The sequence below is a fragment of the Notothenia rossii genome (genome assembly GCF_949606895.1).
Source record: "Notothenia rossii genome assembly, chromosome: 10".
Lineage (NCBI taxonomy): Eukaryota > Metazoa > Chordata > Actinopteri > Perciformes > Nototheniidae > Notothenia > Notothenia rossii.
Window position 1 is genome coordinate 50,624,622 of NC_136908.1, and position 144,179 is coordinate 50,768,800.

General features: G+C 40.0%; 6 protein-coding genes across 19 annotated transcripts in view; 2 read left to right on the forward strand and 4 right to left on the reverse strand.

Annotated features, from left to right (window-relative positions):
* The window catches only part of ppfia2 (PTPRF interacting protein alpha 2), a 172,587-nt gene extending 155,903 nt beyond the window's left edge, over positions 1 to 16,684 (forward strand). For 5 of the 11 annotated variants that reach the window (XM_079653373.1, XM_079653370.1, XM_079653375.1 and 2 more), the window contains 11 exons: positions 319 to 519; positions 5,213 to 5,275; positions 6,397 to 6,429; positions 6,544 to 6,719; positions 7,074 to 7,171; positions 7,411 to 7,586; positions 8,416 to 8,484; positions 11,043 to 11,199; positions 11,357 to 11,413; positions 13,223 to 13,313; positions 15,459 to 16,684. In XM_079653373.1, the coding sequence (XP_079509499.1) occupies positions 319 to 519; positions 5,213 to 5,275; positions 6,397 to 6,429; positions 6,544 to 6,719; positions 7,074 to 7,171; positions 7,411 to 7,586; positions 8,416 to 8,484; positions 11,043 to 11,199; positions 11,357 to 11,413; positions 13,223 to 13,281 (1,089 nt within the window). In that variant the 3' untranslated portion in view covers positions 13,282 to 13,313; positions 15,459 to 16,684. Of the gene's footprint in view, positions 1 to 318; positions 520 to 5,114; positions 5,276 to 6,396; positions 6,430 to 6,543; positions 6,720 to 7,073; positions 7,172 to 7,410; positions 7,587 to 8,415; positions 8,485 to 11,042; positions 11,200 to 11,356; positions 11,414 to 13,222; positions 13,314 to 15,458 lie in introns of those variants that run through there. The other 6 variants (XM_079653377.1, XM_079653372.1, XM_079653374.1 and 3 more) reach the window with 5 other exon arrangements.
* acss3 (acyl-CoA synthetase short chain family member 3) lies at positions 16,677 to 54,447 on the reverse strand. Of its 2 annotated transcripts, XM_079653381.1 has the most exons (16): positions 53,952 to 54,447; positions 47,541 to 47,685; positions 46,417 to 46,605; positions 45,437 to 45,571; positions 43,674 to 43,814; positions 43,006 to 43,086; positions 42,594 to 42,689; positions 40,483 to 40,634; positions 34,817 to 34,920; positions 20,414 to 20,509; positions 20,120 to 20,183; positions 18,838 to 18,919; positions 17,894 to 18,016; positions 17,710 to 17,809; positions 17,344 to 17,519; positions 16,677 to 16,919 (listed from the first exon to the last, which is right to left on the reverse strand). In XM_079653381.1, the coding sequence occupies exons 1-16, from the start codon at positions 54,284 to 54,286 to the stop codon at positions 16,836 to 16,838; spliced, it is 2,103 nt and encodes a 700-aa protein (XP_079509507.1). In that variant the 5' UTR covers positions 54,287 to 54,447; the 3' UTR covers positions 16,677 to 16,835. The 2 variants fall into 2 exon arrangements, with proteins under 2 accessions (XP_079509507.1, XP_079509508.1); XM_079653382.1 differs by lacking the exons at positions 47,541 to 47,685; positions 53,952 to 54,447 and adding an exon at positions 46,251 to 46,315 and having other exon boundaries at positions 46,417 to 46,459.
* A 5,236-nt stretch (positions 54,448 to 59,683) lies between these two features.
* On the forward strand, positions 59,684 to 100,958 carry lin7a (lin-7 homolog A (C. elegans)). Of its 3 annotated transcripts, none has more exons than XM_079653982.1 (6): positions 59,684 to 59,793; positions 73,041 to 73,159; positions 81,050 to 81,121; positions 86,073 to 86,282; positions 86,906 to 87,115; positions 100,243 to 100,958. In XM_079653982.1, the coding sequence occupies exons 1-5, from the start codon at positions 59,757 to 59,759 to the stop codon at positions 87,113 to 87,115; spliced, it is 648 nt and encodes a 215-aa protein (XP_079510108.1). In that variant the 5' UTR covers positions 59,684 to 59,756; the 3' UTR covers positions 100,243 to 100,958. The 3 variants fall into 3 exon arrangements, with proteins under 3 accessions (XP_079510108.1, XP_079510107.1, XP_079510106.1); XM_079653981.1 differs by lacking the exon at positions 100,243 to 100,958 and adding an exon at positions 89,761 to 91,710; XM_079653980.1 differs by lacking the exon at positions 100,243 to 100,958 and adding an exon at positions 89,761 to 91,710 and having other exon boundaries at positions 86,906 to 87,111.
* Positions 96,232 to 120,840, reverse strand: myf5 (myogenic factor 5). The gene is made up of 4 exons (XM_079653978.1): positions 120,667 to 120,840; positions 98,377 to 98,828; positions 97,363 to 97,435; positions 96,232 to 96,905 (listed from the first exon to the last, which is right to left on the reverse strand). The coding sequence occupies exons 1-4, from the start codon at positions 120,677 to 120,679 to the stop codon at positions 96,586 to 96,588; spliced, it is 858 nt and encodes a 285-aa protein (XP_079510104.1). The 5' UTR covers positions 120,680 to 120,840; the 3' UTR covers positions 96,232 to 96,585.
* Positions 101,742 to 104,929, reverse strand: myf6 (myogenic factor 6). Its single transcript, XM_079653979.1, has 3 exons — positions 104,289 to 104,929; positions 103,649 to 103,742; positions 101,742 to 103,569 (listed from the first exon to the last, which is right to left on the reverse strand). The coding sequence occupies exons 1-3, from the start codon at positions 104,802 to 104,804 to the stop codon at positions 103,460 to 103,462; spliced, it is 720 nt and encodes a 239-aa protein (XP_079510105.1). The 5' UTR covers positions 104,805 to 104,929; the 3' UTR covers positions 101,742 to 103,459.
* Positions 120,841 to 132,442: 11,602 nt separating the features above from the next.
* On the reverse strand, positions 132,443 to 134,900 carry rps16 (ribosomal protein S16). Its single transcript, XM_079655248.1, has 6 exons — positions 134,794 to 134,900; positions 134,655 to 134,706; positions 133,993 to 134,094; positions 133,470 to 133,566; positions 133,306 to 133,353; positions 132,443 to 132,627 (listed from the first exon to the last, which is right to left on the reverse strand). The coding sequence occupies exons 2-6, from the start codon at positions 134,700 to 134,702 to the stop codon at positions 132,482 to 132,484; spliced, it is 441 nt and encodes a 146-aa protein (XP_079511374.1). The 5' UTR covers positions 134,703 to 134,706; positions 134,794 to 134,900; the 3' UTR covers positions 132,443 to 132,481.
* Positions 134,901 to 144,179: the final 9,279 nt, after the last annotated feature.

The following is a 144,179-nucleotide window of genomic DNA, read 5'->3' on the forward strand; positions in this document are numbered from 1 at the left end:
TACTACTGATGTGCAATGCCTTGTTTTGTTGTTTTTTATGCTGCTGCAACGCAAACATTTCCCAAATGGGGATCGAATACCTCTTATCTTATCTTAATGATACATAACATATTCTTAGCACTATGGAAAATCCTGCAAACTGCATGTTGACTATGAGGAACTATATTTGCTACATTGATTCATATGTTGGTGAATTCAAATCTAATAGTTCCAGGGCACAGTAAATATAGGAGGAATATTTATCATGTTGAAGATATTTAAGATGGATAAACTCAATGCGTCAAACTCATCCTCCATCTCCTCTCTCTCGGAGTAAAGCTGTGGTTGGGGATGCCGGCCTGGTACGTGGCGGCGTGTCGAGCCAACGTGAAGAGCGGAGCCATCATGTCGGCGCTGTCTGACACGGAGATCCAGAGGGAGATCGGGATCAGTAACCCGCTGCACCGCCTCAAGCTGCGCCTGGCCATCCAGGAGATGGTCTCGCTCACCAGCCCCTCGGCCCCGCCCACCTCCAGAACCGTGAGTTGGACAGAAAACATGGAGACATCGAAGCAGACTGGAATATTAGTTGTACAATAATTTGTTGTAGACGGAGCTGATCAGGAGGAGGATGTCATCTCATAATGTTGCGAAAGACTGGAAAACAGGGGCAGACAAACTGCAGTGAAGTTCACATCCAAGACACTTCAGAATTTACATTCAAATAATTATAGAAAATATTAAAAGCACTTCAATCCAATCAAGTGAAATGTGTCGTACTTATCCAGTGTAAAAGTTACATTATGCATTGGTTTGACGTGACAGAGAAGCTGTTGAAAGAAAACAAGATCCTTTGGCAGAATTTTCTTTAAAATATCAATTTAAAATAGAATGGAACTCAAATCAAATGTATATAGTTTTGTCCTACTTTTCCATGAAATAATACTGCATTCATTCCGCGTCACATGATGTGAAACATTTTGAAAAAAGGCAAGACTTTTCTATAAAACCGCAGAATTTTCTTTTAAAATATTTGTGTATAAAATAGATGTAGCATTAAATAACAATAACATAGATGTGTACCCTACTAAAACGATACAATGGTGCATTGATTTGAGTCCTGAGTTCACAATACATGCAAGCTTTTGAAATAAATGAGCCGTTTTAATAATAAAACTGCTGACCCTTTCACAGAAAAATTCATGTAAAAAAAGAAGGTGGACTAAATCCAATAAGAGGTGTGTAGTAATATAATGCTATATTGATTTAGAGTCACTGGGTCATATGACATTGTGTAAAACCAAACTATTTTTTTTGAATATATTCTAAGTGGTTATTAATGTCTAAATTAGTGATCTTTAGAGGTGCTGGTCAGTAGATATTGTAACATTCGGACAGAGCCAGATAAGCTGTTTCCAGCCTTAATGCTAAGCTAAGCTAACGGGCTTCTCGGTCCAGCTTCATATTGAACAGAACCATCAATTTTTCAGCGAATAATCACATTTAGCCTTGTTTAAAAATGAATGACATCATCTCTGCCTCCAGATCAGCTCTGACAAATGTTGTATGACTAATAGTCCTTTCTGCTAACATGCATAATGCCTCCACACATGAGTGACATGTGCGTTGGCGCGCGACAAATGATTAGCAAACAGAGCCGTTGTCATTACACCCGGTGCATTTTAAATTATATAGTCTTTGTGAAAAACAAATGAATATTACAGTGGGAGTCAGCGACGGCCCTGTTTGTGTAACAGTGTGCTGTGATTTAACTCCAATATTTCTACACCACAGTCGCTTCCATAGCTCCCTGTTGTCATGGTAATTGCATGCGGTCTCTAAGGAAGATGCTGCTCCTTATGATAGTGACTGTTTACACTGCAGAGCAAGGACTAATGCACTCTCTACTGAGGGTACTCACACCATGCATAAGGACATGACAGGTTGTGCACCGCTGTATAAACCCAGCTGAGAGTACTCATTAAAGTTTGTGTGTTTAGTCTCTACACAACACTCTATGCATTGCATGCTGTAACTTATGAGCTCCTGCACTCTTTGTCTTCTCCTGTTGGGAAATAATACAAGCTAAACTCTTTTGTACTCCCCCCTCTTCCTCGCCCATACCACTTAGCTCCACTTCCACACCTCATGAAACCTTCATTACGGAGCATGCAACACCACGCGTCCAATCACAAACTACTGTAACCGTCCTGTTAAACCCCCAACACTCTAAAGAGGGGGTTAATTGACCCTGTAAATATGCTGTGACGTGTATGCCCAGCAGGAAGTTGATGGAGGGGAAATAATTGGTCATTTTACTTATGCTATTACAACTAGATCCCCCTCGAACATGCAAAGGATGAGTGCCTGAATGTGACTGCACAGAATAAAGGGTTGGTTCACACAAATCACAAAAAAACATAATCTCAGATTCTTTTAGTGTTTCGTATAGGCATCCATGCTGATTTTTTGTTATCTTCCTCCAATTCAATAAAATAGGAGCCACTGTCAACTGTTTTCTAATGAAGAAATAGTCCCCAATTAAACTACTAACTGCATGTTATGTAAAACATGTTCTAACATAAGTCCCAGTTAGATTGCTTTAGTAATTAGCGAAAGAATATCAGGAAATAAGGGGAACATAATTGATTTATAAATGTGTATTTAAGACATTGTAAGCTTTAATGACAAAAATAAATATACATGTTTTGGGGCATTTACTGGCCCACATCTCTTTTTTTCAATCCAAAATTAATAAATGTTGTGAAGCAAACTGGCGAAACATGTTTGTCTCTACCCTATGATGTGTTCCTGTTAAGCCCCATAACCCCCGCCGGCGGGGGCTACGGGGCTTAACAGGCTTTTTTCACGAAACTGTGTCTCAAGGCTTCTTAAAATTTAATAAACTATGCATGTGTCCTTCTCACTTAAAGAGCAACTTGCAGGTTAGACACCCCAGTGAATAAATGTGTAGGAAAATTATGTATGCACTAGATTTAAAAAAAATATATACATAAATATACACTACGTGACATCTGGCGTCGTTTTTGTAAGACATTTTTACTTCTTCTTCTACTTGTGACGTCACATGGGGGGAGAGCGGCCGGTCTAACGTATTAATAAACATGGTACACAATGCTAGTTTTGACACAGAAGAGGTTGAAAATGTATATTCGTATGCATATGACAGACCACAAACTTATAATTATGAGCCTGCTAGGCAGCCAAGAGACCAGGAGCAGCCAAGGATTAGAAGAAATAACGGCCATCGGAGAGAAATGGAGCTTTGGTGTGTGTAGAACCAGTGGAGAACAGGGCAGCTGTCTTGGTGAGTGACCGGCGTTTGCTGCAGTTAATGTTAGCTAACGTCACATCACAACATTGTGAAGTTAGCTATCATATATCAGGCTATAACTAAAGTAGCATTGATAATATAGTAACGTTACACACAGGACTGTTGATACTGATCCATAACAGAAACTAATGCGCAAGTATCAGCCGTATCTTGCGTCATCTAATGCAACTCCACACCACGTCTAACGGCGCTGTTTACCGGAGGGGAGAGAGAGAGGAGCGAAGGGGGGGAGAGAGAGGAACAAATGGGGGAGAGAGAGAGAGCAGCGAAGGGGGGGAGAGAGATGTAATACGGTTTCCTGATAATCGTTTTGTTTGATAGGCTTCAGCTGTGGAGAGTATGTGCTGCAGGGAGGTGGATGCACCTCACACAACGCACCCAGGAACGAAAGCTAGCTCCGGTCCTTTTCCTGTTAGGGAAACTGTGGACTCGATGTCCTGACAGAGCTCACCATGATTACAAATGGTGAAATGCAATGTAAAATTACCGAAAGAATACCAGCTCACTAAATCACAACCGCTCAAACCAACTACAAACTACTACCGCGGATTGGGCAGAGAAGGAGTCCGAGAAAGTTGCTCCCCCTCGTGACGTAATATGACGTGTTTGACGTATGACGTTTAAAAAAAGCTAGATATGCTCACCTTTTGCTGTTATTCTGTTCAAAAGTTGTGTACAATGGCATTAAAACGCGGCTGAAGGTTAATCCATAGGTTAATCCAATGTTTCTGTGTCACCTTGAAAAAATTATTGATAATCCATCTTTCCATTTTAATGTCAAAAACAAAAAAAGTTTTCATATTAGCTGCTAATGAGAGCTTCCAGAGTGTATGACAGCTTCCTGTTTTGGGTATTATGGCTACGCATCACTCTCAATCCTTATTTGGTAACGTGTGTGTGTATGTGATTCTATTGGCTCTACGGTTAAAAAGAGATGTCAATCATCAAAATCAACCAAGGGGGGCCAGAGTTAGGTAAAATCCACCCAAATGACCCCAGAAGTGGGTTTTCTTTTGCTAAATCTCTCTAAAAAAGTCAATTGTCACTTGTTTTGCATCAATCTTGATACAGGGTACTTATTATATGTTATAATTTGGATTCCTAAAGCTTTTAGTCTGCTATCCCATTCAAGGGTGGTTTTCACTATAAGTAATGTTTTTTTTTTTTTGGACGGACCAATAAACTTACTTACACATTTTACTTTAAAATAAAAAAAATCTATAGTGATTCTGACTCATCTACATCCAACTCACAGGTTTATCATTGCTTTTAGAGAAAAGATTATTAATTTACCCCTTTTAGAAGTGATGATATAGTAATTTGTTCTGGGAATGTCATTTTCGAGCCTGAGACCTGAAAAACAGGCTCAGGGCTTAACATGTTAATTTATGGGGTGATACCTAGATGTACAGTAGCCAACTGTTTTTTAATTTATGTGACTTCTTGAGCACTTTTGTTTTCAATTCATTCTCTAACCCTAAATTAAAACTTGGGATAAGTGTATTTTCTGTAATTCGAGTGAACCAACCCTTTATTAGAATACAACTTGAGAGGGATGGGTATAATAGGGTTTATATGTGTGTGTTGGTGTGAATTGTGCTAATTTGCGTGGTCTTCCTTGTTGTGCATGGCCCCCGTCTGTTATCTGTGAATGTACTGTTTGCTGTTAACCAGGACGTGCTGTGCTGTGTTGTATTCTTGTCCTCTTCATTTGCCCTTTGACCCCTGGCGGGTTTGGGGCCAGTTCATGATCTGATCTGATAACACGGTTGGCTTACAGTGGTGCTGCTCTTCTTCTTTAACACTGCTTGCCCCCCCTGCCGGACCTCTGCTACCCCCCCTGCTGCTGCTCTGTCTCTCGGGCCCCGCCCCCTGCAGGCCTCAGGCAATGTGTGGGTCACCCATGAGGAGATGGAGACCATGGCCGCCCCTTCCAAAACGGTCAGTCTGCTTTGTGTCCTTCACTGCCACCCTTACTTTCTCTGTTAGTCTGGATTGTTTTCTGAGGGATTCACCTGGGTGCTAACTAACGGAGAAGGCATGTGTCATTTAACCCCTTTCCCAGTCTGTTAACCTCTTACCAACACTCATTTAAACTGGATTTATAAAAAGGAGCCTGTCAATGATTTACAAAGTACTTCATTGTGTGTTCCTTTTGTTGTTGATGATGGCTCAGTGAAGGTGTGAGCCAATGTGCTGGAGTCTGACTCAGTTCATCTCCATTAAAAAAGGAAATGAATCATCACTCAGCTTATTGCGTTTAGCTTCTACATGTCTGCACATCAGGGAGGTAAAATGTTCCATTTGTATCCAAGAAAAATAATGCATAAATAAATAAAAACTAGACGCAGTTGAATTTCTACATTATTGTCTGACTGATTTAAGCTGTGTTGAGTATTTGTGGCCATGTGGTAGATGTGTCATTATGTGTTATAAAATAAGGCTAATTCATTTTGATCAGTAATACTGAATGGTGTCAATTTCACAAGACTCGACAAATGGAAATGTGTCTTAATACTATATTATACTGCTTTATACATCACAACTGATGTGCTTTTACTTCCTTATCGCTTCAGGACCTAAAAGTTAGTCTTAAAAAAATTTTAGGGAGAGAATTTTGAAACATTTGTAACCTACTGTATTTCCAAACTTAAATAAAACTGTCACCATGCTACATCTGAGGGTAGAAAAAGTCCCCCTGGAGACCAATTCCAATGCCATCTAGATGTTTGGTTGCTCAGCAGTGACTCCCACAATCCTGTTATCATGTCTTGAAAGCACCTCGCTGTTAGTCAAGGTTTGTGAAAAAGTAGCAGAGGTGTGTAAGAAGAAACTTTGATCTTTAATCTGAGTTGCTCTTATATGTAGAAGCAACAACCACACTGAACTTTGGAGTCACAAAAACAAATCTAGATATAAATCGTGTATGTGTCCCATATTTCTGTTTATTTATCATGAACTGGGTTATTCTTTCGTTTTAAAATAACCCAGTTCACTTGAGAGGTGTGCCGGTGCAGAATTTATACTTGATTAAACCTTTTTATTTTCCTTGTTTCAATCAGAAGTCAAGCTCTGAAGAGGGGAGCTGGGCACAGGTAAGGGGAACTTAAATCTGTCCATTGTTTATAACAGATTGAATCTTACAGCTTTGTTAATTTATCCAGTCAATTAAGATCTGTTTGAGTGTGCTGATCTGTCCTTCCCGTTAGACTCTAGCCTATGGTGACATGAACCATGAGTGGATAGGGAACGAGTGGCTGCCTAGTCTCGGACTACCTCAGTACCGCAGCTACTTCATGGAGTGCCTGGTGGACGCCCGCATGCTGGACCACCTCACCAAGAAGGACCTGAGGGTGCACCTCAAAATGGTGGACAGCTTCCACAGGTACAGCCGAGAGAATCAAGCATAGGTCTCGTAGAAAGCCCAACAATTTGACCAAGTTCTAAACACCTTAATTCCTGATTGACGACTAGGATTAGCATTTTTTTTACATATTTTCTACTGTTATTTTTGTTTTTTTTTGTTATTAATACCCTTAGTTGAATTCCTTAAATGAACACTGATGTGTTGCTTTTTTCTGATGTATTAGAAGTTTTTTTCAATGGAACTGGAAAAAACAAACATCTTAGTTCTCATAAATACAAGTTAAATTACTCTCAACAACATAGAGCCACTGACAATCCTTTGTGTGTGTGTTCCCAAATCATGAGTGTGTTTTGTGTGATTTTCTGCCACCAGAACAAGTTTACAGTATGGAATCATGGGTCTAAAAAAGCTCAACTATGATAGGAAGGAACTTGAGAGACGCAGGGAGTACAGCCAGCACGAAATGAGAGGCAAGTGAACCCAAAATAAAAACCAATCATCATCACGAAGGAGAATCTCCAACTGAACAGAAAGAGTGTGTGTGTGTGTGTGTGTGTGTGTGTGTGTGTGTGTGTGTGTGTGTGTGTGTGTGTGTGTGTGTGTGTGTGTGTGTGTGTGTGTGTGTGTGTGTGTGTGTGTGTGTGTGTGTGTGTGTGTGTGTGTGTGTGTGTGTGTGTGTGTGTGTGTGTGTGTGCGTGTGTGTGCACAGACGTGCTGGTGTGGAGCAATGAGCGGGTGATCCGATGGGTGCAGAGCATCGGTCTGAGGGACTACGCCAACATCCTGCTGGAGAGCGGAGTGCACGGAGCTCTGGTCGCCCTGGACGACAACTTCGACTACAGCAGCCTGGCTCTGCTGCTCCAGATCCCCAACCAAAACACTCAGGTACTCCAGATACACTCAAGACTCAAAGGAATGCAAAAATCTGATGTCTGTCAGCAAGAAAAACTGTCACGATTAAGTGGTGGTGTTCAATACCCTCATGAAGGACTTGGTAATGACATGGTAGAGAAATTAAAAGATAATGCATTGTTTAAGAAACACAGCAATGTATTATTATGTAGGAAATAACAGATTATTCCTACTTTTTGTTGTTGTTAAAGCAGTGTGTAAACAAGGCATTGCAAGAGTTAACATTTAAATTAAATTACAGAAACATACTCTATTTGTGAAGGATGACATTATGATTTCCCTATTTAAGATTTTTTGATTTTCACTTGAAACGATGTTCACCAACAAATGAAATACAGTATCTGTGCCACAATTCAAATATTTTGTCCTTTAGATCTTAAATCTGAAGGAAAGTAATTCTGGTATGTTTAACTGTTATTTAAAATCTCATCTTGTCCAACGCCTACTGTGAGCAATTCTCACTTCATAGATTTTTCACACTGATTCTAAAAAAAAGAAACACATATTTTTCTGGCATCATCAATCCAGATTGAAAGGCTCTGAATGTGGGCAGTAAATGGTCTGTCAGCAGCTTCAATCCAGAGCAGAGGTGTGTTGCTATCCTTCAGAAAGATGCTCCAATCTAAATCAGAATGTGCAGATTTGCCAACTGTCACTCTGCCTTGTGAATTTTCACAACTCATCTCGTCGATACTCTGGAAAAATGTATATAAATGGAAATACCGTAATGTGTCAGCTGCTTCTGTCACCACTCTGCTAAAAATATCCAGTCTTAGGATGTGTTGTGTTTTTTTTTCCACAGGCACGTCAGATTCTGGAGCGAGAGTACAACAACATGCTGGCGCTGGGCACCGACAGGAGACTGGACGAGGTGAGCTCATGACTCTCAAAGCTCATTAGTCATTCAGAACATTTGCAGCAATTACAATCCATTAATTAGCTCAGCGTCACGTCAAAGATACATCTCAAAGCATATTAATGATGGTCTCTTTGGTTTTCTGTGTCTGTAAACCTGGCCAGTTAAAGGACACTGTGCTATTGTTAGCACACTGAAAGCATAAACTAGATACTTAAATGTCTCAGATCGATAGATTATGTGATTATGATATAGCTATTTATGCTTAGAGGGCTTTCGAGGTTTATTTGTTCTACATTCCAAGCCACTATACTTGTTTTAAGTCATTTTTATTTGGTTTAGATTGAAAATGGGTAGGCAATTTTGATCTTCCCCTGTACTTGTGACCCAAGTATTCCAAAATTGGCCAGCTAACACACAAGAAGAATGTTTTGATTTCAATGCTGTTCCCCTTGATGTCCTTGTTAGAATTGTTTTAATAAAAAATAATATTTTTGTATTATTATTATGGTTTATTATACAGTGGGGCAAAAAAGTATTTAGTCAGCCACCAATTGTGCAAGTCCTCCCACTTAAAAAGATGAGAGGCCTATAATTTTCATCCTAGGTATACCTCAACTATGAGAGACAAAACTAGAAAAAAAATCCAGAAAATCACATTGTCTGATTTTTAAAGAATCTATTTGCAAATTATGGTAGAAAAACAAACAAACAAACAAGATTTCTGGCTCTCACAGACCTGTAACTTCTTCTTTAAGAGCCTCCTCTGTCCTCCACTCGTTAACTGTATTAATGGCACCTGTTTGAACTCGTTATCAGTATAAAAGACACCTGTCCACAACCTCAAACAGTCACACTCCAAACTCCACTATGGCCAAGACCAAAGAGCTGTCAAAGGACACAAGAAACACAATTGTAGACCTGCACCAGGCTGGGAAGACTGAATCTGCAATAGGTAAGCAGCTTGGTGTGAAGAAATCAACTGTGGGAGCAATTATTAGAAAATGGAAGACATACAAGACCACTGATAATCTCCCTCGATCTGGGGCTCCACGCAAGATCTCACCCCGTGGGGTCAAAATGATCACAAGAACGGTGAGCAAAAATCCCAGAACCACACGGGGGGACCTAGTCAATGATCGGCAGAGAGCTGGGACCAAAGTAACAAAGGCTACCATCAGTAACACACTACGCCGCTAGGGACTCAAATCCTGCAGTGCCAGACGTGTCCCCCTGCTTAAGCCAGTACATGTCCAGGCCCGTCTGAAGTTTGCTAGAGAGCATTTAGATGATCCAGAAGAGGATTGGGAGAATGTCATATGGTCAGATGAAACCAAAATATAACTTTTTGGTAAAAACTCGACGTGTTTGGAGGAGAAAGAATGCTGAGTTGCATCCAAAGAACACCATACCTACTGTGAAACATGGGGGTGGAAACATCATGCTTTGGGGCTGTTTTTCTGCAAAGGGACCAGGACGACTGATCCGTGTAAAGGAAAGAATGAATGGGGCCATGTATCGTGAGATTTTGAGTGACAACCTCCTTCCATCAGCAAGGGCATTGAAGATGAAACGTGGCTGGGTCTTTCAGCATGACACACCGCCCGGGCAATGAAGGAGTAGCTTCGTAAGAAGCATTTCAAGGTCCTGGAGTGGCCTAGCCAGTCTCCAGATCTCAACCCCATAGAAAATCTTTGGAGGGAGTTGAATGTCCGTGTTGCCCAGCGACAGCCCCAAAACATCACTGCTCTAGAGGACATCTGCATGGAGGAATGGGCCAAAATACCAGCAACAGTGTGTGAAAACCTTGTGAAGACTTACAGAAAACGTTTGACCTCTGTCATTGCCAACAAAGGGCATATAAGAAAGTATTGAGATTAACTTTTGTTATTGACCAAATACTTATTTTCCACCATCATTTGCAATTAAAATGTGATTTTCTGGATTTTTTTTTCTCATTTTGTCTCTCATAGTTGAGGTATACCTAGGATGAAAATGACAGGCCTCTCATCTTTTTAAGTGGGAGAACTTGCACAATTGGTGGCTGACTAAATACTTTTTTCCCCCACTGTATTTTATAAGTCCTGTAAGATGGGACCATGTGTCATCTTACCCCTTACTGTATGTAATCAGAATCAGAAATCCTCTATTAGTCCCACAGCAGGGAAATGTACAGTGTTACAGCAAAAGTTGAATAGCAGGTAAAAAATACCTGAAATAATAAAAATAAAGACAAATAAGTACACAACCGTGGCTAAAATTTGAAGCAGTAATTTAAATTTCAAGTGACATAGATGGCATTTAAGTACCGTGACCTTAAAATAATATAAGTACATTTCTAAAAAAAAAACGTATTTTCCACATTAAAATGATTATAGCACCGTACAAACTGCAGTTAAATGATAATAACATGAACATAGAGTAATGACTTTCTTAAAGTTTAGGTCGTGATCATCACTTTAAATGAGATCAATATGAAAGTGAAGTGCATCCCTACATGATTTATGAACTATTGATTTATATGTTTTACTGTTTGGATGTGAAATCTTAAATGATTGATATCTGTCCTTCAGTGTGACGACAAAGACTTCCGCGGCCCATCGTGGAGGCGGCAGTTCCCCCCCCGGGACGTTCACGGTATAAGTATGATGCCCGGCTCGGCGGAGACCCTCCCTGCTGGATTCCGCCTCACCGCCTCGGCTGGTCACCCCCGGAGGATACCCCACGAGGGTAAGAGCCCGCCTCCTCACCTCACATTACCAGATTTCAGTAATGCACTAAATGTGGCTTCAGAGGCAGCTACAGAGCAGGTTTCTCCACCTGTTGCTCCATCCCTGAAGGCGGAGTCTGACTGTGTCTCTTGTCTCTCCGATTGGCTGCTCTGCAGTCCTGTATGAGGTGCTGGATGACAGCCCTGACGACATGTATTTGGATTGGTTTCAAGGTCAGCTTCGCCCCTCTGAGGGTCCCGGGCTTGTTGGCCCTGCGTGTCGTTTTATTTGACATAATCTCCCTCCTCTTTAAATCTACCAACCTCTGTCCGGCTGTTTCTTTTACCCCTTCTCTCTCTCTCTACTAATCTTGAATCTCCGATATCCAACTCCACGGGTGTTGTTTTGCAAAGAAGCACAATAGTTGTTTAGTCACCCTGGTTGTTAAGTTATGAATGAACCTGCTAGTGTAACCCTTGCAGTGACTGAGCAGTGCTATGTAACATCGCCTGGATCAGGAGGTTACCATCAGGAACTCAGACCGACAGTTTGTCATCCCTCTGTTAAAAGAGGACACTGGCTGAATGCGCTTCATTACAGGATGATTCCAATTAAGCACAACTTCGTTTCTGCAATCATTTCAGTTTTTTTTTTTATTACAGTACTTTGTATTCAAGTAATTGTTGAGAACACAGCAGCACTGCAGGAAACAGAATCAGACAGGTTTTTAACCACAGACCAGAATGTATACGCCACTGCATTTAAAGGTACATTTAATTTAAGTGCACCTAAACTATATTAAAACCATAATAACAGTAATAACAGTTATGGCAAAGCTTCTTGACAACAGACAGTTAAAATAAAACAGTTGCTTTTTTTTTCTCTCTTACGAACTAATACTTCTTCTTCTTTTTTTAAACCTATACTGTATGGAAGTCTGACTTCCAACTTCTTTCAGCCAATGTCTCCGCATTCCTAGCTCACAGTATAAAAACTGAAGTTCAAAGTTTAGTTAGTACAATGGAAAAAACTACTAATAGAAGATAAAATACTATCAACTTAATGTCTTCTTACTCCCTTGTTTTGGAGCCTTCAACCACATTGTTAAAGTATCCAAGTTCTAATGACCTGGAAGTGATGCTCTCAAGAGATGCACGGTGAATTAGAAAGTCTCTTTACAAATGATGCCACCAGAGTTGTGATACCTGACTGGAAATCCTCCTGCTGATTCCGGACAGTGTTCTCCTCTAACACTGTGTCCCCACTGACACTGAAACAGCCTCCCTGCCCCCACCCCCCTGTCCCCCAGTCTCTATCTCTGTGCTCCCCGGTCTGTCACGTCCACAAAACACTCAAAGTCTTGTTGCTGCTGTTATCCACTCAAAATGAAGACCCCCTTTCTTTGAGTGCGTGATACAGGGCCTCCTCCTCTGAGGGCGATACAACAAGTGGTCTCAATGTGTGAGAAAGGTGCCTTTGAGGGTGGTGGTCTAGTGGAGGAATGTTTCCCCCTCTCTCAATCTTTAGAGTGGTGCAGTGATGACGTATGAAAACATTTCAATTGTTCATTTAATTTCCGAATCTTTCAAAAAATAAGATCTGTGGCAAACACACGCTTATGATCCTTACACATGCTGATCATCAGGATAAACTTCCCAAATGAACAGCACTTTATAAGCTATCATTAGGCTATAAACCAACTACATCACACTATGCTAAGCTAAAGGCGGCTAATGTTGAACGTGATGAGGTTAAATTTCATTTAGCCACTTGTAACAGTAGCAACCGCCATGACACATGGAGGCGTTGACATTCACGGGTGAGTTATTTAGTGATGTATTTAAGCTTGTGTTAACCACAAATCTTACTTAAGACATCTAACCAAATTCACATTCCAAAAATGTTGAATTTGAGGCAAGGGATTCCAGAAGTGGTAAAAAGCTGACTCAATCCCAGTTTTGACTCATTCATGCACCACCACTGTATAAAGAGTATGCTCTAACATGTAGACTCAAAGCCCTTTCTCCCCCCCCCCCCCACAGTGGGATCGGCCACGGTGCAGCGGATGGACACCTCCACGGTGAGAACCTACTCCTGCTGAGAGGAGGAAGAGAGGCCCCTAAACTGTACGCTGTATGTAACACAACACAGACTCTCGCTCTGTTAAATGCTCTCCTCAGAAGTACTAGATGAAAGAGAAGAAGGTCAATTGTTTCCCAAAGATAAGACCTCATCACGGCTCCCTGGCAAAATCATTGCACCAGCGTCACCAGCCGTGATAGCAGCTCGGCCAGCAGCGGTCCTTTTCTGATGCCTGTCCAAAAAAGATGAGTCAGTCACGGCCCAAGCTTTAGATCTGCTTCAAATCCATGCCGTTCCTTCGGTACCTTACACAGAGACTCGTTAACAAAGGTTATGAGTTCAGTCTCCTAAAAATAGGCCCTGTGAGATTTATCCAGACTTTCCACATTACAAAGGGAGCTTGCCCTAGATTCATTTGTAATGGTTTACTTTGTACAGCCAGGTGCAGTGGAAATGTGACATCTCACGCAGGTATTTGCTTTAATTTGCTGCACTATCTGACTCTCCTGTCTCTCTGCATCTGTAGTGACAACCTGATGCAAAAGGGAACAGAAGCTATGTTCAACACCTGCCTCCCCCCTCATTCACTGGCTCATTGTACTCTAAAGTGAGCAGTCAATAGAGATGCTGTGCCCTTTCTGATAAGTGTAAATTAGGTAAAGAATAGCTTTTTTAAAGTTTAGCCACCCAACAAGCATGTTAGCAATGACAACATGTAGAAAGCTACTGATGGAATAGCAAGATAGTGTTCCAGAAGTGTCATAAAAATGTCATAAGATATAGAGTCCCATCAAAAATATGATACACTTCCATGAAAAATAACAGACGTAGACGCTATCAAAAAACAATGGGGAATTCCCCGGGCAGAATATGGCTGTCGTCTTTAACAGGAAAGCCTGACTCCATGGCAACGTTGTCAATCACCATTAGAGCCCGCCTCAGTGGGGGTCACTGGAGCCCTCCCTCTTGATCCAGAATGCCGCAATGGAGAAATCTCTGTGTGAAGAAGTGACCTCCCAAACTCCAGCCAGGAGCATGCTGGGTAGTGGGTACCTGGCCTCAGGTCCTAGCTGGGTTAGCTTAGCTCCCATCTCAACAATACAACTTTTTAGTATCATCGTAAAATAATGATATAGTGCTTTGACTGCAGGGTTATTGTATGAGACAGCAGTGTTAGGACAATAAATAACACAACAGCTAAGGGTAGAGATAAAATGTGAAAGCACAGGCAGGGAGAGTTTGTGTGAGTTACATATTCATGACAGTTTTTTGTTTAGTTCCTGGAGAATTTGCTCATTCCTTGAAGCACCCTGCGGGCTGTTTCTAAGGATTTCATCAGCTTAACTACTCCCACACAGCAAAAAAGAGACCATATAGTGCAACGATTAGTGAGAGCAAAGGGCGTAGTTCTGGTAGAGAACACGTGCGTAGAAAACAAAAACTGATTCTTCTTTCTGCACACAGGAATTTTTACCAGTCAGCCTGGAGATATTTATATTGTTCAGTGCAACATTTGAATAGAGGCCCCATAAAACATATTCTAGTATGATTTCCTCACTTCCTTCAATTCGTACACTTTTTAAGATTGTTTGCAAAACATTCATACAGTGTTTACTTAAAAGTTTAGAAAATCTCAGTTCCTTCAGAGGTTACTTAGCGCTCACTGTTGAGAATTACAATATGTTGCAAATGCTAGTGCTTCCAAAGTCACCTTCAAAGCTGTAATAGTAGTATGTTGAAACACATAATTGAAAGTCATAACATTTTTAATAAACTGATCATTATATCGTTTGTCATAAAAGATAATGTATAATGTTTAATAATAAAGTTCTAGCAAAGTATGTGGAACATATCCCCAAATTATGTCTAGAAAAAATATTTTAAAGTAAATAAATGTCATAGAATAGTTTGCTAAAAAAATGACATTAAAAAGTATAGTATTTCATACAGAAATGAGTCAAAACTCACATTACATACTGCTCAAAAAATATAGTAGCATTTTAATATCTTACTTTAATTTACAATCGAATTACCTTCTAAGCTATACGCCATAATGAGCTACAATAACAGGACACTTAATTGACATAATACAGATTTCAAATCGGAGTCTTGGAATGGTATAATTTAGGATTTTCTTTTTAAATCACACCAACTCACCAGAACCTCGTTGAAAACTCCACACTGTCCCCCCCTCAGGTACAGTTCTGATCGGAGGTGAACCAGTGGAGCTGCTGGACGGGCCAACATGCCGAGGAACAAACTCTCTGACGACACGCACTGCCAAGAAGCCCTGCTCCCCTCTCTGTCTTCCCCGCCCCCTCCTCCCCTCCCCGCCCCCTCCCCCTCCCTATAACGTGGGCACCAGATGCCGGTGCTAAACTGTCCCGCAGGCTGCTCCGTTGTCACCGTTTCTACCTTTTACATGTACAGTAACTTGTCGAAGCATAACGTACTGTGTATTTCTTCTACAGGAGATGTGTAGGTTATCTGTAAATAAATGCCATTTTTTAAATATATATATACACACATCTATGTATAAAAAAAGATATTCAGAGTTTGTGCAAAAAAACGTCCCTGCCACCTCATTTAGTGGACCATAGATTAATATATGCTGCTCTTTTAAATGTGTTCATATTACCCCGCCCTCTTAGATCATTTTGTACATATGGTTTTATTTTTTCATTGTGCTGCTGATGATGAAACATTGAGAGGATGGATGTGAAAACCTGCCCTCTAGTGGTGCACAAAAACCACTCTGAGCCCCATTTCTGACACCAACAACACTTCACTCTGCTTTTTATGCACTTGCTGTCATAAAAAGGAGCATTTTAAGAGAACATGACAAGCACTTTGATACAACCGCATCAACTCAACAGACTTTTAGTAGCCAAGGACAAAACAAGAGCTTCGAAGTTGCACAAAACTTCATCTCAGAGAACAAAAGAGAAAAGCAGGACGTCATTCATAGAACCTGTCACTTGTTGTACTGTATGTTTTGTCGGGCGAACATTAACACACTCTGGCCTTCTCCCCCCCCCCCCCCCCCCCTCCCCTCAGACACTACGTTAACATAGGAAATAACTGAAAGACAGACTGCTTTAGCTCATAGTGTGCGTAGAGTGTATATGACTGTTGCTTGCTGTGACTTACATCGGTGTAACTGTTGACTCTTTGTTTCTGTCAGAGTTCTCAGGGCAACCTATTGTACGGCCCTGTTTTCTGTCTTTTAGTTATCTCTGATGGACCACTCGGAACAAAAAGTCTCACGCTTTTGATTTGTTTTTTTACATCTTCAATTTGCACGAACGATGAATCATTTTATTTTGTGTCCATTCTTTTTTATTTATTACTTCTTGTACTTTGTCAAAACTAAGTGGTGAGCAAGCAAATTTTCATTGTCAATAAAAGAAAAACTACTGTCAGTGAGTTTATTAATTTGTACAAACAGTTGCCATAGTGTCTCTACTTGTTAATTATGGAAACCTAAGGCAGTACGGTTTCAAATTCTTCATGGAGTTGGCACATTTATCTAAGGTTTAGATGGTAAAACTTACAGTACATTAAAAGATGAGTTCAGGCTCCGCGAGGTTTCAGCCATTTTTCTAACTGACTCTCGATATCTTTGAACACTCCTGGGTCCTCGATTGTTGGAGTGATCTGTTGGAAAATGTGACATTTTTCAGACAAGGTAGGTTGGATTGTTGCCAAAGAAACCTTGCGTTTACATCTGTAAACAACTACGAACTAATTTCTTAGTGTGTGATCCACTTCTCTCTTGAACAACTTATCAGCAAAAACTGAGATGGTAACTACTGTATGAGGAGAAATCCCAAACGAGCCCTCAGCTCTACATAATGAGTTCAGCACCTGCTAATGCACCATCATTACTCAAATTCAGAATTATTAGAACAAACTGCTGTCCCCTGAGCAGCTGTGAAACTCTACACACGGGACGAAAACAAGAGAAGAAAGATGAACCATTAAAAGGTCCCCTCAGTTTTGTTCTCCTACTGTAATTAACTTTCAAAACTATTAGTGATGGAGAATAAAGCACAGAATGTTTCTTTGAGGGTTGTCATACCTTGTACGGCTTGCCGTTGACCAGGTTGGCTAAAGAGGAGCGAGGGATCTTTCCAGAGCGCGTCTTCGGCAATCCTCGGACAAAGAGCACTTTCTTGAAGGCGGCCACTGGTCCGATGGTGTCTCTCACCAGCTTCACCATCTCAGCTACGATCTCCTCCTTATTTTTCTGCACACCTGAAACAAACAGCCCATGGAGTGATAACCTAGGATTTCAATTCAGATATGTTTTATTTTTTTGTCAGGATTGTACATTATGAAGGTAAAAAGTGTGGTACTGTATTACCAAAATAAAGAAAGAAACATATGTGATCAAATGCAGGTACTACTTCATGTATTTCTAAACGTTACATCTGTCATGCCTCACCGTTCTTGAGTACACACAGGGCCAGTGGAACGACACCCTTCAGAGGGTCCTCCAGACCCACCACAGCGCAGTCCCCCACCGCAGGGTGCTGCAGCACTGACTGAAAAACATACACATATTAAAATACTATAATAGAAGAGTTTGGAAAATATTTGTGTTGCCTCCTCAGTAAGCTTTCTCCTACCTCCTCCAATGCTCCAGCTGACAGCCTGTGGCCAGCTACGTTGATGACATCATCAGACCGGGACATGATGTAAAGGAAACCCTCCTCATCTACATAGCCTGCATCCATGGTGTCATAGTAACCCTGATGGTGGGACAGATATGAATAAGATAAATGCAAGATAGAAAGGTGAAAAAAAAATGATATAGTGATATAACCAGTGTAAAATAAAATGTTTAGTATGGTACAAATATCAGAAAAAACAACAGAGTCATGTATATCGAAACATTTGAGAAAATACGACAAAGGTTATATAAAAAATAAATACATAATATAGTATGTCTAATTTCATGTCATTAAGAAGTTTGTCGAAAATGTGAAAAAATTCAAGAAAAAATGACATAGTAAGGTATGTCGAAAAAATACATTATAAATAGAATATGTTGAAAATATCCGAAAAATAAAATAGTATTTAACATTTCAGAAAATCAACAAAGTATATATGTGTAGGAAATATCAGGAAAAACGATGTGATTTTCTTCTTGAAAACCTCATAACATTAAAAAATATTAAATTGTTATAGCGTACTAATATCATCCATGGCGGAGGTACACAAACAAAAACATAAAAAAAAGGAATGTTGACATTTCTCTTCAGGATGACGTCGGTTTTGGAGCAGGTCATTAGATACAATTTCACCAAACCACAACAAATCTTAATCAATTTGAATTTATGAGGGCTTTCTATGGGGGAAAAGTCACACGACCATTTATAAAACATTTGAACACTAGAGGGCCCCCTTCTTCCACAACTGACCACAACCCACTCTACTGCATTAGTATTTCAGTGTTGTAGATAAAGGGATTGAACAGAACTTCAAACACCATTGTTCTAAATCAAATGAGACGCACATTATCCAATGAACAATAAACATCACTATTTAAGGAATTTAATTATTGTCATACCGGGAACTTAGTGAAGTAGAGCTCCTTGAACAGATCATGGTTCTGCCACAGGGACAATGCTGCACCGGGTGGTAAAGGTAGTCTGGAGGAAAAAGGGGTTTCAATTCCTTTTTAATGTATTGCTTGTGCCATGACATTCACACAAAAGCAAAGGAAGGCATGCAAGACTTATACATTACTTGTAGCTTGACACTAAGCACCACTTACTTTATTAAAATGACTATCTACTTGAATGTTTGCATAAAGAGCTTAGATTTTACCCAAAAAAAGAATCGATAATTGTCCAGGGATACAGATAGTCTATACTAGGCTTCCCCTTGCCTGACACACACTTATACATGGCACACAAACACACACTCATGGTGAATTAATAGAAATAGGTTACTCAGTCTTTGTTTATTGAGAGACTAGCAAAGACCCCCCTTCTTGACCAAGATGATCCCATTTCCCATGTTGGAACTCTCATGCCTCTGCAAGGACAATCTGAAATCACAGCGAAGATCTTATTTCCTGTGTCCATTTGCTGCTTAAAGAGGATTTTTTAAAAAGCGACCCTATCCTACATTATGTTTAAGAAGGCAGTCAAACTCTTGTATGAATATTTAGCATCATAAACTTATAAACTAATGTTGCAGTTTTGCTGCCTGCTTTTCATTTGATGAGTCACTGCTGAGTGCTTCCTACGCACACAAGCTAAACAAAGCAACATTATATAATTAAAGAACTCATTAAAACACATTTTGACTTGACACTCAAGCTTCAAAGGCACATTGCAACAACCTCACTGTGTGTAAATATTTAATATGATTTGCCATACAGTAACACAGCAGTTACTGTTTGCAGCTCTACCTGTGCTTATCTCTGTATGCATTGCACATGTGAACTGCTTTGAAATCCCAAGCAGTGTTGGCAGTGAGTCGATACCAGCGGTTACCAATAACATGGAAATGGAGCTGGAGAGTGATAACAGATCGGTAGCAGGCTGAAGATAAGGCAGCACAAAGGGCTAAGGGCCTGCAGCTAGAGCTTTTGATCAGGTCTAATTTGCACAGGCAGCTCTTTTACATAACCAGACAAACACCTTTCATTCTTTAGCCTGGCAACAGTTTATTTGGAGTCAGATACAAGCTGCCTGACAGTGAATTATTTAGATTAACGAGTAAAAGCTTGGAGTTTACATTTGATAAGGGCATGCAAAATGCTTTGATGTCACATTTCAAAAGTGTTTGCGTGTGAAAGGTAAAGCAGTGACTAAGCTGCTGAGCAAATTCACTCGGCTTACCCCACCACAATATTTCCCAGGGTTCTTGGCTTCACCTCCTGCATGTCATCATCGATCACTGTGACTAGTGGAAATGAAAAGGCATGCAATTCATATTCAGAGGAGGTGTATCACCCACTGGAGAGGCAGAAATATTAAATGATCTGCAGAGAATGACAAGCGGTTTTTCTAATTGTATCCATTTCAGTTTCGTTTATCCGTTACTTGTTATTAAGGGGAAGCAATTCTGACTTTAAAATCATGACCAGTATGTTAAATGTAGAATGTAGATGAGATGTGGATTCTGACTCTTACCATTGTAACCTGGAACTGGTTTTCCAGCCTGACCTGCAGGTGGCGTGAGAGAGTTTCCCAGACCGATGCACGAGGAGGTGATCGCTGAGCCAGTTTCTGATGAGAGAAATGGGAAAAAGTCATGGATGAAGACTCATATCTTTGTGGGAGGACGCATACAGTTTTACTCAAAGCACAAACAAATCTGGGTCTGTGGTGTAAAGCAAAGTTTGACACAACTTAGTTTCAGGATTTTCTGCTTACTATGCAAATGTTAAACCTTTCTGATCAAAAGAGTGTGTGTGGTCGTGGCCTGCATTGCTTCTGACAGCAGCTTTAACCTACATTATGCAGAACTATGACAGCTCCTATGGGCCCTCCTCTACTACGCCACCCAACTGTGCTCCACATACAGCAGAGGCTTCTGTCAGAGCTGCTGGCCCACCCAGAGCATGATTAACCCAATCGATCCAGCTCTGTAAGCAAGATTATATCAGAAATCTCATAGCAGCAGATATCAGCATCTGCCTTCTATGACGAAATGACATTTGAAAACACTGTCTGACTAAATCAACTGTCAGTTTCTCAATGTAATAAATACTAAAACAGAGATTCAGCTGAATGCTTCCATCTGTTTGTCATGTGTTCCTTCTGTTCAGTTAAGAGTTGTTCTCAGTTTCTCACAACAGGTGACAGACATCACAAAATAACCTTCAACAGAATGATTTCCATAATATCTCTCCAATACATTTGCATGCTATTGTACATCTGACTGTTTACTTATGTGGTTCCAATCTTTAAAAGGCACAAAGGAAATATTCATGCTTAAGACAGGACTGGGAGCTTCATTAGTTGTTTAATTAAAACATTGAATCAGATATGTGACATTTCACAAACCAGCTGTATGGCTTTTTGACACTAACACAGTTAACAAACAAACTGCAGCTAAATTACCTCATGTTCTGCCATTTCTATCTTCATCAAAATGCAAATGTATGCACAAGCTGATCCAGAAGGTAATCAGATCATCCTCTCTATATGATGTTTATGTCATGTATAGCTCTTGAGTTATTGTGGGAACGAATGTCTAGGCATTTTATCCTGTTAATATGCAAATTAATGCAGCACCGTCCTCTATACCTGCATCAGATCAGTTACTGCACAGAGAGGGAAGGAGGGGGATATACATTTTCAATCATGTATTGTTCTAAAGTATGCAGTCAGTTACTGACAGCAGAAGTTACTTGCTGTCGGAGAGGGCAAAGGCCAATGGCGAAACATTCAAGCTAGCAGGACAAATGACAGCTCGGTTGATACGATGGTGATGTGAAAACAAATATTTGAGACTCCTTATTAAACCATGGCGGAGAGATAAAGCAACAGAGGACTTCTGCAGGGTTACATACCTGTCAGCACCAAACAGAAAGACCCAGCTGCAGTATGAAACTAGACCGCGTAATTACTTAGAAAAAGAGACAACATTTTATCTCTAGAGTTAAAGGGTCTCTGTGCAGTTTGTTGGAAAACAAAGTTTCTATTTACATTCAGTGTTGCTCAACTAAATGTCTGTATCCTTAAGGTAAAACCAACATGCATTTCCTACAATCATACAACTATACTGAAGTGCATTTATTACATCCATCTCGTTTTTGTACCTGTCAATCAATGGAATATTGCAACACATTGGCAGGACTGTCTATCGCCTCACCTGCATGCCCTACAGGTACAATATGTGTACTACTTGTTAAAAACTACATCTGGATAACTTTAAGTTGCAACATACAGAGATTGTCAGATTTAAGGATATATTGGACAGGAAGCTTTCTGGGGCAAAGAAAGATCAGGATGTTCAGATTAGGAAGTAACTCTAAGGTAAGATTGTTAGGATCTGTAAGACATCGGGTCAACTTGTACTTGGACTAAATCATCTCCAGCATCTTGTTAAAGTACCAGTTCTATCAATTTAAACATACTGCCTATACCAGGGGTCCCCAACCCCCGGTCCGCGGACCGGTACCGGGCCGCGGAGGTGTTACCGCCAGGCCACGAAATAGCTGTGAGTTTATCGTAATATTTGCAGAATTATAAATATATAAAAATATTTCTATTTATTTATTTTTATTTTATTTTATACCAGTCATATTATTTCATCCAAAACATACACAATAAATCCAAATAGTTTAGCATAAGGTCTTAACCTCTCGTGCGCAGAGAAAGTTACAGGTGGTGCACCAATAGGAAGTGGAGCAAACAGGAGACAACCGTTTAATCGCAGACTGTTATGTTTGTGGGGGAATGGCAGTGCATACATTATTTTAGATATATTTCGAACTCGGACTTCATTTTAAGGACATTGCGGCCAGGGGTGTAGAGCTATTTTTTTATTTGTAAAGCCTCCTTCACTTCATGAAATGACTGCAGCATCAGGAGGCAGCCTCTGAGAAGTGCAGCACCAGCGCGTACACACCGCCTTCACTGTGTTCCCCACTGCAGGCTGCTACGTTTCAACCACACACACCTCTACACACACACACATCGAACGGCCGGATTATTCCCCCTATTACTCCGGTCACAAAGGCGCATGATGTGTGTGTGTTCTGCTCAGCTCCGCTGTGTGTGTGTGTATGTTCGGTGTGTTTGTGTGTGTCCAACAACGACATTTGTTTTCAAATGACCATGAACAGTCATTTAAACACATCTGGCCAACTCCATAGGTATGAGCTGGGTGTTCCCAAAATAAGTTAGTTTAATCTTAATCTCGATGTAGTGCTAAATGCTGTCGGAGTGCACCGGAACGAACGCCCCGGTATGACGTTATTATGGCTGGCTAACAAGCCCAGGGGTCTCACTGACATTTCAGTTATATCAATATGTGTACAGTGGTCCTAATTTGTTTTGATTGTATCCTGGTTTTAAACTGTGTTAATATGTTTTGGATGCATATTGTTCTATTATTTGTTCAGGCTGTTACATACAATTAGCCACTGTTGCCACCTATATTAGGCCATATTATGTATTATACAACTATTTGGAAAGCGGTCCTAATTTTTTGCTTCAATTGTATCCTGGTTTTAAACGTTGTTAATGTGTTTTGGATGCATATTGTTATTTCTTCAGGCTGTTAAATGTAATTAGCCCCTGTTGCCACCTGCTGGTGAATAAATATTCAAATCAGTTAAAATTGACAACCGGTCCGCACATTTTTAATGTATCTGCCGGTCCTTGGCACAATAAAGGTTGGGGAACCCTGGCCTATACTACTAATGAAACAAGTGCTTTAACTTCCATCCTCAGCACAGCAGGCTTCAAAGACACTAGTTCAGGGGCAGGAGGTTGGTGTTGCTTGAGGAGGGGATTATGTTATCAAATAAAGAGAAGGCAGAGAGTTAGAGTTTAACACATTGCCCAACCACAGTTAGCCGCTCCCTGCCGGGTTCAAAGCCCATCACTGTCAGCACAGACAGCGTCCGTTCAGCACCAATGATAATTAAATAAATGAGAGGGCATTATGTCCCGCCCACCTGGTCCGAGAGTGGAGTCATAATAGAGTAATAACAGACTCCCCTGTTGACCAATGATGTTCTTTGTTTTCCCATCAGGATTATACAGCTCTTTGCGCTGCATCATTTATGGCTATCAGATCATCTGAAAGCAACTAGGGCTAAGGTGAGATACGATCAATTCAAGGTGTGGGATTTACAGTTCAGTGTTGAAAAAAAACTAAAAAGTAATTTGTGCAAAAGTGAGTAATTAGTAGCCAATCAAACTGCATCATAATAGACCTAGATGACATAATTTGTTTCCTCAACAAGCCAATATTGGCAAACCAATATATTCGTCTGACCCTGGAGGACACCATAAATGTGCTTTAGAAGCTCTGCTGAATTGCTGGTCGTTAAGGGCTCGACAAAACCAATGAACCGTGTTTAGCAAGAGTGGAGTGTTTAGACCTGACCGTTTACATCTGGAAGCAGGGCTCTCTGGCTGTGGTTCTGACCCTGGAACCAAAATGCAATATTAAAAAAAGACAATATAATTAGATCTAGACATTTTACAAGGCAGACTGTACAGTAAAGAGAAATAGCTGTGCAGCTTTCAGGCATGCATTAAACCATTATTAAGCAAATTGTTCTCAATGAGAATTAGTTCACTTAATTTCCCTAAAACATTTTCTCCTACCATTTAAATGAAAGATGGTAAGCTTTCAAGAGCAGAACTCAGTTCCTAAAGGCTGACTCAGACGTTTGCCAAGAACTCCTGAGTTTCATTCCTCAGACCACAGAATGAAAGCACAATAGATCATAACACAGCATTTTGTGTCCATTTACATTCCTACATCCCTAGTTCAGAGAAATTATGAAACATTTACCTACGTTGCACATTGTCTGCACCGTGATCTATCCAGTGCTCAACAGAAAATCTCAACTAAAGGGGGTTCTCTTTCCAAAGTGGACGATTTAAAAATGTCAAAATGTTCACGTCTTTCAGGTAAAACAGTAAAATATTTTCCATTCTGCTCACGTTGTGCAGAGGAGATTAAATACACTGGTAGGAAAAGGTAGACAGCACAGGCAGAGACAGGTGAGTGAAAGATACAGGGGGGTGAGAAGGAGTGAAACATCGAATAGAGTCGCTCACTGATTGACTGGTGGGGTGAGTCTTTGGCACACACATACAGAAAACACTTTTGTATCAGTCTTTCTGTACTTCCATATTCCTCGATTCCCACCTTTGTCTTGTTCTTTTCTCTTGCTCCTTCTTGGTCCCTTTGCGCCGTCTTTGCCTCTCTACGCAAACAAATCAATCTTCCTCTGAGGTGTTTGAGATGAGCTCGGCCAGAGAGAGGCATTTTGAGTTTGATGAATGGATTGCGGGAGGGGGAGGGTTGTTGTCAAATACGTAGGAAGAGTGGGATGGGAAATACAGTGGCGCCTCTTCAGCTGGGAAGGTGCTATCGAACAGCCATCCTCATCACTAGTAGCTTGGGGGGAAACTGCTGTTCATGAAAAAAAACAAAGATGTTTCTCTGATCCTGCACTCTATTCTCTGCAACTCCTCAAGCACTTAACGTCTTGGTGAGAAGCAGATGAAATAACTGACTTCTCCTCGCACGCTGTCTGCAGGGCCTGCACAGAGACACATTAAAAAGGGAATCATTGCTATTTGCTTGGCAAAATCCGATTACTATTTTTCTGAAAGACTCACCCGCTGCTTCTACAGTATGTGTCTAAGAACAATAATGGATCGCATACAAACATGTCTCTACGGAAAATGTCTATTATACAGTATGTAGCTGTAAATCCATACAGTGCAGGAGGGACTCTAAGGTATAAAGATTTGGTTATTATATTGTATCATCTCCCACTCCTGCCACATCAAGAGGGAGAGACCCTGCAGGGTTTGGGAGAAGAGCTGGTCTGTGCGATTTTTCTGAGGAGAATGTATGTGAATAAATTACAATATCATTTATTTGAGTATATTGCTCACCTTGTGGCAGGTTATTTTAAAGAAATAAAGTCCCTAACAGGGTCTCAAGTCGCCAAGGAGAGAAGAGAGAAACACTTAGCTAGCTATTTGCATAGAGGTAACATTAGCTAAAGTTAAAATAATGAAGATTGTATCTGAGTTATGAATGTGTGTACAGACTTTCTATAAACTAGCACCAGTGTTTATTTCCTTTCAATTGTTCCGAATCTGAAAAGTAGCATTGCTACAGCTCGGTATGCTATTCATCCATACACATATATCAATGCAGCAAAAACACAGTGTCATGTCATAAAACAATAAGGACAATAAATCCTATTTAGATGATAATGCAGTTCAGTTATCTTTGACTCTCACATGTTTTGCATTAACTCTGCTAAAGAGCCAGATATTGCCCTCAGAAGTTAATGGGGAACATAAGAGAGCTAAAAGGTGAGTTAACATCGGTTTTATTTTTTGCAAAGTTAATAGAATCACAAGGGTTTGAATTGCATTTGTTTTTATTGTTAACCTTGGAAAATGGCACAAATTCAGTAAAATGAAAAGCAGGATTTCTGTTTTTTTTTTTTGTTTGTCTGTTGCTAGAATAACGAGAAGCTCCTACTATAGCAGACATTACACACACACTGCACATGTCACTTAATGTAAACAAAAGCCTTGATAGAAATAGCCAAGGGGTGCTGCACATCATACCTATGCACAGCAGTGCTTGTGGTTGTCCTGGTGATATGTGGTTGCTGGGGTAACTTGGGAGTAGATGGCTGAACCAAGGTCATTTTAAAATAAGTTGTGGTGTAGGAGGATGAGAGGATGAAAACAAGCGGAGAGATATTGATTTTTTCTTTTTTTTTTACATTGTTTTTTTATAACACGTTTCAATTCTGCTCGCTTCAGGACAGAACAAAAATCAATCAATCTCGTAAAAAATGGTACTGAAAGGGCAACACATACTTGTATGCATTGTATGCATAGTAAACTGCAACATAAAACGTGTCTACATTAAAGACGTATTGAACATGTTGGTGTTTAATTTCAATGCCATTTCTTTTTTGAGGCCAAGAGTGACAACCATATCTCACTACTGTACCAACCTGTGGGATTAGTTCTGCTAGCACTCTGTGTTAAACAATACATCTCAACAAGGTCAGACTAAGACCATCACTGGCAGTCAGCTAAGAAGCCAAAAACAAGAAGAAAGCAAAGGATTGGTTAGCGAAACTTTCCCAATTGGGGTGATTGTTCAAATGAAGAAAATATATCAAGTGATAAAAGGTAAGAGAGAACAGGGAAAGTAAAAATGAGTGTGTAGATTGCAGCAGATTAATGGTTAAAGGTTAAAGACAATAAAACAAGATGAGTAATCATGTATAGCATGTGCACAAACACACATCCACACATGCTCTTGGATTATCACCCCAGACTCTTCAAGGGACTTTCATTCCATCAGCTAAAAACATTGCCTCCCTTATCACTCTTCAGACAGCTCGCCTCATTCGCTCAGAGCTAAGTTTTTGCATACAAATTCACTACTTAACTTGCTAATGAAAGACCCCGGCTTGTGCCTTAGAAGCCTCAGCAGACAAATAATATAATGGCTTGAAGTGAATGCAAGACGAAGTGCCAGGTTAGGGAACGAGGACAGCGGGCCCCAGCAAACGTGGCACCTCAGCTCTCCAAAATGTAATTACAGGAGCTGTGACATCTGGGCTTCTGTCTCTGCAGTGATGTAATGAGACCAAGTGAGCCACTGCAGCTCCGTGTTGAAGAATATGAGACACAAAGACAAATCTCCAATGCATCTCCCAGAGGTGGTCAACAGAGATTGAGAATGAGATGACTCGGGAACAATTCTACTGAAAATGAATCTATTCTCATTTGTCTTGTAAAAGGATAACTGAAATGGGACATCATACAAATAACGTGAAACTTTCTTCATCTTTTTTGGTTTCATATAGGTAAGAAAGCAACTATGCAGTATGCTGAAATGCCTATTTGAAATGAAAGGGTGTCTACATGTTTCCCCTTAAATGGTATTTTAGTTGCAAATACACTAAACTAAACTAAGTAAACTTTCCAAAATAAAGACACAAAACGATTCAGGGCTAAACTATTTTAATCTTCTGTTCAAAAATAATTGAATCCACATGTTCATTGAGTCACTAATGCGTGCCACACACATTTTCCGAAATTAATGTACCTTACAGTACATAGACCAAATGATGTAAAATGTTAACGAATAATGACTGAGACTGAAGTTCACTTTTGGAAACTTAATGTACTGTAGTCGGCATTGAGGCAATAAGTGATTGTTACGCGCGTGTGTGTGTGTGTGTGTGTGTGTGTGTGTGTGTGTGTGTGTGTGTGTGTGTGTGTGTGTGTGTGTGTGTGTGTGTGTGTGTGTGTGTGTGTGTGTGTGTGTGTGTGTGTGTGTGTGTGTGTGTGTGCGTGCGCGCGCAGTGAATACGAAGTCAGCAGTAATGTAGTCGTACAGCGTGTTAGGCTACAACTGCAAAAAACCACCTGCTGATAAGAGTGAAAACACTGCAGTTAGTTGGGTTAACTTTTGAGGTGAACACCTTCATGTAAAATTCTGCTCCTCAGCAAACTCAGCTTGTGCGCAGGTATAGAATACTTTTTTGTTAACTTCTTAATGCAAAATATGTTGGTATTTTCAATGGAAAGTTTAACCCCCATTACAGCTAATGTAATAAGCTGACAACTGAGAAGCTAATTGAAGAGAAAAATCCTGCAATCATCTTTGCAGGGGTGAAAGTCCTGTTGAGCTTGTTGGTTTCAGGTTAAGATCATTAACCGCTGCTTCAGATTAAGTGCATGATAGGTCCTTAAAAGACTCTATATTGATTAAGTGAAAGGCTGCATTCAAGACTCTCTGAGCTCACATTTTTGCAGGAGTAGGATGATGTGAGGTCAACAATTCTGCGCCAGCGCCGTTTTTGACAAAGGCCAGGGGAGGATTGTCAATTCCACAATTTATTTGACAAGACAGGTGCTTTAAAGCAGGTCACGTTCACTTTTTATGGTTATCGCTTTCTGTTAACATCTGCTGTCGGTCCTAGAGAGTCAGAGACACAAACAAAAACAGAGAGGACCTAGAAGACTACTGTAGATCCATCCGCCACCAATCACTGGTGAGGCAGCCAAACCCTGCCAACTGGAAACACACATTTGTTGCCAAGCAACACCAGTGACATCAGCAACCTTCATCATCACCCCCCTGCCAATGGCACTTGGCTCTTAAAATAGCCCACAGATTATTATCAGGCTTCAAAATGGCAGACATTTTCTAATATGCATATAAGGGATGGGGATTTGGCTTGGCTCCAGGTGACTTCAGGGTGACAGACTGTGCATGCATTTCAGACTTGGGTGGGAGGGGGTAAGCAGATGTTGTTAATTTATGTGTGCAAGTCTTTCAAAGAAGCATATCAAAACAGAGAGATGATGAAGCTAAAAGGGAGAGATTGAGGAGAAAGCAGTATATTGGCTAATGGGACAGGATGAATCAGCATATCAGGTGACAGGGGAAGGCTGAGAAATGATTGAGTCTGCTGCACATGGGAATAACGAGCACACCAATATATTCCACTCTGTGTCAGAAAAAGAATCTCGCCTGCACCAGCCAAGCGTTACAGAGTGAAATACTAACCAACAAGCTAAATTAGTCAAATTAGACAAATTATCGGTGAGCTTGTTCAGACAATTAAACATTTCCAGCAAAGAATGTGTAAAATTGGCATTGCATGCAATTGCTAACAGGAAATTTATTGTTTCACCAATTGAATACCAGTTGGTGGAAACAAATCTATGGGCTCTGCAGAAAGTGAAATCCAAACCTGCTTAATGCTTATAATAAACAGTGGTGCAGTCATTAATAGTCTTAGCAGGCAAGCCTGAAAATAAGCATCACAAGGGCTCCATTGACCAAAGGCCAGTGGCAAACACACATTCATGGTACCTTCAGATAGTGTCCACATATTAACACCACTTTTATAATTGTGAAGCGTAAATGCAATTTTATGAAGTAAACATAAGCAAACGTAAGCATGACTTCATAGGCGGACTCAGGTTCGGCGTGATGGCCTTTATTAATCCCATTTGGTCCCTTGTTAGCAACTGCCTGTTTTTAACTTGGAATCAACTCTCCCAAAATTGTCTTCAGTACAAGGGAGTCCTAAAGTTCTATAATGCTAACTAATTCCTCATTGTTAGGACTCTAATGTTTTCAATCTAAGAGACCCGAGACACCTTTCCACCAATGACCTCCCCTCTGCTGTTGGTCATGCTGCCTAACATCACAGCAAACCGCCATGTGTCAGCTGACTGTCTTTCACTTCTCCAAACGGAGCCCCGTGCAGATCTAAGGAGAGCTCTGAAATGAGCGAGTGCCGCTGGCTCTTTGTGTGATGCGACTGTTGATACACAGTTGGCTGCAAGGTAAGGAGAGTCTCCAGGGGGTGGATGCCAAAATGATGTGAGACCAACCCTATTTTTAATCTTTTCAGCAGTATGCGCCTGGCATAGCTGATTAAGTGTTTCCAGTGAGGGGGAATGATGTCAAAGATAATGCATCTTTTAACAGGAGCTGGAAAACAAACACTCTGTTTGATGAATACAAATGTATGATGACACAGCAGCTTTACAATGAGGAGCCTATGAATACACTTCAGAGATTTGTCAGAGAGACAGGCGTGTGGAGAAGTGGTTCAATAGGGTTTTAATCAAAAATCCCATTACAAATATATATTTTTATTCTGGAACCTTCCAACTAAAGTGAAATGAATTGCTTGTTTTCCAGACATAACACAGACATCAATATCCAGTCTACAGACGTTTATAGTCAGGCATTTACTGAGAGATCAATGAATCCAGGTATGTTTCAAAGCTGCTACCTGAACCCTAGAGGAACTCGTATTATTCTTCTAAAATGTTGGATGCCAATTTGTTCACTAACTCTTCCTATCATCGCTCACAGTGCCTCTTCTCTCATCATCGAATAGGACTGCAGCATTTTACATTCAAGGATTACAAGCATGCAGCAGGAAAGATGTATGAGCAACTGCTCCGGTGATTGATTATGGTCAACTCCATTTTGCAGGTGAGGTACAAATGCAAGGACATAACTATTAATATTTATAGAAGAGATTTGTGAAAGGAGAAATTAAGAGACTATCACAAGTTTGAGAAATGCATGAGTCTGAGCTGGAACCCAGAAGACGGAAACAAACTTTGCGTTTCAGGTGTTTTGAGTGTAATGAGTTTCTCAAGGAGGAGTAAATGAGCCTTGAAAGGTAAACTCCTTGCCATCGAAAACGATGCTTCTCTTCTGCTGGTGGGGAAGACGGAGAGAGTTGTCAAAGGACAGACATTGTTAAAAGTTGCTTGATTGATGCCCACGTCTGCAACGAGAGGGTCGGACAGTGCATCGTGACACCCCCAACAGGGTGACTCATGAACTCAGTACAGGCAGAGGGAAACTGTAAACACACCAGTGTTTCTTCTAGATGTACTGCTTTGAAACGGCAGATGGGCTTACAAAAATGAAACACTTCAACGTTTTTTTAAATATATTCAGAGGTAATTAATGTATTTATTAAAAACAATTCTCATGAAGAAACAATAATGGATTTGTCCTGATAAAAATCAAATTGCATTTACTGTGTTAAAATGCTTTATCAATGAACAGTATGTTCCATATTAGTACAACAAGTTCTGGGTAAACATAAACTATTTATAATCGGACTCTGGGAATACTTCTCTACGTGTTCAGTCACTTCAAGGAAATTGTTGTTGAAAGATAAAATAGCAACCAACCAACTGTGACTGTTGCAAAAAAGTGGAAGTGGAAACATTCTTGATGGTGAGCCCAGATGAGCTCAGAGAGCAAACAAACTTTGAAAAGTGACTCTGTTCCTGCAGTTACAGAAAGAAAGGACAGAATTATAATGATGTAATGTATATGTGTGCCGTGGTGGAGTCTCTTTCACCAGCCTCAGACACAAAGAGAAAGCAAAAGAGACGAGGAGTGACCCACTCAGCCGTGAACATTTGGATTGCAGCGCTGGGCACTAGCTGACAGTTATTGAGTTTAGAAAGGGGTGAAGAATCCAACGGGATTTACACATCTAGACAGAAACCAAGAGGGAGCCAGAGGTTTTCTCCAAACTCAATAAATCACCTGACTGGGATACCCACAATGTGTGGCAGGTGTTTGGGTGGTGTGAGGTTCAGAGACAAAGAAGTGAGATTCAAACTTGTCTGTGGAACAAACAAACATTTGTTAAAACAAAATGAAATGTTATCTTAAAAGCAGTGAGGTTCAGAGAAAAAGAAGGAAATCAAAAGCTCTGTTCAAAACATCCCTGTGAAAGTCTAGTAAAGGTCTAAGAGGGAAATACAGGAAGAGAGTATGGTAATTTGTTTTACATAACAAAGTTAACGTCTAAATCACACAGCACCCAAAGGCTTGCAAATGTCATAATTCTGTATTCGCCTGTGTGCATCGGTGCCTGTTCTAATCCCTCCAACTCCCACAGTGCCAACAGAAGCAGGAAATGCTCATCCACGAGCCTTAATAAAGATCTCGGTATGGATATTTAAACTGAGCATAAAAACACCACAGAGAGGGAATTCTCTGCCATTATTGCACTTCAGCAAATTAATTTTCACTTATGAGGCCTATACTAGACACAAACCCACATTTTACAAAGCGGTGTCTCAATTTTAGTGCTGGATGGACACCACTCAGGAATGTGGGTCCATCAGCAAACCAGCAAGATCATTGCTCCCCAAAATGAGACAGGAAGTATTGGTGCATTTGTCCCGTCTTCTGTCTCATAAAAGCAAGCTTAAGACCAGAGTTACCCTCAAACTGCAGCCAACAAGGTCAATCTTTGTGATAAGACTAAACTCCTTTCATGGTCTCCGAATCGCCAGTAAGAGTTGTAATGTTCAACATCCAGATTACTTAATAAGGTGAAACATTGGAGTTTAGACTAGATCTTGAAGGTTGTTTTCTTTGTAACTGATGATATAGATTGTATTTAAGAGTTATTTAAGGACACTTAGGGGTAAATACCTTTAGGTTTGTGTGTGTAAAGGGTTTATAATTGGCCAAAAAAAGGATGATACTTTTTTAAAGGAATTGGACAGGCTTAGCTGAAATGGTTCTGCCTTGTCTGCCCTCTATAATCCGTTTGGCCTTGAAATGTGACTCGAGAGGATGCCGCTTTGAATTGAAATGCAGCATATATATAGATAAGTCAACAGTAGGGTTATTTAAACCCAAGAGGCAGAATTGATACAATTTCATTCCTGCGATATAACAATATTGAGCTCTTCACACTCACATTGAGCCGGACAGACCAATCAGAGAAGTAGACCAATCAGAGAAGTGGGCTAATCTGCTCTGAGATCAGAGTGTGCTGCCTGAACAAACTCAAGGTCGATGGCTTTCCAACGGTCCAGAAATAGTATTGATCCCATATTTAACACAGAGATGTCGTCTTGTCCGGCATCGATCCTCCGGTCTCGCAGGCAGGATATATTACTAAACAAAGAGACATACAATTGTGCTCTTTTGCTGTCGCTGGCACATTTATCATAGTTCACTAGTGCTTGGGGAGGACCGCAATCAAACATTGCTGGTGAGGAGGGGAAGACAACATTAGCATGATGGCATGCTGCCCGGATTCATGCCTCACATCCAAAACAGGGCATTAAATATTCAAGAATCATTAAGAACAGAGGCCTAAGAACAATGCAGGGGAAGATTGCATATGTTACTGTCCAGACCTACAACCGTGTGTTATAGAAGAAGGTGAATTGTAAGGTTCAAAGATTGCAAACTTTCCAAGAAACTGCAAACTCACTCTTCCTTGAGTAATGTAAGACCACTGGACTGTAATTAAATGGGCATGAACATGCTTTTAAAATAATGATTATGACTTCTCTGTGAGCGTGACATTCATCTAAAATGCATTGGTGCAATGTGGCACCTGATACATTGGTTACACTATCATTTTGAAAGAGTTTTGTTCAAGTGAAAAATGGCAGAATTCTTTTGGACAACTACTTTCAGTCATTATTCTCAACATGACTTCTTTCTTTTTTTTTTCTCTAAAACTATCTCCAATTATTTCAACAAGTGTTTCCTCTGCCCTGTCTGCACATTCCTATTTAAATTCCACTAGTTCAAATGATGACACATCACTTTGTGTGATGATTAGTTCTTAGAAAAACAAATATAGGTGAATTTAACGTCATTATAGCTTCAGTAAAAAAGGGTCCAATCCCCAGGTCTACAACATAGAAGGGATTAATCAAGGAGTGAGTGCGATAAAATGGCCTTTATATTGACAGACTGCTTTCGAGGGAATAGTGATTTTCTGGAGTTATGTCTCTTCTCAAGGCCAAGTCAATGTCAATCGACTAATACCATTTATAGTCTTCTCACTCAAGCTTAAGAGGAAGACGAGTCTAACAGATCAAGTTCAATTAAAACATCATATACAGTTCTCGCTGTGAAAGTACTTGAGGTCCTTTAAATGCTTTCTCAGTAGCTATATCATAAGAACTTAATCCCTAAAGTTTGGAGGGTAAAGTGCTTCTCAATGTACTACACTGACTAAATTAATTGCACAAGGCAGCTTTAAGCATAGCATATGGTGAAGGATACATGCTTGAACAAATGTAACCTTTACCTCCAGAAATCCTTTGATTTTAAATCTATGAAGCGCAGTCTGCATACTTTGTAGGCATGTACTTCCTATTTAACGGGAAGGAGAGATTATTGAATAAAGTAAGACAGGTGCACTTTATATATCCAAATCTTTCATAGTGCAGCTCTAAACACATGACATCAACAAGGTCACATCTGGTCCGTCTCTCTGATTGTCTAAAGTATGAAAGAAACCTTCCTACCAGTCTGCCACCAGTGATCCAGGACAGGAACCCCAAAGCTCCTTTTTGCCCATTCCAGCGTCTCCACATCACAACGCTCTCCAGCCAGAAATAACGACCGCAGCCTGTAAGGACACAGAGTACTACATCTGTCAATCACCTTGAGGGAACATGACATATGTACACTCTCAGAGGAAATGGTAAGAAAAAAAGATATTCGCAGTTGCAGGCTACTTTTTGGAGTTTTAGACCAAGTGCCATTATTCAGAAAACTTTAGAGTAAAAAAGTTCAACAGACAAAAATGGGATGCATAAACTTTTTGGGGAATTATTATTTTTTGACTGAAAATTGGAATTTGTGTTTAAGGGCTGACAACAAATCCTGGCCATCATCATACGATCAGATCTGTTTCGTAACCTAAAATGTGCATCTTCACTTGAGTCTCTTGAATGCAAATTGGAGCTCGTGCAATGTCTATTAATGTAAATATGTTTTGACCTTTAAGGCAGCAACTACTACTTCCTTTTCCCTATGATTCTTACCACCTTTCATGACTAAAAGATGTTTGCGTTCTGCCTGTGAGGGCTGGCCTCCTCACAGTTACACTAACAATAGAGGTGAGCATCATTAACACCGGATCCTCCATAAGCTCGGCCATTCGACTTCTGCTTTGAATGTCAGAAAATACAACATTTAAACTTTTTTTTACCTATGAAACATTCCTGCATTTCAACGTGCATTTAAAGTGGGATGTTCATCTCAGAGGAAACAATCTTGTTGGGAATAAGCTGCCCTTTCTCCCTACAAAGATGTAGCCCTCTGTATGACATCTCAGTCAGTATTGATGTGACCCTGAATCATGGAGTAGCAGGAATCCACAAGTTCTTGCAATGACATCTAAATCTATCCCAATTATCCCTCCATCACTGCTCCCTCCTAGTTCAAGCTTAACTTTCCTCCTAGTTTGGATTTTTACTTTTTCCCTGGCTTCAAGAAACCTTCTCCCTACCCTGTAAGTGACCCAACACACCGCAGTTTCTACCTTAAGCCTCCACTGAATTCCATATCATTCTTCTCTGCTAACCCTCCTCCTATGGCTCATATCTTATTCCCAACACCGCTCTTTGCTCCCTGCTAAGCTCTGAAGAGATCTGTAACCTGGTGCCTTGCCAGTACCGACGCTTAATTTTCACACAAATGACTGCTGGTCATCGTTCTCAACTCTACGCAGTGCCGAAATGGCTTTCCAACTCCAATCAAAATTGAAGTCGCATTCTATCTTCTAGAACAGGAATAAAAAAAATGTCATTATGTCACTCTCTCCCAGCTGAATCCTACATGTTCTCCTCCTACTGGCTCTGTGCATTATATTCTTTAAAGTTGGTCTCAGGAATATTATGAAGACTGTTTCCTCTGTGATTGCAGAACAATCAGAGAAATGTCGTTAGTAAGCTAATTAAATCATATAAATTCCGCCTACCATCCAGATGTTGAAAGATGCCTGGGGGCCTTCTATCAGTTTTATTGCAAATAACACTATTCCCATGATTAATGGGGGAATTTTCTCCACTTTGTTTGATAAGTTCTAAAGGGTTCTGCATGTTAAAACATATTGTCATTTCATAAAGATAAAAGAGGACAAAGCAAGTAACTATGGGCTTTAAATGTACGTTTTTGTCTTACAATATGCCAATTTAGAAACAGTAGAAACCCTTATTTGAGCTTATTGAAGGTATCATGATGTATCAGACATTTTAATTGTATAGTCATTTAATTTAAGATTTTAAAGAAGAGATAACTGACACCCAAACTCATCACGTTATCTGAATGAATAGCTAGGGCTGTTTTTATTCGATGAATTATGTTAGCTTTTATTTCTTTCATAGGGGTTTTATATGACCCTGTGAAGTGGAAACACAGGGCTTTGACCTTGTATTTGTGTTGATTACCAACTTTAATGTTGAGAGGTTCATAAAAACAGCTTAAAGGATAGAGATTTAGGTTTATGCCTAGACTGTTCTATTATGAAAGAATTCCATTACAGGCCATAATGAGCTGTCAGACAGATAATGCCCTGCAGGAACTGAGCTACAGAACATGGGAAAGATGATTGATTGATGCACTGCCCTGGCAGCGACCCTATGTTCCAGCTGAGCCCACTGCCATGCTTTAGTTATCCAAGCACAATTCAGATTCTGTATGTTTTCAATGTTTTCTAAAGAGTTCAATGGAAGTACAAGTTTGAAAGATTCACAGAAACTCTGGCTGTTTCTCAATGTCAAGTATACCTGCTGCAGAGCCACTATTTCAAGTATACTACGTCATCGAGTGGCGCCGAATGCTCGGCATTTAACATGCATTTAAACAATCCTTCGGCGCCACTCGATGACATAGTATACTTGAAATAGTGGTTCTGCAGCAGGTTTACTCGACATTGAGAAACGGCCACTGTGACCTCAGAGATGGTGTTGGGAGGGCGATCGTTTGGCTGCTGACCAAGTTCATGGAGTGTGAGTCAGTCATAGCCAGTGTAAACATCAGTGTTTACAAAGATCTTCAGAAAATCTTTCATTCCCTTTCTCAAGTCTTTCTTTAAAAGGAAAAAAAAGAGGGTTAATACGCAAATCATTAATGATGTTGACGTTTCACCGCATAAAGCTACAAACATATTTGTTATGCCTCAACAGCTTTCTAGTTTGCAATTTTGTTGAAAAAAATACCTTCCCCCATCTTAGATTTGGATTTCACTGCCTAACACACTGTGTCCACTGATTAAATGTAGGGACATAATTATCTACAATTTAAGCACCATCTGTTTCAAAATAAACTTCCTCACATACATACAGTTTGAGGGTGAATACACACTTAATTTGTCCACATTTAAACCAAGAAATGCACCACCTGTTACTAAAGATGTATTGACGCAGTGCTGTAAAAAGAATAGATGCTAAAAGCTCAAATGCTATTTGTCTTCCATGATAACAGAGGCTACAGTACAACATATTAACCATTAATAACTATTCTATGATAGTTTGTAAAGATAAGACCACCACAATCCCTACAATATAACCTTGGAGTAGGCCAATAAAGAAGAAAAACAAATATTCTAAGTGGCAAAGGTTATCCACGTGATAACCTTTTGTCACATGTTTTAGGTCTACAAATTGCTAATATGTTTGAAGCTGATTATGTGAGCTTAGTGTGGCAAAGGTGAAGTAGGAATAAAGGAGAGATGTTCATTAGTCTATTCTAGTCTCAGTGGCTTAACAAGAATGCAGGTATTATTTCCCTTCAAATGTAATTTATATTTCTCTAAAGTAAGAGTTAGTTTGTTTGTTCCACCGTACGCCATTCATGCTATATGGGGAAAGCTACTTTCAGCTTTATTATTGAGCTGTAAGTTATGTTTTAAGGCTGTTTTTTTAATGGACTCTTAGCTAAATGAAATAAAACATCTTGTACATTGCCACTTTAAAAGACAATCAAGTTGCAGACATCACCATCTTTAACAGCACCAGCTTTTAGTAGGCACCAAAAAGCATTTTTGAGTGGAGTCTTGCCATTTGTCCCCTGTTTATGACTAAGGCATTTGTTCGACTTAAAAGCGCTACTGACAGAGTGTTTCCCTCTTTTGTCATGCTACATTTATGCAGAGAGCTGCTGCCTTCACAACTTTAGACAGCCTTGAAGCCAGACTCTCATTGAAGTTTTCACATCGAGGGTGACGAGCAATTTGGCTCCAGAACATTGATAAGAGTCCACTGCCATTACTGTGGAGCGGAGTCCGGAGGGAGGGGATATCTTAAATTGTCAATAAACCGCAGACAGTGTATTTGATCTGTAGTCAATTATTATTTGTCCTCTCTAGCATGAAATTATGTGTTTGATAATAAATTCCATCAGCACACTTTTAATTAAAAGAACCACTGTTGGTATTGACATATCTTTCCATGTGTTATAGGAAGTGGCAAAATGCACCGACTAGAAGTTGATTCATTTGGTAATATTGCAAAAACACTAGCACATTAAACTTTCATTACATTTTCATGAACTCCTACACAACACAAACCCTTTAAATACCTCTGACATTCAGAGATTCAAAATGTTGCATCTTTGCAGCAGAGAAATATTTTTGGAGCTTTGAAATTGAAAGAACATTTCATGTGTCTCAAAACATAGCTGTCCTGCCATGAAATGAAATCATGTGTTATTGTTTCCTTTGTGTTGCTGCCTCTGTGTCATAGTGACATGTTTTGTTCAGCGCCGAAGGGAAATACAGTAATCTTTCACCAACCTGCCTCCTCCAAGGGGAAAGGACACATTAGGATTAAGAAAGAGTACACAGAGACAGCATAGGACTGATTGTTGTAGGGTCAGAACAATATTCTCTACAAATATTGCAGAAAAGAATCTGTCTGCAAATACCGCCTTTTAGAAGGTGCTATGTATTCAGGACAGCAGAACATTTATATATCGTCAAATTCAGCACACAATGCCAGAGTTACTGAATGATTCACCGGGGCCAGAGGTCACCTGCACTCAGAATTGCTTTATGATTGTGTGCTTAAAGGTATTTTCAGACTGCAGAGCAGAATGAAAGTGGTGAGTTGACACCACAACCCCTTAGGTCCAAGTCTTGAATTAACAATACTGATCATTTGGACATGTATTTCACTCTCTAGGCCAAACCAATAACATGAGAACCTGTTTTTTCTTTTAACTCTAAGCGACAGAAGACCTTTACATTAAGACAGCAGCCGGGGAAATAAGTTCTCACAGTATGATTTAATACAGGTGAGCAGCAGTGACCTGCCATTATTTGCTATCCATCCTGATTAACACCCAAGTGAGTAGAACTGAAGGTACAGACGGTGAGCAATGGAGGTGCATCAACAGATGGCCGGAGACTAACAACAGGCTGGACAGAAGGTGCACAACACCCTCAGCCAGGAGATATCACACGTTTCTAGCTCAGCACACAATCTGCAGTTGAAGGTTAGGGCCAATACCCACTGACTTTATTAGAGCAACTAATAGGGACTTAGTTTTGTATTTCAGACTATAAATCAGTCAATTGTTGTGATGGAAGCATGGATCACAGTGTAAAAGGCTAAAAATGCTAGAAATGTATCTGTACTCTATGAGTCACCCAAAGCCAAATTGAAAGCAAAGTATCTGCAAAGTTTAGCAAAAAAACGGATGCAAAGTATATTTTAAGAGATTTTCAAATGACGACATTTGACTTGTTACCTGAATTTGTTTTTGATGGTCTGTAACACTTGTATGTGGGCTACTTTGAAATCGGATTGTTCAATGGCTGGGGTTTTTATTACTGTAAGATGAATGTATCATTTAGTCAACACAATGTTGAAAAATAGCCATTAATAGCCATCAAAAATGTCCAAAGCCCACTGCAGCATTTCCCAAGTTGCTTTCCTTGATTTAGGAAATTACAACCACAAAATGTTTTCACCTTTAAGATACTGAAACCAATAATGCTTTTAAAGATTGATTAATTATTATCAATCATCAGAATAGTTTATTATATTCATGAATCAACCTTTTATTGTAGCTCAATGGTACAATGTAAAATGTACTTATTCCTGGAATGAATAATTTATTAGATTAAGTTCACATTTAATAGCTGATTTTGATCAATTCTGTTGAGTAAAGTGTTGCTGTGTACCTAGATAGGGGGTATTTTTTCCCAATTGCAGCATCAGGGTCCTGCTGGCGGATGGCTCGGATGGCAGTGGGGGCTGTGAACATGGACGAGGCTCCGTGTTCAGATAAAACCCGGAAGAAGACCCCAGGGTCTGGAGTCCCCACAGGCTTACCCTGGGAAACACACAGTGTGTCAGACAACAGATGCTTAGTACACACACAATAACAAGGATGCAGGTGAACAAATCTCATCAATACACAATCCAATTCACAAAGAGTGGTAAGGTAAATGTGAAATACAAATACAATACAGTAAAATAAAATAAGATATAGGTCAGAGGAGGAAGAAAGGATGAAATGGGGGTTTAAAATTCACTTCAACTGTGAACTACAAACCATGAGTTGTCATAGAGCAGCTGTTTAAGTTGGAGAGGCTTATTGGAAGGCTGCCATCCAAACAGATGGGCCCGGAAATCCATGGATTACAAAAAACAGAGTTGCACTATGGGAGAATTGTTTGTCAAGAAGGAAAAGACAAAAGACGCCTCCAGGCAAAAGCCTCCACCAGCCATTTCCACTGTGTCTCTTGTATTCAACTATTCTGTGAGAAGACTACTGCAGATTAATGATGGTGGTAAACAGCAGCATCGAGCTCTGGGTGTCATTTCTGCTGTGAATACATATTTGTGCATGTGTATTGATTTGAGGAAGACAAAAGGTTGGCAGCATCACGCCTGAAGAGACGGGCTGTTAGCACACACGCTAACACAAGACTAACACAGAGGCTGGAGTCAAACATTTATTTAAGGAAGGCTGAGTAATTAGTGGCACAGCAGTTCTGCTTCGTGCATGTGAGGGAAAGTCTCAGTGATAATGTAATGAATGTCCCCCAGCATAAGAAACAAACACTGGGAGACTCACACGGTAAGAGACAGACCCACATCCCTCTTAGCACTGGTCTACAGATTGTGATGCTAATAACCCTCTATATAATAATAAGGAGCCTGCAGAGAATATACTCCACTAGCCAGGGGTTATGGGACTCACAAAGAAAAGCCAAATCAGATGCATCAGTATCAAATGGCTCTTCAAAAAACAGTCATGCAGAAAATATTTCATGAAGAGCTTGTTTATTTATTTACTATTTATATTTTTGAAGGTCTGCTGCATGTCAATGTTGTGCTCAGCGGAGAGGCTGTTTCCTCCAGGTTTCAACCATTATGTTGAATGACCATTTAGCTGAAATATTATATACAGCATAACCTCCAGCATTATTGTTTCTTATAAAATAGAAAAACTTTACAAGTTAAAAGGGAATTGAAGGTTGAATTTATTGTATTTGCCGTATGATGGAGGTTGTTTGCAGGTTCCTTAGTATGGGTACTATTGTGCCGTAAAATTTAGATATGTTATGAAACTCATTAAGCTAAACAACAGATTGCTGCAGGAATGAGTCCTAAAACTTTAGGACTAGGAAATGACTTATTGCTCTTTTTTCCCATATCTTGAAGTCAATCGATGTATTAATAAGTATCTTAAACTTCTGCTCAGCAAAGAGCTTATTTTCCTCAGAAGTCCAATAGTAACAATTGTGTAGGCTTTTTATTGAGGGAACCAAGGCAATATCCGTATTGACATAAAAACATTTGTCATCCCTGCAGCACACATACTGCTTCTACACTACCACAAAATAATTAATTCAATATAGATGCTTAAAACATAATGTTATTCCAACAGATGTATTCTGCAAGCTTAAATGTCTTTTAACACCAGTGTGGGGGTGTATCAACTGCAGGGGCTGGTGACACTTGAAACATTGACTGGCATTGGTGAGGAAAAAAAGGAAAGTAGAAAAAGGAGTGAAGCTGCAGTCTGTCTCTTGGCAGTAGACTGTAGCAGCCAGAGTCAAACAGGGTAACACAGAGTCCCAGTCCACTTAAACTTGAGTTGTTGACCAAATATGGACGTATTCAGCTTGCAGAGTCCACAAACGCAGATACCAAGCAGACATTCAAATCGGACAGCTTTTGAAGTTGTACAAATCAGGGTTTTAATATACTTTCTCTAGTGTTAAATGTTTGCAATACTGCTGTTGTGAGTGGTAGATATTAAAACGTGTCTACAGGGACATACCTCATAGAGAATTGTGCTGTTACCATGGAGTAGAGGACCATAGCAGATGTAGGAATGTCCGACCACCCAGCCCAGGTCTGACGCTGCCCACCAAACCTGCAACAAGAACAAAAAAAGATGAAAAATGTATAGAGACTCAGAGTATCAGTTTGTCAAACACCAGAATTGAGTATTGTCCGAAAGATTATTTTAACTCTTTCAATTCCTTTTCTGCCAACAATGATAACACTAGCAGTACTCGAAGACACTATACATGGAAATCAAACTACCTCCAATACTGAAGACTGTTCAGCTACCATACATTTTACCTGATCTTCTCTCTAATAAAGAACAATATATCTGTTAACTGACTGCATGCTTTGTGCTTAAACATGACTCTAACTCAGAAGAGGATGCTATGCTATTGCCTTACGTCTCCAGAACTGAGTCCATAAATATTTGACATGGTCCATTTCAGCATCACAGCATAGCCTGCAGTGTCTCGCACAACACCCTGGGGGACAAGATAAGAAAAAACATCAGACTACAGTAGTGACAGGTATTGCATTTGGCTGACTCAAATGTCTTTTATTATTTTTATTAATAAATGTTTTGAGCATAACAGTCTGTCCTGAAATCCTCATGTCTCCAATTATAGAGAATTGCTCAAACTTATGGCGGCCCTACAGCAATAACTGAGAAATTCACAGTAGCTCACAGAGACAATGCTGGCAATAATAACACTATTAAGCGCAGGAACTAGCCAGCAGGTAGATATTTTATATCATCTGTTGGTCAAACACAAAATGTTGTTTTCTGAAAAGAGCTGCATTTTCTTCCATTTCAAACTGCCTTCAGGCATCTATTCCTGCAAGAGCTCCAGCTCCTGCTGTGGAAATGCTCTGTCTTATGTATCTACAAATCTATTTCACGGAGATGGTGTTTGGATTGGCCATGGATTGTTTTGAACACAGAAGCTCAGAAGTGACATTTAGACAAATCCTAAAACTCATCTATGATAATGTATGTTTGCATGATTTCTATAACTGTGCATCAGGTATATTTCCCCCTGCTGCTGATCACCTCTCTGTGAGTCAGTACCTTTGGCGTTCCAGTGGTCCCGGATGTATAGAGGACATAGAGAGGGTGGTTTGAGGGAACAGGAACACAGTCATGAGGTCGAGCTGTAGCCATCTCCTCCTCCCAGTCCAGACTCAACTCCGGACTCATTGACACTTTTTCCTAAAAACAAAGAAGAAAGGAGGGATGTAAACTAATTGTCCTTACAGAAAATGTTGTAATTAACTAGAAAATTATTGTCATATTGCCATTACAATGTGCAAATCTTTACTTTTTATGTAAATCTAAATAATTGTATTACAGTATATTGTATCTTCCTATTGAACATTTGTACTTAAACTTCCTGTTTTTATATACATTTTAAACATTTTTGTATTTTATCTTTTATTTTCTAAAAAGGAGCAATGGCCATAATGTAAAGTATCAGTGGGTGGTCATACAGCGTGAGATAGCTGGCTGCATTTATGTTTTCAATATTTATTTGTCATCAGTTTGAGAAACAAAAACACAACCTTACCTTCTCACTTCAAGTCTAATAGAAATGTATTTAAAATGATAGTTTATGTTAATTATGTTCCAACCAACGCCAGCACTTTGTAATCTCTTATATTCATCAACAAAGGTAATGTCAGGTCATAGAATAATGCTCCTTTCATCTCCAGTGGCTGACATCTTTCTCTTTTCAAATCTCTTTCATACTTCTTTTTATCATTCAAATCATCCTAAGAGGCTATAGAAAAGTCTGGGTCATTTCTTTCTTTGATTCTCAGAGAATGAGCTCCAGATACCATTCAATATTTCACATGGACTCCTGAGGCAGAGGACAGACAGCCCATATAACCTCCAGCAGGCTGAAACGCACCCTTTTTATTCTCTTTAGTCAAAGCCAGAGTAAAATGTGGCTGATCCAACTACACTTTCATGTTGGAAGCTGCGTTCACAAAAACAACAACCTCTCGCTCACTGCATGCAATAACTGATAAAGCAGCCGCAAACACCTTCAAAGTGGAGCTTCACACGATTTTAAGGGGATTCTTTTCCTTTGAAAACCATTTTCCACCATGTATATATGCCAAGAAAGATGCAACAGCGATCTCTTATTGCACAAGACTGTTCACTGATAGATATCAGTGCTGTACACTAATCAGATCAAATACAATACAGCATGTACTGTTGTTTCATTTAAAAAGAAAGAGTCAGACAGAAGTACATTGCGTAACTGATGACATCTATAAATTGAGACAGAAAAACCGTTTGAGAGGAATGAGTATGCACTTTTTAAGAATCATTTATTTTCCTAGGCGTAATATCGAGTGTCTCTTTTATGCTTGTGTTTATGTGAAGCAAATGTCAGCTTGCTGTCACCATTTCCATGCATAATTGTGTGCTGTATAGTCATTATGTGCAACTCAGCCTGTTTCCAAACTGGATCTTTGCCAGGCTGTTTATGTCAGGTGGAAACCTCTATCGCAATTACACTATACGTTTTCTAACATCTACTGTACTTGTACTAGCTATACATTATTTCTTCCTTTTATACAGTGGCAGGATTCCAAAGTCTTACTACCATAGCATTGAATATAACGCTGCGTATGTAATTACATGATTAAGTCTGTTTCAAATGTTAAAAAAAATGGCAACCGCTTGCCTTTAGGAAAAACCCATCTCCCAACAGTACTAATCAGGTTTACAAATGGCTGCCGTATTTCAGATTCATTTATATCCTGTCACAAAAAACGACCCTATATTGACAAAGAAGATTTGTGTTGCTTAGTGCTTCTTACCATGTTCGGCCTGTTGTAGATGAGGACTTTAGAGGGTTTGTGAGAGCTAAGCTCCAGGGCCTTCTCCACCAGAGGGATGTACTCTACTCTTCTGCCTGGCTCGATGCCAAATGAGGCTGTGACCATCATCTTTGGCTGAGAAAAAGAGATTAAGGGTTAGTTCAATTGTGTTGAAATGTCACAAACTAACAGAATGGTCATATAAAGCTATACTAGAAGCAGGGCCTAGGGCTTTTCATCATATCTGCCTTGAATAATGGTTTTGTTGCATTTCTATCAGGATATTAGTGGAATTAATTTATTGCCATGCATAAGTGGACAGACCAGTCGAATAAACAAAACACAGAGCAGCTTTGATAACATAGCACACAGTGACTTCAGTCTCTGCTCAGGTAGACATTACTGCACTCAAATTTCACATAGCAATATTTGTTTGCTTTTATGTTTATGCTTTAAATATACATTTGAAACCTTTTCATAATACTGTATTCCTTCAAAAGTATATTTGAATAAACATATCACATAACAAAGTTCATCCTTTTCAGAAAGAGTCTTTTTCAAAATGTCAGATTTGTCCACTAATTACTAATTTGTTAAAAAATCTTATTGCAGACTGAATCAAAATTGTTCTTCATTGTTGGATTGAGAAAAGGAAAGGCAGAGCCAAGTGCTTTCCCCTGTGAATGATTTATTTTGAGCTCACTAAAACAAAGAAGCCTCAGGCACCAACGACTTTCAGTGTTACAGGTATTTTGCAGGGTGAATGGTGGGCATTTTTAAAAGCACATAAAAAATGGGAATTGAAAAGTATTACTTGCAGCCATGTAACTGTCCAGCTTCACATCAGCCTGTCCTCAGTTTTATTGAGAGGTCAAGGTACTAAAGAGTGACATTGAATTAATAAAAACCATGTAGTCTTTTTTCCATGGCTCATGAAAGGATACATTTTATGTGCAAGGTCAATATTAACGTTTTCTAACCTTGGCATGATCGATGCGGACAGAAAGCTCTTTGGAAGCAAAGCCGCCAAAGATAAGGCTGTGTGGCGCGCCGATCCGGGCACAGGCCAACATGGTGAACATGGCCTCCGGCACCATGGGCATGTAGATGACCACCAGATCTCCTTTCCGTACACCATTCTTCACCAGGACTCCTGCTAACCTAGACACCTGGGTCAAGAAACAGCACACAATGCAGGGAAATGAATATCAACATGTCATTTGGTTATTAGCACTTCACTGTTTAAATATCTTATATTATCTCCATTCATATAATTGTTCAGGACTACATAAACAATTAATGGTTAAACAAATATTGCTGATCTGGAATTCTTCCAAGAGTTTTTTGCATGATTTTTTAGGTTACAGTGATAAAAAAACGAGATTAAGTGCATTTAAGTGCATAATCGATTGCCTCCGGGTTTAAACAATTTTTCCAAAGTTTATTTTTGCCTGTAAAAAGCACATTTAAGTTCTATAATTGAGTTTTCATGGAACTGAAGTATCTCCCAAATGTCAATCAAGTTAATATCTCACTTTCTTCTCTTTTTGCAACATTTTATTTTGCTGTTCCTTATGCTAATGCTGGCACACAGCAAAAAGGTCTGACAAACTGTCTTAGTTAAAGGCTTCTAAATGTATTTATGTCATTGTAACCCTGACAAGCTCTAATTTCAGTGCTCACAATCCAACTAAGCTTACCTTTATATCTCACAATCCATTTTTACTACACATCCTGGCATTTTAAATCAGGCTTTAACTGTTTGAGTATTTGTATTTCCCTTTTACAAGTACTAAAAAGGTCAGCGTGATACATCTATTTAGGAGGTCATGATGATAACAGGATAGGAGGTTATGACATCAAAGCTTGAAATGTTAGTTTGAATGTTCCTTTTCGAGGTGGTATAAAAAGGTTTGGCATCTTATGTAACTAATAATACTAAATTACGTATGCCAGGGGGTAGGGAAAAGAAGAAAATATCAGTGAGATATTTGTATAATGGAAAGGCCCTTGGTATTGTTGCTGTGTTGTTCTCCGTTTGACACAGTAATACAACTCAACATAGCAAAGTGACTACTCCAGCTCTTCAAGCAGTTCTGTTTACCTGGTCCTGAAGTTCCCTGAAAGTGATCATCCGTTTAGTTCCAGTCACAGGGCTTTCATAAATGATGGCAGGCTGCTGTCCACGGCCACTCTCTACATGACGATCCACTGCATTGTAGCACATGTTTAACTTTCCTCCAACAAACCTGAAAGAGACACATATCATTAACCAACAACCATATTTGAAATATGAACAACCTTTATCCTTTAAAACATGTGTATATATCTTAAATACAATAAGCTGTTGTTTCTGGCCCAGTAGACAAAAAGCTGGAAGGTAAGGTTCTTTCATTTGACTTAGGAATTGATCATAACTTGATGAAGCTACTTCAAGCTAAAACATGTTCACAATGCACTTGATAATATGACAGTTTCAATTCATTGTGGTGCTGTGCATGTGGATAAGAGGAGCAAGCAGGTTGAGCAGATGGTGTTTTAGAATCCAGGGAGATTCTTCATTTGAACATAGCAGCAACAGAATCACGAAGCTCTGTTTTTTTCTAACACACTAGATAGTATAATTACCCAGCAAGTAAACATACAATGAACTTTTAATTCTCATTTTTGTACAACATTTATCCATCCATGGGAGTTGACATATTGAACCTCTCTGAAGAACCAGCACCTTACTGTGGTGGAGAGGTGTGTGTGCCCTGATGAACCTGGGGGCTGTGTTGTCTGGATGGAACCTTGTTTTCCTGGTAGGGTCTCCCATGGCAAATTGGTCTCGGGCAGGGGGCCAGACTAAGATTGGCTTGAAGACCTCATGAAAGACAAACTAAGAAGTGAGGATACCCGGCCCGGAGGAAGCCCGGGGTCCCCTTCTGAAGCCAGGCCTCAAGCCTCCCGGTTGGGTGTTTCTTTGTTGGAGCCCCTGTGGACGAGAGCCTTGATGCCTTGATGCCTGTAGTGTAGACGTACCGTTACGGTACGTCTACACTACAGGCATCAAAAAATGCTTTCAACGCTTCGCCCATTCACTTGAATGGGGTGACGTAGAAGATTTTTAATCTTCGCCGAACTGCATTGTGGGGAGCATGGCGTGGCTTTGCAAGCATCACGAGCATCTATCGGCATCAAAAGTTGAACAATGTTCAACTTTTGAGGCTCGATGCTTGGCATCAGCCAATCAAATCCCGTTTATGCAAATCCCGTTTATGCAAATCCCGCCAGTGCAAGCGCAGCCAATCAAACCGCGTGCAAGCTGGGAGAGCCAGACCGCAGTTCATTTCCTCATATTCCAAACGAGATATTACGGTAGCAAATCACCCGGTTCTTTACGACCGGAACTATTTACCGGGATACAAACCGGAGGAACCAGGCATGGAGGGAGGTGGCAGAGACAGTGGGTGAAACTGATAGTTTTTTCGCCTGTTTGGAGAGTTTATATCCAGTTTACTTCGTTTTAACATTGCTATTGCTTTGTATGTCGGGGGCGGGAGATTCATGTGATTGGTTGCTCGCAAAAAATCGCCAAGCTTCAGACACGCCCAGCTTCAAGATTTGTTCATGCCTGTAGTGTAGACGGGCCGTTACGGTAAGCCTGCGGGTTATGGTTGGGAAAACTCTGACTGTTGTGTGTGCTTATGCACCAAACAGCAGTTCAGAGTATTCGGCCTTCTTGGAGACCCTGGAAAGAGTCCTGTATGGGGCTCCTGAAGGGGACTCTTTAATCTTGCTGGGTAACTTCGACGCACATGTGGGCAATGATGGAGACACTTGGAGGGGCGTGATTGGGAGGAAGGCCCCCCTGATCTGAACCACTGAGTGGTGGTTTGTTACTGGACTTCTGTGCTAGTCACAGATTGGCCATAACAAACACCATGTTAAATTGTGTTAAATAAACCAACCCACTGCTATAATCACACTCTCGACCTTGTTCTGACTTATGGTATTGAAATTGAGCAACTATTAGTCAAAACGCATAATCCCGCTTTATCCGACCATTTCTTAGTAACTTTTGAAGTACTGTTACTAGACTACAAAGCATTAGTCAAAAGCTCCTGCAGCAGAAACCTATCTGTTAGTGCTATAGCCAAATTTAAGGAAGAGATTCCACCAATACTTAACTCGATAGCATGTCCGCAAAATAAAGCAAAAGTCGAGACAACTTGAAAGGATATGGCGTTCCACTAAACTTGAAGAATCTCGTTTAATTTGGCATATTACTCTCAATGAATATAAGAAAGCACTGCGTAAAGCGAGAGCAGCCTACTACTCTTCATTAATAGATGAGAACAAGAATAATGCAAGATTTCTTTTCAGCACTGTAGCCAGGCTGACAGAGAGCCACAGCTCGACTGAGCCTTCTATTCCCATAGCACTCAGTAGTAATGATTTTATGTGCTTTTTTAACGATAAAATTGTTACTCTTAGAAACAAAATTAATGACCTCTTGCCTTTGACCAGTATAGTGTTATCAACAGCTCCCGGAAACGTAAGTTCTAATATTACACTAGATAGTAAACTAGAATGCTTTTCAGCCATAAACCTTGAACAATTAAATTCAATGATTCTCTCTTCTAAACCATCAACGTGTATCTTAGACCAGATTCCAACTAATCTGTTAAAAGAAGTTTTTCCATTAATTAGCACTTCTTTATTAAATATTATGAATATGTCTTTATTATCCGGCTATGTTCCACAATCATTCAAAGTAGCAGTGATAAAACCGCTTCTTAAAAAGCATAACCTCGATCCAGAGGTTTTAGCCAACTATAGACCTATTTCTAATCTTCCGTTCCTCTCAAAAATTCTTGAGAAAGCAGTCGCAAAACAGCTGTGTGATTACTTAAAAAACTATGATTTATTTGAAGATTTTCAGTCTGGCTTTAGAACACATCATAGCACAGAGACAGCTCTGGTTAAAGTCACAAATGACATTCTAATAGCCTCAGACAAGGGACTCGTCTCTATTCTTGTTTTGCTCGATCTTAGTGCTGCATTTGATACTATCGACCATGATATCCTATTGCAAAGACTAGAGCACTTAGTTGGCATACAGGGAACTGCTTTAGGCTGGTTTAGGTCCTATCTATCTGAACGCTCTCAGTTTGTACGTGTCAACGATGAATCTTCCACGCGAACCAAAGTTAGCCATGGAGTGCCACAGGGCTCAGTGCTCGGATCTATTTTGTCCACATTATATATGCTTCCGTTAGGCAATATTATAAGGAATCATTCTGTAAACTTTCATTGTTATGCAGATGATACTCAACTATATTTATCAATCAAGCCTGATGAAATTAATCATCTAAATAAAATTCAAGACTGCCTCATTAAAAATGTGGATGACCTTAAATGTTTTGATGTTAAACACGACCAAAACTGAAGTTATTGTACTTGGCCCAAAGAATCTACGAAACAAATTATCTAAAGATATACTAACTATGGATGGCATTAATTTGGCCTCCAGTGAGACTGTAAGGAATCTTGGTGTTATATTTGATCAGGATTTATCCTTTAACGCCCACATAAAATCAATTTCAAGGACCGCCTACTTCCATCTATGTAACATTGCAAAAATCAGGCATATCTTGCCTCAAAACGATGCAGAGAAACTAGTCCATGCATTTGTTACTTCAAGGCTGGATTATTGTAAGTCCTTATTATCAGGGTGTACCAAGAAGTCAGTCAAGTCGCTTCAGCTGACAAAATGCTATAGCTCGTGTACTAACCAGAGTTAGGAAAAGGGACCACATTACTCCTGTTCTGGCTGCCTTACACTGGCTCCCTATAGAACACAGGATAGAATTTAAAATTCTTCTTCTCGCCTACAAAGCCCTTAATGGGCAGGCGCCATCTTACCATTGCGTTCCAAGAATGCAGGGTTGTTGGTTGTTCCTAGAGTCTCTAAAAGTACAATGGGAGCCAGAGCCTTTTCTTATCAAGCTCCACTTTTGTGGAATCAGCTTCCAGTTTGTGTTTGGGCGGCAGACACCCTATCCGTTTTTAAGAGTGCGCTTAAGACCTTCCTTTTTGATAAAGCTTATAGTTAGGGCTGATTAGATTCAGCCCCTAGTTTTGCTGATATAGGCTTAGTTTGTCGGGGGACATCTTACTTCTGCCTTCTCTCTGTCTATACCTGTGTACTCTCATGTTCCGATTAACCCAGCTTCCCCAAATGTCTTTCTTTTTGGTGTCTATATACGCCGGGATCCGGAGTCATGGATGATCCTGCGGTCCTGTGTCATGGATTTCGAAATCTGGATCTTGAGTCGTGGCTGTGGGGTTTTCTCCGGAAGTTTTTCCTTGTACGATGTGAGGGTCTAAGGACAGAGGGTGTCGTATTGTCATACTGATATTCTGTACAAACTGTGAATTATTATTATTATTATTATTAATTATTCGCAGCCGAAACTAAGATAGGAAAAAAAAGGAAAAACATAAATAATAATAAAAAAATATATAAATAAAATCGAATTTTAAAAAATAATTTTCGATTATGGAGACTGTAAAGAATATTTGAAAAATCGAATAATCGCTGGCATCCCTAGTCGAGTGGCAGGGGAAGCCTCTGGACAGACCTGGTAAGCCCAAACGTGTAGTGCGGGTGAACTGGGAACGTCTTGAGGAGACCCAAGTTCAGGAGGCCTTCAACTCACACCTCCCTCAGAGCTTTTCGGGCATCCCGTGGAGGCTGGGGACATTGAACCAGAGTGGGCGGTGTTCAAAGCGTAGAAAGGAGCCAGTTGAGGTGGTTCGGGCACCTAGTAAGGATGCCACCTGGGCGCCTCCCTAGGGAGGTGTTCCAGGCACGTCCAGCTGGGAGGAGACAGAGGGGTAGACCTAGGACCAGGTGGAGGGATTATATCTCTTTGCTGGCCTGGGAGCGCCTTTGAATCCCCCAGTCAGAGCTGGTTGATGTGGCCAGGGAAAGGAAAGTTTTGGGCTCTCTGCTGGAACTGCTATCTCCGCGACCCAACCAAGGATGAGCGGGAGAAGATGGATGGATGGATGGGAGTTGACATCACACAATAGTACAAAAACATGAAAGACAAGAAAACTATTTCTAACTGATATTTTGAAAAAGGTTTGAAAATGGTTAAGTTGTAGGTAGCTCCAAATTGTGCCTCTCTACCCTGATGTTCCTGCTGTTATCATCATCATCATCAGCTTTATTTAAAGAGACTCTTGGTCCATTATTAAAAGACATACAACACTCAAAAAATAAAAATTAAGCTAGCGTTTGTAGCTAGTTAGCTAGCAGCTGGTTAGTTGATTTGCTCGCATTCACTTTTTCATTGATAAATACAGATGTAATTTTCAAACAAGCAGGTTGTTTCATTTACGGCTTTTGAAGACTCGTTGTAGAGATTGTTTGGGAGTCCTCTACTAAAATGTAAGAATATAATACCAGAAATAATACGAGAAACCAGCTCGAGTGCGCTACAATTTGGAAATACACAGCCGGAAAAAATCTGCCACTTCCTTACAGAGCCCCTCCCCCAACACACACGAACGTGCACATGACCAATGAGGGCACGAGATAAGTTTGTGCACAGATGGAAGGCTGACAGGCAGGTAGCTAGGCCATCCAGTTACTTTAGCCGGGCCGGCTCAGATGATTTGTCGTGCTTTTTACAGTAGGCTACGGCTTCCACAGATTACATTTTTTTATGGATTTTTTGTCAAAGCAGTTAAGATATTTATTGCTATCGGGATGTTAAGAGCGTTCCATGGAATATAACAAAAAGTGTATCTCGAGCCGATTTCTCAAACTTACCTACCCCACCTTTAATGTTAACCCCATAAAATGCAGAGCTGGCTAAAGGTGGCAGCCGTGACACACATGGCATGCTTTCTTAAAACGGCAAAGAAATACAAAACGTCACTTCATGTTTTTCAACTAAAAGTTGTAGCATAAACTAGACATATTTTTGTGCTGCAAGGGGAATGTTTTTTTCCAGTCGGAGTTATAGCCTAAGGAACCAACAACCTGCACATTTTCCTACGTTTAATTGTGTGTTTGCAATTCTTTCTGTAATTTCTCAAATCATAAAATCAACAAAACAGCTGGTGGTGGGCTTAAAAGAAAATTAGACTACACAAATGCCTTTTTAAACTCAAATCGTGGTTGTAATAATCATCGAAGTGTCCTAACAATGTATGCATGAGGTGATAGATTATGTTACATAATAGCATTTGAGGGTCATAAAAGATATCGGTTTCGAAAAAATATATTAGATAAAATGTGAATCCCCATCATGCACGGAATCCCGATATGCCTTAATAGCCTATGCTTACTTTTACTTATTTCGAAAGTTTATTTTTTCCACTTTCCATCCTACTACTGTCAACTTTCAAGGATGTAAAGCTCCGTGGGAAAGGAGAAAGCTGTGGTAAAGCGACATGTTGTTGACAGTTTTTGATGATTCTTGCAGTTTTGTTGGCTTGCAACATTGAAACCTACCAGTTTGGAAACACTGGATCCTCAACGTGCAAAGTTTTGCTCCACGGCTCAAACCAGTTAATATCCTGTCCCACTTCAGCCCAGAATGTCTCCGGGTTGTCCCTCGCAGAGTTGAAGGCTCTGTTGTACGCTGTGTCCGATGCATAGTTTCTGCAACACTGCTGGGCGAAATACTTCTTGATGTCGGCAGATGCAAGTGATCCTGCTGCTCTACTGACGCTTCGTTGTTGTTGTGCTGCAGACACTATTGTCCACAGTTTTCTTTCAAGTGTCCTCTTGCCTTGCACAGAGGCACAGGGATTCAAACGCACTAAGTGTTTTATATGGAAGTGCATTGCTGCAGTTAATAAGAAAAGACAAACGTTTACGCTGCCGGAGTTTTCCTGCAGGTGGACAACAGGCTCGGATTCAACTCTGCGACGTCCTCTGGGGCCAGGCAAAGGGAGAGGAGCCTCCAACTGAAATCCTCACTATACTCTCAAGGAATGCGAACTATAACCTGGATGTAGTTGATGCAGGAGGAGCCTTGAGCAACAACAACCAATGTTGCACAACACAGGAACTGAATTGCAACAATGTAAACTTTTCAAGACATAAATACTAAGATGGGTAAAGGAATGCCATGAAATAATGTGTATGCTGTATTTCCTGCATATAACAAAAAATCACTGTTTGAAGCCCAACATTACCCCCAATACATTTTTCAGGAATAGCTATTAGCCTGTGGCATGTATTTTGTTATGCAAATCAAGAATACATGATTGATAATTATTTGTGAACAGCTTGAGCTCATATTCAATGCAAATCTTTGTTTGCTAGCTGCAGCATTAAACTCTTAGGTTCCTCAGGGTGGCATCAATAACCCCTCTTACTGTTAAGAATGCAAATACCGGTGCTTAAACTGATCAAGGGATGGATGAAGGGGCTTGTTTGAGGACATTTAGGAGGAGTCAGGAGTCAAATTATAACAAATCTTTCGTTAAGCTGAGTCACTTGTTCTGGTTACATCACAACAGCAGTGCAGTCCTGTCACGGCGTACTCTCAGATGCTGGTGAGTACATTTATTTTGTCACTGGCATCATCCAAGCTTCTGGTAAATACCCATAATACAGCTGACTCCCCCTGACTATGACCCCTTCATACTGGTGTCCAATGAGTAAATCATCCATCTGATATTTCAGGTCATCTGTTTCTATTTATACATACAAAGTTCTTGAAGCAGCATGCTCCTTCCAGGAAAAATTTGAGTATTAGCTGCTGACATATTTCACTAGATTTAAATGTAACTGTACAACCTACCTTGAATTATATCCTTTTGTTTACATAAAAATGTGTTATCCTAACACTTCCTGGTTTTATTGGCTTTTTGTATATGATAAACCTGTGGTTGTTATTTTTGACTGTAATATTGATTTAAATCTCATCACATTTCAACAGAGCATGTATGCTACAATCTATATTCATGTATAACTGTAATCAAAACATTGGCAGGGAAAGGATGCCTCCCTTCTCCTCATGCTGTAATTTGTGCGGCCAAAAGGTCTCTCTAAATCACTCCCCCAGGCGCTGCCATAACTCTTTTCATAACAGTGCAGATGCTATTGGCAGAATACATATCATTCTTATACTCATGGCACCGAGACAACTACTAATCGCTGCTTGCAAAAGCCAATCAGGACTAAATCGGAGTCCAACATGGCTCATTATGGCCCCTCCATCTCGCCCTTTTCTCTGATTTGATGTAATGAGTGTGAATCTTTTCAAGCAGAAATCAGTTGGATGCCCTTCAGAAAAAGTTAGGGGCGAATTCCCAGAGTTTATCTACAAATGATTAATCTCCAAGCTGTGTTTTTCTTTACCCCCCGAGTCTGAATATGGATTTATAATTGAATTAGTGTGAAGATAATGATTGCCATTTTACATATCCAATGGCTTTTAGACGCAGCAATTGGCAAAAAGGCTTGGGAATAACTTTCAACAACATCATTCATAATCTGGAAAAACCGATACATAATTACACATTATTACAGCTGAGGGAAGTTGCATAAAATTAAACATGCAAAATACTAGGGACACATGCTCATTTGCTATTACCTTATTTAGTGCCAGTCAAAGCAGAAGATGAATATGTGAATAGCTTTAAAAGTACAAGAACAATATTTGAGCATTTATACATCTAGGGTGTATGGCAGTAGCTCTTGATATCTTAATATATTTAAATGTCAGTTTATGAGCAGCTAAAATGACAAATAAACAGCAGTAGAGCATGATCTTACTCATGTCATGCTTTGTAATAATGTGACAGGAGGGACAATATACTCCCATAATCTTTCTTCTCAAATGAAAAGATGTTAAATCAGCTGGTGAATGAAACAAAGTGATTTAATGTGCGATTTCATTACTTTTATGTCGTGTATTATTTCCTTTTGACAAAGTGATGGGATCTGATTCCCTGAAGGGGGCGTCAGTAGTCTTTAATGGTTAGAGGACATTTGTGTTAGAGGTTCAAATCCCATGACAAATTTATGATGTGTGGAAATCAGTGCTGCAGGATTTCCGTTTTGTACATCTCAAGGTACCTTTGAGCTAGGCATTTAATCCCAAAGTTGCTCCAGTTACAAATAATGAAAGGTCCACAACCAGCCTTGAGAAGTGAGAGAATATCATTATGGAGCCACTTCCTTCAGTTGTCCCTCTAAAATATAAAGGAAAAAAAATGTTTGTTGTTTCACTATGTCTTGTTGGAAAATATATAACACTTTTAAGATGTCTATCAGTATACCTCCCACATGTTCACATTACGATCTGCTTTCGTTATCCGTCAGAAGCTGCCTGATGGAGCTTGGTAATAAACAGCAGAGCAGCAGTGGGAAAGCAACCTGTCACATCATCCAGCAAAACCTAAACACAAACAAAACACATTAATACTTCATACTTCAGATGTTGTCAAGCAAACAGGATATTCTCATCTCTTTTTACTAGTGAGACATGATCACCGTCATCCTGCACAGGGATTAGAGTCAATGGTTGTCAAAATTCACGACCCAATGTTCCTTTTGGATAAGAACAGGATCAGGCCAAGAAATAATCTGGCACATGACCCTTTCTCAAAACCACACTTTTTAAAACCAGACTTCTTTTGAATGGTTTTTGTATGGATTAAACAAACATTAGGTTGAAGAGACAGGTCCCACTAAAATAAAAATGCTTTGTTTTTCTAAGAATATGTCGCAAAAGTATTTCTTTAATGACGTGTTTAATTTAATTTTGCAAAAGTGTGCTCGTGCCTGCAAACATGCTGATACTGACTTCCTGAGGTTTTATGTGATAGGTAAACATTCTGCAGTACAGGTGTCTTTATTTGCCTTGTCTACAATGCCTCTTGTCCTCCGTGGGAGTGAAAACCTTTTCAGAAATCAATTCACTCGCTGTTAAAAGGCTTTAAGAGCACTGCTGCGTAATCCCACCTCTTTAAAAAAAAAAAGCAGTACTGTATTCCAGCCCATATGGGTGGGGGCCTGTAATCTCTCCGTGCCCTCTTTCCGTGCACTCTCTAAACCCTGTCCTTCTCCATCCAGCCCACCATTAACCACCAGTTCACATCTGTATGCAGCAAGGTGGGACTGAGGGTGGCAGGAATTCACGGGCACATATGGACTGTGTGATTAGGTTTTGTTGCAGTTTCAATCAAAAACCGAGATTATGATGCCTGAAATGCTTAAAGTTGATGAAAATGGAATCCACAGAATTACATCGACATGAGATTTTTAAAATGTCATTCTTGGACTAATTTCATGGCCGCCAATTTGAAGTAAAGTGAGGTTGTGAGTGAGGTAATTGCTTCTCAAATGGGTCTAGGAAAAAGTGCTGCAAGCAAGATAATTTAATTCAGATAATTTCAGTGTCTGTTTGGATTTTGCTCTGAACAGATGTGCACATGGAAGCCTTAATGTTGGTTGTCAGGTTTGAGTTTACAGCTTCATGCCAGCAACGTGACTCGTCATCCATCCTTAACCAGCAATTTGTGACTTGTTTTTGTGCACTGCTTCTGTCGAGTTCAATGACTGGCCAGGTATGAAAAATATCACAGCAGCAGGCACCATTACGCACCAGATCTACAGTAGATGAAGGGAGTCAGTAGTTTGGCTTCGTTCGGTGGTAGCACCATAAACATGAGAATTAATCCTTAAGCCCTTCAACAAAGGTTCCCTACCATCATTCAGTCCTTATCGGGCTGCATGCAGTGCATGTAGCCAAGAGAGGAGATAACAGTGCCATGGCTCAGCGGTTCATAATAAACCTTTGAGGCAAGCCTGGTTGCAATCAACTGATCTCTGAAATGCAATGGATGTGCATCATATGTGCCTAAGCATTTACACATGCAAAAACAGAGACACATCATTTAGAGATTCAGCATGAGGGCACTGGTAGACTCCTCTGAATGGTGATGCCGCCGCATAATGTAATAGCTCTTAAAATGAGAGATGACTGACTTGTTTATTAAGTCAGGTTTAATATAAGAGATAAGCTGTCCTGAATGCAGCTGTTATTTATGACATATGGCCAAGCATGTTGTCCACATATCTGCATACTTAGAGGACATGTCGAATGCAGCCAACTTCCTGCAGATAGATTTCGTGGAGGACCTGAAAAATGAAGAGTGTAGGCTTTAATAGCAGCATAATAATGTCCAGGATTTTTAACAAGATGTTCAGCAAACACATGTGGGAGTACTGCTCATTGGGTTTCACTTTTGAGATTTTATACATATTCATTAGCATTGTTGGAGGGAGCCTGGTATCCAAGATGTTCCTCGCCAAAGACTGCTTCACTGTAATTGTTGTGCATATTTAAAAAAAGTGCAACTTGCTCGGGAGTCCACATTCTTGTAAAAGTGTCATCACACTTCTGGCCATGTTTTAAAGGTCCCCTATTATACTGTGTCTCATCAATATATTATAGGTCTCAGATATATACAAACATGTCTCTGAAGAGTTTGGCTCGAAACACCAAACAGATCATTGTAGCATCCCATAATCCCCTCTGTTTCAGCCCTGTTTCAAAGTGCTGATTCTCTGTCTGTTACTTTAGATGAAAATAAGGAGCCACTCCCCACGCCCCTCTGAGAGATATTTGGTTAAAAAGAACACAATGGTGCTCTGGAGATTCAGTTGATAAGGTGGGGGGTTACCTTGGTTGGTTATGGTTACTGCAGCCAAAAAATCGTTATGACATCATAAAGTGGCCAAAATCTGATCAGCTCATCTTCAGACAGGTTTTTATATAAATGGATCAGGACAAAAAGTGAACACATTTTTTTTCCTGAAGCTTTCAGAATCTCTTTACACAGAGGGGACACATGTTTATGTATAACAGACATGAAAATGTGGATTTTGCATAATAGGTGACCTTTAAATATGTCTCCTGAGCAAATGTGGGCCTTCCATTATCTGTATAGTTGACCCACACTCAAATACTCAACAACATTTAATATGTTTTCTTGAACATGTGAACAAATATTTAAATGGTTTGAATTGTGCTCTATGGACTACTTCTTTTTTTTTTGTAGTGCGTTCATGCTGTTCCTATGAAAAAAAATGCAGGCTGTGAGATATCATGACGATGGAGGTGGATTAATCCCCCTCCCAACCACTCCCAGCATCCCCTCATCTCTCCCTCTTCCTCCCCCTCTCCCTCCTCTCTCTCTCTCTCTCTCTCTCTCTCTCTCTCTCTCTCTCTCTCTCTCTCTCTCTCTGTGATGCTGCATCTCCCGTAGTCTCTCCAGTCTCCAGTAAACAGCAGTCATGGCGACAGTGGTCCAACCGCTCTCTCTGGATCGAGGTAAGGCGCTTGTGCTTGTCATCTGAGGGGTTTTTCTCCACATTTTGTAAAACTTCAGCAAGAATCTGGCAACCCGGGGTAGATCCAGGTGTTTGTGGCGGACTCGGATTCACTACAGATTGTTTTTACGGGTCTCTATTTCAAGGCAATGTGAGCTCAATAGAACCATCCAGCCTATCGTGCGTAGAATGTGCAGAATGGAGCGTTACCTCTGTAAAAATGATTGCGGGTTCTTTGTGCGCAGACAAATTAACTCACTATCTTTTATTTGACAAATGGACACCCTTACATCGCTTACAGTGCTTCTCCTTTATTCCCATCTCTATTATGTAATCTCCTCCGTAATAACATCCCGTCACAGCTTGCTGTAAACATAAAGCCGAAGCTATATTTAAGCGCTTTTGCACGAAAATCTACTGCGTACTATAAGGGATAACTTCAGTGTTTGAATGTGCAGGTGCACACCAGGCAAGTTGTCTGAACAGGACAGAGTTGTTGTCTTTTTGCACTTGTTGGAGAGACATATAGAAATGCAAGCAGCATTTATTGCCTAATGATAAACTGGGATGGTGTTGCTAAGCCCAACGCACCACAGGTAGCGTTTACTACCTGCTGGTATGGGATTGTACCATGTGACTTAAACACTTGTTTGTTCATCCTCTGACTTCATTCATATGGTTGAAAAGCGTCCAGAATAACATTTTGCATAATTTGTTTCATCTCAGGTTTCTTATTCAGCATATTGCCCACATGCTCAAGCAGAACTTACACTCCTCTTGGTAATATCTGGGAGATTTTACATTTTACTTTGCATTTGAAATGGTCTTTATGCATGCTTGAGGATCGAAGGCTCACTTTAAATCCCTGTAGTTTCTTTGTGAAATTGTCTATTTTTAGATCATAAGTGAAAAATCCCCAGTCTTACATTCAGACCACAGGCATCCTCTGGTGTAATGTAATATTGCACAAGCCTTGCATAGGAAACGGATGCTGTCAAATATAGAGAAAGGAGAGCTATTTCCTCTGTGCCAAGTAAAGCATGAGCTCCAGTCACTTCCAGGTCATAGGAGGTGACTATAAATACACTTTATCTGGTGGGAACATACATTATCATGCAGGAATTAGTATGTCTGGTGTCAAATTGTATGTGAAGTAATGGTTGATCATTTGGTGCCATTAGAATTAGATTCTGTCCCTCAATTGCCATTTCTTTGTTGCTGAAGTGTATTGTTTCTGGGCAGTCAAGGTTTACTGATGCACATTCTGCTATACCATGCAGAGGTAATCAAATGAGTCTGAGATTGCACCAGGCAAACACATAAACAATACAACCCATGCCTTTCCACCTCACCACTCGCCCTTTAGAATGATAGAACAGGAGTTTAGCTGGTCTGATAAACAAGCCTTTAAACACTGAGAATAAGAGGAATGCCTTCCATCTTGGTAAAATATCAGCATTCAGCCAATTCAGCCTTATCTGATAGTAGCCATTTACTGGGCCAGTAATTCAGACGTGACCCTCAGGCCGTATACTGATCCATATTCGCATCCTGTGGCATGAATTCGACCAGTCAGCGGCTGACAGCTGTAATGGCAGGAGCACTAAAAGGCACAAAAGCCGTCAGAGACATAACAGGCTCTCCTTTTTTTCAGCTGCTGCCTCTATTGAGAAAACACTATAATTGCTAATGAAAGAATACTCACGTCTCGTGTGGGGAGTAGGCAATAGCTGCTGAGTTTGTCGAAAACACACAGGAAGGAAGCAGACATGTTCATTTCCAGAACTCGCACTTGGCCCATTGGGTCACAGCAGGATGAAAAGATCTTACCCCGCTGGCCTTCCTGTTATTGTCGGAGGAAATAACTGTGATAAGAAAGCACCAGCTCCCCACCAAGAATTATGGATTTGAACTTCCCTGAATATTTTATAAAAACCACTCTGTATTCTCTGTGGGGCTGGCATTTAACTACAAATGGGCAAGTCTCAGAGATGACTGCCTTTTTGAGATGAAATAGCAGAGGTTATTGCGCGTGGTGGCGTTTTGAAAAGGACTTTTGTCTCGTAAACTTAGAGAGGAGAAGAGTCTTGGTAGGAAACCCTTTGCAAGAAGAGAGATCAGCTGTACTGAACAAACTTTGAGCTAATGGGAATACTAACACATTGATGTTTTAGCAGGTATAATTTACAGAAGGTGCTAATGGTAATGTAATTCGTTTAGCCGATTTTTGTTCCCACAAACTGAATAATTGGACAAAATTAAAGAGTTTAGAGGTTTCCAAAGATGGCTAAAACATAAATGTCAGAGCAATTATCAAGAGAATTGTCCATACGCCATAATATGCATGACCTACATAAGTAGCTGATTTATATTAACATGCACATCTAGATTGCATAATCCATGAACTATAGTGCTAAAGTGTGTGGCTAGACAGTGATTAAAAGAAAATGCTCTCTCAAACTCTTGCCTTTTAAAGATTTGCATTATTTCAGTACTGCTTCAGTTAGTGACTCCCTCAAAGAAATGAGCTCTGATAACCCCAAAATACAGCGTTACACTTGTTACATTCATCTGTTTTTACAGTTTCAAAGGGGAGAGGGTGATAGCCTGCACATACCTATGATAGGGATAGATTTGCAGGCAGGTTTACATATCGTGTATATTTTTGATCTAAATAGAGGCTTCAAGATTTGGATGTTTTGGATGTTTCTAGTTTCTCAAACCTCTTAAAAAGACATTCCAAAAATGCATCCCTCAGTTGCCATGACTTTAAATAACTACGGATGTAAAACAAGTGAGAACTCAGTCATACCTCTCTGCAATTATAATGATATTAATGTAAAGGTGTGTTTGCCTCTCACCATTGTGTGTTTTTGTCAAGATTATTATAGGGATTTTTTTTTAGAAAGAGATCAAGTTTCTATTCAGTTCATATAAGGCCAGACCTTATTCCCATCACATGCTCTCAATCACACCTGCGATTTGAAGGATTTGAAGGATTTGAAGGTTGCTGACAGGCTGACGTCACTCAACCCATCTCTGTTTAATACAGCAATTAAGGTTGTTAGAGTAATTGTCTTGGAGTGTGACTAGCCAGCTGATTGGCCAGGGGCACCAAGGACATCCAGATCAAAGAGGCGGTGGAAGATGGCAGGGTGTTTTCTTCCCAGCATGCACGGCATTTCAGATAGCATCTCTCAGGGCACAAAGGTGTGAAGTCAAAGGAAGGTCAATCAAGCAGAATTTGAAAGGATCGTTTTTAGAGATTTCATCACGGCCGCATATTTGAATGATCTCAGCCTCTGATCTTGGCGTTTTTATTGACATCAATGCCGTTTTATCCAAATGGAACTTCTAAGTAATGAAAGTCAATTACACTCAGTAGTGCCACAGTTAGAAATTGACTAATTGTACCAGAAATCTGGAGCGCTGCCCAGTGCAAGCACCACAATGTTGTGGAGCCTTGTCGAGCGTTGATGGCTTTATTACGTGTCACTGTGGCTTTGTTCAGCTGTGTGCCTTTTCTCTAATCAGCAAATGATGAGGACGACCTTTTTAAGTCAGTCGCAGAGAGTCGTTTCTATACAATACTCCCTGGGAGGCTGCTGAACATAACTTAAAAATGGCAACTCTAAATGAAACAGTACGACTCCTTTTATTTTTCTTCCTTGTGTGTTAGAGTTTGGTGACTCAAACACCCTCTGTACACTTTATAACTTCCTGTCTTGATAGACTGAAGGGAATATGCAGCCCTTCACTGACCCAGTCCTTGTTTGCCCTCTGACAGATCAGAGTGAGTTCACTGATTTGAGGCCCGGCCTGATTCCCATCACATGCTCTCAGTCACACCAGCGATTTGAAGGATTAGAGGGTTGCTGACAAGCTGACATCATTCATAGCTGTTAATATCTCGACCCACTTCTGTTTAAAACTGAATTTATGGGTTTAAAAGTAATTTTTCTTAAAGAGTCACTAGTGAGAAAGAAGAAGACAATAAGTGCAATGATTTTGCTCTCACAGACTCCCACAGGAGCCATTACCTCAAGGAGAGATTTATTTAAAGATAATTCTATTGGCATGGGACCTGTTAGGTAGAACCCTGTTGCCCCATTTGACTCATTTAGAGTGTGAGTATTTCAGTTGTTTTGGTTTGAATTAGCAGCAGAGTTGCCAGAGGCACCAAGGACATCAAGGTCAAAGTGGCAAATGGCAGATGGCAAGGCCTTTTCAGGACATTTTATTACAGCATGCATGCTAGACAGAATCTCTCAGGGTACAAAGGTAGGAGTGCAGTCAGAGGAAGGTCATTTGAGACGAAATCAAAACAAGGTACAGTCATGTTTGAGAGATTTAATCACGTCTGCATGGTTTAATGAGCTCAGGGTCTGATCTGAATGTGTTTATTTACATTGCTGCAGTTTCGTCAAAACTACACTTCTAAGTACTGAAAAATAATAACGCTCAGTAGGGCTGCACGATTTTGGGGAAAAATGTAATTGTGATTTTTCTGACAAATATTGCGATTGCGATATGATTTGCGATATTTGTTTTTAAGCGACCCAACGGAAGTTTATTGTAAAATGCGGCCATATATCCGCCTAGGAAGGTCGCATCAACATGCTCCCGTCTCTAGCACCCCTGCAGCCCGTAAACTTACATGAAACTTCCGTTGGGCTGCTTTAAAGTCAAGCTTCAGTTTAAGATTCACCCTGTAATAGATGTAAAACATGAGCATTACTAACCTGACTCAGATGGTTTGTTTTACCAAACCATGTAATTGCGATTGTTTCACCAAACCATCAAGGAACGCTCCATTGGAAGCCATTTGGAAAGGGCAGGCACTTTCAAAAATACTTGGCAGGTGATTGGATCAATCTGTCTATCACCTTCTATCATGGGCCACTTCTGATTGGTTAACAATGGCTGGTACATGTGGAGCACAGCACTTCTGATTGGTGTGGAGAAAAAAAAATGTAAAAAAAAATCACAGGCTTTGCGATTTGATAATCGCATCATTTCAAATCGCGATTTCGATTTAAAATCGATTAATCGTTCAGCCCTAACACTCAGTTCTTCTGTTCACTGTTAGAATTTGAATAATTGTACCAGAAAACTGGAGCGTTGCCCAGAGCTGATATGTTGGAGCCTGGTCGAGCATTGAAGCCATTATTACATGTCACTGTGGCTTTGTTCAGCTCTGTGCCTTTTCTCTAATCAGGAAATGATGAGGATGATGAGTTTTATTCATCCTGATGTAAGAAGCTCAGGGAAATTAGTTTGGTATGGTGCCGCACTGACAATGTCACAATTAGTCATCTCATACCACCTTTTATTTTGCATTGAATTGTATTATGCTTTCAGAAGGATCATTTTCTAAGCACGGGAAGTCAAGAACACTACATGTTTCAAGCGAATATCCTTGTATAAACACTGTTGCTATGCAACCGACAACAATTATAGATAAAACACAATCCCATTGACGACACGTCTGATCAGTGACCATTTCATTCAGGATCTGGATGTAGGGGAAAAAGTAATATTTGAATGTATTAAGTTTAAAGCACCATAACACCTTCTACCTTATGTATGAGGGCATGTGCTAGCAGTACAAATCTGTTTTGGCACAATTGATTGGAAAAAAGTTGTATTTTGATTTACATGCTACATTTAACACATGTAACCTATGTTAACCCAAGACCGTACTGTACACGGCTGCAATCTTTGAGGAATGGTTTTGCTTAATACTACCCCTGTGAATTTCAGAGGAAAATATGTTCCTTTTTACTCCACTACATGTATCTGATAGCTTTAAATACTAGTTACTTTTCAAATTTAAAAACATCTGATACAACATTAAAACACTTTTGCTGGTATATGTACTTGCTTGAAATTAAATATTAATAATATAATAATCCACAACAATTTGAAATTATTAATTCTGCATAAAGAGTACTTTTACCTATGATACTTTCATTACATTTGACGGGTTATTCTTGTTTGATTTTACTTGTGATATTAGTATTTCTTTCACCTTTTAACATTAGTGGGCAATATAGTAATTCCATCGTCAACACACAACAGAAACTTTGTTCTCAGAAACATTAAGAAGTCTTGACAATCACCTAATTAAAAAACTGGCATTAAACTTTGCTAATTTAATCATTAAGAATCACTATTGAGAATGCCCTCATACTAAGTATAGCAGTGGGAATAAAGTGCTGACAGGATCTCTGCCGGTGTCATAACTCACCTTAATATGGCTCCACTGCATTACACTTTAACCTAATGTACCATACACACAAGTTTGTCACAACACTTCAAAAGATACTCTGTAATTACAACTCATTTTACTTTGCACATTCCAATCTTGAGGTGCTTTGCGTAAGCTTTTCTGCAGCAGATAATGAGAGAGGATTATTAATAAATATTTCTATTTTTGCCACTTATCTTTAAAAAGAAATCTCATTTTAGATACAGCACCACCAGCTATATTTCCTCTGCCTTTGGAGAAGAATCTGTCAAACAACACAGTGAGGATGACCTAATTGCCACAGTCTGTTTGTTTCCGACAAAAAGCTAAATTTGGCAGACTTGCAGTTGTCAACGTGGAGCATATCGTGTTCATTGAGGCGGAAAATAACACTTGTACAGATGTTGCACGCATCTGGACTCACTGAATCCCCTAACGCACTAAACCGCAGGTCTCTGGGTTTCGATGAGAGGCAAAACTGTAAAAAAAATCACTCGAGGGCTCAACTTGATTTATTTGCGATTTATTTTTAGTGACACAGATAAGGTCAGAATTACAATAAAGTCCAGTGGTGGCAAAAGTGTTTAAATGTACACTTTAGTGTGTGCAAAGGTGGGGTAAATGCAGAATTTGATTCTGATTGAGTCGACGATCAGAATCAGGGGTCGCTAACAAGCAGGACGTCAGGACAAAAAGGTCAAGGCATGCTGGCAGAAAGTGCAAAAAGACAGGCAAAGAGAAAATATAACAAGACAGGAAGGCAGATACAAGAAGGATGAAGGGCTGAGAAGTGGCACAGCAGGGGAACTGGTAGAGATCTGAGAATAAGGAGCAGGTAAATAGGTGTCGATGAGACCATTGGGAGGAGCTGTGCAGCTAGGTGTGGCAGATGATGAAATAAATCCCCATACAACTGCAGAGAAGGGTTTCATTACATTGCATGGAGCTGACTCTTTATCCAAAGCAACTTACAACAAGTGCATTTACCCATGATGGTACAAACTTGAAAAAGCAAAAATAACGCAAGTAGATAAGCTTTCAATTTGCTAATGCATTTTAAGTGCTACTGCTTATGCTTCAAATAAGCCAAACCTTTCTAGTTGCTGTACAGAACCATGAATAATGTTTTTGCTTTTGCTTTTATTGACAGTTGAACAGGTGTGTTTTCAGTCTGGGTCCGCTGGTGTGCAGACTTTCTGCTACCATGATATCAATTGGGAGCTCTTAACACTTTATTAGGACCAGGATTGCAAACAAGCATGTTTTTGTTAAGGGAATTCTGGGATGGATTGGCAGTCTCTCAAATGTAATAATGAGAGAGCAGATAAATAACAGAGGCTAAAGGTGCATAACCCATATATGTCTCTTGACGATGGATGACATGTCTGTATGTGTGAATGATGGACAGACAAATAATTATTACCTGACTTTGCAGTTCTCCTTGGCTCTATGGAGCGTTATATTTCTCTTCCTTTTGTTTTGGTTTCATGGCCAACAACCTTTTGAATGAGTTCCCAAACCGCATAAAAAAACCTCTTAAAAACCACTATTCACTACCTGCTCAGAACCAAACAGCAGGCAAGCAAAGTGGGCAACGGCTGGTGAACATACTGAAGTGGAGCATTCAGCAGCTAAAGAGCCGGATATTTCCCTCAGGCGTCACGCCAGACCCAAAACAGAGCTAAAGGAGAGTGAATGCGACTCCTAGTGAATGTTAATGTTGCTTTGTGTCTGCTGGATGTGTTAATCGCCAATTGTATGCCTCCATGTAGGCCGTATTCCATGGCTGCTAGTTGACCAGGAAATCAGTGAGTGTAAGTACCTAAGTAGTGAAGCAAAACTAGAATTAGTGTCAGGCAAAGTGGCTGAAAAAAGTCACTTTGGCAAATATATGAGAAGTCATATTAATGTTAATTGCACTTAACTCAACTGTTAAAATGAACATTGCCCTGTTTGTATATAACGCTTAATGTAAAAAGGAACCTAAAATGTAGTGTGAAGTTATTGTAGCTGAGTAAATATAACTTGATTTGCAAAAGAATAGCATAGTCTGTAAGTGCATGTATCTTAAATAGAGTGCTTGTACACTGTAGTCAATAATAATTCACGGCTTGAAACGCAGTTCTTTATTTATTTAAGACATACTGTTAAAGTTTTAAATCCAGCATTGTTATTGCATTTGTAGGTTCGTCACGGGTGGGATCATACCACGTCCTGTACTTCCCTCCAGCTGAAGCTATTCATAGACTGCACATGTAACAGGAACGCCATGTGGGTGTTGAACACATACGTACTGTTATCTTCAGCGGTGCTTATTTATTCTGTCAGCCTCTATCTCCGATGAAGGTAGAACATGAGGAGCGTGTGGTTGTGTGAGTGTTATCAGAGTGCAAAGGGTTATCCAGGGGCTTTTTTTCCACCCTCTCTCTGCCAGACTATTAGGTCATGTAATATGTTATTTCGCTGCACATTCGATTCGGGAATCCTTTTCTGTTAACGTGACGTAACTGTGATCCCCTGCAGTCATGGAGCACAATCACTCTTTCCATGCCTCTTCCTCTGGGTTTTTTTACACTCTCTGATCAGTCACACAGCTCATCTGATGTGCCACTTCTACATCAAGCGTGCAGAGCAGAGGGGATTGAAGTGTTCTCATGGGAAATGTGCGCTTAAAATCAGTTTGGCTCAGAACTGAAGACAGAATAAAAGGAGATATATATATATATATATTTATAAATTATTTTGCAGTGTTATGTACTGTGTTATGTGTTATGTGTTTCATTGCAACACTAAGATCATACTTTGATTTGTTTACACACTCTTCACAGTATCTCCCATGTGAATGAAAAACAGTGTGCTAGTGAGGCAGAAGAACTACACACACAGAGAGTAGATATCACTGGAACTAGTAAAGAGCAAACGTGCCAATTCAGTGCCATCTGATATGTCATTACCTCTGAGCTACTCAGCTACAATTACCACTTATTACCACTCATTTTGTGTGACACCTGTTATAACCCTTTCTGTGTCCCTGTGCTTTTATGTTGTGATACAATGTCAATGGGACCAGATATATGGAAAAAGGCAGGTGCATAGTTTTACTGTTAAAACTGTCAATGTAGATAACAATGGAGTATTTTTTTTAACCGAGTAGCTTCTCTGGCTGATGCAAAGCTGAGGAAATTTGAAATTCCCCAAATTCATGTTAGAAAGATTATATGAGGAAATGGGCAGGCTTCACTTTTGATCAGCGAGATGAAAGCACCTCCAAAGATGTCTGCAACATTACTCTTTGAAGTTCCGTTACAAACGCCTAGTCCACGTCCTTGATGTGGATAAAGAAAATGGTGCTAATGAGCATATGAAAGCAAATCATGGCATAGAGGTAGGCAAAATATTTCCTAATGGCCCCTGACCTTCGTTTTAATGAGAAAGAAATGCTCATAAACCTCCTAGACAAATGCTCTTGCTGCTTGGAAGTTTACCATCTCATTACAAGCTATTCAGAAAGTGTGTTTTCTGATATTCAGGCATTTAGAAAAAACCTGACCAACAGACCACAGACAAAATATTATTATAGCATACTAAGAAGAATACCAGCTATTAAAAACACCATAGGCCTATGTTGAATTTCCTATTCATTTGAAAAAAGCTAAATGTTCTTTATGAATATGAATATTGGAGTTACAAATGCCAAGTGGCCAACACAGATTACTCCAAATGAATGCTAATGTTGCTTATTTACAAAACACAACCGTGTGCTAATAAGTTAGCCATTCACTTTTAATGTTATGATTATGCCTATACTGTGGTATTGCCCCCAAGTGGGCAAAAAAGGTATAGGTGCTGGTTTTATGTGGTATTAAATGTAACTGATAGCTTTTACAAGTAATATCCTTTACTTAAAGTGTTACTTGAATAAAATCAACCAAAAAAATGCTTCATAAGTCTTTAGTGGTGGTAGTGCAGCTAGCTTTGACTTTATTTACCTAAAAATCAACAATCACCGGCTATAAATCATAATTCTGTTTAGTATAACCATCTGAATTATATCAATGACCTACTTTGTGTAAAAAATACCAAGAATTTAAAGTGGTAAATCTGCAGGCATTATCGTTGTACATTGCAATTATGTGTTGTGCAATGATGGACATTACTACAGGCATAGCAACAGTAACTAAGGGGGGCGTATTAAGCTAAAGGTTGATTAGGGAACAACAAGCAGGTGTGGGGATAGGTGACTGGAACTGGTAAGACAGTTATAGTTAACGTTGGTTCTAATTGTATATACACGTACCCGTGCCCCTATTTACATGAGACTCATTAACTCAGAGTCATTTAATTAATGGCTGATTAGCATCCTCTTGATGACTCGCTCCATTGCCAGTTCTCATCTGTAAATACAACTCCCGCTGGACTCACAATCCGAAGTTAGTGTCAATGGGATCCAAACCTGCAATTCAATTAGATCAATATAACCCTCAATGTTTCATTATAGAGCGCTTGAAATAGAAACAGGCATTGGATTTCTCTGCTTATTGTCTCCATATATAGTATAAAGGCAAATGTGGTTAAGATCTGTGTGTTCCACATTTCCTTTTTATGGCCTTATATAGTATTCACACAATCAGGGCCGGAGACTACTTCATTCCCCCTCTCCCACAGCTCTGCCAACAGTAAAAGCTCTCTTGTGTCTGCCGTCAGCTTTATTGAGTTACTCCTATATTCCAAGAATTCAATATCAGCATGTGTGTGTGGGATGCTTCTACACACAAAGTATCTAACCATCAGAAGATAACATGATACAGCCTTGCAGTGAAAGGACAGTGTGGAGAAGTCAGTTGGTATTTACTTGCTGCTTCTTTTAAATCCTGATTTTATATTGTTCTTTACTTTAATGTAGACATAAGGGCCTTCAGATCAACTGCATAAAGGCTGTAACCAACGATTATTTGCATGGAAGCCGGAACCTATATTTTTGGTATTTGGATGATCTGGATTATTGCTTCTTGACTAGTATCATATCTATTTCTGAAATACTTTAATGGAAAAGATGAAAAATATTGGATCTAGCTATTTATTCCATATATGAATCACCAGGATGATGGAGAACACATGTACGATGTACTTATGTATGAGAAAATATACTATATGTTCCTGTTCTGTTTTGTTCCATCCCACTTGGGCAAACAAGATGTGTGGAAGGTTTTAAAAAATGGATGATTGTTGAACATCTCTGTTGCTTTGTGGAGTGACATGAATGTAAATCAGCAGCCTAGCTCTCAGTAATATAAGGTGTGGGCGTTCTGCTTGCTGGTGGAAAATAATGTTCAGTAGAACATCATCTCTGAAGTGAATCTAAGTAAACTACATTTCATTTCTGGAAAACGAACTTTGTGAGTGTTTAAAGATGCTCTAATCATCATTCTCAAAAGTGAATGATGATTAGAACTCTTAAAAGTGGTTACAATGACATATTATGTGAAAGGGGTTGCAGAGATTTTTTCCCCCTACTTTGCAATTCACTGCACATTTTAGTGTCATTGGACTGTTTATTTGACAAAACAAGCAATATGAAGAAATACCCAAGGTGTCTGGGAACTTGTGATTGGCCCCACTACTGCCTAACATTTTGTTGACAATATGATGAATTGGTGAATCAAAAAACTAAACATATATGGTGTGAAACTAGAAACAGAGCAGTAAATCTCTGCCACTGTCAAACTGCGGCAATCTTCTCTCTTTTTTGTGTGGTCGCAGGTCTCTGGACACACAGTCTGAATAAAACATGTTATTGAGAGTCGTGAGTCCAGTGATTGAGTACCAAAAGACTTCCCTCTCCTTTCATTATACATTTGGTCTGGTAATTTCAGAGGGCAAGAAATGAATCAGCCAGGCTGGCAGACTCATTGAGTTTAAGCTTATTAGGGGAAGATAACTCATTGGACCCTGCAGTCTAAGCCTCTAAACTTAGATTTAGTGTAAATTGTTATAACTTGGACCATACTACCCTATATTTATATGTTTACTTACTTAAACATGCTGCTACTTAACATAGATAAGTAACAATTAAGCTGCCACCTTTATTTACCTTTCATGTGAGCTTATTTTATTTTATTTTATTACAGTTTCCTTGCCTCTTAAAGGTCACCTATTGTGAAAATCCACTTTTGCATGTCTGTTATACATAAACATTTGTCCCTTCTGTGTAAACAGATTCTGAACGTTTCAGGAAAAAAGATTTGCTTGCTTTTTTTCCTGATACATTTATATAAAAACCTGTCTGAAAATGAGCTGATCAGATGTTGTGATGTCATAACGACTTTTTGGCTTGTTTAACCATAAGCCAAAAACCAGCCCCCCCCCCCCCCCCCCACCTTATCACCTGAATCTCCTCCTAGAGCACCATTGTGTTCTTTTTAACCAAATATCTCTCAGAGGGGCGTGGGGAGTGGCTCCTTATTTTTCATCTAAAGTAACAGACAGAGAATCAACACTTTGGAAACAGGGCTGAAACAGAGGGGATTATGGGATACTGCAATGATCTGTTTGGTGTTTCGAGCTAAACACCTCAGAGACATGTTTTTTATATATCTGAGACCTATCATTTATTGATGAAAAAGAGTATAAAAGGGAACCTTTAATTACATTAATGTTAATAACATTTTAGTACCGCACAATTCGATAAATAAAGGCTTTGTGATTTTGTGAGAGCTGGTACCTACTCTTACCAGAATATGTTACCTTCTAACTGAATGCCCGGCTTATTCCCTCCCTCCCTTATTCACATGCATATAGTTAAGCCAATGCAAACAATCCATGGATTGGATTGCTGTTCTATCTTTCCTGCCCCAGCTGGCCTTGACTGAGTCTATTTCCATTATCCCACCCATTGATTTGCCTTCTCGTGCCTGTACTGTTAAATTAATTGAACAGGGCATTTTTCCCTTTGGCTCACTCTCAACTCACACCCGTTCCCTGTCCCTCTTTTCCGCCAGATGTTTCCAGGGCTATCGAGCTGCTGGAGAAGCTGCAGGAGTCGGGGGACGTGCCGGGTCACAAGCTGCAATCTCTGAAGAAGGTCCTTCAGAGTGAGTTCTGCACGGCCATCAGAGAGGTGAGTCACTGTCAAAGAAGGGAACCGCTGTACCGTGAACGGCAACATGACTCATGTCTTTTCTTTCTTTCCTTCTGTGAGACTTTTTATTTATTTTTGCGGCTTTTTCTATGTTGACCTTTCTCGGGCTACTACTCTTTGTTGTTGATTCTTCCGTTCAATCATTTCGTCCTTGGAGCTTCTGTTGATGAAGGTTTTTCTCTTTCACCTGTTCATTCATGGATTTTGTGTTGCCAAGACCGTAGTAATGTTTCTGTCTCATCCAAACAAACCGGAAAAGTACAACTTTCTTAAATAAATGATATGACAAAGTATAACATCAGGTTGTTATCTGAAAACATGGTGACCTAATGCCATGTTCATGTGGAGTGTGAAGTGTTGATTGAATATTTTACACCAAGATTAAAGGACATGTCTGAAGGCTTTTGGTGATGTTTGTATTATAGTTGACCATATTTAGAGTACAGCAGGCACAGTATCTAGACATTAGCCAACACACGTTAGCATACTTTGCATTTAGATATATTTTACACGTAATTTACTCTCATTTTACTAACATTTGTGTTGTGGTGAAACTATATGATAGTAACATTTGCCACTTCACAAGTGAATGAAGTGGAACATTTAGTGTTAAGATTGATGCAAAATTAGCATTTAGTATTGTACCTTTAGCGATTAGCTTGCGCAAACCTAACCTATGTTTTGTTTTGTTCTAGTACAAATTGAAGCCAAAATGTGCTCCGTGGTAGTTTCTTTCAAACTGAACATTAAATAAAGCAATAAAACAATAACATTTGAGATTGTACCTTCAATTTACTGTTGGGCTACTTCTAAAGAAGGGCTGCAGCATAATGAAAATGTGAGATGATTACTCAAACAGCAGCAATTAATTTTTAACTGCATGAAAAATTCACACTGAACATTTTAATATCCATGAGGCCAGAGAAAATTATGAGCATTTCATTAACTTGGATGTTCGATGTGCTTGTTACTGTGAATTTTAATTAAGCAAATCACTTTTAGAGATTTGGTATAATTACTTATTATAGTGATGGAACCAATTGTGAATAACAAGCAGGAGTTTCCCCCTTTTGCTTTGCATGCTTTCGTTCGCATGCATGCAAACGGCCACCCACTGATCCATCATCTTAGACCCATTCATCAGGAGTATGGCGTACTAAGTAAACAACGCTACATGACACCACTACACAGACTTATAACAGCCGATCTTGTATATTTAATGTGCTGTCTGAATAGTGGGCCCAGACACTAAACAGAAAGAATATACAATTTATATTACTAACACATCTAGAATTTGAGAGAGTTCATGTGTTGTGCAGAAACCTTACAAGCTAAAACAAACCTTACACTAACCACATATTCAAAGATCTAATCCAATCCTAACTACTAAATTGTCCCAAAATATTGAACTTATCGGTCTAAACTTGGTAGGTAAATAGATCAGATATTATAAAAACAGACACATAATAAGGGAAGATAATAATCTACGTCAAATGCATTGTCCAGAGGTCCCCAGATTTGCATTATTAAAACAAGGCACTGTGTGTTCTATGTGCTTTTTAACACACACATTTATACTTCTATATTTCTTCCAGCTTATAGAAACTCATGATAAGCTTTGTTTACAGTCGGTGCCTTGATGCAATATTGCAAATGTTGGCAACAATTAATGATACTGATTATGAGAACTGGCCTCTGGCAGAGCAAAACGCAAAAACCCAGGCATCATGCAAAGTTCCAGGAAGGCAGAGAGTCTTCTTCTCTCTCTCAGGGTGCAGCTCTTCTTGGCCCTCTCTAGGGAAGCTGGCACATCCTGACTCCAACTGCCCATCTGGAAACCAGCAGAGCAATCTCAGTGCCAGCCAGTGAGTGAGATGATTCTCAAAAACCTTTGAAAAAGACTTCAGCAGCAGTAGCAGAGGCCCTTGTCAGAGAGGCAAAGATGCAGACCACTTCACCCTCAAAGAGCTGACTAAACACAGTCACCAGGGCAACCATCAGAGATGCTCTGGGATAAGTGAGCTGCAGAGAGGTCGACTCTGGTTTACAGTCGATTACAGGTTTGAGAGAGGCGATGATACAAACAGCTTCTCTCCGCGGTGTTAAACCAGCTGGGGGACAGGTTGTAAGTGCTGGTCATTGTAAAAACTGTGGATTATTATTGTTATTACGCAGAGCATTGAATGAGTTGTTGTGGTGGAATCTCCCAGTTCTCAACAGCTGGGTATTACCAGAAACAATTACAGAAGACAGTAACAGGATGGTTTAAATGGCCTAATATGCATGAGTCTATTTGAATGTGTTTGTGACAGAGGAGCAATTACCCTCATACATTTTACTTAAAGGTCACATGTCATGCTTTTCCGGTTATTACCCGTCCCCTTGTGTGTTATGTAGCTTTTTATGCATGTAAACGGTCTCTAACTCAGAAAAGGCGTGCCTATGCTGCCCCAGAACGCCTCGTTGGAGATTTCTCTTTTTCCATTGTTTCCTTGGACCAATCCGCGGAGCTCCTCACACACACACACTCAGCCAGCCTTATTTTTCTCAGCTGCAGCTCCGCGGATTTCTCAGCCTGGACCTTTATATTTACAGTCTATGGCCTGGCGGGCTGCACGATATATCGTGTCGTGATGATAATCGCATGGACGTGCGATTTAAATTTAAAAAAAAGATTTACATTTTTTTTTTTAGGACTGGTGATATTAAGTAGGCAGATTAACTCAAACACGTCATGTTACAATTATTTTGCTGCTTGCTACAAAAGAAAAACTTGCGCGGCTCTCATGTCAGGGGTACTTGAGTGAGTGACATGCAGGCTCTGCATGCACAGCAAACCACAATCAAATCTCCAAAGCAAACTTAAAGGTAAAAATACTGAATAAAGTAGTTTCATGTGTTTCTCCAGGGCAGTTCGGCGCTGCTAACCGTGCTAGCCCAGCTTGTTGATCTGATAACTTAAGATCCAGACGTCCGTGACTAAAATCCTTCATCCGGTTAAATATAGTTACAAAAATACCAATTGTATAGCATTAAAGTTCAAGATAGGATGGTTTGTGGGAAAAACAACAGTATTTTCTTCAATTCCTGTATGTTTTCAATATATATCGCAGGGGGGGAAAAAATCGCAATGTCAGTTTTTTCCAATAGTGCAGCACTAGCCTCAGCCTGAGAAAGAGGGACACGGCGAAGCCCGGCCTGGGCCCGGTCTGAGCACACACACAGACCCACAGCCAGACAAACAAACACAAACACACACACACACAAACGCCATTGTAACACATAATCACTGATGTTCCGCTGTAACGGTGGTCGACTCATCAGAACAGAGTGGGCGAGCTGACCAATCAGAGCACAGTGGGCTCATAGGGAAGGGGGTCAGTTGCTCCAACAAGCCTTTTAGGACAGAGAGTGAATACACATACTATACAGAGATGCTGTATGAGAAACCAATGTGAGTTTGGAAAATTGCACAATACAAATCTATTTTAGTAGAACTCAACAATGGAATTATGATCAGTAGAAGTGGCCATGACATGGGACCTTTAACAGATGAACATTTTCACATAAACGTTGCCGTTTTTTTTTTCTTTGGTATCTTAGATGTCGGACCTTTACACCAGCACACAAATGCATTACTTTGTGACACAAACATTTGCACAAAATGATAAGGTAACTTCAACAAACAATGTTCGTTATGCTGGATTAACAATCTCAAGCATTTGTTGAGGCTTTGAAAGGGATTTTTATTATATGATTACACTAGTATGAATCCAGTTGTCACCTGGAAGAGAATACATATCGCATCCCAAGTACTATATGCTACTGTATATGTAACAAAAAATAAGCAAAAACAATGGTTCAATTTGTTATGGTAATAGTTTTCCTTCTCCTCCTCCAGCCTTGTTATGTCAGATAATGCTATATAATCATATTCTAATTCGTTTTGACTGCACACAATTTTCTTTCCTGGATGTCATCCATCAGTGTTAACTACCCTGGAGTTAAAAGAGCCATGAAACATAGGTTAAACTGAAAGCCAACCCTCCTGTTTTCTGCATTCTAATCACACACACCTCTGTGACATTTCCTCATTACAGATGACCTTTCTTTCAAACTCCGGGCTTTGTCTACTGTGTGAGATCATTTCCTGCTTCACACACATGGTTGGCACAGCCTGACAAGATGAACATACTAATCCTCAAAATATAGTCAAAACCCCACCTCCAAACCTGATCCTGTCTCTGCCAATAGAATTTACCGACATTAATCAGCCTTGTTGAGGATGTCAGGCCGGCTGTCAATGTGAAGAATGATCAGCGGGGAAAAGAGTGTGTTCAGCAGTGTTGGGCTAAATGACAAAGAGTTTGATGAGGCGTTGTCTTTTTTTCCCCTGCCATGTTCATCAATGAGTAGGGGAGGTGGGGGGCGGTGTAAGTCTCACTGCATCAGCCTGAATGAGTTGTCAGGGTCAATCAGCCTTGCAAATGGGAAAGGAAGGACACAAGACAAATGACTGGAAGGGCTAACCAGCTGGAAATGATAGAGAGGGGGAATTTCGTAGTACATGGAGTTAGAGAGGGCGACTTGACAAACAGGAAGTTGAAAACGCAGGCCATAGAAATAGCATCTTTCATCAGTTTTAACACTGCAGTTGATTTTTCTCATTACAGTTTTTAATCAGCATAATGTGTTTTTATTACAAAACTAGCGAGTGTGGAGGATTTGTGTTAAATGCTTCCCACGTCACATTAAGTTAAAGGATGAAAATGACATCAAGTTCAATATTTTGCGCTGTGTCATAGTTAGCAGCACAGAGAGGGAAAGTGTATTGTTAAGTCCTGTGCTGGTTATTATCCTTTTACAACCAGCTAAGTCAGCTTTTACCCTTCCCCCTCCCTCCTCCCTCACTCTGTGACTCAGTAGAGGAAGAGGGAAGCCATGGTTACAGCAGCGTTGTCACGTCAGTGTGCCCCGCAGGCATCTCTCTATTCTCTGTCTTTGTGACATCCTCCCATCCTCCTAGGTGACGCTCAGTGCCGATATCCTGTCCGGAATATTGAGTGAAGGCTTGTGTGCTTATCCATAATCTGCTGTGGTGAACCAGGCAATAACAAACATGAAGGAGAGGGGGCACTGATGGGGTCAGTGTTTTAAGGGATGGGCAGTGAAGACGTCTGGCAAAAGGAGAGGCAAGAGGGTAATTGAAAAGATGCCTGCAGGACAACTGGCCTCTTTAGAGTGAAGACAGCCACAACAAGCAGACTGACATTCAAAAGCACACAGCCATTTGTTCTGTTATTCAGGGCACTGCATTCAGGTTCAAAATGTAGAGCAATATTAAATGTGCATCTTATTTAGCCTCCTTTAAAACACTTTCTTACATCAGTTATTTATAATTTAATTAACAAGAGAATGTTAAAGCTGCAATAACTCAGTATATGTAATCTCTGCCATGCAATTTAATTCTTGTTTTCAGTTGAAGCAGTAATCTGTGCTGAGTTTTAATAAAAGCAGCTAAAGAATTAAAATAATTTACCCAAAGGAGTTGTTGTAGCTCTGAAACAAAGTTGAAAGAGAAGGAATTTTGGAGAGCAATACCACACCAAGTGAATGCTAATGTTGCTCTGTGTATGCTGGCTGGATTATTACCGTGGATAATGTGAGCTAACATGTGAGCTACTTGATACATTTGAATTCTTCTGCTTAGTTCCACCAAAAACTGCCTTGAGGGAGTTGTGTTCAAATGTCAACTTTGATAGCATTTTGCTGGTGAAAGGTCAAGGTCACTGTGACCTCACATGAAGATATTTGGCCATAACTAAATAAATAATACCTTAATTAAGGCAATTTGACACCTATGTCTAATAGAATAGTATGAGAAAATGATGATATTTTAGACAGACAGGGTAACGAATGCAACTTGCCGAGGCATTCAACCGTGAGGGGTTATTTATTAGTTTAAATATGCTTTTGCAATGTCAAACTATATCGTATATTCTCTATAATAAATGAGGAAAAAGAGTACAAAGTTATGCACTGGTGAAAAAGCACCTTTTTTTTAGACATTAATTAAGCCTTCAGTCGCTAATGCAAATAACCTTTTAAATCAATCGCTGATGCACCCACAGAGAGAAGACTGTTTATCTGCAACACTTAACAGATAGATGACCAATGAGAGATATTTGCGGGTAGAATAAGAAGGGGTCATTAGTAGTTGCAGTAGTAGGAAAGAAAGTGGAGAGAGCTTGGGGAACAAGGAAGCCACTCTGCAGGCAGACTGAGGCAAGAAAAGCCTTTCACGGCATTTCTAAAGCTGTGCTCAGTCTCAAAAAGTGCAAAGGTGGAAGAAGTCCTCAGGAAAATGTGTCATTTGGGAGCTGAGTGAGAGTGTGTGTGAACTGCAGGCTGCTTACCCCCCCCCCCCCCCCCCCCACCCCCCTCCGAATGCATCAGCACTATAAATCTACAAAAATGTGTTGCACCTTGAAAGGGGGAGTCACACTTTCATATGGTCTTTGAGATTCATGAGCAAACAAGACAACAGAAGCCCAGGGATATTTTTCTCCCAGTCTCTGAGAACCTTACATACAAATATATCAGGATGTGTATCCTATAAGCATACATCCTTTTGATTCAGGGAAGCGGGGCCTTTGTTGTGTTGTTCGGCACGTCAAAGCCACCGGGCTTGTTCGTTTCTACGCTTTGATGAGAGACATCATGTAGTGACTGCAAACAGATGATTACAATTCTGCACCACGACATACAGTATGTCACAGAGGAGAATTTTGAGCTGTTTTCACACTGAGAATTTTATCATGATTAGATTTTGATTGCTCATTTGCTAAATGAGCTGGAACTGCCGTAAATTCTAATGTGTTCGCACTCGTATCTGCTGAAATTGTGCGTTCCTGGCAGTAATTGATGTGTTTCATCGAGTCAGTTGCGATGAGTAAGCAAAAGCGTTTCCTCCGAGGCCTGTTTGCAATCGGCCCCATGCTCTCAATCACTTTCATCTCCATCCTACCATTGCATTGTTAATTTTTTGGTTTCAGCAGCGGAGAGTTCAGATTTCAAACTGCAACACAGACAGCATTCTAATGTGCCGTAACAGAAAAGTGTACTTTAGTGGTACAGTCTATTAACCACAGAAAGCTTTATTCATCTCAGTTGTTAGCTGTCAAAGGTCGGCTGTTTGAAATGATTCTGTCTGCCTACGAAAACCTTGCTTTTTACCCAACTGGACATACAACTACCCATGTCTTGGCACCAGCTCAGGTCCGAAAGTAGTGTATTACTGCCTGGAGACTCTTTGTGCTGTGTGTTAAGACAGGGATCAGATTGTGCCTACAGAGTTTCACTATTGCTGGACACTGCACAAATAAAGAGCTCTATTCCGCTTGTTAAGACTAACATTATATAATCCCCAAGTCTCTTACAAATGCACTCAAAAATATGCTTAATACAGTAATTGAAATATTTCCTCTGAGGGCTTTTTCCTCACTTACCTGATTTGCTGCTGATCGCTTCACATTTGTGTGTGAGTGTGTTACGTTGAGTAAGTGAAATTGTACAAAACCCTGATTTGCGTGGTGCCACTTTGAGTTCAAAATAATGAGATTTACATACTGTTTGCACATGTAAGGTAAATGTAAGCAGAATTATTTTGAGTAGTGCATTTCCGTGCCTGAGTGCCTTGTGTTTCCAATCAGTCATTCTGTTCCACTCGTGTCAGTACAGCCAGCTGTGAAGGAACGCCATTATTCGACTATGGAAATGAAGAGTTTGAGCTCCGACGCAGTGGAATGATTTCTCTTTCCAACCATGTCAAACATAACTTTAACACCTTTCTTTCTTCATTTATTTCAGGTGTACCAGTACATGCATGAAACCATCACAGTGAATGGCTGCCCAGAGTACCAGGCGCGGGCCACAGCTAAGGTAAGAGCATGCTTTAGAGATCTCTACATCAACATCTATGATTCATAATAAAAACATAAAATATGAGTGTAACTAATGGGTGGTGAATTATCTGTTAATCACATCGCCCAGTGATATCATTCTCATCTTTTCTTCTGGCCAAAGCAGAATGAAATCAGCAAAGTATATTAACTTTGCTAATGGCCATCATTAAGAGTGTGTGCAATTATTAGGCAAGAACACATTAGAGTGCCAATGTTGTTGGAAAGGCGGAGTATCACAGCGCTAAAGCTTTGCCTAAGGTTGCTTTTGATGATATGCCGCACACAGAAACATTTACCACATAGTACTAGAGTTAAGCTTTAGTTTGTTTGCAGGGATGTCATGCTTTACTGTGTATTCAAAACATGAAAATGCCAAGTTCTAATTTCAATAAAAACTAGACTTGTTATCACTCTGAATGAATCAAAGGTAATAAGGGCATATTCAGGAGTATGACATGACATAGTCTAAAAGCTGTGGGTTTATTCAACATATTAATCCAGGCAAACGCACATTGATCCAGGGAAATAGATTCATGAGAGCGTACAACTATTTGAAACATTTCCTTCATGTGATATAAGAGGATTTGAAACTGAGAAACATAGGACCCTAAGCTTCCGTTTTAGGTTGTTAGTTCAAAATGTGTTCAAATCTGGAAAATGGATTTACAAAAACTGGTCTTGTTCAGATTATCCGAACCAGGATAACCACATTTCATGTTGTCAGAGCACTGCCCATTTGTGTCATTTGTATTATCTGTTTTTTATGAAGCGGAGCGGCCAAGATGTTTTGAATCCAGGAATGCCCTTATCGTATCTCATAGCACATTATCTGGCTTAACCAAATATAACAGGGAGGAGGCAGCTTCGTCCATACTTAAGAGGTTCAGAAAGTCCTTCAGCCATCTGTTTAAATTGAAGCAGTTGGGCTTTCTGACTTTCCAGTTCATTAGGACGAGGCGTTTAGTTGAGAGGCATACTAGGGCTACGAGTTTTATTGCCAATTTAGATTTGATGCCATTGGGCGGAGATCCCAGCAAGCATGAAGCTGGACTTCAGCATATATCTGTATTCAGGAACTCAGCGAGTGTGTCTCCAGCTAGTTCTGCTAAAGTAGCGGCTCCGAAAAAAGACAGGCTTGAACCCAGACACAGAGTCACAAAAAGGCAGGGAAGATGAAGCTTTATGTTTACTAAAAATCATCAAAGCGAGGGTCAGGATCAGGCAGGCAGAATAACACGGCAGATGAACTACGCAGATGCACAATAGACAGTCAAACCAAGGTCACACACTCTCTATCAAACTTAAATTGATTATTTTATTCAGGCTGCACTCTGAAGAGAATATTTCGGGTTTCACAATGTCAGACAAACTTGTAATCAACACTGGCATCAAAAGGGAGACATATTACAGGATGTGCTTGGAATTCAACTTCTTGAACATTTCTCTTTCGATATGAATCAACTAGGATTTCAAGCTCTTCATCCTTCTTTCAACTGTCTTCAGTGACGAAAAGTCTTTGATTTGAGCTGTGAATATTTCTTTCATTCCAGAAAATATGGACCCTGATTTATCTGATTATCAGATCTTTATTCTGCGTTAGGCACAGTTTTTTTGGTAGAAACATTGACGTCACTTGAAATCCTGTTACACAACCTGGATAAAAAAGCACTAAACTAATACAATGATAGAAACTCACTTTATCAAACTAATCGCCTCATTATTTTGTTGGTAGTTAACGTTTTTAGTGTACAGTCTAATCTGTCTAAATTCACTTGGCATGTAGTGATATTCAATCACAATTCACTGCTTCTATGAGGTCTTTTTAGATCGTATCTGCTCATCAATTTAAATTACAAGATGTTCACAATTTAATAGGCTCGTTGTTTTTTCATGTATTTCCTTCTACCGCTCAACTATTTAATATTTCAGGCGTACAGGTTTTTCGTTGTCTGCTGCTTAGAAAACATTACAGCTGTGTCACAGGGGAAGGACAAAATCAGAACAAAGACATTTCCTGTTGCAGTGTGAATGGAATAAGCAACATCTGGTACACAAAAGAGACACTTGAGCAGCACTTGTCATCTGCACCTTGCCTGAGAGAGACACAGGCCTTTTAAGAGAGGAAACAAAGCGGCATGGCTTTTCTGATTTCACGTGGACGCTGTTGAGGATGAGATGTGGAGAGCAGAATAGATGAGAGTGCCTCTCCGTCTTTCAGTTGTTCAACGTCCAGCTGTGTCCACTCCTCTTCGCCACATCACAGTACTGAGTGAGTGGGAGGGTGGAGGATATGATGAAGGCTTTATTCTCTTTTGTTGCCTACTCCAACTCTCTGCCTCAAGTATGATCATGCAAGGTATGGTAACTCACAATCAACACCTGGTTTGAGTTTCAATGTATTGGGGATCACACTTGGATTTTCTTGAGAACTTTTCCAACTTTAATCAGAATGTGAGATGTGAGGAGTGGCTCTACAGGTGAAAACTGTTTTTTATGCACGGGTCCTTTTTAACGGTTTGGGCTCTACTCTGCTTCCATACATGTCGTCTTTCAGACAAGTGGAGAAAAAAACATCCATGAGCAAATATGTGTTTGCGTCTTGAGATATTTAGTTAATTTACCAAAAGTGAGCATTATAGTGCCTCATTTTGCAAATTACATTTCATAAAACTAGCAATAGAAAAATGTTTCGCCTCTATGTAAGTGAATTTATCTGGAATTGTTTGATAAGTATTTCTGTACGTCAGTTCACTTTTTCCCCCTTTTCATATAGTGTTTGGAATTGTGCAATACATACTGTGTCTTTAAAGGCAGTTTTCTTCAAAAAATATATTTTGTTCTCATACTCCAGAAATGTAGCAGCACTTACATACACGTTCCAGTTTTATTCCTCTTACTATACTCTGAAGGTTTTTACATTTATTATTTACAGTATAGCCTGATTTATATCTTGGCAACATGGCAACAAATATATATATTTATGACTGTTCACAGTTTTTAAGGATTTATAGAGTGATATAAGGAGAACCTTCCCTCTTTGAAAACAAAAAGAAACATTGAACTTGGCTTTTTTCTTTTCTTTTACTGTAAGCAAATCTTATTAAATAAGATAATGCCCCAATTTGCGTAGCCTATGAAAAAATCTGAAATCTTGTTATACAAAAGATTATTGTCTTGATGTAAGAAATCAAGAAGTAACCTCTTTTTAAATGTGTGAAGTTATTTCACCCAACAAAGAAAATATGGTGGTTATGCAGAGAAAAACTAAAAACTTTCTGTCTGTATTCTCTGAGCCGGAAGCAATCATGAAGTCAGGATTTAAGCGGCTTTAAAACTCCCTCCTACTTTCCTCTTCTTTGCCCCAAACTCTGAGTTCCTGCTCTTAAATCTGTATTAAAATGTCATATCAACCAGGCATTAAAACACACAGCTAATGAGCTGAGCTGGCTTAGCTGTGCAGACACTCAATATGTAGAGCACTTGAAATGTGTTTTACTTTCTTGTGAGAGAGAGTAATTGATTAGGAAGGTTAGAGTGCCAATTGCAGTCAATCAGTATCAAACATATAGTCTGAAATGATCCAAAAAAAGATGGTAGCAATGGTACTGAAACAACAAAGTGTCGCTGCAATAATGATGAAATGTGTGAAATATGCTGACACTTCTGCTCCTCTTTCTGGAGTTTAGTTAGAGACGATACATGTCCTGAAAGTTTCGATTTTTGTTTCACCTGAACAACTCGGTTCTCTTTGATTGCTTGATTAATTGAATCAATTTGGCCTCTATTTCCTGGCTCAATGCCCTTATTACTGATCTTAATACAGACAGGGTCTATCGGGGCTGTATGGGCTTCAGAGAAAACGATGAGAGCCGATGACCAAGTGTCTTTACAGCGTTGGCAAGAACGTCTCAGCTAGTAAGCCTTTCATTTGAAATGCTTTCTGAGTTTGAGAGGCGCCGGCCGTCTGCGAGATTGTTTTTTTCGAAGTGGCGGTATTCATGTTGAGGAGCTTCCTTTTAGCTTCACAATGCGACGCAGAGGAAGAGAAGAAGAAGGACAGACAGAGAAAATGGAGGGAGAGAGGAAGTTTGTGGAGTACAACAAGCAGATTAAAACTGGAAGCGGGAGAGGAGAAAGAAATGGGCAAAACAGTTGGAGCACAAATGAATGTGGATTTCAATATGGAAGAAGTGGAAGTGCTGCCTGAAGGGAACGTCAAAGACCTTAAAGATACGTGCCTGCTGCTGAATCCCTTTCACTTTTTTAACTTCCTTTTTTTGATCTACCTCACAAATCATAGATCATGCCGACTTGACAGCTAGGCCCCTGTGGCAATGCATCTGGATCAGTGGGCAGGGGGCGTCTTCTTCTCTGTTCGTCTGCCATTAGCTTTCCCAGACTCGGTTAACAAGCTCCTGGCTGCTTTGCTCAGAGCAAACGAGGAGCATGGAGCTCAGGGTTCAAAGAATCCCCTCAGCCGGCGACCGACACCCACCAGCTGGTGGGGAGACAGAGGGGGAAAGTCGTCTGGCAGCTCCTCCATTGTGAACTTGGATGTGTTAATCCGTGCGCTTAGAAAGCCAGAAAGCTTCTCATGTGGAGACTAAACCCCCAGCCCTGAATAAATCCTAATGCTTTGTTATAGCCTTCCTCAGAAGGTGCACCAGAGGTTCACAAACCCACCTTCACCATCAATTTCTGGTAGTTTTGAATCAGTGTCCTCCTTAGTACGCATTCTGAGTGTAATAAAGACACCATTAGGATTTTCATTTTCTTTTTTCTTTACTTCCCAACAAGCTCTTCTAATGAAATGACAGAGAGATTACACTGTATGACGTTTCCAAATAAATATATAAGTACAGGTATTTTTCTTGGTTTTTGGATAATTGGCAGTAACAAGAAGTCCCATCTTGCTTCTCTTCCTTCAGGCAACAGTCGCAGCCTTCGCAGCCAGTGAAGGTCATTCCCACCCGCGGGTGGTGGAGCTACCGAAGACGGAGGAAGGGCTGGGCTTCAACGTGATGGGTGGCAAAGAGCAGAACTCACCCATCTACATCTCCAGGATCATCCCCGGAGGAGTGGCTGAGAGGCACGGCGGGCTAAAGCGAGGGGATCAGCTCCTCTCCGTCAATGGAGTGGTAGGTGAAAGCTCTGATGGGAAGAGAGGCTCAATGTATTGATTTGAGGGAGAGTGCCAATAGGCGTTCCTGTTCTTTTTTATAATTTACAGTACCAGTCAGAAGTTTGGACACACCTTCTCATTCAAAGGTTTTTATTTATTTTGATTAGTTTCTACATACTCATAAAGGTGACTGAGAGAAGCCATGAGTGTGCAAACACTTTTTTGTTTACTAGATAATTCCATATGTTCTTTCATAGTTTTGATGTCTTCAGTATTAATCTACAAAGTAGAAACAAATTAAAATAAACACAAAAAATTGAATGAGATGGTGGGTCCAACTGGTACTGTAAGCTAGCTGCCGAAAAGATACATCCTAAACTAAAATACTTTTTTGAAACTTCTCGCAAAATGTTGCAATGATTCATTTCCAGTTCTATTTGCAGGTTAAGAGCTTTTGAGATCAAAGTGCTTCCAATGTTGAGCAAAAACCTGCTCGAAAAACTTGAATAAAACAGCTTGTACCCTAAGCTTGAGTTTGCAAGGATGTACAAATTGAGGAAATGTTTTGTCAGACTACTATTTCCAAGAGTATTGAAATTGTCTGCCTCTCAAATCCCCCCTTCTTTAAACCCCCTGTAGAGTGTGGAGGGCGAGCACCACGAGAAAGCGGTGGAGTTGCTGAAGGCGGCCAAGGACAGTGTGAAGCTGGTGGTCCGCTACACCCCCAAAGTGCTGGAGGAGATGGAGGCCCGCTTTGAGAAGCTCCGTACAGCCCGGCGACGCCAGCAGCAGCAGATCCTCATGCAGCAGCAGCAGCAGAACGCGGCCTCGCAGAACCACATGTCGTAGGTGAGGCGCTTCATTGCTTTAAGGGTGAGGGGTGGTGACGAGGGGTGGGAGACACCAGAAACACAAGGTAAGGACAAGGACTATGGGAAGTAATAGCCTGACACATGTTTTAAAAGGTAGGGACACATTCTGTAAAACGTTGAGAATTATATGACATGCCAGGGAGGAAATGCTAATTATGAAGCTAAAGTCAACAGGTGGTCAGCTTAGCCTAGCATAAAGACTGGAAGCAGAGGAAACGGGATAGCTCTGTTCAAATAGAAAGGTGGGTTTTGCCATGATATAGTTACAGCAAGGAAATCCCTTTAAATCCATTCAAAAACAAAAGTGTGCTGAGTGAGATTTTGAGTTTATTGCTAGTCTTGTGGCTGTTTCAGTTTCAAGGTGCCCCAGACGTTTCCTGTCGGAAAGTCCTACAGGCAGACACATTAGCATATATAAAAATATTTTTAAATATTCAAGATTCAAGGCTTTTATTGTCATTTGTACATTGCTACAGTACAGTGTAGTTATGACAATGAAAATCTTAGGTCACAGGCTCCTCCAACAGTGCAACAGTGCAACACAATAAAACATATAAAATAGTGCAAGTAAGTAAAATAGAATATAGTAGAAATAGTGAAGAATAGAATATATATATATATATATATAATATATCTCCCCTGAAACCATACTTTTTTATAACCCATTGTTTTAGATTTATTTAATTCATTCCTCAAAAAATGTACCTTACACTTTTTTCAAAAGTGTTGTGGAGAGTCTCAGAAGTACTACATTTGTCCAGGTTACAGCAGGGGAACATAGAAGGAGTGCAGAAATGAAATGGAAGCAGAGTTTTTCTTTAGCGCCTTGCAGGTAGAACACATTTACATCCTGGTGCGAGGCCCAAAACCTCAGTGGCATATTTTGCAAACTCATCAGCTGGCATGCTTTGTGCTAACTTTACTGCCTCTGCCAGTGTTTCTGTTGTAAAGGCTGTAAATGATTCAAGCTTGAACCGATTACATCTGTGGCTCATGCTCTGCAGGTACACGGATAAGTAGATACGGCCTGCAATGCTGCTTCTACAGCCTGATGGAGGCTTACCTCTTCTTGAAACAACATTTTTACAGTCCAAATTTAGAACAAAGCTTTGAACTGCCAGTCAAAGTGAAGTCTCGCTGTGTGAAAATAGCACAACTAAAAAGCAAGGAGAGACTTTTAAAACACCAATCACACCATTAAGCCGAATCAAATCATGCTACACCTAATTCTGCCCAGGCTTCTCGAATTATACGTTTCCCTGATGTATTTGAGGCGGGCATGTGTCCAAGATCTCTGTGTTACAGTCCGTTTGATGCCAAATCCCCCTAAGCATATCTCTTGTCTTGCACTTGGCACGGCACAGCTTGGGAAGGTATTTGGGAGCTTGTAACTGTGTGTTATGTTGGAGGTACAGGCAGGGAACCGAGCAGGGATCATGTTTTATCAACGGCGGCAATGCTGACCGCAGAAATTTGCTTTGGCGGCCAAGAGGCAGCTGACCAAGTGACACGCACAAGCGAACAAGAATGCAACATAAGCCGCCAGTTCGCCTGGTATTCATCTGTCTTTGTCACTGTGTCTCTTGAGTGTGGCTTTGTGTCCACCACACACAGACACAGATGATAAGACCCTAGAAAATGTATCACCCCATTTTAATTTAGAGCCTGTGTAGAGTGTGTAACAAGGTTTCAAGGTTTTTTATTTGTCATAAGAACATAGCTACAGTGTACTTATGATGATGACAATCTTGCAGTGCATCACAATAAAACAGATAAACAGACAAATATAGTTCAAGTAAATAGTAAATACAAAAAGAAAAATAGTTTTAAAAAAAAAGTAAAATAGTGCAATACTCGTACTCCTATAAGTTCTTGTATTCACATGGATGTCTTTCAGCAATTTATTGCAAGCCACCAGCATACCCTCCCTATAATTGCAGCAAAACAACGCACTCACAAGGTCTCTCTTCATAAATGCTCTGTGTGACTGTGTAACACAATGAACAGACTCACTAAATGCCCCAGTAGGCAACATTGTTTCTCCCCACAGCAGGCCTGACACACACACCTCAAAATCTTCTAATCACCAGATTTTTCATGAAAACGTATCAAACTTTGGCGTAAAAGATCTTCACTTTACACTCGTTTAAAATATATTTACATCCCATAAATAAAGCTAATCAATAACAGAAAAGAGGAAGTAACGCTACAGGCACAAGCACACATACAGATGATTGAGTAAATGGAATTCAATACTTCATATTGAAAAAGACAAGATTCCCAAACAAAGGAAAGAGTTGAATTGTTCCTGGAAAAATTTTCTCCAATAAAAAACATATTGCAGTGTAAGAAAGAAAGAAGTACCCCATCAGATGTACCCTAAAATTAAATGTCTGTCATCTCTATATAGTGAACTCTGTCTTGGAAAGGACAAATACAGTTGTTATGTTTAAAGCAAGGGAGTTGTAGGAAGGGAAGCTTTGAAGCTGGTTTGACAATCAAACAATAATTAAAAGCTAAAATAATGTCTTCTCCTAAAGTCCTTAGGCAGTACAGAATCAACTTAATAACCCTTAAGTCTCAAGAGCTCTCAGCTTGTTTCTCTTTTGGACTGATCTGCAGGTTGTTCCAGAAGAAGAAGTGAAGGAGAGCGTAAAAGGTGGCCTTCAAAGACCATCTGTTTGCGTTGAGGATCCCAAAGGAATCTCTCCGTCGTGGAGGAAACCAACACGTAGAAGAGTCTTTGACTTCCTCCTCCCTTCCAGTGTACCACCGGTTACTGAGCAAAAAATAAAGAGAGCCCTTTGTCCTGAAATTGGTGCTTTGAAAAACAAGTATGAGGGAGGCTAGCACTGAAAGTTAACTTTGTACTCCCTTTTATAAGTTGTTCTCCCTGGTGGTGAGTCTTACTGAAACTCCCTTTTCTTGTGTTTGTTGTTTTGTTTACAGTCATCCACTTTTGATTGCTTACCGACATCCATTACACCGTGGCACCTTTTGCCATTTTGCAATAGATATTATTTGTACAGTGGTGTTTCTATTGATTCTTCAACTGGTGCTCGTGTCTCTGTTTGAATGACCATCGGTTTCTTTCTTTCTGTCAAACTTGTCCTGTTTTGGATAAACGTGAACTCTTTTTTACCTTCTATATTGTAGCAGGAACGATTTTCTATCTTGTAGGTTTAGCAATAACACACATTTTTCAGTTTTTACATTTCACCACTAAATTCACAATTGGATACACGCACATATATATATATAAAGAGTTGATGGGATAGGCGCTCATGTAAGTCGTTGTAAAGCAAACTGGGTCTTATGAACTGTAAGGCAGCTTCTGTGTCCAAATATATCCTCTGTGCCATTTAAAGAGATTATTGATTTACAGGTGGCATGAATAATTAATGTGCAATAACTGCGATTATTAACAGACTTTGTAAGCTACACCCAACTCAGATTTATCTATAAAATATATGAGGTTCAAATCAATCCTTAGAAATGTTAACCGTGTCCTGTTCCCGACAGAAAAACAGAATGTCACCCGTTTTCATTTGTGGGAATTAAATCAAAATAATTGTTCAGACCTGTCTATTTTATAGTTTATGAGATCAGATTGCTCCTTTTAAATATTATAATATCACAGATTTAACATAAAGGTTTATTGTTCCTTTTAAATATTATGTATTTTTTCTGAGACGTGCAGGATATTATTTAAAGTCTAGTCCTTGTATATCAGCTCAACATTAGCACATGTAGATCTGCTCCATGCGTTTCTGTTCTGACAATCACTTTTGAGAAGACAGAGTAGAATGTTACCCTTTCTGTTTTCCTCCGTATCTGTCAGGTAAATCTGTTTTCAAAAACTAGAATTCAATTTGTAGTCTGCCACGTTTGTGTTTGCTTTCTCCATGTTGGTGCTTTTGTCTATTTTTTTGCACTCCTTTGTTGTTTCTTACACGTCTTGTTTTTGATGTTTTTTTCTTAATGTTCTGTAGGTGGCCGATTTCTTTGTTTGTTCAACCATGCAGACTCTAACCAATGTTTCTATTAACCTTAAACAAAATCTAAAACACATAACTTCCTGTATTCCAGATGATATTCCCCATGCTGTATGATGAGAACAGTGGATGAAAAAGCTGCCATGAATTTGAATTTGTTGAACATTTAGCTGATTGTTATTGAAAGAAAGTGACTATTTTCATCTTTAATATTTTCTATAATTTATCTAATTGCACAATTCCAGCAGAGCAAAACCATTCTACATGCATAATATCTGCCACATTGATATCTCCTATATAACCTGTCAACACTAAGGTCACCTAATGCCAACATTATTGTATTAGGTGACCTCTGGGTTCAGGTTTTATAGGACATTCACTCATTATTAACATCTTCATACAACAGACACCTTTTTCTATCGTAGATCACTGGTACTCTTTCTTAATTGACTTACATTTTTGAAGCTGATGGTCCTGTACTGTACGTAAAGATAAAAAAAGACAACCAACTGTTGATATGCAATTGTTATACATACTATATTTGTATAAATAAATCTATGTGCTTGTGTACAGTGAATTCTTCGTCGAGCCTTTATTCATGTCACATACTACATCTTAATGGTATCATTAAGTTAGACAAGATGCGATAAACCTTTATGAATCCCTGTAGGGAAACACAGGTGTCGTAGCAGCATTTAAGAGTGAAACCTGGGATAGTACAGATAAGAGTTCACTTAGGGATAATACGAATTTTAAAAAAAGTAGTATGAACAAAAATACCAACATAAGATACGGGGAATCACTGAGTAATTTACATAAATACATATAAGTGAGGATAATTATGAATAAAATATGTGCATGTCTTATGGCTATGTGCAAGTACATACAGTAGTAGGGCTTTGCGATTATGGCAAAAATCATAATCACGATTATTTGGGTCAATAATTGATATCACGATTATTAAATATGATTATTCATTGACTTTGAAAACATCAATTTATTGAACTTTAAAACAAATACAAATAGTCATTTGAACAGTATCTTTTTAACTGTTGATTACCCTGAACGTATAATTCAACTGAAAAACCAATAGAAAAATTAATTAAATAAATGATACATTTATATTTACTTTTAAATAAATAATATAAAAAATAATTAATGCCAATAAACAAGATCAACACATATTTTGGAGCGCACTTCAACAAGCTACTAAATATATATAAATATGATAAATACAAATCAATTAGACCAAAATTAATTGGATCAAATATGTCACAACCTAGCAAAGCTAAATAATTGTTTTTTTCGATTATGTTGTTTTCGTAATTGTGGCAGGCCAAAATCGTAATTGCGATTAAAATATGATTAATTGCACAGCCCTATAGTATTTAGTTACTTTGATTTTGCATTAAACTGCTTAAAATGACTACTGTTAATATTCTGCATACTTGCTTGCAATTTTAGTTTCACGTTCTAAAAGCTAATAGTCGTCAAATTTGGAAAAAAGTCTGCAATCTTCCCATAAAAACCTCACTCTCCTGTCTTTAATTGCCAGATGTCTGGACTCCAAGCCCCATATTTTGGCATAAATGTAGAAGCTTGAAGCATTATTAAGTTACTAATTGGTCAAAATAATTGTTGGGGTGTTTATTTGTGGTGACCACAACCAAATGCTTGTCTGTGATTGCCTTCTAGTGCCGCTGCTATCGGTGAAGTGGCTAAACGTGGGGCTCTGAAATGTCCCTCTGAAGACTCCTCCAGGTTTGTAGCCCTGGAACAGAAAGTCAATGGCCTTTTGTTAGCTCACTACAAAGAGTAGACAGTGAAACTAATAAAGAGACTCTTGTAAATGGGAGGTATTAAAGTCAAACAGTGACAGTAGAAGCACAAAGAAGAGCTGTTTCTTCCCTGGAAAAGTGTCGCTACACAGTGTTATGTGCAATAAAATCACTATTAGAGCTTTTCTCAAGCAAACAATTCTATAGCAAGTGACTACCAAAGCCTGAAGTGACACAATTCAAGACTTTAATGCAGGTGACAAATCCCTCACTAGAGACCATGGCTGTTAATCTGCAGCAAAGAGGCTGAATGTAACACCTTCTCAGGATCACATTACCACAACTTACATTCTTATTTCTTATCATAAGGAAAGGTTCTGTTCAGAGATACTAGAGTTAAACCACAAATGATGAGAAATATTCATATAACCGGCTGCATCTGTGCAGTAAGTAACACTTTCAAAGATATAGATGGTGTGAACCTAGTTTTGACCCGCCTTCTTTGTAATGCTTAAAATACACTCGGAAATATCGCAGAGAAATTGTGTGTTGTTAACACTTCCAACTTTTCCAAGGCACTAACAGCCAGCCATTCCTCTCAGACTACACTTTAATCATTTCTTCTTGGCTCTTGACATGGCAACACTATTTACTGTAAACTCCTCAAAAGGTTGGGAAAAAAATATCTACATGGTTAAAATATGGACAAATGCAGGAATTTCTTGCCCATAAGTATTCCTTGAGAAAGAAAATGTGCATTTTCTTTTGTTTAATGATAATCAATCTAGGGAAAAAAAATATGGCATTTTTAATCAAACTAGAGGGCTTGTGTGGTTAAAAAGGGAAAACATATTTTTTGAACACAATGGGAGGATGAAGATTAATTTGCAAAACCAAATATTGGCATTTCAACAGTTCTACCTCACTATTGGGAATGATAGGACGGTCCCAAAGTCAAAAGTATGTTGTAATGTTATTTCCACAACAGTCATGCTGTTTACTGACCTTTGACCTTCCTGCACTCTAACACGTTGGCTAAGTTCACACAGGAAGTCAAGAAGCAAAACAAAATCCTTTTCCCACCTGTATGGATTAAACGCTCAAAATGCCTCAAGCCAAATGAATCAACACTCAAAGCGGTAAAAGCATCAATATATGAGATTCAATGGAGACTTTGGGTGGTAACACTTCAGAAGTTTTACTACATTATAGCATCTCCTTTTCTATCTTTTCATGTCTTTACTCAGATGAACATCACAGATTTTGCCAGAGGGCAGATTCAATTCTCTAAAGAGCGCAGTTAAACATTCATTATGAGATTAACATTCCCTTCAAATATGAGGAAATGAATTAATAAATACAGTCAAGATTGACCTTTTAGAGACTATAGTCACCTCATGCTTTAAATCTGTACTTCGTTGCATTGATTACATTGCATTTCATCACAGAGCTTTAATAGGTGTTATTGTATGAAATACAGAAAACACTTCCCCCTTGTGGTCTTACTGAGTACTACAGGCATGACTGTGCTACCTTTTGAGTCGTGCTGTCCAAGAGTCAGTGTATTCATTTTTTTCCGTTCTGACTCAAGCTACAAATCCAGTTTATTAAATTATGAAAATCAGATCAAAAATGTCTTTCTGTATATTACATTCTTCCTGATTCCATGTTTGACCTTCATGGAAACTCGTGCTTTGTTTTTCTGGTGACAGTCTATTCTATAGGCTTAGTGAGTGAGCGATTCATGAATCACAACCAGAGTTGTAGCCATGGAAAATTACATCAGTGACATTTGGAGGGTCGTACGCAGCCGTGATGTGGGCTGAAATACAAGCCGCTGAAGGAATGTTCACAATGTTTCACAGAACTGAAGCACAGAGACTCTGAGCAGAGTTACTCTGAACTCATCTCCGCTGGAATAATAACAAAGTGTTGTTCGATAGATGGATGTTAATGTGGAACAAATGTAATCTGTATTTGTTGTTTTTGAATGGAAATTATTTCAGACTCATGTTTGAAGACGTCTTGTGAAAATGGCTTTTGATTTGCCTTCAACAGCATTTCAAACTAAAATAAAGAACATAATGCTTCAAAGCAGAGCAGAACTATGACAAGCTGCTATAAGAGAGGTTTAAGTAGATCATTTCTACGTATTTGTAATAAAAAAGACAGAGCACATTGGAGCAAGCAAGACATTATAAAAGAGGACATTTGATTAAGGGAGTACAGAATCTAATAAAAACAAATGCAACAAATATTGGTTTTCTGTGGAAAGTTTGAACAACTATATTGCATTTCACAGGCTGTGTAAAAAATATAACAATGCTTACTTACGGCATGGTCAAAGTCATGATGCAGTGTGAAATACACCCTCCCCCTCAACTACTTAGAGGCCATTTGTTCCTTACTCTGGTGTTGATGGTATAATCTAAGGTGTTAATGATGACTTGCATTTGGAAGGAAAGAACAAACAGGTACACAAAGTGTTTCCTCCCCCTAAACACACTCCCAGCAGTAACAAGTACAGAGAGATGGTAAAATGTGAAGAAGACAAGTGTGTTTTACACTTTGAAACTGCATTTGTTTTCATACATTGTTTGTATGTTTTGTTTAAATCCTTGCTGCCATAGTACAACTTATACCAGTTACCTTGTGATCTCCACACCTTGTGAACTGGACCCGTCACATGATGGAGAACTTGACATTTTATATTAAAAGAGACCGTTTTTTGCTCTAGAATCTGCTAATGAATAATTAAGCTATTGTTTTGAAAGCAGATAATGCATCTTTAAACTGTTTTGGCCCACTATACTATTAGTAATTAGTGCAATAATGATGGAAACTTCTATAATTATTAGATTATGTGTTTCCAATGTGTAATTTCATTAAAAACAATCTACTCCACAGTGGTAGTCACCAGTTGTGGGTGTTAATGATTGGGTTTTTAATGCGTATGGTGTCTTCACATGCATTCACGCAAACAAAACAAACCTAAGTGACCATATTACCTCACTCCTTAGTCTCTATATGCATTACATGAATGCACACAATGTTCATACTGCTTATTGCACATATTTCTTCTTTCATATCCTATAATTCATTCAGTGCACTCTATTTCCATGTAAATGACTGCTTTATTGTATTGCTATTTACTATATTTTATTACGGTGTCCTTAAAGATTTCTTGTTTTATATGTTATGTATGCACCATGACATCAAGTCAAATTCCTCGTATGTGTGAACCTACCTGGCAATAAGCCTGTTTCTGTTTCTGATTCTGATAATTGTTACAAAGAAACAGAAGAAGAGGAATTAAAAAAATGCAAATCGCACAAAGGTTTATACAAAACAGTAGAAAGATTTAATGTCACGAAAACATGGAAAGAAAGACATTAAAATTGCTTAAATACCACTTCATGTTGAAATAATACAACATTACATTAACTGTCGTAATTAAATATGTGTCACTGGGTATAATAGCATGTATAGATTAAATGGGCATTTACAATACATATTTACAATCTCATGTACAAATAAAAGCTGCTTGCCGCAGGTCTTCAGGTTCAGCTGAGGGTCCTTCAGATTTGCACAGAACAAAAGTTCTTATCTATTGTTTCAAATGCAGCTAGTGTTTGGGGAAAGCCTGTGGCAATATATCCACGTCAGAGTCTTCTTCACAGGACGTGGTACACGGGCCTGGACCCGGGGCTCTCCGGCGTGCAGGGCTGCGAGTCGGAGCTGCCCGGAGAGAAGGTGGAGGAGACGTCTCTCTGCAGGTCTCTCTGCCCGTCTCTCACCAGGTCTCTCTGCCCATCTCTCTGCCCGTCTCTCTGCATTTCTCTCTGCCCGTCTCTCTGAACGTCTCTCTGAACGTCTCTCTGCACCTCTCTCTGCGCCGCGGGGCCACAGCCGGACCCCACGGAGGACAGGCGGTCCACGATGCTGGAGAGACACGCCAGACTGGAGGCCCCGGCGGATTTATCGCCTAAACTATCTGTTAAGAGAAAAACAGAGGACACACGTTTTAAAAAACAAACCCAAAACATGTTTTTGATTTATAAGTTCTATCACTTTTTTGTGTATTTTATAGTATACTTAAACCCTGGGGCTTTATGCAAAGTAAAACATGCATTCTAAATAATCTACCTATCCCCTTCCTTATTTATTTTTATATATTTTAATTGTATTTTCACTCATTTATTTATTTACATTTTCTTTTTATGTTTTCCTTTCTTTGTATGTCTTATACAGCAGAATTGGAATGAAAAGGAAACATAGACCAAAGTGTGAACATGTATAATGAGGCTGAAACTGAATTGAAAACTAATAAATAAATAAGTAATAATAATAGTAATAATCTAGCATTCAGGAATCAGGGCTTTAAGGCACTATGCTTTCAAGATTTCATGTCGTATTCATTTCAGGAGGCTGTGCGAGTCAAAAGGTCTTACCGTGCTTTGCATACGAATAGCTGTTGCTGTAGTTTGCATTCAGATGCTGCCACAGTGGACTGTTGCTGTCAGCCTGTAAGGAAACGAGGAATATACCCTTGAGTTATTGTTGCAAAAAGAAATTATGCGTTTTGTTTTCTTAAATATATATAGGGAGTATATATGGAAAAGAAAGAAGTGCGAAAATGTGCAAAGACAACCAATGCTCTTCACAATATTCTAGACAGGCTAATAAATCCTGAATTCCAAAGTTATGGGCTTCTTTATTTCACTTCCACCTTAAAGCCGAAGTGGCAGTATGACTCCTTCCCCTGAGCGGCTCTGAGCGTGCCGAATCGATTGTATCAGTGGAAGCAACACCAGTTTGTGCAAGATGACACTTTCTCCTAGTAAATCTGCAGAAAATCCTGGCAGCGGTGCAGAACATGCAGTCAGGATGGAATGCAGAAAAGCGCCCAGGTTTTTTCTGCCAGACTTCAGTAAGGTGGATTTAGCTCGGTTTATTAGGGCCATAAAGTGTCCGGTGGTGGGAAAGCCATTACTCCATCCAGCTTGATGAGTTATTTTATATTAACTGATACGCTGTCACCTTCAGACTGTCGGAAAGAACAACTCATTCAACCTGACCTTTAATAACAAGTAGAGATAGCTTGTAAGACTGCAGATTTGTATATTAAAGAACTATAGGGGAGTATGGCATGCATGAAGAAGCATGGTAATTGAGGTCTTGGGGCAAAACCAGCTTGTTTGATTCATAGGATTCTGAATTAGAAATCCAGGCCTTTTTTGGAAATGAAATACTCTACATGGTAATGAAAAATGGCAACATGGCTTAAACATAAGACTCTTTGGCCATCAATAACAAGCTTTTCAGGTGAAGTTTCTACAAGATAAAGTTCTGTCTTGCATGTAGTTGTGGATATGTATTTCCCTGCCAGACATTGGATTGGTTTCAAAGCCGAGACTCTGCACTTCCAGATGTTTGTAAGAAGAGGCTGAACATGTGGTTCTTACCATGCCGTCAGAGCAGCTGGACAGTGGGCTCCCGGGCTCCGAGCTGCTCCCCCCAGGTAGGCCGTAGTAGTTTTCCACCTGCTCGTGTAGCAGCTCCTGCAGGCTCTCGATGTAGTGGATGGCGTTGCGCAGGATCTCCACCTTGGGCAGGCGCTGGCTGGGGTTGGCCGAGGTGCAGCGTCTCAAAGCCTCAAAAGCGTGGTTGACCTTCTTCAGCCGCCGGCGCTCTCGCATGGTGGCGGCTCGTCTGCGGTCCACAAAGTTGGACTTGCGCTTGCAGGCCTTGCAGGCCCACTGCAGGCAGTGTCCCGGCTGGTGAGGGGCCCCGGGAATCCTCACATGCTCATCCTCCTCAGAGCCGTCCAGCTCCATGCCGGGGCCAAACTCCAGGCTGTCTGGAGAGGAAGCTTCGTCGTAGAAGACCTGGGATGGTGAGAAGACGTCCATACTGGCTGAAGAAAGGAGTGTGAGTGGATGGAGATGACCGCAGGAAGGAGGGTAGAGGAGTGGGGTGAGAGAGAGGAGACCTCTGAGTGATATGAGGGGTCTGTTGCCCTGGGCCCCCCTTATATGCCCCCAGGCCACAGCCAAGGGCCCACATTGGCCAGATCTAATTACCATGGCCCAGCCAGAAGGCAGGCTGGGGTTAGCTCAGCTCCCTCCCTGCCCCATCCCCAGCCCACTGCCTGCACCCCCCAGTACCCTGCAGAGTTTCCCACATCTGCACTTAATGGTGTTTTCCTACTCATCACCACTCTCCCCTTCCACCGGCCCAGCAAGGCCACGATGAACACAATGCTCGGGAATGTTTCAGGAGCTTTAAGCACCACATGGTCTTTAAGTGAAGAGCTTCATTTTTGCTTGATTTATCCATAACCGTCCTCCATGCCTCACATCAAGGCTGACGGTGAAAGTGACACTTAGCTATGAAGACGTACATTTTAAAGAGCGTGTTTTGTTTGGTCAAACTTTGCAGAGAAAGAGGGTGAACACTTGTAGGAGTATGCAGGGCCAATTTTTACGGTGGAGACAACAGCGTTGCAGATGCAGCCCAGCTGCAAAGGAAGGTGTAACATTTCAAGCCCTGTGAATTCACATTACAGTGGTAAGCCCCCTCTAAACACCCCAGCTCATCACTGGAGGTGCTGTGTGAATGAGGCGATCCCTGTTTGCCAAAGCTCATTAAAAACAGTAATTACACAATCGACACCACTGCCCAATTCCCTGCACCATTTCACCTCAGAGGACCAAATTTCAGCCATTAAAAGTTATTGACACAATTCAGGGGCTTCAGTTCGGAACAACAGATGGCCATTATGGTGCAATAGTTTTATTCAAGTAAAGGACATAGGGTTTAATAAGAAATAAGGAATGGAATGTTTTTTATAGTGCAGACATTTCAGCCTGACGGTAATTTGTTCCCTTTTTGACAGAATTTAAATAACCATGATTGGATATTTAACATGTCTGCAGTGCAATTGAAAGCTTTTTGGGATGTTTTAGGCTTTTATTAAAGGTACTTTTCTTCACATGTGTAAAAAGATGTTTAAAATATTGGTAACTTAAACCCATAGAAGAGTACCGTATATTTAGAACGTTATGTGTAAATGCTAATTTACACTTAAACGTGAGATTCATAAGCTTTCACAGCTCTGAAACAGATGACATAAAAGAAGCTGGTTTTCATTTTGAGAGCAGTAAAGAGTTAAACCTCTCATATCAGTTGAGATTCCGACTCACTCACTATTGACATGTGATTCTATTAAATAATGACTCTGGAGTGAAGTTAAATGAAATCTCTATTTTCAGAACGACTGTCTCAGAGAACAGATTGTCAGACTGAAGGTTTTTTTTTTCTTTTTGCAGATCGACCCTGACGAGCAGACTGCTTTAGGTAATGATGTTGGTGACAGCTTACAAGAATACAATGCGGATATTTCTCACAATGTGTCAAAACGTTTGGCGAGCCCCCTTCTCTGGGAACTGCGCGCACCTAAGAAAACACCAGTACCTGCTGCTGCCTCTGAATTGCCGTCGGAGTTTGGATTAGCCACAGCTGAAGAAGACATCGGCGTGTAGCTGCTGAGAAGATCAAAGCCCCTGAGGCTGAGAACAACGTGGACGAGGAGAAAACCCGCTATCAGACGATAGATAATTGAGGCTGTGGTTAGATTGGCGCAGCACATGGCAGTTATTGGCGCAGTGATCGCCGGTGCTGGGATCTGTGCGCACTGCTGGTCTCTTGGGAACTATCGGAGTTTGCTTTTTTGTTGTTGTCAGGGGTCAGAGACAGAGTTAAGTGAAGGGCAGGAGGTGATCCTTTATGTCTATTCCCCTCACGTCTGAAACCCTTATTTCTTCTAAACGGCCTCATGCTTTGACGTAATATGCTGTTTGTTTGGTGCAACAGTAGCCCCCTGAAAAAAGGCAATTTATTACTTGGATTCCTGCAAAAATAAATCCTCCAGTGACATTAAAGCCCACATTGAATTGTTTACTTTAACAGCCAAAATACTGCTGCTGAAATTAGTTTTAAAATGTTGTCTTCATGGTAAAACTAATATATTTACTCTGAGTCCAAGGAAAATCAGTTATGTTAATAAATGTTTAATGAAAAATAAAAAAACATTTGTCGCAGCTCAGTGGTTGTTAATGCTATTCCCCTACCCATAAAAAGTCAATTTTCCGTTCCCCACAATAATAAGTGAAATAAAATACTTTTTTGAGTGACAACAGCATTTGTTTGGCAGAGAGCAGAAAGCGTGCTGCCAGCTCTGCTTCGGGGAATCCTTATCTGCAGGATATTCAAGGAAAAGCCTGGATAAATCAGAGTTTTCAGCCTCAAGGCTTATCCCCCTGTCCTATTACTGCTCGCCTTTCATCAGCTTTGACTTTTAAAACACAGCCTTCACAGCCAAATGACAATTATATGGTGTCATCAGTAACACCGAAATGCCTGTAAAGTTAGACGAGAGAACGTTGGAATTCGGAGAGGGAGATGGAGTGGAGTCTGAGGGAGCAAACATAAGGATATGAGGGTTCAAAACATATTTTCAATAGCATAAACAAATCTCAAAAATCTTGTTTGTGTCCAATAAGTCAACAAAGTAGTGTACTTGGCAGTAAAAAGTACACACACTGAACCAAACACTTCTTATTGTTGATGTTAGGTCTACAGTCGAGGCCAACTGTATAAACGGATATTGAATTAGCAGATACCTATGGAGCAGTAAAATGCAGTGCAGTAATACTGCTATCAGATTGAGTGAGTGGGCAGGAGCCCATTAAAATCACATTACTATTTAGGGGTATTATGTGTCGCTCTATAGGATGTTTGGTAAAAGATATGAGTAGTAGTGTTGAAAAGAGACATAAGGAATACTGTATGTTTTTCAGCTTTTAATGAGCTCTGTAGAATAAGCATTTATATTATTTACTTGAAAAAGGTACCAACAGGAATAAGAAAAATGGAAAAGTAGATAATAATTGGGCACAATGGCCCTAAATTGTTGTTTTATTTTCTGATAATGTTTTTTGATTCTTGGATAAGAGAAGTGTATAACTCTCGAAAAGGAAAAAAAACAAAACATAAGGTACATTTAAAAAAATAAATAGGAAAAACTTTTAAAATGGAACGTATACATTTTCAAATTATAAAATAAATGTGTCGAAACACATCTCGTGTCTCAAGAAACATGCAAGTGTCACAGTGTATGTTAGACATTTCCCAGCTGTGCGTTCTGTGCAGCATGTTGGCATCCTTAACCAGTCAATCAACACACTTTTAAAAACACAGAAAAGGGGATGACCTTCACATTTAAGTATGGTTTGAACTCTCCCCCCGTTCTTTGAAATAGCCTTCATTTCCCCTTGTTGGATTTTACATTGAAGTCTGATAAACACGACACATGTGTGACACTTTACATGGACACGTGTGTTTGCAGGCCTGAGAGATGAGGCAGCGTCCCAAAGGTCAACCGGGGCTTTGTGTCGTCCACAGAGATCTGAGGGAGACCAGCACACCCCGACATCATCAACAAACGCCCGCCTCTCATGTCAATACACGACAAACAAGACTCAATGGATTCCCATGCCGTTAGCTTTGTGTCACGCAATTTAATAGCTCGCATGTAAACGCTTTGCCATGTGATGACGAAGCAAGTGATGATGAATTAAGACCCAAAGGCTCAAATAACTTCTTTATCCCAGCAGGCTTTGCATTGAGCCTGCTGCCCAGATTTCCATGTACCAACATTTGATAGCAGAGCAGAGACACGCTGTGTTTGGAGGGGACTCAAGTTACTGTTGTGGGATCAGTGCTGCCGGAGGCCAGTCTGAACAAAGAGAGCCAGCCCGGCAGCAAAATATTGCAGGGTAGTTTAAGCAGATTTTATGGACTTTTAATAGCCGTGAATGCTGGGGGAACTGGAAGACCTTGAACTGGTAATGGGCTTTTCTTTCTCTTTTGGTGTAAAACAGAGATACAGTGAGGGGTAGAGTGACCTATTATTCGTTAAAAAGGGGTTTCAACACCATTTTTGCCAAGGGAAAAACTTTAAACGTGATTATCGTCATTATGATTGTGATTTTGGACATTTCAATGGTTAAAAGCATAAGGAATTATTCCCCAAAAATGTATACCTCCCCCATGTTACCACACATTTGGGAAAAAAACTACTTTTGAACAAAAAAATCTTAAAATCAAAAGGATATGGCTCCCATTTACTTGAATGTATCAAGACTATTCTCCTACTTTGAGTTCTTTCTTCACCATTGTGGCATTTCTGCTCTCAAAGAATGAGATACAGTTGTTTAAAGTATTGCAAAACGTTTAATTTATTGTATTGGTCAGTTATGTACAAATATTTAAATAGAATAGCTTTCGTACAAGAGTATCTGCTTCTGAATATAAAATAAATAAATCTAAACATCACATTATAATAAAATATGTACACATTTGTTGCTCCTTATGTACAAATGAGGACTACACAACAAACAGAATGGCTAAATATAGTGGAAATAATTTAGGGATAAATAATGGAAACCCAAAATGTGGTGTCTAGTCGAGGTCTTTGCTGATGTGTCAGTTTTCTGAGACGTTCTCGCTGAAGTTGACTTTGTCTCCATTGGTGATGCTGTTCACAATGGAGGACAGACGCAGGAGGCTGGAGGAGGCAGAAGACTCGCTAGATCCTGAAAATAAAAAGGACATTGACTTACACTGCTTTAATTTATTTATTAACAGTTTATTGTAAGTGAACATGATATGTACCTTCTCTCTGGTTTATCATTGGGACAGTGGAATGATCGGCAGAGGTCGGCCACGAATCTGAGGACTTTTTCCAGCGACCATCATGGTTTTCCATCTGCAAAATCACACATCACATGTTATTCATGCAGGTTTTAATAGGGTTATATTAATAATAATAATAATAATAATAATAATAATACATTACATTTATATAGCGCTTTTCCTATATTAAACATCATACTTCAAATAAGTAGTAAGTACATAAGTACTTCCTCAAATAGGCATTTGCCTGACTGAAAAACACCCCAGAAACTGGCCTTATATTTTATTACAGTCAAAAACCAAGATGAAAAAAAAAGAAAAATTAGAAAGAAATGAATATCATTGGAGGATCATATGGAAAATCTTACCAGAAAAAGAAATGAAGTGGCCAAATGTAACACCAGAGACCTCCTTACTTAATATAATATACATGGATAAGAATATGGTCACTCAGATATTAAAATGCAGTAAACGCATCATCATGTCATTGAGGAATATTATAGCGCTGTTACAGATAAGCACATCATTAAGTTGTCATTTAAAAGTCATCTGAAAAACGACAAGCTCACTCATAGGAATACCATGGTAATACTGTGAGGATTTCAGAGTGAAATCTTACACTGTGTTCTTTGAAGTTGTGGGATGATCCGTTTTGGGGTTTCTCCTGCTCGTCCAGGGTCTGCAGCAGGTCCTGTAGCCTCTCGATGTAGCTTATGGCGCTGCGTAAAATCTCCACCTTGGGTAGCCTCTGGTTGGGGTTTGGCACGGTCTTCCTCTTCAGCACGTCAAAGGCCTCGTTGATCTTCTTCAGCCTCCTCCTCTCCCTCAGAGTGGCGGCCTTGCGTCGGTCGGGCGGCGCGGACTTCCTCTTGCAGACCTTGCAGGCCCACATGAGGCACTGACCGTCGCAGTGCTCCCGGAGACCCGGGGGCGCGAGGACGTGCTCTTCCTCGCTGCTCTCTCCCCCGGTCTCGGACGGAACATTATCCTGGCCCGGGGACAGCGGGCTGTCATTGCCGTTGTAAAGTGGAGAAACCCCGGATATGTCCAGGTGCTGTAGTGGTCCATGATCCCCTTCTTCCAAGTAGCGCAAATCATTGAAAAGATAAGGGTTGGTCTCAAAAAGGTCCATCATATTGTTGCTGCCCTCTCTCTGTTTTGACAGTGGGACTCTGGCATTTAAACAGAGCAGCCGGGACACAAGTCACCAGGCTTATATATAGAATGTGAAACTCTACCCAACACTTTGGCTGTCACACTGCATCAAGCAGTTTTTTTTCAATGGCTCTTTACAACCAAGTGACTTTGTGCAGGAAATGCATACATTAAGGCCGCCAGTAGCTATTGAAATATCACCTCAGGTTTCATGACAGGTGCTTCAAATATCTAGATCCAGACAAAATGGCTGCAGAGATATTTCCCTGCGCTGTCACTGAGAAAACGAAAGACATATTGCTATTGTTCCACAGATAAGGAATATGCTAATAGCCATGTGGTAATTGGTGCCACTTTCAACTAGAAAACACTGTAAGAGGTTTGAACTAAATGGATTTATAAATGCCTTTCTAAGATCAGACACTTGAAAGAACACGTTTTTTTTACATGGTGTCTTTTACATCCTCCAGCACAACTTCTTAATTTCCTATATGCTAAATATAAAAGTGGGATTTATAAAAACAAGTGCAGCTTTTAGCAGACTGACTAAATAGAAAGAACTTACAACTGCCAATAAGTTCTAAATAAATTCACTTTCAGATGACTTGAGGCTCATTTCCAGAATTTCTGTTGATTAAGAGCTAAATTAATCAACTTGTGCTGCAGGAGGAGGATGTGCACCAGCCAAATGTATTAACCACCTGTCAGCCTGTGTTTTAACCTCTTTAGTCCAATGTTTTGGTTTAACGGTTATGATTCAGAGCAACTAATCTTATCAGCCGGCAGACCTTGAAAACCAGGCCGTACATGTTCCTGCTCAGCACCAAATGACATACAGATAAAGATAACTGGATGTGTCAAGAATCAACTCCTCTCCTATAAAATCGCTTCCCAACACAACTATTGGAGGCCATTAAAAAATAATTTGTGATGGGTCCAAAACTAACTTAATCTGGGATAAAATAATTGTTATTTAGAATACAATTTCAGTGTATGGAACTGTATTTTTTAGAACACAAGCCTGAATTACAAAGGTAATAACATATCAGTGTTGTGATCATTCCCACTGCCACAAAAGGCCCCAAAGAAATATCATAAAAGTGACACCTAACATTTCATCGCAAAGCCCAACATCTTAATTAAGGTAAAAGTCATGCCTTCTGCGAGTAACACATCATTTACAAACAGAAGCCGTAAAAACCTATACACTTTTCAGTCGTTCTGTGCCTGTTTTAGCCGGTGGGAATGGTATGTCCGATAGTAACGTGGAGAAAACTCAAATATAAATAGATTGGAATGTGCAGTGTCAAAACAGCTTTGCGAAGCACATGCATAAGATGTTATAAATAGAAACGTGGCTCATTCATCTCAGATTGATAAAATAGATACAAGTCTGAGAGGAGGTGATATATAGCCTGGGGCATTTTTGCCTCAACCTGAAAGATCTACAATTGGAAACTTCACAGGAGGGAATGTGAGAGATTCCTATTTTTGTGTGACTGCAGTTCTACTGGGGTTTTACTTTTACCCCGTCCCTTCCCCCCTCCTCACCCCCGGCTTCTGTTACATTGTTGTGGAGTCACAAGGGTTTTTCATCCTCTGACAGCTTGTCTGAAATACTATAACCAGTCAACATGGTATCTCCAAGTCGTACTATTAATATCAGCCTACTGCTTGTGCTTTCCATTAACAGGTATCATATGAATCATAATTACAATATGCAATGGTGTCATAAAGGCTGCGAAGCCCTAATCACTAACAGTTATATAATTAGTCCTATAGCTTTACAGCTTGATCTGACAAAATTGCGAATTAAACAATTTCTTAAGTCATTTTGCGTGTTACACTTTTGGTTTCATTTGTTATTTGACACAACAGAAACAGAACTCTTAGAGCAAGTGCTGAAGAAGTGTGTTAACGTATATAGTGCAAAGTTTGTGTCTCGTGCAAAGGCAAAAGTCCACGGTTGACTTATTTATGTCTTCTAATTGACTTAAATAAAAACGTACAAACACATAAATAAAAAAAAAACACAAATAATCCTTGTTTCTATAGCATCATTATCAAGTTAGGAAAGAGGCTAACAAAGACATAAGGATTTTAGGGTTCTTTACAACATCTGAGTCACGTCATTTCAAAATATTCTGATTCTTTTATGGGTTATTTTTTATTTGTGGTTATGATAAGCTACACTAGCGCAAACAACGTCCATACTCTTAATTTCTTTCCCTCTGGCTAACAGTTAACTTCCAACCAGCATGAACACACCTCAGTTATATCCTTCTGTTTTAAAGTGTGAAGTGTGGCAATCCCAGGTGTTAGTAATATGTCTAACGATTGCAGCATCCCATTCAGATGAAGCCATGTGAGAGCCTGCTGACTGGCTGCTATGGCATAGAGACACTTCGATTGAGCAGAGCGCTAATTAGCCTCATTAGCTGCACCTGGTCACAATGCTTGCTGTGACAAATCTTTATTTCCATCACTGAGGTTCTTTTCAACCAAACTGATTGCTAAATATATATTTCCACAATCATGTTTGACTTGTCATTTCGGGGGCCAACATGCACAGAAATTAAGATTTCAAAACGACTGAGTTGTAGTTTAAAATTCTTATGAATATAATACTGAACATTCACTGTTGTTTGTGTTATGCTCTCCTAGAATATCTGCTTACCATTTTATGGTTATGTTTTGGTCTAAAAGCGTAGCAAAGTGTGAGCTGTCGTACACGAGCACTGGTAAATCCTGCATTTTATATCCCCCAGTCCACTAGGTGCATACATATTGTCATTGATTACTCCTGTGTGTTTCCTGCTGAGTCAAACACAAGCCCATAGTAATTCTGTCTCGGAATTTCTGTTCATGACATTTATGTTTTTTCAGTGTTCAGAGCTGCAAAATTGTAGCTTTCACACACTGCTTGGTTGATTTGTGTAAGCTGATTTCAAAAGACCAGCAGATGACCTCACATGAAAATGTCAGATAATGTTAACATTTTAACCCCGATTACAATAAATAAATATGCTGGTATTCCTTCTGAATATCAATCAGAACACAGACACCTTGTAAAAATGCAGTATTTACTTTTTTTAAATGTTCAAGATATGTGTATTCATCAAATACTGAGAGAATCTCTGAAGGGTTTTTTTGTTTTTTCACAGAAGGGAAGTATTTTCTCTATGGGAAGCCATGTGTGCAAAAAAAAAAGCTTTTATTATTGGCTTGCTGTTTCTGAGCTTGCCATGCAGCTGAAATAATCAACCTATGTACGATAGAGAAGAGTGAGTGTGTGTGTAAGTGTGTGTATAAATGAGGACCATTAAGTTCTCTCGTGTGGGAGATGTTGGAAATTCAATGCGTTCTGTCAGGTAAAATTGATTTTGCCTCACATAAAAAGAAAATCAAATAAAAAACTAATGCTGCATTCCCTGTCACTTTCTTATTTTCATGCCAACCATTTGTCATGGTGCAAATAAAAAATGACAACTAATGATAAATGAACAATCCTCCAAGATGACTTCTAAATACAATTTATGTCAACATTATGCCTGACTTAATACTATAATCACTGAGTTGAAATGAAGAGCATTTCTCTGAGATGATTGGAGTTCTGTCCCTGCTGTGCCCTGGTCGTGTATTCTCTCCCCGGGGCTACTGTGCATCCTGAACCGGACCATAAATTCCCGTCAGTGTCAGGGGTTGACGCTTCAGCTGTCAGGAAGAATCATGGTATAGCCTGGGTAGAAACTCAAACTGCATGATCTGGCCTCTCAGGCGAGGAGGCGGAGTCGGCATGGACTTCACGAAGTGTAAATCTGTCGAGAATCCGAAGAGTCGGAGTAAACAGCTCTGCAGTCTTAACCCTGCATCTGAATACTGAAAGCATTTGGATAAATCCGAGTGTAGTTTACATAGTGATCTTAATTTAAAAATCAGTATGACATATCACTTTAAATTGTGTGGCCTTGTTAAATGAGAAGAGAGCACAACTTACCAAGTCCATGCCAAACAGAAAAGCAATGGGATTTTTTCCAATTGGACTTCGGAATATAGCAGAAAATAAGCTATGTGGCAAACACACAGATGGATAATCTCTATATATTAACAACACTTTATGATTTTTGAAGTGTAAATGGAATGACGTAAAAAGCTAATATGATGCTAAAAAGGAACAACATCCTGTTTCGCATGGCAATGTATCGCCTACGCCAGGGGTTCCCAAAGTGGGGGTCGCGAGATGATTACAATTCTTTTTTTTAAATGTTTTAAAAAATAATTAGGCCTGCATGCTCACCACTCCAACAGTTTATAACAGCCTAATAATGACAGCTTAACCTTCTCTATATCACTTTGTTCACACAATAAATCAACAATACAAATACAACTACAGATTATATAAGCATTTAGTTCAAATGCAATTTAAAATGCTCACAGGTTTTACACCTCTTATGAAATGTAGACTACATTTATTACGGAGTTTATGTCCGAGCCAACAGACTCACAGATCGTTGGCTACTGAGAAAAATGACTTCCGGCAATGCTTCATCGGATGCATATATTAGATAATAATCTCTATCTCACTCCTAAAACATCTAAATCTACTTTCAGCATGGATAAATGTTCATAAAATACATCCATTGTTTGTTCTATATTCTTCTTGAAATCCTTAAAAAACACAGTTTTTCTAGAACAGATTACAAATCGCCAGAAAATGATACAAACAAGTGGCAACATGTGTGACGAAGGTGTTGCTCTGGGCTATATCATGAAATCGAAAGAAACGTAAAGCTGGCTCCATTGTGGAGATATTCCCGCGAGAGTGCGGAAAACTTAAATTAATTAATGTATGCACTAACAGCACCCCACCCAGCACTGTTATTTTGGGGGTTGCGTGCTGAAAAATGTGGGAACCCCTGGTCTACGCTAAGCTAAAGGCGGCTAATACTTGGCATTTAGTAATGTTATTTGGTCCCTATTTAGCAATCACCGTTTTAATGACACAGAAGCTTCAAACTTTCACAAGTGGGGCATTTCACGTATTTTATGTCGCAGAACAAAGCGTGAAAATGTCTTACATTTGCGTTAACCACAGGTCTTATTTCATTTGCTGGTTTTAGGACTCATTCCTGCACCATTCCATAATCAGTTAGGAAATTCAGGTTCTGCTCAGATTATTCTCCTACATCTTCCTGTGTCTCTCCATCCAGCCACATGAAATTCATGAGGAAGAAAAAATATATTCTCTTTCTGTACTTTGGCACTTTGACTGCAATATTCTTACAGTTATCCCAGCAGGGACAGTCTGCATTTCTTTCTGAGGCACTCAAGAGATTCAACAGATTTTTCGAATGTGAATTATTGATCAGGTGCGGAGGGGGGAGGGATGAAGAGATAATGACATACAACAGCGTGCTGCAGATGTATTCTCACTATATTGATATTATCCTTTTAAAATAAAAGAAGGGAATAAAACAAATTCATGCAGCATTTTTGGAAGTGTGTCTAAGGCCAAAAAGATGTTCAATAACACTAACTAACAAAGTATTTTAGGAATATGTTAAAGAATAATTACTACTTTTACTACTACTTATACCACAAATGCTAACAATAATAATGTTGGTGAGATTTTATTGGAATTGCCATGTGAATGAGTCAAGCTCACAAGACAAAGATCTACAAAAATATAGATATCAAGGAAATGTGCAGTACTCATTTCCCCCTAACTTGTGAAATATATTAAAAAAATGAAAGAATGTATCATATTGGTTGATTTTTCACATTGACCAAATAATAATATTTATAATAATATCAGTCAGAAGCTTAACTCAAACTACCCCAAGGAATGTAATTATAAACTGAACCTATTGATGTACTGTTCTTTATCCATTACCACTTAACTTAAATGCTGACTATATTTTTGCTCTCTCCTCTGCTCATCTTAAATTACCATAGTTAAAATAAATCCCATCATAAAAGCACCATGCCTGCAGTATCAGGTTCTCTTACAGTTCATAACAGAGCTTATCCATGTGAGTTTCTCCAGCAAATGTTAGAAGAGGGATCCAGTTAGGACCAGTGCTGACATGGGGGTCACAAACAGAACTGATAATGAACACAAAACCTCCTCTCCAAACCCCCTCCCCCACCTTCCGAGCTTAACCGGACCTCCTGCCTCATTGGGCGGTTTTAGAGGAAACTCTGATCCCCATGACGGACACACCGTATATAACCTAGCTCCACACCTGGGATATGAGTTAGCCAATAAGGGGTTAAGTACCCTGGTCATGGGCCCGATGACAATGACCCACCTGAGATCACGACCCCTTTGACCTTCAGGGCCTCCAGTCCACCGACTGAGAGAGGAGCTTAGTAAATGTGTGGAAAAGTGCTCATATCTCAATAAAGTTATGGATTTTGAAAATTGATGTTGGTACTTTGCAATTACAAATGTTGCGTCAGATTTTCATCAGATTGATCCAAGAGAGAAAACAAAAGATGGATCATTTCTGCAGTCTCTTTTATTTAGTTTAAAGTAATAGACACGAACTGTAGAAATCATCCAAACAAAGGTATATTTTATCATACACATTTTTGCATATTGGGCGTTGTTGGCTCAAAACATGTTTTATGGTCAACTCAGGCAGTGTGTGATCAAACATCTGCAGGTATGTTTGACGGTAGCTGGTCTCCAAAATGTGTCATCATAAAACAGAAGTGTTAATGACATTTTGAGGGGAACGTCCTTTCTACGGGATTATGTTTTGAGCCAACGTAGCACACATTTGTAAACACAGGAATTTAACCAAGGAAACGTGTTCCGTGTAAAAAAACAAAAGTCATTGTCTGCTTATTCAATCAGGTCCGTAACTTATATACAGTATATCCAATCAAACATACTAAATATATCCAAACATTATGATATTTTAGTTTTGTTGCAACGTTTCTCCCAAAACATAACTGCTATGCCGTTTAGTTGGTTGTAAATGGGAGAGGAGCAATTCAAAGCTGATAATACAAAAATAAATATATCTACTCTCAGCCGTGTACCATGGAAGGCCACAAACAAAGACGACAACAGGTGGTTACAATGAGCCGACATTCCCCCTCTCTAGTTACTCTGCTCATTAGCCAGTTTCAAGACGAGCCAGAAATAACTTCAGTTGTCATCCCAGTGCACACAATTATTATCAGAGGTAATCTCCTTCAGCAAGAACAGTCCCTTCCTGGGTGTATGTCCACAAAAGAGACGTACAACTCCTATTTCAGAACACACTCAATATTACCATTTTAAAAAACCGACCTCTTTCTCTTTTTCAAACGTTTGCCTTAAATTATTACGAGAAAACTGAATAGAGAGTCACAAAGGAAACCGGCCATTTCCATAACATTACTACATTGGAGAGTAATGAGTTGTAATGAGTACAGTTTGCCTTTTGGCTGAGAAGTCAAATGTATTTTAAAGCTGCAAACAACTTTGCAGGAGTTTGGAGTAGGTTGGTTCTCAGAGTGCCATGCACAGTATTGGATTTTTTAAGAATGTAAATCCCGCTAATTGCAGAAGACCATACTCCAAGAAAACATTGACTTTTGCATGGTTTTAAGTGCCACACACTATGTTTACAACAAATGTAAAAAAGTTGAGTTGCTATTGTGTTGTTTTCATGAAGCAAAAGTGACAAAACTCCAGTCTTATACACACAAATGTATGGGTCTATAAATCCTTGTTGGCTTTGTGCACAGGCCTGGAAGAGTGCCAGTTGAGGCTCAAGTCTTGCAAAAACAAGGCTCCGCTCCTTAGGCCAGCCGAGCTCTGAGACAGGCAGGAGCAGCCAGTATCACTACCACCAGCATGATAGTATCTCCAACTGAAAACACAGCTTATCTTTTTTGGCCTGGCTCCCTCAAACTCACAGGCTAGACTCAACGGTGGTCAAACAAATCGGGGAGAAGCTGTCTCTGGAGCTAAGCTAACAGACGGCTCCTCTCACTCGTGCCCTTAGCTGCGGGTTAGACGTGGGTCTTGGGTTTCAAAGGCGAAATGGGAGGCAACGCTGATGGCATCTGCCTTCTCTCTGGTGGACGACGCAGGGATTCAGTTCAAAGGCCGAGCGGCTGAAGTACATCAATTAGCGAGGGAAAGAGCTCGCTGACTTGCCCGTTTGCCAGCTAACTCTCTATGACCTCAGAGCATTACATTATGAGGCACTAAGAGTGTTGCACACTGGTTAGACAATGTCAATACCCCCCTTGCAAATGGACTGGTATTGATGGATTGGCTTAAAGGGTTGTTCGTGCAAATGGATGCAAAGAAAAATAACGTGCCGCTGTATTGAAAATAAGAAACACCAGCAAGCCTATAGGGAGGGCAGATTTTACCAGCTGTTCACATGCCTTTTTTGCCATTGTTTCAACAGGTTTCCATTGCAACACACACTAAGAGAAGGCCCTCTGCAGCTTATCACCCGACAGCCCATGGTGATTTAGTTCAGAGTGATCTGAAGGTCCCTCCTGATTGATTCTGTCCTCATTCAGGAGAGTGATGGATTAGACTCTGGTGTTGTATCCCTATCAGCCTGCCAGACAGAGCCACCGATGGGGACTTAGAGAGGGCGCTGGCCTTGACCCAGCCGAAGACGATAGGAGACCCCTCGTCTGGCCGATGAGGTGAAGCGTTGACCCCGTTGCCCTCTGTCTGGCCCTCTGTGTACCACTTCAACTCGTGTTCACGGTACTTTGGGACAAGTGGCAACCGTCCCAGGTTAGGCATTATGTGAGCCATTTCTCAAAATGTTACTTTCACTGCACAAAGAGCGTGCAAATTGAATCCAAATCAGAAGAGTTGGTTTTATTCCCAAGTTCGTTTTTCTTGCTTTCCTCTGAAGCGTTGCTTTGATTTTGCAGCCTGTAAACGATACGGTGGAACTATCATTAATATCACACTGCCTCTGGGATGTAGCCAGCGATAACACAGAATGATTCCAATCATCAGTAAGTATGACTGTAGTCATGGCAACACCGGTGACAATGATCCACCAATATTAGTTTTTCCTGAAGTGTCTGAGCCCAGAACAAAGCGGGTTTTGTTACAACGAAAATGACACTCTTCAGTAATAACAAAATACTTTTTTGGGGGGTGGGGGCATAAAGGGCCTGGCTCCAAGAGAAACTAATAGGATATTGATGAATGTCATTGTTGACGAGTGAGGAGAAGGGCACCACGCTTGTTTAATTGGTTATATGCGGTCTATCATTAAAACAACAGATAGAGAGGGCACTGGAGCTTAGGCTGGATGAAATAATATGATATCAGAGCCCGGGTAGGGAAAGATCACAGCCATGTCGGACACTGCCATTATGAAAGCCTTTGTTACCTAAAACTCATAGATTTTCCCGTTGATTCACAAAGTTATTTAATATGAAGATTCCTTAAAAAAACGAAATACTACCGACATGGGCTTTGGTCGACAATTTCAGTTTCTATTTATGTCTATAAGCCTTCTTTAGCCTTTTAGAAAGTGCGAAGAAGATAATTATATTAATAACCAATATAGATGAGAATTACTCGAACTGCTTTTTCATACTGCTAATAGTTTTACTTATTTATTATTTGTGCCTTCTTTATTCTGTGATACATATGCGTTATTGATACAATGAACCATGTAAGGCAACTGCAATTTAGTTTTTCTTGTATATTGACAATCCAGTTATTTGACTCTAATTGAAGGGGACCCACCAATGTAAACCCCTTTAGGACATCAATAATGCATCTTCCTTATATTGAGTGTGATCTCCTTTTGAGTCCACTTCCTTCAGATCTTCTAAAGTGTCTTTATTTTTGATATTCTGCAATAGATCTTTCCTAGTTTCATCTTATTAATGAACTGAATAAGCATCTTTCATTTTTGGTGGGTCAGGAACTTCTTCCATAGATTAGATGCGTGCCCTTTTAACGTGAGATTAAACTGAATTGTTTCGTTTGGGGAATCAGTGATGAATAATGGCTCTGACCAGGATTTTTATAATCAGATAAAGCTGTTGACTTCTCTCTCTACAATATTTATGATTGTCTGACGTGGCTGAAAGCAATAAACGAAATGTGATTTACACTTGATCCCTATAATGTTGACAACTGGGTTGAAGGATTTGTCCATCCAAACGTGTGTGTGGCCCACAAAATGTAAGAGAATCCTGAGATTCCCAATTTTGACACCAACATGAATTATTTTCAACAGGTTGCTCTCCACACCCAAGACCCTCCGGATTAGCATTACTGTCTAAACAGAGGAGAGGGTAATTGAGTATTGATGATTGTGTGTGTGACTCCATGCCAGTTAAATGTGGCTGTGTGTGTTTGCATCTTCCCTGCTGCAGGCATGGTTAGCAAGTTACTCTGTGTGATGTTGTTGGTACTCTGCATCTCCACGTGCAACTATAACAAAACAACAAAGAACAAGCAAATGCATGTCTACACACACATGCAGACATAGAAACACAAGTCTTACTGCGGCGCTGAAGGTCTTCACCACCTGTTTGATACAATAAAAAATCTAGTGTTACTGTTGTGGAAGTTATTGGAGATAGAGTTTCATTGTGTGTGGAAAAGTAGTGCAGGTGCATGCAGGGAAATGGTCCCGACGGGTGTAATATTATTGATAGGGAAGCATCAGTCTGCACTTTACAGCTATTTCATTTCATTGTCTTGTGGTGGGAGATAGTCAAGAAGCCATTTATTGAGTTTTACTATAAAAAAATTCATTATAAAGAGTTATAAATCAGTGCAATGAATTGCCCATCCAAAATAAAGGTCAGGAAAAGCCTGCCAGCTTTGCTCAAAGATAGAAAATCAATTTCTGTGAGAGGAGAGTATCTTTTTACAGAGAAAGTCCCTGGCTGAGGTTTAAGGGGATGGTAACCCTTAATGACTTAATCCAAGTTCAGTCTCAGTGGTTTTAGCTCTTTGTGTGTGTATGTGTGTGTGAGTGTAATCCTCTCTGTGAGATAGGAGCCCAGAGCTGACCTCACTGTTTTGTTTCACAGGGTCTCCAGGGGCCCAGGGAGGTTCTGGGGCCGGTTCTTAGAGCAGAGCGCTCTAAAACACGGACATGCAGGACGGGGTCCGCGGGGACTGCCGGCCCCGGCTCCTGTTACCGCCGGGTTAGTCACGCTCTGCGAGATTTATGTGTGGAACAGTAGTGAGGGTTTGGGTTGCACGATACCAAAGTGTCGCAATATTAATCCCCCGCAGTATTGAACTTGTAATGCCAAAATAAGTAACATTGTTCATATATCTATTGTATTAGTATTCCAATCTAAAAGTCAGTGTCAGCCGAATGCCAATATATAAGTGCATTAAATCCAGAAAGTGCTATCTCTGTTGAATTTATATGTATAGGATCACTTAATTCCCATTTGGCCCAAAGAAACTATTTCTGCTGTCAGATATACAAAGTTATACAAGCAAAAATCTGGGTAGAATTATACCACCCCACTTTAACAGCATTTTAGCTTATTTATTTTTTTGGGTGAGCAAAATAAAAGGTTGAATTATTGTTCTTCTGTAGATTGCAGAGTGCAAGCAGCATTCAAAACATCAAGGAAGCATTTACTTTGCAAAAGAGGACTCTTAATCAATATATCATTATTCTGTTTATATTATTGATTGGTAATTTACGTTTTTTTCCATGTAATCTTCGATAGATTGTCCTTTTAGAATACATAAAATCCTATATAGACATAATGTTTTGTTTGTAAAAATCCTAATCTACAAAGTAATTTATGAATACTTCCTGAAAACAAGTTGAGAAAACCAACTTTGTCCTCTCAATGTAGAGCTAGGGAGTTTTTCGCTAAAGTTGGCCTGAAATTTGATTATACGGTTCAATGTTACATAAGAACTACCTTCTTTCTACAAGCTTCTTCTCTACATAACGCCACCATTATCGGTTTGTTATGATATTAGCAGCGTCCTCTTGATGCTAAATTTGGTAAATAACTGGCAGTACCTGATTGTGAAATACTGATTGTATACCCCCTGGAGTGTTGGCTCTAATAAACCTTAAAATAAAGCAGAGGACAGAATCAACATGTTCTCAAAACATCATAAGTTCCTTCGTTAAATCTTGCCTCAACACAAACTCCTGACTGTCTTCAATCAGAATAGATTTTTTCTAAAATGTCCTCTGTTTTCACCAAGCAGTGATTCAGATGTTTTAACGCAGGTGACAACAACAACCCACCAACAAAAACTGACAACGTATCTTCATGTGGAGACCACACAGCTAGATAACTGAGATGTGTGGTGGTCGTTTTTAAAGCAAGCACTCGTCCTGCCTGACATTTGGACAGGCCGCTGGTTAATGTGTTGTTTCACACTGTTTAGCGTTGATAGGGTGGGCTCGTGGTGTGGGTGTAGCCAAGAGGGACCACCTCTCTGGTGACTGACCCTGGGTGCTCGGGGCAGGGGGACAGGTGGAGAGGGACCCCCCATACTTAAATATGGACCTCCAGTTGAGAACACTTAGTCCTGTCTCCCCAGGTGGATCATCACATTGGGTTTTATTGATGTGGATCTAGTGGCATTCCATGGTTTTTTTTCTGGCCTAAACATTTCACTTATTTTTCTAAAAACCTATTGGAAGCTGGATTTTCTAAAGTGTTGGCTAAACAAAAGCTGTGTTATTACAACTCATTCTCAGGAGGTTTTAGCATCCCTGTGCTACATTGTAGAGACATAAGGGCTGCACACACGCCCCTGCATGGACCACAAACAGGCAGCATAAACAATGCAGAGTCTGCCTTGTGTTTTATCTCCTTGCCACCCACAGTTTACGCCAGCGGGGAGCTGAAACCTTGCGCTGCCGAGGGTTCATCTATAAGCCCCCAGCTAATAACCATACCGGAGCCCATCACAGAGCATGGCTCCAGCCCATTAGAACTAAACCACCCTCTGGCTCCCACTCAAATTATCAAAACACAAACTGAAACTTTAAACTGCTATTAGACATTATTTCAGTTTCCCACCAGTCCAGTTCCGCTGCTGGCTGAAAATCAAGCCAGCTTTGTCTGTGTGTTTCGCCTCTTTGGAGAATTTCAGACTGTTTTTAAGGGAGCAGCACTGATGTTTGAGACCCTCACGCTCATTTGGACATTCTTTGTGAGTGAGGAGTTCCTTTGGGGCCAATGTTTGAGTTTGAGTCATGTTTCTCAAATGGAAAGGAAAAAGTCAGGATGATGAACAATAGGAGGGGATGGAGTCATCTTGGACCAGAGATTCCCCTGTTTTCCCCCTTAGACACACCACTGTCCACGAGTGACCTGTTTGACCCATCTCTTGACAAAAGGAATGCACATCTTTACTCCCTGCAACAGAGGCCTTTTAGCACCCTGAATTCAACATTTTAATTAATCCTGTGAAACAGATTCTTAAGCAGTGACTCACTGATTCCAGCGCTTTCTTCAAGGCTCCTCCCACTCTCTAAGTGTTTGATCAAGGCAGATGAAAGGCGACGTCACTGGTTGTTGGTTGTGTTTGTCGGACATGTTTCCCCTGATTGCCTCTCCCCGTGTGGTCTCTGCTAGCCTACTTTCAAAATGGCTCAACACTGCAGCTGAGACTGTACATGCCAGAATACTGATCTTACAGAGCACCACAACATGAATGCAAATTATTCCCCCAACACTACTTAACGAACAAATTGTGAACTGACAAATGCAGCTTGTAAGTTGTACTTAGATAACCCTACTACAGCATGAAGGGTTTTATCGGCTAATGGATGCAATTTACTGTTTCAACATTTCAAGTTAAGGAAATATTTTTCTCATCAGCAAAATTCCTCCCATTGGAAATGCTAGGTATACAGAGGAAGAATGACTGGCATGGTGGGTAAAAAGGGAGGAGATTTTGGCAACCTGGGTAAACACAAGAGGGTCATTTGGGGTTCAAACCCAGGAAAACTTTGGTAAGATCTTCTTCTGTTTTTCTACTACCTCTTTCTGTTATTCTGTCTCTTCTTCTATTTGTCAAACAACTCTGAAATGACTGGTCCCCACAAGTGTCACAGCTTCCCCTTTCACTCGCATGGCTTCCGTCTTTCCTTCACAATTAAAATGAAAGGCAGTAATATAGTTCTCTGCAGAGTAGTATCATGAGGGTATCTGCATATTATAGGGGTGTACTTGCAGGCGTTATTGAAACCATTGTGCCAAAGGAGATATATAGGCGGAGACCGTCCTGGGCAGATTTGTGGAATTTCAAAACCCATCTCTCTCTGCAATGAGTAGGAAAATGATTTGCACCCATTCGGCCCCAGCTTTATATCACCGAGAAGAAGTCTCTACTTCACTGTCCCCCCGGAGTTAAAGTTACATGATGAATGACAGGGCAATCAGATCGACTTTCCAATGCAGCGAGACACTGCTGCCCTTCAGACAACGCTGGAGGAAGAATCTTTTCACAGCCAGGCTAAGAGGACATAAAGATAAAGACAAGCGGATATGGAGTGTAAACCTTAACAACAGATAACGACTGATACAATACTTTCTTTAAGTGATTGGGCTGTATCTCTTCAGAATAAATGGATCTTCAAACCTCATTATCCTGAGAAGAAAATGTGCTAGTAGGAGGGGTACAGGGGGTGGGTTGGGGTGACGGGGTTAGAGGGGATCGGGATGTCACTTCTCCTTCATTGAGCACTTGATGGATGCTCTGTAACCAATGGAGATAGAGTGCCCCTATAGCCAGAGAGAGCACACAATCTTCTCAGCAGATTAACTTCCATTGATTTATAGAGATTTACCTAAAGGAAAGAAAACAGCTGGCAAAAGGACAAATACCACAACTGGCAAGGGATAAATTCAACAGTGGAAAGCCAGCTCATTTGTTAACATGACTCTAATACAAAGTCAAGCAGATAGAGAACAGACCTACTGAGCAGGCAGTTCAGGACATAAAAAAAACGAGACTGTGACAACGTTTTTTATGAAATTCACTTAAAAAGGTGGTGTCAGCAATTCTAATTCAATACACTTTGTTGAAATTTAGCAAATTATGTCGTCAGCTATCTGTAGTATCCAGTTCATATACAGCCGTGTCACATAGTTAACAAACAGACTGGCTAGGACCAAATGTAAAACACTTTTCCAGATAAAAAACAACAAGAGGGTGCTCAAGGCCATTGATGACTGATGAGTGCAAAAAAAACGCCCAGGGTTAGTATGTTTAAGTCTTGTTCAAATACCAACAATTGTTATACAGAAAATATAATGCAGAACGAGCAAAGCAATGCAAAATTGATAAATTAGGATCTTATAAAGTTCAACACAGTGATTGTATAGTTATAGCGACCACAACAAGGCACAGCAGGTTTGTAAGCTTTGGATCACTTAACATGCAACAATGTTAGACATTAGTCCATTGTGGCTATACTCAGCATTTAAATACAGCAGTTTCGAAGGTGATATATCTTTTAGCCTTTCCAAAAACCAATGGACAAGAGAAAACGTGTAAGGAATGCATTAGGCAGTGTGTTTAGCTGCTCTACAATTGTTAGCATGCCTGGCTAACTAGCTTACCTATTAGCTTAGATGCAAGTGTTACCATCAAGGCCCAGGTACACATAACCTAATACGTAACATTCCTTTTTTTGGTTCAAAGATTATATTTAATTAACACATGAACAAAAGCCTGTTTTACAAGTAGCACTGAAAATGTGTCCTGGGTGCTATCAGAATTAAAGCATTAGCATACAAGTTCAGATGTTTATGGGACTTGAAAAAACCCATATATTTAGTAAACTATGACTTTATCTTAGATAGGGTCAGTGGTAACCATTAAATCCTACCTGAAAACAGCATTTCACGAAGAGTGGTGCAGGAGACTGAGGACAACAGGAACTTTCAATACATCTGTTTAGTTTCCAGTTTGGTGAAGGCAAGGCAAAACAGAAATGTACACATAGAAGGTTCAAACAAGAGCGGAATAGGAAACCAGGACCTAAATAAACCTAATCTAATGAGGGGATACGGGACAGGTGAAACTAATAAGGCAGGCAATCAAAACTGGAGGGAAACACACAGAGACAGGAAGTATAACCAGCCATGACAATGTGAGAACTCTTTCAAAAATAAAACAGGCCAATTAAAACTAAACCTAGGATCATGAAACAGTTTTGAGCTAATGCAGCCAATAAATTGTACAAGGTGGTGTAGTGACTTTCATCACGTTCGGATAATCCAACAACTGGTGATTAAACGCTTGAATAGATGATACAAATGTTTTAGTTTGTATAGCAGGCCTCTTCTGACCCACATTTATGAGGCTGATAATTCCTGATAATGGCGATTTAATAAGCTATTTAAATGTAGTTGCTGTACCACACTTCACGGCAGGAGCCCCAGAGGCTCTCGATATAGTGACACCTCTAGTAATGGCCATGCTGCTTGTGCTTACTGATTTCACAATTGTATTCAGGCTGCTAATAAACCAGATAGAGATATATGGGAAGGGTGAATAATGCAAACTTAAACAAGGATGATGACAGCTATTGAGGTCAAAACCTTTATGGGATTTATTTGAGCAGAGAAAGGAAAACTACAGCTAGTCTTTGTTCAGCCAAAAGCTCTTTCCTTTCTTTCTCCCATGTTTCTACTAGGCTACTTCCCCTCCACTATTAACACCCCTCCATTAAAGTGAAATATCAGATGTGGCCTAACATGAACATTGATAGAGCTCCCATGACATCAGCTCTCTGGTTTAGCCAAAGAAGTTTAGATCTTTGGCACATCATCTCACAAGTGTCTTATTTTTGTGGGTTTATAGTGTGAAAGTATACAATAGTAACTCTGTGGTCCTCTTCCTGAAGCTAATAGCTTTTAAGTGTAGCCTACTTGTAGTGCTTTGGACATTAAAGTTGGAGTACATTTTATTTTATATACATTCTGACGGAGGGGTGTACTCCTACTTTTAAAACTGCATCCATTACAGACTAAACTGGCTGCCAGCTCTCCATTAACATCAGGAATTGGCAGTGTGAAGCTTTTTGCAGTAAATAATTTTTCAGCAAAGTAAAGAAAAATCAACTGCCTTTTGTGCGCTTAAATCTCTTTTTTGTTTTTCTTTCGCTTTCTCTTTTTGTTTCTCTAATAGACTCAAAGCCATTGTAAATTAAGATTGGCCTCATAATTATCTTTAAATTCAGTTTGATTCAATTTATTGTTACTTCCCTCTTCTCTGTTTGTCCGCCGTCCAGACAAGTCAGGGCAAGTCCAGTCATGTTGTGACACTTCAGGGACTTGCCTTGAATCATATTACCTCACTACACACATCATGTATGACGTTTTTAAATAAGTCCTAGAAATGTTACATGCGATAGTCTTCATGTTACAGTGTGTTGCATGTTTAAAAATAGTTGTGTTATTTAATCACATGGAGTTAAGTTGCATCAAAGCATTTGATGAAGCATATTTCCAAAAGCATTTCCTATTTTCTTTATAGTGCACTGATTTTCCTGTACCTAATTTATTTATCATTTATTTACGTGTTTTTATAATTGTATGTTTAATTATTATAATATTTATAATTTTTATATATTACGTTTTATATTTACTTTTTTAACCTTTATTCTATACCATAATGTAAAATAAAGCATCTTATCCTATCTTTATTTGAGTCAAAAATTCAATATAATCTTTTACATTAATTAGCTGCAAGAATTCAATGACCACAGTAAATGGCCAAAATGCTGATGATCCAAAAGTAACCATATTTCAATGTAATGTTCACTTACACAGTAAACTATGTGTCAGTAACTTATAAATAGTGAACAGAGGAGTTATTTCAGACACAGGCTTTCAAGTTGCGCTCTATAATATCTTTCTACACATCATCAAAAACTAACACCTTATTTTAAAGTAGAGAAATCTGTCACTCTAAAAGGAAATACTGCAAAAAATGGTCTTCAAGTTATAAGATAGTATTAGTTTCTCCTAACCCATTGGGGAAAGCTGGATACACACTTGCATGCCTGTCCGCCCTGAAGTTAAAGCCTTTGTTACGCCCCAGCGCCTGTGATCAGAAGTCCAAAGGGACCGTTTATATTTGTTCATCACACAGTAGTTTCCTCCTGTGGATGCAGCCTTGTATTAGATGCAGCTGTAGTTGTGTTTAGGTGCGCCTCATGGGCCTTGTGTGTAATAATGTTACACGGCTACTGCTGGACATATGTGCACCTCTCTTCTTTAGACACACACATGCATACACTTGTGCATGCAGACAGAGACAGAAGTCTCCCCTCCCTCTTCACCCCCTAATATCCTTCCACACCTTGTTGATGGGACCGGAACTTTCATGTGTTTCGCCGGGGTGGGCCCTGCTTGACTCATTGGGCTGAATGAGAGGGGTCATGACCCGCGCTATGAACTGCTTCCTGTTTCTGTTGAAGGGGTCTTCCGAGGCCTGCAGTGATCACAGGAGAGGCAGCCCGATCGCATCCGGTTTGAAGTGATGCTGCCACAGTAAAATAGCATACATCAACGGAGCAGTAGCTGGAAAAGGAGAGATAGGGAAGTGCTATTATTTACTGCTAAGAATACTACAGGGAGAAATATGTTCACGGTCAGATAGAAGAAGAGACAGACTTGGGGCTCCATGCGGTTTGTAGGGATTTCATGATATTTTGAAGCTTCCCAACCTTTTGTTAGGCTTCTGGCCCCTTCATAGGTAATGATGATTTATTGCAAGCTGTCCTACTTTAAAAGATGTTCTATATGTTATGACAGCATTGAACTTGCTGTCTGGGAATTCTGGCCCATTGCTAGAACATGAACATGAACAGTCCCTGAATCAAACAGGTTGTAAATCCAAACTCCTTTATTCAGAGGTAAACCTTACAGATTGCACCCAAAATGTCAGTAATAATCCTCAATTTGAGAGGAAAAATATCGGGAAGTGAGGTATAATAAAATATTCTGTAGTCTGTGATGACAATACTTTGCTGCTTTGCCTGTATTTTCTTCCAAATATCTTTGGCTAACCTCGGGATATGTATGATCGTTGAATTTGGATATTTTTCAGGCATTTCAATTTTCTAAATTATGTTTTGACAATGCCTGACAAAGATGCCAGTTACATCAAAATGAAGCTCTGGCTGGGAGTTGTCAGTACAGTTTGCAGATCTTTTGTCTGATACTTCCCTTCAGTTTGTCATTGGATCTCATATTTTGAAGCTTTTGGGATGTCCATGCCCTACACACTTCTTACTTCCACTGCCAGACTTGTAAATGTTACTGCCTCTTTCCATGAACTTAACAATAACTTGTTTTCAAAAATCCTACCGTCACAATAGAAATGATGAAGAAAAATATGAAAATAAGACCTGACTCAAACGAAGCACTGTACTTGCAGGTTGAAAATGCTGTATGAGTTGAGAACAGTAACAATGAGCTATCAACCCGTCTTATATTTACTATTTTTAACAAATAAAGAGGCCATGGGCTCTTAAAACTTCATTATCGATGACTAATACAAACCAGGTGGAGAAGAGTTGAATAGTTTTTTGAAAACACCTAATTTCCATGAACCTGTTTGTTCCAAAAATAGGTAGAACAAAGTTGTTGTTCGCTCATGGAAAGTGGACTCATAAGTGACCTGCCGTAAATCAAAATCCATCACTAGAACAATGTTTATACCGCCTAAGAATTTATAAAACATGTTGGTTACACACATGGTTTTAGATTCAAAGCTCAGCAAATCAATAAATGTGTAGTGTCATATTTAAGCCAATAATGGGGCACTTTGCAGTATACTGATTGGATCTTTGAATTTGCAGAAGGTTTATCTCTTATCTAAAACTCCCAGTCTTCACTCCTCCTGACCTCCTTGTGCCCTGCTGACAACTGTCATGCGCTGATTTAGGATTATTTTTAAATCAGGAGCTGTCTAGGTTTGATGGGACGAGGATGGGGTACCCGTGTCCCTTGAGGTCTTGTAAATCTGAACAGTTTACTACAGCAAGGGGGAGGAAATAGCGCTGTGCTGCGCTTGTCCAAGCCCGGCGTAATCCCTCCACTTCCTCTCCTCCGCTCTGCTGCCCGGGCCCACGCCATAATGCATTTTCTGTAACTAATAGCCGTTGTTTCCCGATTGTCACGCTCCCATCCCTGCCTCTTGGAATGTGTGTTGTGTGTGTGCAGCAGTGGGATAGGGTGTTAGGGTTTAGAGCTCTGGGCTGGCTGGGGAAATGGAGAAAAAAAAAGGAGAGACTGCTAGTAGAAAGTCTGGAATTGCAGTTAATATTAACACCACCCTCCTCCATTACCGTTTACCACCTCCTCCTCTTCCCCACAATTCCTTGCCCTATGACTGAGCTCTGGCAGCCAGGCGGGGTGCTGCAACCTGGGCCTCCTGCTTCGGTCACGCTTGCCCCCTCTCTGTCTCGAAACAAGAACACATGGATGTCAAGTCCTCTCGTGCTGGCAGTGTCCAGCCCCTTTCAACAGCCTTTACTCCGTTTAATTAGCCATGTCCCCCCCTATCTCCACATATAGGGGGCATGACAGGCCCGAAACACACACGTTCTCAAAACAGGATGGCACACTGAGCGCGCTTTGGCAGCAGTCGGAGGGCAATCAATTCGCACTCTTCCCTCTCGGTAACATTCTTCACAACACTTCCTGACAGGTCCGAGTCAAGGAGCTCATGTGCTCCACAGCACTTAGTGAAGGTGGCCATGAGGTCAATTCCCTCAAAGGAGAGCAACAGGTTTTCGGGAGATTCGCCAACTTTGCCCCCTGAAGTGATGAGTGCATCGACAATAAAATTCACCTGCCCCCTGCTGCTGATGTTAACATTTTACTGAGTGCTAAGTGATAAAACAGGTTCTAGTTTTACAGTCGTTACTTGTATTTTTTTTTATGTCATCATGGCATCTTTGAAATTATTCGGTTGGTGTGAGATTTATCTTTTGGGGAAAATGAGACAAATTTGAAAGGAAATTGAGCATGTTACCCAATTTTAGTATTTATATTACCATTGGGGATGCCAACGTTGTATATTGAATTTCTAGTGATGAGAGCATGGACAGTTGAAGTTACTATAGGGCCCCACACCAACATCTTAATTAGCTTATATGTTTAGTGTTACAAGATGACTCATCAACATCACCTCAAAGTAAAATAAAATAATCTTATCATAGTTGAAAATAGATCTTGGTGTTTTAATGATATGACTTCCATATAATCATATTTAAAGCTGACCTGGTCAATTTTTCTAAGGCAAGAATCGGAAGAACGATCTGCATTCTGTATTAAAAGCTCCCAGCAATCTGAATGCACAATGTTTCATCTAACAGAGATCTACCTCCGACATTGTCTGACTCTTGCCTTAGCAAGATTCTTTTATCCAACACCTGTAAAAAACACTTGGGCATACGTACCCTCCAACCTGATAATCTGTGTATTTCTAGAAATGTTTTAGTGGAGCAATCAAATGAAATTCCTATGTTGAGCAAAATACGCAAATAGGCACATTCAAACAATTTTTTTAGGGCCACCATGTGTAAAAGTCATATGTTATCATAAACTCCCAGTAGAGGGCCCCACATTCAGAAATGTCAAAATCTTGCACATGATCAATTTAAATGTACTTTTCCAGTTGTAATCCAGATTAACTGTGGACAGACAGACATACAGACAGACACACACACACACACACACACACACACACACACACACACACACACACACACACACACACACAGACACAGACACACACACACACACACACACACACACACACACACACACACACACACAAACACATAAACAAACAAATGAACACACGATATCCCCCTAGGCTAATGCCTTTCTGAGATAATTATGATTAGTTAAGAGGCACCCTGGACAAATATCATGCAACAGAGGCAATCTTTTCAGTCATTATACAATTACGTTAATTCTAATTAATTATTAAACCTAGCTTTAAACAAAGCATAATCACTGAGCATCTGAGCCATTTACCTAAAAGATGGTCACCATATTCTCGTCTCCTCTCAGGTTAGGGTAAGGTATCCCTTTAATCATGACGTTAAAAGAAACAACAACGAACGTGGCAGGAATGAGAGATAACCTCTATACTTCAAAGCTGTCTGGGAGCACTGTGAACTCTAATAATCTTCTCACCCCTGCTGCACAGGAGGTGAGGCTTTCTTGTATGAACTGTGTGTTTTCACTAAAATAGATCCTGGCCGGTCACGCTGACCCCTGAGGAGGGGGATCACTGAGGGCCTTCTGCAGGTTGTCGCAGGGAATCAGAGCGCCTTGGCCCGATCTGTAGGCTAAAGGTTGAAGGGTGTGTGAGGTAGCCTTTGACCTCCCGATTTGGCTCGGGCGCAACAACCTAGCTCTCGGGGGGGAACCCCTGCGTGACCCGGCTCACCCTGAGTGTAGGCCAGTGCCACTCTGCCACCAACATGGAGACCTAAGGAGGCGAGATAGGGGCAGGTTTTAATAGGAGACTCTGCAGTGTGAGCGCACTGGGACTAATTCTACTTTAGTTCAAGTCTAGGTTAAATGCGTTGGGAATGAGTCAACGCTGGCGGCAGAGAGTGTGACTAACAGAGCGGGTCAGTAACAGGGAGCCCTTTTCTGGCTGCTTTCAGACCAAAAACAGGCTGAGAGAGGAGCCAGCGAGGCCTCTTTGTGCAGAGTGAAACACATGAGATGAATCCATCACCAGCTCCATATTCTCGCTCAATCCTCGACGGTAACAAAGGGTGTTTTAAGGGAGAAAAGTGGGGGGGACACTACTAAGTGGAGCGTGGGATTGAGAAATATAGAGAGAAGAGATGGTAAAGTTGTCATCAGCAATCAGGCTACACTTCTGAAATGTTTACTTCAAGCATTAAGGTGGCAGCTCATTTGTGATCATTCTCTTTTGGCAGGAAATATTCCCACATAGCAGTTATATGTTATATGTGTGCTAAACTCAGCTCAGGATGAGTCACAAAGCTTTGAAGATTGCATGGAAACGCTTGTGATCAGATTTCCAGAAAGGAATGATTTCTTCCAAAACCTTTGTTTAATTTACGAGTGTTTTTCTCCGTCTGTCAGTGCTGTTATGTTGTCTCTCTCTGTCTTTTAAAGTGTCGTTTTGGAGACATCATTCCTCTAAGTAGGAAAAAGGATCTAAGAATGTTCAGTCAGCATCCTGAGCAGGAATTCGAAGCAATAAAAAAATACTTTCGCTGACGTGAATGCGTTGTCATTCATCATCATTGGATAGCTGCTAAAACACAGCGCTAATGTGGATGCAGAGATGGAGCAGATCAGATACCAAAACAGACAATTCCACACATTCTGTCCAAGATGTCTCCATTATAGTTTAACAGTACTCTGTTGATCAACCAATTGTTTCAATAATAGCACAACCCTGATCAATTAGGAAGTTTGACGAAGAAGAAATGGGATTGGTAAAAACAATAACATTCCTAAAATGCATGGTCTCATTATTCCCATATTGTAAGACGGTGACATTTGCATATCTTCTTTTCCCACACGCAGAAACTGTGGTTTTACACAAGCTGTCAGGAATTAGATCAAGTTGTTTTGTCCCAACTTTAATGTAGTACAGGTAGAAAGTGCTGCTACATTACTGTGATAATCCAAAACGCAAATTCAGGATTCAAAGATTTGATTTTCAGAACGTTTACACAAAATGATAAATACAGCTATGTTCAGACAGACAGTATGGGGAAAACATGTATATCTGAACATTTAGGTAAACATGCTCTAGTAAAGGGCCCCACATTCAGAAATGTCAAAATCTTGCACATGATCGATTTAAATGTACTTTTCCAATTGTAATCCAGATTAACTGTGGACAGACAGACACACACACACACACACACACACACACACACACACACACACACACACACACACATACACACACACACACACACACACACACACACACACACACACACACACACACACACACACACACACACACACACGCTCATGGGGATCACCTCCCCTCAAGGACAAAGCCACAGATAAGCTGCCATCCCCTCATTATCATCTCGGCCCCAAACAGCGGCGCGTCGCTTGGCTGAGCTGCATTTCCTCTCCACTGTGACCAACATTTGTTGCTGCCTGCTACTGTCCCCTGATGTTCAGCCGCTGGCACCCTCAGCCAATTGTTGTTTACTCATCGAGGGCAATGAGGCTCGACGAGGAGTCAACTGCTGCAGGAGGCATGGAGCAGCGGTCAATATGTTAATGATCATCCCTCCCTCTTTCTTATTCCTGTCTCTGCAGAGAAGTGGCTGAAAGAGAGAATATCCTGTAGGTCATGCTTGAGCCTCATTTCTGTGTGCATGTGGGTGTATTCATTTGCTTATTTGTGTTTATTGCAGATTGTGTTCACAGAGGCGTCGTGAGGAGAGGTGGGGATGAGGTGCAAGTGATGACAAAATGCATCCTGGCCTCACACCTCAGTGTTTGTGTGATTTGGAGACCTAGAGAGGCAGAGGTGTTAACAGAGGAAAGGCAGGTGCTGGGTGCAGTGTGTGTGTGTGTGTGTGTGTGTGTGTGTGTGTGTGTGTGTGTGTGTGTGTGTGTGTGTGTGTGTGTGTGTGTGTGTGTGTGTGTGTGTGTGTGTGTGTGTGTGTGTGTGTGTGTGTGTGTGTGTGTGTGTGTGTGTGTGTGTGTGTGTGTGTGTGTGTGTGTGTGTGTGTGTGTGTGTGCTCAGCCATAAAGGAATAAACCCCTTGCACACTTAATGACACGATTTAAATGGTAAAATAATTACAAGACTTGTTGTGCAAAATAAACTCCTACATACTGGAACAACCCCTAATTTTTGACTTTACAAGACAAGCTGTGTAACTTAATCAAAGCAGCAGCTTGTTGAGAGGGGAAGGAGAACAAACAATTACAGGTGCCAACATCTTGCACACATCCTTTTATGTGTTACATGTGGTACTACAATTTGCTTTTGCCCACCCACTGCACCAAAATGTCCATTGTTTTATTTCACTTCCTGCAGCCATCTATGGATAAGTGAAAATATTCTACAAACACTGTCTCATGAGACTTTGATAATGGTTGATAAATCATTAATAGATAAAGTTATAAATTGTTAACAGCAATGTATAGGTTTCAAGTTTGAGAATGATCTCCTAAAGCAGTTTTTTTTAATGCGTATTAGGGTCTTACTAATTAGCGATCAAAAATGCAGTTACAAATTCGGATACAAAGTTATTAAATGGACTGCAGCCCTTTCTAAAAGGTCTTATCCCATTGGAGAAGTCCCCATTGTGGTGTGAAGTGTAAGGCTGGGAGAGGATAAACACAATGTTTCACAACCTGGCAACCCCAAAAGTGTTTCTCAATAATGGCTTATATCTTAACATCATTAAATTATGTGTTAAGCTTTATTAAAGCCATTTGTTACAAAGTTTTAAACCCTTTCTAAACATTGCCTTATTAAATGTATAATTCTTGTGAAGCTTTAAAAGGTAAAATAAGGTATTACTGTGTTATTTTAGTTAGGGCAGCTTTCCTTTTATGAAGGTTGTCCTATTTTACTTCAGCCATGAGATACAAACAATTATTTTAATATGAAAAAAGAGAAGGAGAGCTATTATCCCATCACTCAGAGTAGCACCAACATCCATTATCAACAGCCTCTCTTCCTCTGTTACCCTCAGCTGGCTGCATTATCCAAAATTGTTTCATCTCTGTTGTCTGTGTTCATTCTTTGCTGCAGAAAACAGCATTTCCACAGGCACAGAACGTCACCGGAGCAGCGTTATGGCCTTTAAAGGTGAGGCGGTAGGCAGGGGCAGAACATAAACAGAAGTAAACAACAGTAGCAGTGGGGAGTGTGCCTCCCTGCTGTGTTGATTATTGGAGGGCTGTACACAGGCGTGATCCCCCCCGGGAGCTCAGCGAGCGGGAACGGCTGCTGCAGGCTGCCCACAGAGAGGCCAACAACATCTGGGCCTCAGCTCACCTCATTACACTCCTGTTGTTGTGCTGGAGTGGAGTGTGTGTTTGTGCAGCAACACTGGCACAAAATAACAGAGAGCCGTAACAAGCAATGAGAAGAACATGAGCTCAGAGTGCTGCAATTTGATGCAAAATGTGATGAGAAAATAGCTGTTTTTGTGTTAAGATGATAGGTGAAAGTTATAGGAGTGTTCTTATCGGGGTGGAAAATGCTGAACAAAAATACAATAAAGCCTAGAGTAATGAAAATAAGAGTGGGTTTCATTACACAATTTCACACACCTGAAAATGTCTGAGTGAAAAACCATCCATCAGATCAGCAGTGCAACATGCTGCCTGGTTACAATCACACAGGCCTGGAACAAGTGTTTTTCAATATGGTGTTTACTAAATCAGCTTAGGTATCATTGTTAGATTATATCAAGGACATTATTTATATGGCATGCTCAGGCAATTTGGCAAAAGGGGATACAGTGTGGAATGGTAATGTGTTGCATTCATCATATACTGTATTTATGTATCTGTAACCTACAGTATGAGACTTCTGAAATGGCAGCAAGCCAGTTTCCTAATGGTTGCTACTGCTGAAGGGAGTCTTTTACATCCATCAGTCCTCTGGCTCCCTCTGCTGGTTACATATGTTAGTCAGGAAGATACATAGAAAGAGTTGCTGATATTTGCATTGTTGGAAAAGTGACTGCTTTTAGAAATATAAGAATGTATACCGATAATTCAAAAAGCCTTTTTGTTCCATCTTGGGTGGAAAGATGAACTTACCTACTTGTGAACTGACTTCATATAATTGTATCTGAGGGCTTTTGACATGTCGAACTAGATTAAACACAGGTGTAAATAATATAATTAACGATGGCTGAATGCATGTTTCACAACAGACATGTTCACCAGTGAAGCACAGGAGAAATTGATGACCTTAATGATGCCTCAGTTCATCAAGAGTCAGTTTCAATGTCATCAGATACACATGTGATCTTAGTACAGGACAATCCTGGTATTGTGCAAGCCGACTGTCATTGCAAACTGTGCACTGGATAGCAACTGAGCCCTAGTAATGTTATGGTTATCACCTGTGCTTTTCTTTTTATTTCATGTCAAAAGATTTAAATTGGAGTTATGCCCGTTTTAACAATAAAATATACCACTTCTTTAGAAAATACAATGTTTAAAAAAATCTTGTTTTATTAGGACATGGAGCTGAAAATGTTAGATTTGTTGTTAAAATTAAGTGTTTCCCTTCAAATCTACTCAGTAAAGTACAGGTATGATTATTTGTATATAGGATTAAATACAGTATTTAGGTATTTTTCCTGTTGTGACTTTTTGTTAGACTATCAGAAGCAACATTTAAGGTGTTGATGTGAACTGAATGATCAAATTTAAATGAACCAAAATCAACGGTCTCCTGTAGATCATCTTTTTCTTGTCCTCACCCAGATCAAATTCAATCCCCAGGCAGAGTAACATCAAGGATTTATAATACCAATCCAGATACATTTGTTGAGATTTTAACTCAAGGCAACACCTCTCAACTATGAGAGGTTTTGAACAGGCTATGTGTACAGGGTTATGAAAAAACAATGCATATTCATGTCTGTGTTCCTCCAATTTATTAGAAAATGTACAGGGGGATTAACGGTAGGACTTCTGGTAGCGGGCACGAGCTCCAGGTCCACCGAACTTCTTGGACTCGCAGCGACGAGGATCAGCAACCAGCAGGGTCCTGTCGTACTGGATCAGAATGTCCTTGATCTCTTTCTTGGAGGCCTCATCGACATCTGCAGATGGACAAACGCTCATTATTCTTTAAGTTCAATTTATAAACCTTCCTTACGTGCTTGTACAGAAAATTGTTATTATAATACAGTTAACACTGTAATTTAACTGATGTTTAATTAGTACTCGCTTAAATATTATGAAATTATAAAGCAAAACCATGATCTTGTTTAACAAGCATCCTCAGACCATATGGCATTTACAACAGGCCAATAAGTATCGCAGGACCATTTTTAAGCAACAACAAAATCTGAACAACAATATATCAAACAGAATACCAAATAGTGTTTTTTTTGTGATGCTTAAGCAGAAATATCTGTTGATTTCTGTGACGGGTGTTGCCAGGTTGTAGACTGTCATATGTCATTTGACAATTGATCCAATATCCAAGATGTCCTCAGGTCTTTAGTCTCAGTTATTGTCCACCTTAAATGTCATCAGTGAGCAGCTCATAACACCTCAAAGGGAATACTTCACTATGTAGTAAACAATTCACCTTAATCGTTAATAAATACGATAATTTGCCCTAAAATGCAATATTTGCTTCTAAAATAGATCCCAGTATGAAAGACACTTCACGTGTATCTTTAGTTAATTTGGTTGAATATGTATGGGAAGCACTTTCTCAAAAGCTAGAGTGATGTTTGTGCTGCACACTAACATTAAGATGTAATACTCACACTTCTGATAGTAGGCAACCAGAGATTTGGAGATAGCCTGACGGATTGCTGCAAGACAAAAAGAACAATTCATGAAAATAAGGTGGAGAAAATATCTGTAGGCCGATAACTGCTGATGGATGTGTACGAAGCATTTTTCCCTGAGAAGAGAATATTCTGCTTACCATAGATCTGTGCAACACGTCCACCACCCTTCACTCTGACTCTGATGTCAACTCCAGCAAAACGCTCCTTGCCGAGCAGCAGCACTGGCTCAAGAAGCTAGAATGAGGGCATAATGATGTCAAACTACATATTTTTGAGAAAGAAAGAGAAAATGTCGTGGTGACATTTGCAGGTGTTTTACAGAATGCTGACGACTATATTGCAGTCTAAATCCCACTAGCTTTGAAGGGAATTGCTGCATATCAGGCTTGAATCCATCTGCAATACAATTCCCTTAAGATAATTAGTTGTGTGTAATATGGCAATACAATTCCCTTAAGATAAGGGAATTGAAAAGGTCAGCTAAGGTAAAAAAGGGCAATACATTTAGCATCATCTTCAAATGCAGTGTTAAGTACATGTTACAACGGTTTCCCATTGGACCATGCCAATGTCCCTGACCCATTTGATTGCAGATGTTAGGGGTTCTTATCTCCCTCAGCCACCTGTGGACCTGATAACCCCTTTCTCACTGGCACTCACCTTGTACTGGAGAGTGGCTGGCTCCACCATATCCAGGGGTCTGCCGTTCACTTTAATGAGACCATTCCCCCTCTTGCAGTGAGCAACTGCGGTGGCGGTTTTCTAAAGGCAGAAACATCATCACGATCAGCTACCATCAAAAACTACTGTAAGATTATGTTATTTAATATTTGAGCACTAATTGGGTGAAACCAACATCAGGCGTCCTGTGCTTATTCAAAGAGGTTGTTAGCTCGTAAATCATCGGGACCATTTCTGGAATTTGGGTATCTTCTCAATTAGGTGCGTTATTTTGGACGAAGAGACATGGGTCACCATTAACGTTGTCATTTTGTATAAAGTATCAGAAGCCCAGCGATTGATAGCATCTAGGCTACCTAGCTAGCTACACAAGATCGGATGCACAGCAATACAGAGTGCCGGCTAACCTAGTGACACTTTTACACGTGATTTAGTATCATTTAACAACGGAAGAGGCTTCAAACTTCAGTTTCGGGACGTCTTAAGCTATAGTGGTCATTCATAGCAGTTAAACAGCTCGTTTACACCAGTGTAAAACTACGACACACGGCCACATTATGTTAGCCACTTTAGCTAATGCGTGCTAGCAAGACAGGAGTAGCCAAAACACCACATGTTCAATAATTCTATATTTTACTTACTTTACGTCCAAAGACCTGGACAGATTGCAAAGGACCTTTGGGTGGCATGTTTCTGAAACACACAGGGACAAACAGTTACATTAAAACACAGATAATGTGTAATTTATACTATTTTAGCGGATCGGAGTGAAGAACGTACCGTCTTCAGCTAGGGTGCCGTACGGAGAGACCGATGGGGTTTTCCGAGCCGAAGATCAGGGGCTGCTGCACGACACTTCAGACTTGATTTATGGTAGGTTTTGCGACAGTTGCTCTTGCTCTACCTCCATTTTATTTTGTTTTCACAAACTCTGTAGTTATTGAAACTATTCTCATTTTATACATTATTAATATAAATAATAAGAAATGAACATGATGTTTGTAAAGTGACTGATCATTCAGGTAGCTTTCTGAGTGCAACATTTAATAATAATAATAATAATAATAATAAATTCGATTTGTAAAGCACCTTTCATTGCTAACAGCAATCCCAAAAAGGTTTTTAGGCCTTTCTTGAAGGCGTCTGTGGAGTACATTTACTCCTAAAATGTCAAAAAAGGCGATTTTGGGGTGTCCTCAAAAAGGTATTGAGGTCACATTGTTAGTGGATATGGGAGTAAACCTTGCTAGTTCAAGAACATACATTATTATTTTTTTATTGCAGACTTTGAATCTTTGAATATCAAATATAACATTATTTCAATAAATATTAAACTGTTAATGCATTGTTACAGTGTATTTATTTTCCATCTGCCAACATGAGACCTTCTGTACTTGATTCGATCATGTTCAATTCAAGGTTTTGGATGAAGTGAAGTGTGTAGGCCTATATGAAGAATAAACTGAATTATTATGCCCTTAAAACAAGTCTGAATTTCTCTGTAATTTCCCTGCTCTGGCACCATTTCTGTTTTAGAGACAATTTAAGTTCACCAGTTGCTAAACAAGGAAAAATAACACAAGATGTCAAGCATATTAAGAGTTAAAATAAAGGATTCTATAAAAGGCCACACTAGCACATGTAAGAAGAAAATGAGCGTATCAATAGACTCCAATATGCATCTTAAAATATTTGAATAGATACTGTTTATAAACCATTATTTGCATATCTCAATCGTTTGATCTTCGAGTTGTGACTTAATGGGAGCCTCTTTTATTGTGACGTCAAAAGAGTAAACAGACGTCAAAACTATTCATAAAACCTGACCAAATAAAGCCATCATAGAAAAATAATAAATATATCACTTTGAACTTTAATGCTTTCTACCATATAAATTGTGCAACAAAACATAAATAGTAGAGATCTGAAAAACAGTGGGAAATAGTGAGGTGAATATATGCTCACATGGAAAGATAAATTACATGTTCAAATAAGGATAAGTTGTCTAAACAACAGAAACCAGAAGAAACCGCAACACTGTTCTGCTGCCAACTATAAAGAAAGGACCATGATACAAAGAAAAGTATAAATATCTTAGTCTCTTTACATGGATGCGGCCACCAATTGGAATAAACTGCACCCACGCCATGAACCGTGTTGATAAGCATGATAATATAATAATGTGTTTATTTAACATGATTTAGAGGAGCAAAATCACATCTATATTTAGCAAGTAATAAAGATATCCATTGAATCTTAAAATCTTATGTGGATTTTCTTTTTTAATTAGAATCAGAATCAATCATTAGTGTTCTGTCGTCCAAGTTGCCTGGTTAAAGTGAGTGTCCTCATCATACCCTTTTTTTTTATTTTATTCCTGCACAACACCACCCTCTAGTGTTGGTGAAATGAGCCAGATTATTTTTAGTGTGACATTGCCATCTCAGCTGGGGGCAAGGTTGTATCAACCTAGATGTTGTGTGGAAAAAAATCAGTGCAGAACGTTATTTCCACTGGATAACAGTATGAGAATGTAAACCAAACTCCCTGCTTCGTTTCATCAAACCTTATTTTTAGCATTATTGTGAATCAAACCACAGAGGTCACATGGTTCAGCGCAGCTTTGGGATGAGGAGTTTAGGGCCAGGATATGGGAATATAAGGACATGGGAAAAAGGAAGTGGGGAGGTTTCTGGAAGTTAAATAATCAACTCTAGCTGTACACAAGAGACAGTCTTTGATCCGACCACATTGTGTGATCGTTCGTAGGAGGAAACTGGCGTCAAACTGTCCCCTTTCTGCTTTCTCAAGATTCACCATGGATGTGTAGTTGACAAAATAATATTTTATATTTTGTGGTGATTGACTTTGAGGGGGTGAAAATGTGTACAAGGCACCTTCCCCACAGCCTTGAAAGAAACACTTGATAGGAATCTCAAGCACACACATCCTGAAGACGAGAGAAAAGTGTCAGCTTCAAGGCACAGCCTTACCCTTAAAGGAGGGAAGCAGCAGGGCCATTCCTGGGTCAGAGAAGGACTGAAGATAGATAGCATCTTGGGAATCTGTATACAGTGGCTTGAGTCATGTGTGCAGTGCCTACCTATGTCTGACATTTACTACAGAGAGACTGGTGTTTATAGTGTCGGCCACGGGTGAAAAGGCACCTGGCTTCTTTTATTGTCAGAGGGAATGTGTAATCCCCTCAAGGCCTGGACTCCTAAATTCAAACCCCAGCAGTGTGCATGGAGCTATGGTTGTGTGAGAGCACGGATTTAAAAGTTTAAGATGACCATGGTGAATAATCTTTTTTAGCAGTACACACCTATGAATCTTTTTAAAACAAAGCTTTTACCTTCTACTCTAACGTCTATTCAGGCCACTTGGGGGCAGTGACACAAGCTGTAGACACAACATTGATATATTGTCACTTAATCAAGTTTTATGTTAGCAAACGGCTAGTTATCTTCACACTCATTTGGATTCCTGTTTCTGACCTCCCATCTTTGGCTTTCGGGTTTTGTGCATATATTATTTCTGTTCTTTGTTTGTTGGTGTTTTTATTATTGCTGGTTTCAGGCTTCCTTCCTTTTTTTTCACTGTTATTACTGTTTTGCAGTATCTTTCTGCAATCGTGGTGCTTTAAAGCAACCTCTAAATTCACAATGCCATTAGCAGGAGAATCGGAAAAGGTCTATGTTAAAGTGAATGATGACAAACGGTAGGTGTTTGGACCTTTTTCTTATACTGACAAATGGAGAATGCTCCATTGAAGAGTCATTATATAAAGAGCTTATTCCAGAGCCAAATCTAAATAATTCGCACAACAGTCTTTCTTGTCCTTGCCCTCCCCTTTCAGTTTATATGTTAGCTGTCTGATAAGTTTGCGAGCAATAGACTGTCAGTGCCAATATGTACCACAGAGTCAGGCAGAGAAGCTGGATGATAAGCTCCAGATAGATCTGTGTTTGTGTTTTGGGTCCACCTTGACCCCCATCATCATGTGCATAGGAAACATTTGAAGGACGCAAAACCGTCCCTTATTTCCTGCTCTGTTCAGCAACCCGCTACAGCATACAATCCTTTTGTGTTGCTACCTGTCAAGTCTGTGTAACAATGTGCAGTCCTCTCAAACATCTGAAGCTAAAAGCTCTCAGATTACAGCTCTGGACAGTCGAACTTCTGTAGAGGACTAACATAATAACTTATTCTGTTGACACACGGTAGATAAAATCATTATGTTCTTAAAAGATCTGAGACGCTTGAATCCCACATTTGTTAGGCAGACGGCGAGCTTCGGTGCTTGAGAAGAGGTGCACAGCTTACAGAAGGAAGAGAGTCTGCAGTCACCCAGTCAAAGAGCTGGCAATAAATAAAGACCACACCATATATGTGCATTTCCTCTCCACGGCCTTATGGAAACACATCACCTGGAGGCGTGACCCCTTGACCTTGTCTTGTCACAGCACCGTGAGCATGAGACAACACTCTCAGATTTACAGGGGAGGAGATGCTGTTCCTGGTCGGCCATATAGTCTTATTTGACCATAATAGGCCTTGTGGTGGTTGAAAAAGTGTTGCGGGTAATTGAAGTTTCCCTGAGCAGAAAGAGAAGATCGGCTAAACCCTGTGGGCGGAGAGGCGGAGAGGGGCGCCCAAGGTTTTGTGAGGTATACAGAAGCGTGGGTGCCATGGCAACGGCAGAAACGGTTTTAGGCTAGTGAGGCAGAAAAGTGTCTTCCCTGAGGAGAATCTGCAAGTCAAGAGAAATATGATTCAAGGCAACAGGTCTTACCTTTTATATCCTTCTGCGAGGATCCGTTAATAGCTCTCTCCATCCCAAAATGTCCCTGTGAGACATTGAGATCTAGAGATTCCATTTTATGACGCATATATACAGACTACTAAGCATATATACAGACTACTAAGGATTGTGTCTTCAACTATCACATAATATTGAAAAAAATTGTGTAAGGAAAGATTTTCAAAACAACATACAGAATATCAATCTAAATTCATTTTATTTTGGAGATTTAAAAAAGTGTATCTCAGGTTTTGAAGATACATTCATGATTGGCAGTGGTTGAACAACATTTAAAAGTAAAAGTAGGCTATAAAAAGTATTAACATCAGAATGTACTTACATGGGACAGCCCTTTTCAGAATGATCTTTTTTTATTTATTGAATTATGTTAATTCATACAAAACATCTTCATTAGTTAAATGTTGCAGCTGGTAAAGAGAACGCACTTTTTTCCCTTTAGGCCTAAATACTGCCAGGAAGCTTGTGAGTTTAGTTCAATCTATAATATTTCATAATAAATTATTGGTTTCTTCAAGGTAAGCCTTCAAGGTAACTTCAGCTGCAACTGCATTTAGTGGAGGGAAAAGTGCCTCTGAATTGTGAGTAAAAGAATAAAGTGGAATAAAATATGAATACTCAAGTAAAAGTTCCTTAAAATTGTACATACGCATCCTTAAGTACTTGAGTTAATGGACTCAGTAACAGTCCAACATTGACATACTCCCTGTGGAGTCATCCCTCTACATACGTCTGTCACTTTCAAGCCTCTTTCTAAGAAACACAGTCCCCAGGTGGGGGACCAATGTGGCACAAAACGGGGGAATTCCCCTGGAAGTGAGAGGTACCAAAATGGCTGCCTACTGTCTATCGCTGTGCCATGGCAGCAGTAAATATTGATGTCTGTCTGACTGGGTGACAGCTCATAGCACTAAAATGTAGCCCGGTATTGAACCCGGGTTTGGACTTGAGCCCCTTCCATTAATTTGGCTATTTCAGCCTCCATTTACCACATAGCAGCCTCGCAGCTGTCCCATGCTCTGTCAACTTCCATCAGGCCTTGGAGCTGGGGCCACAGGATAATGTAGAAGAGAGCCAGATCAGCAGCTCAGCGGACATTTGTCACTACTGCCATGCAATGCGCTGCTCAGATAGAATAGCTGTATTTGAATAGACCTTTATCTTTTCTTTCCTTTCCTTTGAAGTGGCAGAGAGGCAAAGTTAACAACGTTTGCGAGAATCTGATTTGTAGTATATTTAGTTAGTTCTATGTTGTTATGATGATGCAACGTTTATTGGTTAATGTGTCAATGATGATGATGTAAATGCAAACTTTTTAAACGACCTAGTCAGCCGTCAATGACAATCACAGATATATATATATGTGTCCGTTTTTTACATGAAATCAATGGCCAAAATGTTGTCCCTTTTATCTGAAAAAACAAACAAATTGATAGACTTTTTGAAATGTTGTGAGGAAAATATGTCTGTTTTCCTTTAGACTAGAGCATCGTATGAGATTAAGAATGAACTGAACTGAAAAAATACAGTTTTTGAACTTGTGTGGCTCTGTTTGGACTAAATTGGTTGTAATATATCATCTGATTTAGTTTAAGAAAACAGAATCGTTCACAAAGTTCCCTCAAAAAGCCTCATTATGTATTTGAGCGATTCTTAGCAGGCCTCAGAGCTGCACTTGAAACGGTGAATTCATGAAGCTGATCTGGCAGTGGAACAGGGCCAAACTTGCCAACATAACAGCCTTTCATTCGCCATTTGTCTGCGCTGTCAAACATGCACTGGTACTTCCCCTCGATCAATCTCACTCACTCACTCAAACACACACACACACACACACACACACACACACACACACACACACACACACACACACACACACACACACACATACACACACACACACACACACACACACACACACACACACACACACACACACACACACACACACACTCAGATCACCCACACAATCTGCTTCATCACCCTCCTTCTTCTCTTGTTCCATCTCGCTCTCGTCCTCCCCCTACTTATTTCCTCCATCTCACCCATTCTGTGTGACTGTGTGCTTGTTTGTGTGTGTGTGTGTGTGTGTGTGTGTGTGTGTGTGTGTGTGTGTGTGTGTGTGTGTGTGTGTGTGTGTGTGTGTGTGTGTGTGTGTGTGTGTGTGTGTGTGTGTGTGTGTTTGTGTGTGTGTGTGTGTCTGTGTGTGTGTGTGTGTGTGTGTGTGTGTGTGTGTGTGTGTGTGTGTGTGTGTGTGTGTGTGTGTGTGTGTGTGTGTGTGTGTGTGTGTGTGTGTGTGTGTGTGTGTGTGTGTGTGTGTGTGTGTGTGTGTTATGAGGCAGTGTAAGCGGGGTGAGAACGGGGTCGTGTGGGGTCTGGCTGACATCAACAGTGATAAAGCCAGAGTGGGTTGCCATTACAGCAAGGCCTTCTTTATTCCTCGATTATACTTCTCCTCTTTCTCCCCTCTCTAGAGTTTCTATCTGATGGGCTGTGGAACACTGACAACATCTGGGAATACAATGATGAATATGTTCGCTGCCAGCAACTAGCATCCCCTTATTTCTCTCTCTCTCTCTGTATTTGCTTGTGCCTGCACACATTAAAATGTCTAAAAGAAGATGAAGTGTGACCCTGACAACATGATAAGCACATGTTACGACTTGTGGTCCACATGACAAATTATCTTTAAACGTTGACTTTGTGTAGTTTATCTTCGATTCAGATATTCAGTCTATTAGTATATTTGCAGTTTTTTGAGTATATTATATTGTGTTCCCTGCTGTGTCTCTAACTCTGTTCTCAGTCACTCTGTGTTCAAGGGTCCAAGGGGGAGAGGAGACAGGGCTGGGAAGCTCTGATGGGAAAGTGGGCCAGCGCTCTCAGCCCTCCACTGGAGAGCTCCTTAAAAGGCCTGGAGAGATGATGTCGTGGACTCTCTCTCTCCTTTCCCCCCTTATGTTCCCCCCCCCCCCCACACACAGCAGCGGAGAAGCCAGCAGCGGGAGCTGAGCCAGTCTTTGGCCAAACTCCTCATGCACATCAGAGAAACACACGACACTGATGACTTCATGAGCTCGAATAAGGATTCCATCCATCAGAAGCTGGAAAGGCTTGTTTTGAAAGATAGGGTTTCCCAGATTGGGAATTAGTCTGTGCACTCTAAAAACAAACAAAACGATATGTATAAGTAACATAATGGAATGATGTCCAAGTGATGTTCCTGCACAATCAAAATATTTTTTTACCAATTACCAACGACCGAATCTTTTGTGGCAAAAAAACACTTTTTCGTTGATATTCACAAACATTATTTTTTACACATTTCTTGCAGAAATGTTTGAGTGGTATGTGCTTCATTACCAATTGTAAACACAAGTTTTTAAGTTGACAACCATTTGAAAAATCAAGTTGTATAATTGGACTTCTATGAAATCATACATGCACAATAGTTGTTAACTTTTGGTTTATTTTGAACACATAATCATAAATCTTGAAACAAATAGAACACACATTTAATTTCCCCCAAATTAAAAGTAAACAAATCAGCCATATTGCATTATGCTTCACTAGCTCTTTTTGAATTTCTTTTTGAGTGTTAAAATTGGGGAACTGCAGCAAAGTTCCTTTTATTTGCACGACAAAAGCAGATATATAATATAATGCAACCACGACAGCAACCAGAGTTGCAGAAGTAGTCTTTTGAAAGTTTTGTTTGTCTAAGAGTGAAACATTTTGTATTTAGATTATTTAGACTATTTTGCATACATCGGCAAGACCTGCTACATCCAGTTACTCTGACCAATCAGAATCTCTCTCTCTGTTTCAAGCCTGACAACTTTTTCCATCTCAGCCTCTGCCACAGGGGTCAACAACCACTTCATGTAAACAATGCGCGCAAGGCCAAAACAGATGCCCCCTTTAACCCCACACCCAATCATTCTGGAGCTTGTGCGTGGGCTTATACCAGGTGAGCTTCCAGCGCCTGCAGAGAGCATCGGGCCTGTGTGGGCGAGCTCTTCACCCTCTCTTCACGAGGCTCCAATCTATGAGCCATCTGCTGTTATCTGCGGAATGTTCTCCGCACACTTCATGGACATATATGTACCAGGGCTTTGACATCTTTGCTATTTTTAGCGCAGGCTGGAGGTTGTTATGATGATGTCAAGCAGGCTTTTTAAAATAAATCAGATTGTTTATCTTGGGTTATACTTCCTGCCTGCTTTTCATGTCGTGTTTGTTTGTGTGCATGTGTTCATCTGGCAAATTGGTTTTATTTTGGGCCTGGGACTTGTTTTGCCTAAAGTTTATCTACATTTTTATGGTATTCTCAAAGTAGGATCAACACTTTTAAATCAGAGTTTCACTTTGAACTTCATACTTCTATACTTGCAATATTATGTTTAAACTAAGTGATAAATGTATTTGTAATTCTTGGCACAATTAAAAAAAGATTGATTTGTCTCCCAATGTTATATATAATCTATCTCAAAATATGGTCCCATGGTTGTCCAACAGAAGAGGAGGTATAGTTTCCCTTTTTATATGCTAGTCTATTACATTACATTACATGTCACTTGTTAGACGCTTTTATCCAAAGCGACTTACATACTCAATACTGTGGGCAATCCCCACAGGAGCAATTTGAGGTGAAGTGTCTTGCCCAGGGACACAACGACATGCTGACTGCAGTGGGGTTTGAACCTGTGACCCCCTGATCCGAACACCAACGCTCAACCCACTGTACCACACGCCCAAAATCCAAAACGTGACATTGTACACATTGGTTTTTGTACGGATTCAAAAAAACAAGATATACCATGTGAATTTCAGGGCATTAATATATGTTTTGTTACCTTTGGCAACCGAGCCACACCATCCCCCCCCTGTTTCCAGTCTTTATGCTAGGCTAGGCTAATCAGCTGCTGGCTCCGGCAACATGGGATATTTAAAGTTCATGAGGTTGTTGTCAAACCTAACTCTCGTCAGGAAAGTGAATATGCATATTTTCCAAAATGTCAAACTACTTTAGGGCACCAACAGGCAAGAACTTTGAACATTTTGGTCTGTTTCCAGTACACCAGACAAAACCGGATTGTGCTAGCGTATGTTGATCACATGTGACAGGTGATTTTTGCCCTGTTGTGTCTATGCTTGAGGCTCAGACATGGGAAAGGGGAAGTCTTCCTCGAGGTGTTTTGAGGCAGTAAAGTAGATTCTGCAAACACCAACACCCCCTCTGCTTTTCTTCCCATCTCCAATCACCTCCACCCCCTCTATCATCCTCCTCTGCGGCTCAGGTAGGAGCAGACTGTTGACAGGTTCCTCATGTGATGAACAGCGT

Bases quoted from the DNA above. Each gene is read 5' to 3' on its own strand.
- acss3 (XM_079653381.1), bottom strand. From the start codon at position 54,286: ATGCACTTCCATATAAAACACTTAGTGCGTTTGAATCCCTGTGCCTCT. The intron at 46,606-47,540 runs GTAAACAGAACT...TTCTTGACCCAG, and splicing joins TCAGGGAACTTCAGGACCAG to GTGTCTAGGTTAGCAGGAGT. The intron at 42,690-43,005 runs GTAAGGCAATAG...TTCTTGTTGCAG, and splicing joins ATGGACTCAGTTCTGGAGAC to GTTTGGTGGGCAGCGTCAGA.
- lin7a (XM_079653980.1), top strand. From the start codon at position 59,757: ATGGCGACAGTGGTCCAACCGCTCTCTCTGGATCGAG. The intron at 73,160-81,049 runs GTGAGTCACTGT...CATTTATTTCAG, and splicing joins TCTGCACGGCCATCAGAGAG to GTGTACCAGTACATGCATGA. The intron at 87,112-89,760 runs GTAGGTGAGGCG...ACTGATCTGCAG, and splicing joins GCCTCGCAGAACCACATGTC to GTTGTTCCAGAAGAAGAAGT.
- myf6 (XM_079653979.1), bottom strand. From the start codon at position 104,804: ATGATGGACCTTTTTGAGACCAACCCTTATCTTTTCAATGATTTGCGC. The intron at 103,743-104,288 runs GTAAGATTTCAC...GTGATTTTGCAG, and splicing joins ACAACTTCAAAGAACACAGT to ATGGAAAACCATGATGGTCG. The intron at 103,570-103,648 runs GTACATATCATG...TTTTATTTTCAG, and splicing joins AATGATAAACCAGAGAGAAG to GATCTAGCGAGTCTTCTGCC.
- myf5 (XM_079653978.1), bottom strand. The intron at 97,436-98,376 runs GTAAGAACCACA...GTTTCCTTACAG, and splicing joins CCAGCTGCTCTGACGGCATG to GCTGACAGCAACAGTCCACT. The intron at 96,906-97,362 runs GTAAGACCTTTT...TTCTCTTAACAG, and splicing joins CTATTCGTATGCAAAGCACG to ATAGTTTAGGCGATAAATCC.
- rps16 (XM_079655248.1), bottom strand. From the start codon at position 134,702: ATGCCACCCAAAGGTCCTTTGCAATCTGTCCAGGTCTTTGGACGTAAA. The intron at 134,095-134,654 runs GTAAGTAAAATA...TTCTGCCTTTAG, and splicing joins TCCAGGTCTTTGGACGTAAA to AAAACCGCCACCGCAGTTGC. The intron at 132,628-133,305 runs GTGAGTATTACA...GTCCATCTGCAG, and splicing joins GGTTGCCTACTATCAGAAGT to ATGTCGATGAGGCCTCCAAG.